Source organism: Biomphalaria glabrata, chromosome 14, assembly GCF_947242115.1.
Source record: "Biomphalaria glabrata chromosome 14, xgBioGlab47.1, whole genome shotgun sequence".
Lineage (NCBI taxonomy): Eukaryota > Metazoa > Mollusca > Gastropoda > Planorbidae > Biomphalaria > Biomphalaria glabrata.
The window spans coordinates 9,388,553-9,494,551 of record NC_074724.1 but is presented as its reverse complement, the minus strand read 5'-3'; the positions used below and the strand labels follow the sequence as shown (position 1 = coordinate 9,494,551).

At 35.7% G+C, this 105,999-nt stretch overlaps 4 protein-coding genes and 1 long non-coding RNA gene across 10 annotated transcripts; 3 read left to right on the top strand and 2 right to left on the bottom strand.

The window, feature by feature from the left end:
- Positions 1 to 7,698: 7,698 nt before the first annotated feature.
- LOC106055245 (uncharacterized) lies at positions 7,699 to 28,260 on the bottom strand. 2 transcript variants are annotated; one of them, XM_056010461.1, is made up of 4 exons: positions 28,129 to 28,260; positions 16,495 to 17,154; positions 13,890 to 13,976; positions 7,699 to 10,311 (listed from the first exon to the last, which is right to left on the bottom strand). In XM_056010461.1, the coding sequence occupies exons 2-4, from the start codon at positions 17,135 to 17,137 to the stop codon at positions 10,052 to 10,054; spliced, it is 990 nt and encodes a 329-aa protein (XP_055866436.1). In that variant the 5' UTR covers positions 17,138 to 17,154; positions 28,129 to 28,260; the 3' UTR covers positions 7,699 to 10,051. The 2 variants fall into 2 exon arrangements, with proteins under 2 accessions (XP_055866436.1, XP_013066887.2); XM_013211433.2 differs by lacking the exon at positions 28,129 to 28,260 and adding an exon at positions 22,044 to 22,240.
- A 76-nt stretch (positions 28,261 to 28,336) lies between these two features.
- LOC106080308 (uncharacterized) lies at positions 28,337 to 60,059 on the top strand. 4 transcript variants are annotated; one of them, XR_008774736.1, is made up of 11 exons: positions 30,749 to 30,881; positions 31,193 to 31,269; positions 32,226 to 32,384; positions 39,047 to 39,123; positions 46,413 to 46,536; positions 47,144 to 47,221; positions 52,751 to 52,861; positions 53,137 to 53,192; positions 54,174 to 54,353; positions 57,010 to 57,427; positions 58,012 to 58,148. XR_008774736.1 is itself a non-coding variant. In XM_056010460.1 (10 exons), the coding sequence occupies exons 2-10, from the start codon at positions 31,209 to 31,211 to the stop codon at positions 58,153 to 58,155; spliced, it is 990 nt and encodes a 329-aa protein (XP_055866435.1). In that variant the 5' UTR covers positions 28,337 to 28,465; positions 31,193 to 31,208; the 3' UTR covers positions 58,156 to 60,059. The 4 variants fall into 4 exon arrangements, 3 of the variants coding, with proteins under 3 accessions (XP_055866435.1, XP_055866433.1, XP_055866434.1); XM_056010460.1 differs by lacking the exons at positions 30,749 to 30,881; positions 57,010 to 57,427 and adding an exon at positions 28,337 to 28,465 and having other exon boundaries at positions 58,012 to 60,059; XM_056010458.1 differs by lacking the exon at positions 57,010 to 57,427 and having other exon boundaries at positions 58,012 to 60,059.
- Positions 54,350 to 65,588, bottom strand: LOC129922833 (uncharacterized). The gene is made up of 3 exons (XR_008774737.1): positions 65,511 to 65,588; positions 55,753 to 55,826; positions 54,350 to 54,536 (listed from the first exon to the last, which is right to left on the bottom strand). It is a non-coding gene; the product is annotated as an uncharacterized LOC129922833 (long non-coding RNA).
- A 787-nt stretch (positions 65,589 to 66,375) lies between these two features.
- Positions 66,376 to 76,176, top strand: LOC129922850 (uncharacterized). The gene is made up of 4 exons (XM_056010573.1): positions 66,376 to 66,488; positions 67,534 to 67,629; positions 68,860 to 68,946; positions 72,086 to 76,176. The coding sequence occupies exons 2-4, from the start codon at positions 67,575 to 67,577 to the stop codon at positions 72,982 to 72,984; spliced, it is 1,041 nt and encodes a 346-aa protein (XP_055866548.1). The 5' UTR covers positions 66,376 to 66,488; positions 67,534 to 67,574; the 3' UTR covers positions 72,985 to 76,176.
- A 7,716-nt stretch (positions 76,177 to 83,892) lies between these two features.
- On the top strand, positions 83,893 to 97,840 carry LOC106055247 (uncharacterized). Of its 2 annotated transcripts, none has more exons than XM_013211434.2 (3): positions 83,893 to 84,018; positions 88,707 to 88,786; positions 89,904 to 97,840. In XM_013211434.2, exon 3 carries the CDS (start codon positions 91,550 to 91,552, stop codon positions 92,621 to 92,623), a length of 1,074 nt encoding a protein of 357 aa, XP_013066888.2. In that variant the 5' UTR covers positions 83,893 to 84,018; positions 88,707 to 88,786; positions 89,904 to 91,549; the 3' UTR covers positions 92,624 to 97,840. The 2 variants fall into 2 exon arrangements, with proteins under 2 accessions (XP_013066888.2, XP_055866132.1); XM_056010157.1 differs by lacking the exon at positions 88,707 to 88,786 and adding an exon at positions 88,857 to 88,893 and having other exon boundaries at positions 83,900 to 84,018.
- Positions 97,841 to 105,999: the final 8,159 nt, after the last annotated feature.

Below are 105,999 nucleotides of genomic sequence, written 5' to 3'. Positions count from 1 at the left end.
TATGCGAACTCAACCATTGAGCCCCCGGATAAAAAATCAATCTCTATAGCAGCGTTTCTTTAACCCTGGGTTCCACCATCGTTACCGTCTGATAAAGTATTATGCTAATATATAATAATGTTTAACTGTAAAAGTATACCTCAAACATGTAAATAAAACAAATGTATGTATCAGATCTAAATATGCTAGGACAATCGTGTACAAATACTCCTTCTTCACTAGTGCTATTAGAGCACGGAATGGGTTGCCTGAGTCAGCCAGGAAAACCAGTGATTTGGAAGAATTTAATTCATTGATTAACATCCATGACTAGATAGATCTACGGGGTACGCGTTGGACGTAATAATTTGATTTTTTTTTAATTAACGTCTGTATTTTATAAGATAAGTTAAGATTCTCGTGTCTGTCAGTGTGTTTCTAAAAAAAAATTATTTTTGTTTCTCATTGCAGAAATTCAATCTACGTAACAGACAATGTGACTGGAATCATTTTTAAAAACAATCAACTCTACGATTGTTTTAAGAGAAAACGTTCCATTCCACTATTTTGGAAAGTCAAGGTGAAAATCGATCCCTTTTTCAGCGTGTCCTCCATGAACGAGCTGGCGGTGTCGATGGGAAGTGAAAATAAAATCTTTCTTCCCCCCGACGCCGAAACTCCTCGTGTGGCTTGCACCGGGGACAAAGTCAACAAAGATTTTAAATTCTCCATGATCGTCGACGTGCAGAAAGAGGATTCCGTTGAGTTGACCAGAAAGACATCTTTATCGAAAGAATGGACAAAAATAGAGTGTGATGAAGGTGGCAAGTGCAGGCAGGAGAAATGTCGTAATCACGTAGCTCTTCTGAACAATATCTGTATCTTTCAATTATTGTATCACATCTCTATCATACACCCACCAAAACGTCACTTTAACAACAATAGGATTGTGGATCTAGCCAGTGACCTCCTTGTGTGCGTATTCCTGCCAAGTTACTCCGTGCATTCAGCCAGCATTGCTAAGGTAACACCCTCCTATGTTGAAGCCCATGCCCTCTCCTATTACGGTGATGTTTTCAAAATAGAAATTAACGTCAACGGGACATTGGACCGAGACATAAGGAGAAAGATTAACCTCGGTTTATATCAATACTTTGAGGAGAACTATCTGTTTGCCCTGTACGCAGCCCGTGATGGGACTTTGAAGAATTCGTTACTAAACTACACACGAGGAAGCGTGTGGTTTTGCTACTCTGTTGGGTTCTATCTGAAAAATAAACCCTCTAACTGCTACACCAAACCCGAGACGGTCACAAAACCACCATCGAATTTTATCCGCTGTGGTTCTATGTCTTTGCTTTCTTCTACTTTCTGCTTGACAAGTTTTGCAGCATGTCTTCTTGTTTTAACTCTTTCTCTCCTAATTGACGATGCCAACGTTGATTAGAACCCATTAAACTAAATTTGTTTTTTGGAATTATAAACTTTAGTTTGTGCTATGTAACAGGAGCACGGATTCTCTTACATTTCGATACCAAATATTACATTTTCTGATATAAACAAAAACAAAAAATAAAAAATAAAAAAAAAAGCTATTGAAGTTTAATCCTAACAGGATAGTGAAATACCAATGAGCAAAGTGAATAACAAATCTATCGGAACGACGAAAATAATTACGGAGAGAAAGAGTTAAATGTTTTCATTACTGCTTCTTAGTCGCGTTTAATAATTGTTTAACTACAAATTATTCTTTACAACCGATTAAAGTTTTAGTTTTGCTGCAATATTCAGAAGGAAAATAATTTTGTTCCATCTTAATATTCAAATATTTTAAATTTGAATTCTGATTTTTTAATTCAATTTAAATTTGTATAATTATACAAAAGTACTATTTTGAAGATGCCAAATAAGTCATGTGACCTTGATCCCATTCCAACCTCCTTGCTCCTTGAATGTTTAGATGAGCTTGTACCTACAATTACCAACATTGTGAACTCTTCACTGACTTCAGGCATTGTACCACAGCAATTTAAGCATGCACTTGTCAGGCCCTTATTAAAGAAATCCAGTCTTGACCCGGAATGTCTAAAAAACTATCGCCCGGTTTCAAATCTTCCCTTCCTGTCAAAGCTTCTGGAGCGCATCGTGTTAGTGCAAATTCTTTCTCATCTTGAACAGTACTGTCTCTTGGAAGAATTTCAATCTGCATATAGGAAGTGCCGTAGCACAGAGACAGCAGTGGTCAGGGTACTAAACGACTTACTTCACAATTCCGACAAAGGCCACATATCAATTCTTTCTATGCTGGACTTGTCCGCAGCCTTTGATACGCTAGACCATGAAATTATGATGGCCAGATTCTCTGCAACTTTTGGTTTAGCAGGAGTCGTCCTAAAGTGGCTTGGATCCTACCTGACGGAACGCACCCAAAGTGTCGTTGTTAGCGGGACGGAATCAACAAGCTTACTTTTGAAGTACGGAGTACCCCAAGGATCAGTTCTAGGCCCAGTACTGTTCACTATGTACACATATCCACTCAGCGGTGTCATACGGCCAACCGGCATCTTATACCATTTTTTTGCCGATGACTCACAGTTATACGATTCATCAGTACCCTCAGAGGTGTCGCATCTGGCAGAGAAAATCAGTAGTACCGTTGCAAGGGTGAGCGATTGGATGGTTGAAAATAAACTCAAGATGAACGAAGACAAGACAGAAATAATTAAGATTGGCACTAGGAACAATGTCTCAAAAGTTGAAAGCACAGATTCTCTCTTTATCACGAACTGCCATGTTCCTTTTGTCCATGTAGTGCGGAATCTTGGAGTTTTCTTCGACTCAACACTATCTTTCGACCCACACATAAATCAGCTCTGCAAAGGTCTTTATCTGCAGCTGCGCAGATTAGGCCAGATCCGACCATATTTAACAACGGAGTCAACAAAAACGCTAGCTGTGGCATTCATACTCTCCCGCCTTGACTACTGCAACGCCGTGCTAGCAGGTATACCTGATGACAAAATAGCCAAGCTGCAACGTATACAGAACAACGCCGCTCGAATAGTCCTTAAAAAAACTAGACAAGATTCTGCTACTACGCTCTTGCGCACGCTCCATTGGCTTCCCGTGAAAGCGAGAATCGATTACAAGGTCGCCACACTTTGTCATCAGTGTATATATAACAATGAGATGCCCTTGTATCTTAGCGAACTGATTACTCCATATGTCCCCCAGAGAACCCTGCGCTCAATGGACTCAACGCTTTTAGTAGTGCCACGTTTCTCCCTCAAAAGCTACGGTCTGCGTGCTTTTTCAGTTCACGGACCAAAGGTTTGGAACTCACTCCCCATTGATCTCAGACAGACAACATGCTATACCACTTTTAAGAAGAACATTAAGACCTACTTGTTTAAAACTTTTTTAGATTAACTGTTATTCTAGCAGTTGTGTCTATGTTTGTAATGTTGTTACAGCGCCTTGAGCCTACATTGTGTTTGTTAACAGCGCTTTATAAATAAAATTATTATTATTATATATCATTTTTAATTTCTTGTAGGCATATAGGAAACGCAATACAATATATGACCCAAACTGTCATGTCTGTGAATGACATAGTCTGTAACAAGGGTGCATGAAAAACATGCACAGTGAAAGAAATCATTTAAACAGGTGACAAATTCATTTAATTTATAGCAACTTACTGCCGGTCCTTGAGCTGTAGCGGGCTATTGAGCTTCTGAAGTCTTTGAATTAATAATTCATCAGATATGATATATTTTGGATACTTAATATTTGAAATTTATGTTAAAAAGACAGTAAGGCTTTCAGTTGTATCAATACATTTTAGTGTTATTACGAGTTATTACTTCAGCCTTTTTTTTTGTTGAGTTTATGTATTTTAAGGTAATGCTGTATTAAGAATTATGGGAGTATGCAGTATCATCTTGTCGTTTTATATATCCGACCAGCGATTCCGTTTGTGGTTTGTGTCATTAAATATATATATAATATAAAGCACGCAATAAGGCGAATGTAGGTATGTGTGTATGTATGTTTGTATGTATGTATGTCCGGAATTACCCGAATAGAAATCTAAACAGTTAGACCAATCTTGATAAAACTTGGCATTTGACTGGAACATTAATTTATCTACAGTAGCCCTAAAACAAGCTTAAGACCCCCCCCCCCAAAAAAAAATAAAATGTTGCCCTACCGTATTAAAGTATTACTATTTCATGGATCTAGGTCATATAGCCATGTTTAGGCCTTCATGAGACAAGACTATTCTCGATCTAATTTATAGAAATACACTTTGCAAAGGTAGTTTTTTTTTTACTTTGACACATGAAAATACAAAAAAAATGTCATTCATTCAATTATTTAATAAAATTGACCTTCACATATGTTTCAAAAGCATTTTTACTTAAATTCGTTCCTTATATCTGCGAATATGGATGTTTAGACGTACATTATCTCCCATTCATCGCTCGCTTCTTTCATAAAACAAGACCAAAAGGTTTCGCATGTGCAGAACTTAAAATCTCTCGAAGCCAATATCTAGATATGATTTAAGTCAAAGCTGGTAGATCTACTCTTCTCATAGATAGTTTTATACTTTAACACATGAACATACTTAATATAGTCCATTCATTTATATATAATCTTCAGATTTGTTTTCTAAAGCATTTTTACATGCATTAATTCGCTATAGCTACGACGTAGCCCAATAGCTCGACATCACGCGCCTTCTTCAATAGACACTACCGAAAGGTATATAAAGGTCTGTGTTTGAACCATTATATTTTTACAAAAACAGTTTGTGAGGAAGCACAAACTCAAAATCGGCCTCCGAAGTGGCCCACACAGGCATGTAAAAAGGCAGGTTTCAATATTTTCAGAAAGAATATCAGAATAGAATTTTATTAAAGAAGGGAAGAATGGAGAAATAAGGTTGACAGATCTAGTGTGGTGCCCCAACGGTTCAGCAGACCAAAACATAGGTGAAAGTGAATGTGAAGTTAGATGTGAGCCTGGCCTAACTAGTTCCCCTTTCAGACCTTGTAGTCTATAGGGCAGATGATGTAAAGTTCATCTGTTTTTGTGGCCTACGGTTAACGAGGGTGTCATGTAGCCAGCACAACCCGGTTCGGAAGCCAAGCGCTTTACCGCTCAGCCACCGCGCCTCCCCTGGCCTAACTGATGTCTTATAAATGATCTAATTGTTTTGAAAAAGCTCAATCTCTTATTCGAATCCTCACGAAGAAAAATAAATTTCCGCAATAAAAAAAAGTTCAGAAAAATGAAGTTTACAAGATTACTATTCGTTTTAAATTAGGTCTAATTTATAATGCATACTAATTAGCTTTTTTTCTTAAAAAACTGCTTGCATAACTGATTTTAAAAAGGAGATTTTTCGCTTTCAGAAAAAAAAAAACTAGCCATTGCATCAGAACTTTGAATGGTCTAAAATATTGTAATGTCGGATTTTCAATATCTTTTCTAGTTTACGAGATCTAAACGGGACGGACGGACAGACGGACAGACCTCTCGCACAAAACTAATAGCGTCTTTTCCCCTTTCGGGGGCCGCTAATAAATCAGTGGAATTAGACATATTTTTAATAACTGTTTTTGTTTAGCTTAATTTCATGCTTTTAGCTTTCTCAATTCGCTTGATCATTTGTCTGGATCAGTTGGAAAAAGGGTGGAGAAAGAAGGGGTATCTGAGTGAATGTTGCCGTTTTCGCTTTTTAAATGCAAGGGCTCAAGCCTCCTGAATCTAATACACTAACCAGTCTGCCAGCGAATCGCCTATGAAAAAAAAATAGAATGTTAGCTTCAAATGACGGCTTATTTCTGTACACAAAGTATAAAGGGAACTAATTCAACTTAAACCACCAAATCTGTCAAGTTATTAAGTAATTTTTTTTCCATTGTTCGATACCAAAAAATTTTTTTTAATTCTTTTTTTTTTGTTAGGTACACGAAATAATTGAGCAAAATCTCAACTTGATCCGAGATTGAGTGTGTCATAAATAAAGTGCAAAAAATTGCTAAAGAGAGACAGACAGACAGATAGACAGAAAGAGTGATTCCATATAAGCCTTGTAACAAACTCAGACACATAATGTGTTCAATGTAGCTTTGTAGCCCAGCTGTTGGTGATAACAAGTGCTGGCTACTATTTTTCAATCATGTGATGCCAAAACCTGTTCAGCTAGAGGACTATGAACTTTTCCAAACCCTTATCGTGAACGGAACAGACAAATTGTTGAGTGTACTATAAGCCAAACCTTTGCGACCTCACTTTGTCAAACATTTCAAAGAGTCGAAAAGCACAGCGTATGTTTTCCATTACTGACACATTACTGACACATGTAATAGCCTACAATTTAACCCCATAATTAGACACTAGCAAGTACACTTGCATTACATAAATATCCATTGGAATGTACATTTTTCAATGCCCAAGTGGGCCCATGTTTGTGACTGCAGTTCTTTGGTATGTACGATTTTCAACGTCTTCGTTACGGCTGGAGAGAGTTGAATGCAGTCCCACCACTACGTTTGACATCATTTATTTTTAACACACTCGAATGAAGCGAAACGACTTTTTACGTAAAGTCATGGGTCACAGTACTTTGGAAGTATCATGCTCGACTCAAGATGTTTCTTTGTGTTAAAAGTTACATTAGTAAGAAGACGTATACCCAGTTTTTGGTTAACATTGGTTAGAATTAAATCTTTGAATAAATCATTTTAAATCTGCGTAAAATGTCTAAAAGACCGCTGGCATTATACGGTAATTACATATAAATAAGTTATACGGTGACTAAGAGGCCCCTGAACCGGAGGACCTGGGTTCGAATCCTGGTGAAGACTGGGATTTTTATGATCTAGAAGTATTTAGATTCCTCGCACTTTCTCAGTTCATATATTAAAAATAAATGAACATTGCTGCAGTTAGTGAAGTACGTTTGGCAGGTGAAAGATCACGGAAATAGACCGCCAGCGGACAACGGCTTTGTCTACATGAAATGCGTGAATATAAGCAGCTTGCAAGTGGGTTTGCGTAGTCGTGTGAAACACTGCACTCATCCTTAATCTTCGGAGTAGGAGACATTGTCATTTTAAAAAGCAATAATTTCCCGAGCAAATACACAAATAATAAATCATAATAATATTAATTAATTAATAATAATAATAATGATGAATTAGAATAAACAGACCCAAAGAAACGTAAACATGTGAAATACATTACTCATATTTTCTCATTACTTATATCCTCGCTTTAATACATAGTAATGTTCAAAAAATACAACTAGAAATTGTGACGGACGATTTTTTTTGTGGGTTGAAGTTTCGAGAGACTGAATGCAATACGTAATTGTTGGGTTAATCTAATGTGTTTTAGAGTAGGCCATTAAAGCTGAATAATTCAGCATCATCTGCTTCCTTGAAACCAAAGATGTTAGGATTACATCCCTTGTATAAAATATTCATTTCAATCAGTAGTCCACTAGCCTTCCGAACTCAATACAAAAGAGTGTTTTTAATAATATTTTTGTAAAGAATACACTAAATAGACTTACATTTCAAGACTTAACATATTGCTTTTTAGAGCGATGGCATCAATACCTTTTTTTCTTGGGATTTCCATTTCATTCAAAAGTAAACACAATAAATCAAACTACATTGATGCAAACTTTGACTAAGTGGGCTTGATATTAACAATTTTTATTGTAAGCATTTCATTTAATTTATAAAATAATAATTTAAATCAGTGGCATAGCTAGGGATTTGGGGGCCCCAGGGCTTGACCGCTTTAGGGGCCCCTGCATTTTGACATTCAAAATCATGACATGGGATAATGGCTTAATATTTAATGTAAAAACACATTTCAGAAAATCATTTGGAGGGCCCCCTCCAGTGGGGGCCCTACTGAACCTTAATTTTGGACAGCTACTTATCCCAACCCTAGCTACACCACTGATTTAAATGTACTGGCACTGAAAATAATAATTCAAAAGTTGAGCAAATATTTTAAATAATGGTATTGAACTTTTAGATGACAATATTATAGGACTTAAAATGGAAATGAGGTACAATTAGTCACATGTACAATATGATGTCATTAACTGTTTATTTCATTTATACTTTACAAGTAATATTTATTAATTGGCTTCTTGTATAAAGATATGGCTATGATGCCAAACATACATAATTTTGAAGGTTAACATTGGCCATATGGACATCTAATTATGAAACATTGTATATAATTTAAGATACAATAATAAATATATTTTGACATATAACTAGAGTATACATCTTTAAAAAACTGACACTAATCAGACATAATGCTATTTATATGTGGAAATAATGCTAACATACGTAAGTTAAAATCAACAAACAATATGCACATGTTGCCTATATGTAACATATGTTATATCTATATTATATATATTTATAGGCCTACTCAAATGGAGTTTAATGTTGATGATGGTGATGAGACATAGTGAGAGACTTTCCGAATAACAATATTTTGATAAATAAACAAAAAAGTATATGTGTATATTAAAATAAAACTGTATTTATTCAATAAATAAAACTAAACATACAAAAACTGATTGTACATGTAAGTCAAGAAAGCAATCATTGTATAGATGTTAATGTTATATGTTACATTCATAACATAATAAACCTGAACATATTTCCTAATACATTATAAATATGTTAATTTTGAACAAAACAATATAAAACAAGCCATCAATATAAAATTAAATTGGAAATACGCTTAACATCAATCACAAGTCAGAATTTTAAATGGTGACAGTGATCTTTTATATACACTTTCCACGTTTGAATAAGTATATTGTTAGAATTTAAAATACATAAAGATCGAAGGATATACATAGAAATTGTATTTTTAGGGGAAAGGGTTACAGTGAACGATGTTCTACGAGAACTATCATCAAAGGAGGCAAGTCTTATAAAAGCTACCATGTTGTTGTTATTGGTGTAAAAATATGGAAGTATTAATGAATTTAAACCAATTATTCCCTTTTGTACACTTTTTTATAATTTGTAAGTTGAAGTCTTTTTTTTGTTAAATATAAGAATAAAGATATCTTAGCCCAAACCTCATGCATGATAGCAGAGAATACTTGCAGAGAAGCTTTGAACTCTGGAAGCATTGTGACACTTGTCCAAAACTCATACCACATGACCAGATATCTATCTCTTGTATCTTTCTCTATTTTATTCTTTAAAGGCATTTTTTTTAAATATTAATATTTTTTTTTTTTAATATCTAAAGTAGAAACATTACTGCGATTAAACTAGTTATAGACATCCACTATAGCACACAAACAGATTAATTACCAATAAAGTTAAGGCTTTAAAAATGTTTTTAATGATCTCATAACTTCAACAGATAAGATTGTCATTGCCAAGTTCATGATGCTTGGAACTTTCAAGCTAGTGTAACTCTTCAATTTCTTCTGATTTTTTTTTCCAGTGTTTATTGGATGGTCTGGTACATGGATTGCTTTCCACAACAATGTCCTTAATTCATTAAAGCAGACTGAACTATGTAACTAAGTACCTGGTCCTAGAGTTCCTTGTTTGAACTCTACTCGCTATTAACCCTGAGTGTGGAATTTGGGCTAGTAACTAATAATCTTTATTTATAAAGGAAAGTTCTCTGGTGTATATGTGAAGTTAAATAACTAAAAATCATGAAATTTAACTCCAATGTATTTATTAGCTCAACATCTTAGCACAAACATTTCAAAGCGCCAATTAGTATTGGTCCAATAGACCTAACATGAAGTACATCCTAGACAATAAAAAGTTGTTTACCAATTGTAATATAACTTATCCTGACTAACATGCACACAATAAAAATAAGACCAAAAAAAAATGTAAGTGTAGAATTTTTGTGAAAAAAAAATTACTACCTTATTATTTGCTGATTTAAATGATACTTCTGTTTATTTTTTATTATTTTTTTAAAATATTAAATGTAAACTTTTCAATAAAACAAAAAAATAGGAAGAATATGGAAATTTAACTTATAATAGATTTAATACAACTAGAGGTACTATAAAGTTGAATAAAGAAAAAATAACTGTGCTAGAAGAGGAACCTCCATTGGTTCCTGACATTCTCTTGTACTCAATGATGTATTCTGGGTAGAATTGAGTTTCATTGTAGATGATGAACTCCCTGAACACTCCAAGAACGTCGTCTCTGAAGTCAGACATGACAGAGTTATAGTTAGCAGGCTGGCCGTTATTGTCCACATCTGGAGGCAGACTTGCATTACGAATAGCTGAAAAGTAAAAAGCATAAGATAATTTTAAATAATGTAATAAGATGAAAATATTTTTTTTTAAATGGGAGATCTATAAATGTATAGAATAGAAGTTTCACATTATGCTAATTACCATTGTGTGTTTTAAAGAACACCGCTTTGTGATTTCTTGTTTTTACTTTCACAAAATATCTTAGCACTAAGTTTAATTATTGCCAACAAAAAAAAAATAAGATAAGAAAATTTAAAATATAGAGAAAGAAAATAAACCACTAAGGGAATGTGTGGTCTCTGTGTTGTAAACAGTCTGTAAATTTTTATATATTATTATAATTTAAATTATTATTTTTAAACAGTTGTTCCTTCTATTATAATTATAGGGACTAACTTTATAAGGAATGTCTTCTAGTAAGAAAAATCATTGACGTAAATAAAAACAGGCAGCAGTAATAGAAATTGAATAAAATTCAGCTGAGCAATGACTTTTGCAAGATGTAATAAAAAATTGGGGGTGCCACCTTGGTTGTCCTGGTGATTTAGGGATCTTTGGGCGCCTCTAAGTCCATGCAGCTCTAATTTGTACCTGACATTTTTGGGGGAAAAGTAAAGCCGGTTGGTCATTGTGCTGGCCTCATGACACCCTCTTTAACCACAGGGGCATAGAAACAAATGACTTTTACATCACTCTGCCATATAGACTACGAGGTCTGAAAGGGGAACAATCTTGGTCATCATGTGAGATTCAAGAATAGTTTTAAAAGTTTTAATAAGGTGCTCTATTATTAGATAACAATGTGAAGGAGTGCAGAAAGTAATTAGCTGAAAAAAGTTGTAAGAATCATATGAGAATGATTTAGAATTCTGATAAAGTTTCATTCACACAGATTTTGCTAAAAACACAATAATAATAAAGACGAACTTTCCATATAATCTGCTTGTATTTGCTCTGGATAAGTTCCACCAATACACATTTGGTCGACATATAACCATTGAAGGAGAACACAAACCTCTTGAAGCAATAATGGCTAAACCTCTCTCAGCTGATCCTCGAAGATTGCAGGGAATGATGTTACAGGGAATGATGTTGCGCATACAAAACTATGACATAACTGTAATTTATAAAAAGGGAAAAGAAATGTATATGGCCGATGCACTTTCAAGAGCTCATATTAAGTCATCAGCAAATAGTCAAGGGGAGTTTGAGCTCATAAATATGGCCAGTTTCCTAGCAATTGGGGAAGAAAGACTACAGAGACTAAAAGAAGAACCCGAGAAAGATAGGACGCTTCAAAAACTTCTAATCACAATTAATCAAGGCTGGCCAGAAGGCAAGCATCTTCTACCATATCAGCTAACGCCTTATTATAATTTCAGAGACGAAATGTCAGTTCTAGAGGGGCTTATATTCAAAGGTGAAAGAGCAGTATTGCCGAAGTCACTACGATTAGAAATGAAAAGAGAAGTTCATTCTACACACGCAGGCATTGAAGGATATCTGAAAAGAGCTCGTGAGAGTTTATTCTGGCCAGAAATGACTGGTGACATAAAGCATTATATTTCAACTTGTGAAATATGTCAAACTTTTCAACCCAATCAACAGAAAGAGACTTGTTGAAAACTCAAGTTCTAGATCCTCAGAAACATAGAAAAGCGCTGAAAGAAAACCAGAGGAGATCAGAGATTTACTACAACTAAAGATTTACCTCCCCTTGCTAGGGTTGAAGAGGTGAGACTAAAGTCAAGGTTGCGTGGCCATGAGCGCTGGCAAAAGGGAGTTTTAACTCGTCAGTTACAACAACGGTCGTATGAAATTGAATCAGGCGGAGGAGTTTATTGCCGAAATAGACTTCACTTACGAAGAATCCCACTGACTGCTAAATGAATGCGCCTACACCAACAGGTACGACCGAGCCCGACAATCCCGCACCTGTGGATGCACCCAGCACAGATGAAAGTACTGCTCAGAGACCTGAGAGTCATATAGAAGACGTGTCTCAAAGGTCGACAACCTATACAACTAGGTCAGGCCGAGTGGTCAAATCCACAAGAACTAATGTGTATGACTAACCTCAAACACCGGAGGATGTTACATTTATGTGTATGTATGTTGTGTGTGTGTGTGTGTTTGTTTACTTGTTGTCTCACTTGTCCTACTGTTCAGTATGTTCACGTGCTTGCATGTTTATCTCAAGTATGTTATTAGTGTGTATTAAGTCTCATGTTAGTTTTTTCACTTTCTTGTCATGTCAATAAAAATGGAGTTGTAATTTAAACAGCAGTGTTGTTTTTACATCCTAATTGATAATATAAAATAGTCTAATCTCGACTAGATCTAGAAATAGAATGTAGATCTATTAGAGCTAGATTCTGCTAGATCTAGGTCAATATTAAGATCAGGATTAGGCCAACTACTGGGTTATAGTGTACTTGAAGTACTTGTAGGTCAACTGTTCACATCATATTCACTTCTTGATGTGATACTACTGCTTACACAATTAATAAATCTGCACCCCTAAGCTATTAGAAGATTAACTATTTCCTTAATGAATTATACATGTACATTTTGTTCAAATTGTGTACTACAATTAGATCTAAATCTAGATCTATGTCTGGCTTCTGTTTATTGTAATTTAGATTGTTATCAAGTGTAGGTCTATAGCCTAATGACGCTAAGTGAAAACTGTGCGGTATAAAAGTAGTTCGTTTTCTTTTGGGTTTTCTAGAGTTACAATTGAAATGAAGTTCGCATTACAATTCTTTTTAAAAACAATATTTGAATCAGTATTCTATTCCATGAGTTAGTTAATAAGTAGTAAATCAATTTTATAATGATCCATTGATACTTTTTCAATTGTGACCTTACATCCAAATTTTTTGGTACCAATGAGCGAATCTATGAATGAAGCTTGATTTATAAATGGAGGAGCCTGTGATCTTTTTAATAACACTTACTTCCCATGAATTTTTCATTGAAAAGTGGTGTAATTGTTCGAAAAATCTGCTTGCATATATGATTTTAAAAATCAGATGGTTCACTTTCAGAAAAGTACAAAAGAAGCCGTTGCATCAGAACTTTGAATTATCTAAAATATCATGATGTCCGATTTTCATTTTCTCTTCTAGTTTCTGAGATCTAAACGGGACGGATGGACGGACGGATGGACAGCCAAGCCACACAAAACTAATAGCGTCTTTTCCCCTTTCGGGGAAAAAATTAGTTAAAACAGAGTGATAATGACAATAAAATAGAAAAAAAGATTATATTGAAGAATGTAGGCTAGAAATATAAAAAAAATCAATAATAGGCAGACAAAGAAAAAAAAAACAGAGGGAGGGTGGAGATTGGTTTAAGTTAAAGAAAAAGAAAGAGAGAGAGAGAGAGAGAAGAGAGAGAGAAAGAGAGAGAGAGAGAGAGAGAGAGAGAGAGAGAGAGATAATGTAATAATGATAATGTTGTAATCAAAAGAAAAAGATCAAGAGAGAGAGGACTTGTGGTGTAAATGAAAGACAAGACACACTGAAAGAATGAGAGAAAGAAAGAGGGAGATATACTTAAAGATAAATTAATACAGTTTAAAAGTCTAAACTTGACCTACCTAGTCTTTTCTCTGTGTCGTTAACAAGATAGATATTACCCAATGTCATTCTGACCAGTAACATATTCTGAACATCGCCAGTAGCATCTGGACAACAAATCAGATTTGTATATACAGCCAATGCATGTAAATGTTAATACATTGTCTTAAACTATAAGTGGCTTATATCAAATGAAAAATAACAGAGATCTTGCATAAAACCAAACGCCTGAATCCGGTGTAAAGACAGTAAATACACCAGCATATTATTTCTTTAAGGTAGGCATAACTTAAGATAGCGCTAAAAAGTATGTGTCATGTTTTGAATTAAGTGAAATAAGATTTCTTGCTATTACAATTTACAACGTTCATTAACAGTGCTACTTCCTGTCTAATGGTGACACTTTTTATCAGTTCGCTTTAAAGGCTAAGCCTTGTATATTACGTACAACCAGGGCTGCAATCCAGAACTAATAATCACTTTAAAAGAAGAAATAAACAAGGACTCAGAAATAATGTGTGCCTGGTCGTATGGTAGGCCTATGCGCTTCCCAGTGTCATTACAATGGTTTCGAGTTAAAAACCTCCCGCTTCCAACACTTCCGGCCTAGCCGTCATGCATAAGAAGATTGCTATAACAACCAATTAATTATAGACCATAAGCTTATTTGGCTAAAATGTAGAAACACCCAATCTGTCTCGCAAAGTTATTTCTGTAATCATATATTTGAATAATGGAGTGATGACATTTGACGGATTCTCATACATTTACTGGTGACTCTGCCCCCAAAACCTTCCTATAGAAGAAAAACTATACGGAGAACTGCCTGATCTGAAAAACACTGCACATCTCAGATTTAGGGTTACTTATCTGAACCCTCCGACATGTAAAAGGAGAACAAAGAAGAAGAAGAAGAAAGAAGAAGAGGAAGCCGATTTCAAAACATTCACATTCGCCCTCCTCCCGATTTACAAAGCGGGGAGGAGGGGGGGGGGGGTTCTTTGGTGAGCGCTGTGTAGGAGATTTCTGCATTCTAGCGTCTATTTCTTCTAGCGAAAAGATGACTTGTCAAATAAAGATAAGATAATTTTTTTGACCAAAACAAATAGAACTTCAGTGTGACTATAATTGTCCATCTCCGCATTACGACTATAACAATAACCATATATATGTAAACACCAACAACATTACCGTACGTAACATACGGATATACATACACACACACGCACTCACACATGCACACACACACGACAAGCGCTTTGTGAATTAGCCAAAGCTAGCCTATAATGTAGCAGAAGAGTTTGTAGCTCTTATAACGAGACTTAACCTAGTACGATCGTTTTGTTCGGCAAGACGTCTTGTTGCGGGCCTTGTTTTGTTCAGCAAGACGTCTTGTTGCGGGCCTTGTTTTGTTCAGCAAGACGTCTTGTTGGGGGCCTTGTTTTGTTCAGCAAGAGGTCTTGTGGCGGGCATTGTTTTGTTCAGCAAGACGTCTTGTTGCGGCCTTTTTGTTCAGCAAGACGTCTTGTTGAGGGCTTTGTTTTGTTTAGAAAGACGTCTTGTAGCGGGCTTTGTTTTGTTTAGAAAGACGTCTTGTAGCGGGCCTTGTTTTGTTTAGATAGACGTCTTGTTGCGGCCTTTTTGTTCAGCAAGACGTCTTGTTGTGGGCGGTGTTTTAATCAGCGAGACGTCTTGTAGCGGGTTCATTTTGTTCAACAAAAGATGTCAACTAACGATGTAGTCTATTGACCGTTCTAACGTACAGGTAATACATGGCTTCTTTCTGGAAAGACAATGGGTGCGTCAAGTAAATCACTCTTTTAGTGTCAAGTGAATCACTTGTTTTAGTATCACGTTCATCTTGATTTGTACAGACTATATAAATTAAACTGTTGTCTAGGCCTATATGTCTATTATTTCTGTCTTATGGGACTCATACGAGATCGCCAAACTATTTTTTAAATAAAGCGTCAACTTGATTAAGGTATAATTATTTTAAATCTCAACCAACGAAATAACAATATAAATCCAGATGTTTAAATGAAATAATAAATGACTAAATTAATTAAAACAGGTAAACCCTGAATGAATACAGGTATTATTGCTGTACTAGAATAGAGCTAGACTGAGTAAAGAAAACTGGTTAAACTTAAACTGAGAAGATTGTTTATGGTCTTTTTTTTTCAAACTATTCTAAAAGACTTATGTTGAATCCTCATTGACGTTTGATGTATTCATAGAATGTTCTTTTAAGTCGGCTAGCCAAACATACTAAAATAATGAATGGTACACATTTTAACTAACAAATTTTATTGTAATCTAAAGCATTATCTTTACAAGCATATATCAATTCACTGTAAGTGGAAAATATAGTTATTTATTAATTTCTTCTGTCCTATTTTGTTAGATCCTGGCCTCTCGATAGAATGCGCAGTGAACGTCACATCACATATTGACATAAACTAATAGTTAGTATGACATGTATAGAAATTATCGATAATATATTTTTAAAAATACAATGTAAATATTATGTTACATACAGAGAAATGAAAGCATTGATTAATACATATTCAGTTAAAGTACAAAAAAAAAAAAGGCATACGCATTTATTAAATTTAAACTTACCTGTGTACTGGTCAGATTTTGTTGACCTCTCTGCTCCGTAAATTCCTCGGCCAAACTGCCCAAGACCTGCATAGCTCATGATGAACCCGCTCAGGGCCAGGCTGTTGACGTACTGGACCTTCGTCCCATGAAAGAAGTAATGCTCATTGACCTCGGCGTACACAGCGTCCTTCATTGCCTGGGAGAGAAGCTGGGTGGTAGAGATGCCGCCTCTGGACCCTGCCAGACTAGCCACGTCTGGGGCTACCCCGCTAAATCTGGATAACAGGATTTCTTTTCGCTTGGCGTTATACTTAGAGAAGAGAGAAGGGTTCTCAATTCGTTTCACGTTGAGTACAGTGATGGCCGTCTGGTTCAAATTACGTCCGTCGTCGCCCTTACCCACAAGGTCTTTGTCCCAAGTGCCGGACACTAAATTTCGAATAGCGTCTTCCGTTGCGTCATCCACATCGACTATTGTGAAGTTGACCAAGTCTTCAGGTGACGACCAGTAGGCGGGCTGAGAACTGTTTAGGTTGTAGGCGTACTTAATAAAGTCTACCGTTCCCCTAGCAGGAGGTGTCGTCGGGGCTGACTCTATGAACTTATTGTCAATAAATATTGTGATAGAAGAAATTATCAGAAATGTTTTCAAATGTTCCATTTTTTAAGTTCTGCTGTCTGGAAAAGAAGAAAAAATGTTTTGTAAGTTTTGGTTTAAAAATTAACTCGTCGTCAGCTGGGTGCGTTTGGCTGAGTGGTTAAGCGCAGTTTTGGGTTCGAATCTTGATGAAGATTGGGATTTTTAATTATGGGATTTTTAAGGTCGCCACTGAGTCTTCCCAACTCCAATGGGGACCTGATATTACTTGGGGAAAGTAAAGATGGTGTCGTTGTACTGGCAACATGAGAACCCCGTTAACAGACAGTATTAGAAGCAGATGAACTTAACATCATTCGCCCTATAGATCACAAGGACGTATGTCGGTACACACGTACATACACACTGCAAACGCCCACACACTTCACACACAATCACACGTTCATACGAGTAGACTCTGCATACACACACTACACACTCGTACACACACTGCAAACACACACATACAGACTTACATCAGCTTTTCTCAAACTGTTGTCAGCGTCTCCACACAGCCTATGATTTTCTATAAAGGGAGAGTAGCTCCCTGCCCAAACAAAGGGGGTGGAGGGGGGACGAAGACGGTCAAATACATTTCTGAAGTGATATCAAAAGTTGTATTTCCATTTTACTTTTCCATACGTGCTTTATTATAAGCCAAGCAAGATGCATTGTGCGGTGGCGTAGCTAGGTTGGAGGGAGGGAGAATTTGAGAATCCCCCCAGGACCCCGCTTGAGGGGGGCCCCCAAATGATTTTTTTACATTAAATATTAAATATAAAGCAAAATGCAGGGGCCCCCAAAGAGGTCAAGCCCCCGGATAGTTTAAAAAAAAGAAAGAAATGTCATCTTCTAATAATAACTTTTCAATGTTGTCGTTTATTAAGAAATGCCTAAACTAAACTATATTTTCCCCGTTAATCATTTTTTTTCATCATATTTATATTTCAATCTTTTTTTTTTATTTTGCTTTTTTTTTTTCTTTAAGTAAGAAAACGTTAAGACAAAATATTCATTTTCAAGATGGCAACAGGGAGATAAAAGCTATTATTATACTCCAATCAAAACTATTCTATCTCATGCGAGCTCAAACAGCTGCTCGGCTTTTCAAACGCTCTTCAAATAACTGAATAGCTCTTAACAAACATTTAAAGCGTTTATTTACAAGGGGAAAATGGTCGTCGAGTCTTCTCTCTAAGCGTTTCACTTGTTCTTCCTCCTAGCGTGTCTTTACATGTTATATTTCCTTATTCTATCTACTCTTTTGGTCTCGAGATTACTACTCAAATTACTATCAATATATATATTAACAGGAGCTGGACAACTCCAGACCTTCACGTGTGGCTCAGATAATGAGTCCGGCGGAACTGTATTCACTAACAGGAGAAATATCAGAGGCGAGTAACTGGAGCCTTAACCACTATGCTTCGTTCAGGAGGAGCTCATTAGCAATGGCTGGTTACCCACCTAGGAGAAGGAAAGCTCTGAGTTCAAACCTTTGTTGCCTTGCAGCTATACACAATCATGAATAAGACATGGGAAAGGCTTTGGGAGTCAACGCTGAGGAAAAATCAGGAGCTGGCGACCCTAAAGAAGTTTGCAGAACACAGTGCTACACCCTGGCAGAACCTGCGACGCCGCTGACCCAAAACCGTATTGGAACTGCCGTTCCTTTGAATACATCAGCTGCGTGGAGAGGGGGGAACTGATGTGTGGGCGACTACAGTTAATGCCCAGGGATTCATCTCTTGGCGACTGCAGGCGGCCATAGATATCATATCACTTAGAATAAAAGAATACACAGAAAATAGAATGTAATTAAAAATAGAGATACTGTGGAGAAAAAAAATAAGCAAAGCAGGGGACAAAATAATTAAATAAATAAAAGTCAATAAGCGAAATGAAATGTAAAAAAAAAATAATAATGAAAGAAATAAAGCTGGAAAGAAAAAGAAAGAAAAAAGGAAGACAGTTGAAAAGTAAGGCAAAAAAAATTGTTTAAATTTAAAAAGACAAAAGAAGAAAAAAAGTGTGAAATAATACTGACTCATTACAAAAATTAAATACTACTTAGCTGTCGCTATCATTAGAAAAAATCAAGGTTCCAATTACAAAGTCAAATTGCAAGTATAAATATATATATCTATATGGTCAAGTTAAGCGCGTCAAGTTTCTTTTTTTTTAAGTTTTATTAGCAGTGGATACTTATTATATACCTTTTTTTTTCCTAAATGATATGTATCTCAACCAATTCCAGTCGTAAATAAACAAAAAAGTATAGGTGTAAGTCAATCAATTACAAGCATTTCATACTGTGTCTGTCCTTGTTTATTTGTGAGTTATTTCTGTGCATTCAATAATGGTTCAAGAATCTGTTTAAGATCTAACTGTTTTACGCTACCATGGCACTAAAGGTTTTAATACACTTTTTGTTCAGTAGACGTTTGACAATGGCAATTAAATTCTAGCGTGGTCGAGAGGCTAAGTACGCTTGAACTTAGCTTGGCTACCTATGAAGGGGGCTCAAGGTTCGACACCCGACTCGGGCAGAGTTGTGTTTACTGAGCGCCTAAAGGCAGCACGGAAAAACCTTCTCCTAGATACCCCCTCCCACCCCACACCGGTTCACAAATGAGATTGGACCATATTTCTCTGAGCATGCTATAAGCATGAAAGTAGCGCTATATAAAAGCAAATGTAATGTCTCTTTAGTCTCTTCTAATGTTTAGCTTTTGTTCTAATCTGTGAAGACACCTATACCTCTTTAATTGAACAAGACATTTTTCACGTGTTGTTGTTTTTTAAATCCTTCTAATAATATATATATATATATTATCAAGACACTTATACTCCATGATTCATCAAGACACTTATAATCCATTACACTTATTATTCATTTAATTTATCTAGTCACGTATAATTCATCTAATTTATCAAGAGACTTATACTTCATTTAATTCACCAGGACACTTACAATTCATTCAATTAAGGACACTTCTACAGTACGATATCTAGTGGATTACACAAATACTGCATTCCTCATTAATCTTCGGACTTGCATCTTTGACAATGTTTTTGTAATAAATATATTTCCCTTTGTACGCAGTACCCGCTATATATTAAGATTAACTATAAGCATGACATTACCATGCACAGCAAAATATATGAATTAAAAAGAGGGTGTCTTAAAATTTGATACATTATAATTCCTTGGTAGGATTTTATTTTAATCTTCCTGTAAATGGCAAATATTGAACTAAAGTAATAAATAGTTTAAACGCATTAAAAAAAAAAGAAATAGAAGCATACAAAAAGATGAATAACTAGAAATGTAATGTATGTACTTGATAGAGTAATACAAGAGAGGTGTGCTTTCTATTTGTAAGTATGTCAAGTCTACAACAGTATTCGTAGTTATTGGTCCATGAACTATTTCTCCCCTGGCGTAGCGCGGAGTAGTATTAAAGTATGGGTGCAGAGTAAAAAGAAAGGGGGAGGGGAGGGGTAGAGAACGTGGGGCCTTGGGGAGTAGATGCCGGCTTGAAGAGAGCGGGAGTTGAAGGAGAGAGGGTGGATAAGGTGCGGGAGCTCGGAGAGGGAGGCTGGCTTTACCACTTTTAATGGAACTAACTTAACAGTTTTGAACGAATACCGCATACACGACGGTCTTAGCTACTCTTTTAGAGGTGCAAATATCTGTCCGTGGTCTGTACATGTGAGTGTGTCACTTGTGTGCTCGTGTTCTTTATATGTGTGTGTACGTGAAATGTATGTGCATATTCTTTATGTGTGTGATATTATGTGTGAGTGCGTGTACTATCTAAATGTTTGCATGTGAGATATACGTACGTGTATGTGTGTACGTATTTATGCGATGTGTGTGTGTGTTTTCTCTATTTGTCTGAGTATGTGAAATGTACTTTCCTGTTCTCTATGTGTGTGTATGTACGAGATTAGTGTGTGCGTGTTCTCTATAGATATGTGTGTGTGTGTTAGTAAGATGTGTGTGCGGGTTCTGTATAAGCGTATATGTGTAGTTCCTTTTTGCTATATGTATGTGCATTTTCCATGTGTGTGTGTGATTTTGTGTATGTGCTTGTTCTATCTAAATGTGTGCATGTGAGATGTACGAACGTGTATATGGGTATGTATTTATGTGATACGTTTGTGCGTTTTCTCTATATGTGTGAGTATGTGAAATGTACTTACCTTTCTGTATGTGTGGGTATGTACGTGATTTGTAGATGTATGTTCTCTTTATGTGTGTGTGTGTGTGTGTTTATGTGTGTGTGTGATGTTTGTGCGTTTTCTGTATATGTGTGTAGTTCTTATTGTGTAGATCTGCCTATATATAAAACGCACACTTGGATGTCGTCAATTAGACAAGATTTGTATATAAGCCCTACATTCTTAGAATACAACTTCAATAATGAATCATCTTTCCTTTTCTTAACATATTTTTTTTTCTGATAAACCTAGACAGTAATTTTTTAGTACCTTCTAATCTATTGCCATTGTTGACCTAGATACTACTAATATACTACTGTTAGTTCCTTCCAGTTTCCACTCTATAGTGAATGACTACTACAAGGGAAATTACCAATTAGTGAATAGGTCAGCTTTAAATAGTAGACGTCTTATCTGATACAAAAACTTTGTCTCTACTAGCTCTTGCATTTGTGTGAGTTTGGGGAGGGGGGGGGTCGATATTGATATGAGAAACAAGATAAGAGAACGAGGCTGTATAAATTTTAAAAAAATACAATAACAAGCTTCTTAAAGTACACAAAATCCTTTTACGTTGTTAAAGTGCAAACTGTATGAACTGTTTAACGGTCCTTGAAATCTTATTATGTAACAGCTAAATAATTTAATTAGGTGAAATAGCCTGGAATCTAAATATAGCAGACTGTAAATACAAACTACTTACGTATCTTCTATGTAATTTATCAACACGCTGTCGTGATAGTTCAGATCTAGTAGGTAGGGGAGAAAACGTCGAATCACTTTCACACCGGCAAGATTCCACTAATGCCAATCGCACAAGAAACGCGCCAGACAGAAGTAGCAGAAGTACACCGGGCGGACCGGATAAAAAGGGCAGGCTACTATGATGAGATAGTCCCGCGTTTTGGGATGCGGTGCTCAGCAGGGAAATACCTTAGGGAGGTCAAAGGTCAAAACAACAGGAGCCGTTGGGCGTTCACGGTGGGGTCAGTGGAGATAATTAAGTTGTTTTTATTTCTCTACACTTGTGTACGAGACTAGATTTTAGAACTCCCGGGGTCAAGGTGTTAATGTCTATTTCTTTTCTAAATCAAAATTTGAGATATTTATTAAGAGACAAGTTATAATATTAAGATCCTACTTTGAAGCTAAATAATACTAAATATATATATATATATATATATATATATATATATATATATATATATATATATATATATATATATATATATATATATATATATATATATATATATATATATAGGCCTATGATGTGACAATTGTTTTCAATGCTTAGTTTTATGTAGAGGCGTAGCGAGTAGGGGGCATTAGGGCACGATGCCCCGGGAGACACCGGGGGGGGGGCATGGCTTATGAGTTTCGGATATTTGAACTTTGGTGATATACGTTGAAAATAATACTTTTACGAATTAGACGCCAACCCCCCCCCCCCCCCCCCCGGGTTTAGTTTTGTAATGGCTCAGTCTTTACTAATTAAACAAAAAAGTATAGTTCCCCTTTCAGACCATGCGATCTATAGGGCAGATGATGTTAAAGTCATTTTGTTACATCTAGCCAACGGTTAACGAGCAGGGTCTCTTGTGGCCAGCACAACGATCAACCGCCTTTATTTGCCAACGAAAGTCAGGCACCTATTAGAGTTGGGTGAACACAGGGGCGCCCTAAAAATCTCGAAATTCAAAACCCCAGTATTCACCGAAATTCCAACCCAGGGTCTGAATGTTCTGAAGCCAAGCGCTTAACCATTCGTAGTATTATTTAAATATTTCTTGGTGTTTGCTGGCTGATATTTTAAAATTGTTGACAACTTTGAGGTAAAAAAAAAAAAAACTACAGCTCCCATTATAAGCTCACAGTCAAAACCAAAAATAAAACAAGTTTTAAAAAATATTCTTAAAAAAAAACTACATACTATTCAATAGGGTGCAATAAAAATGCAATATATTTTAAGCTAACAAAAATAAATGTGTACTATTGGAAATATTTTTTATTATTCTCTTATATTTAACGCAACTTTATTGCTTCTAGCAGGCTCAGTTCGATAAGTTTCGGTCTCCTTTATGGACCAGTGAGGTGGGATGGAAAACAGTGATCTTGGAGAAGACTTTCCGTGCTGCCTTGAGTCTAATCGAAGGCCGCTTTTGTTAGTTAAAAATTTTTAGAACGAGTTATTTTTCTAGACCAGTGTTTCCTTATGTTGTTCCTTAGCGGAACACTTCGCACATTTTGAGTATTTAGCGGAACAATTTGCTTCTTTTTTTTTTAGAGAGATTAATTCACGTGGTGGCCTACTATTTAATTATTCCAGTATTTTGAGGAACACATATTCAGGGCTCGCAGAACACTAGGGTTCTGTAATACAAAGTTAGGGAAACACTGCTCTGCACAATGTTTATCACTTCTTAGCTTAACTGATCCTTTTGTCTAAATAAAAAATACATTTAATTAATTACAACTAATTGATTATTTTTTTCGATTAATTTATGTGTTGTAATCGACAATGAAATTTGATATTTATATCTATATGTCTCCAACGGTTTTCTTTAAAATTTCAAGGTATATGTATATAAATGTGAAAAAAACATGTATTGGCCACATTGGTAAAAAACTCGAGGTCAACCGTTATATTGCTTTAAACATGTTTAGTTATCGTAAAAATATTTTTGTCACACATATATTATGAATGAAAGTGCTTCAAGCGACGTCAAAGGAAAAGGAAATTGACACCACCTACGTCACTAGATGACTGCAAGAAAGGGAAAAAAAATTGACACCACTTAAGTCACTGGCTTACGGCAGTAAAATAAAAGATTTCTTTGCAAACAAGAACAAGTTTTAATGAATCAATAGGTCTAATTAAGTAATTGACGCACCATCATATTGTAGGCTCTATTAGCCTTGTCTGTGGATCCCAGATAGCAGAATTCGTTTACGAATGACAGATGACCTGTCTCTAGAAGAGGAGATAAAAAAAACGCATAGGGAAGGCTGCCTCGACCTTCGCTAAACTCAGGCCAAGAGTTTGGTAAAACCATAAGCTAACTACGGTGACCAAAATGGAAGTCTACAAGGCATGCGTTATGAGTACACTGCTGTATGGCAGTGAATCATGGACCACCTACGCAAAGCAAGAGAGAAAACTGAACTCGTTCCATTTGAGATGTCTCCTTAGGATCTTGAAAGTCACATGACATCCTTTCGCGATCAGGTATTCTCAGCATCTTTATAGCCCTCGGACAACGCCCTTTGCGCTGGCTTGGACATGTTTGCCGGATGGAGGACAAGCGCATTCCGAACGTCATCCTCTATGGTCAACTCGCGACTGGCACAAGAAAAACTGGTCGCCCCCACCTCCATTACATAGATGTAATAAAACGTTACCTCAAATCAGTGAACATCAATACTGACAATTGGGAAGACATAGCTCTAGACCGCATTAGATGGAGAGAGACAGTGACCAAAAAAGCTATGGACAGTGAAAGTACATGGGTCTCAGCTTAGGAAGAAAAACATACAATCCGAAAAACGGCCAACTCCTCTATCACCCTAAGCAAAAGCCACCCTAACCTGCGCTATCTGTGGACGGGAGTGTATTCCAAAATAGGGCTCCACAGCCACATGAGGAAGTGTGCTCTGAGATGATCCATAGTCGTTCTACGACTGAAGGGGGCCAATGATTAGCCTTGTCTACAAAGTAAAAGCCACGGCTCTCCGCAATTAAAGTGCAAACAATTTATAAATCAGGCAAAACACAATAACCATAAAAAGACCTGGGAAAATTGTATTTAATAAATAAATCTACGTAAGTGTTTGTAAGAGTGGCACACCTTTAATAGAACCCAAAATAACAATGCTCGTATTTATTTCCAAGAGCGAAAATAAAATAAAAGGTGAGAGAACAAAGTGAGATTAGAGTTTGGAAGAGAATGTGAAATATTTTTTTTTCAGACATTGTGATAAGAAACACTTTTGAGACCAGCTTAGACGCAAATATTTCGATGTTTCGAAACGAAAATTAAAGGTTAATCAAATTTTCAATAGCTTTTAGTTGTTTTTTTTTTATATTAAGATAACGGACAGACAGACTGACAGAGAAAACACACAAAAATACGACTTTAATCCTCTTTAAATAAATTCTATTAGAACTCTTGTACCAGTGTCTATGAACCCCCGTTAAATATCTCGTGTATATAAAGACATTTTTTTTTGGTACTAGCCTATTGTGAAGTACTGGAATTTGTTTCCTTTTACGTCATATGAATGGATTCTTTAAATGAAATGCTAAAAAACTATGAACACTCGATAACTGGCTCGTATTGGTGAAGGCGTTTTTAGTCTAACTAGGTCTTGTGACGTAGTGTTTTTTTTTATCTTTGACGTCATATGGAATTATTTCTTTAAATGAAATGCTAAAAGAACTCTCGGTGCACCAATGTATATGAACACTCGATAACTGGCTCTGTGATTTTAGTCTAACTAGGCCTTGTGTCGTAGTGTTTTTTTTTCTTTGACGTTATATGGAATTAATTCTTTAAATGAAATGCTAAAAGAACTCTGGGTGCACCAATGACTATGAACACTCGATAAATGGCTCGTATTGATGAAGGTGTTTTTAGTCTAACTAGGCCGTGTGACGTAGCCGATTATTTTCCTTTGAAGTCATATGGAATAAATTCTTAAAATGAAATGCTAAAACAACTCTTTAACTTTTAAGGAACATCCAAAACATATGAAACATTTTACAGAAAAAAAAATTACAATGCCAAATGAATGAAAATTTTTATTTTTGACAATCAAAACGAAATCACATATTGACTATTCCTTGCGAATATGCGGATCCGAAGGGGATCCGACTCCGACGGGAATCGCCTGTGAGTTTGTGTAACAACACAAACTCTCTTTGTAATCTTGTTATTAATTAGTTAATTGGTATTGTTAATTAGCATATCATTTAAGCCACGTGCCATTAGTATAAGTGTCCTCAACATTTTGAAAACCAACTAGATTTAGATCTACTTCCTTGTTTGTATTTTATTTTTATTTTACTATTTAATAGCCTTCCTTGTCAATTATGTTATTAAAATGTATATAGGCAGCTGAAGACTACCTTTGTTGCCTAGTCATGTAAAGATATTGAAATATGATTAAATGTATCATTATTTTTTGTTGTTTACTTTAAATAAAAGTATTAGTATATATATATATATATATATATATATATATATATATATATATATATATATATATATATATATATAATATATATATATATATATATATATAATATATATATATATATATATATATATATATATATATATATATATATATATATATATATATTGTTTTAACTCTGCCATGTGCACCACAATCCAGGCTAGTGCAGAAAGAAGGTTCGCACTATTAGTGACAAGAGTAAGTCGGATGTTGACATTAGAAGAGATAGAACGATTTCCGCCCAAGTCTAGAGCTGATGTAAAGATGTTGTGCTCAAGACACGTTGTTCTACATGTATTTGTGATGTCCTGTAAATAAACATCTATGTCTTGTTGAGTTTGCCTCCCTTCAGTTATCACAATATATATATATATATATATATCAATATAATTATTACTGTAATTAAATTCCTGGTGATATATTGTTAATACTTTTACATCAATTTGTCAAAATTAGTCAAAGAAAGTCATTGTATTTTGGTCCTTTTTTTTTTTAGTTTTGTTTTTAGAGAACTTTGTAAAACTGCTGCTAGTTCTATAACAAAACGTAGGAAAGTTAATTATTTGCTTCGATACAATTAGATCTACTTTATAGGTGCGGTTTCTAATATTTGGTTGTTGTTTTTTTCTTCGTTTGGGGGAGGAGGGGAGAAAGTGGGGGGGAAGGTGGCAACCCCTTAAACTTCTCTTTCTGTATATCAAAGTTTGTTTACATTTGAAACTCTAAACGCTAACAAGAGGAGAACGAAGATAGTCCTTTTATTTCATGCAACAATACATACGTGTTGTTTTTAAGCTATACAAATAACATATACTCAAAACGTCTTGTACCAGGTTGACATAAAATGTTCTTTTGAAAAAGAAGTTTCAATATGCCAGCCAAGAGGCGATGCTACTCCATCTTTCTTACAGTGAGAAGGTACAATTTACATCGTGCGTCCACTAGCTCTCTTAGAACGTCTTCTTCTTGACTAAAACAGGCCAGCTACATGCTACCTTGCTTTAAACGAAAATGATTTTATGATGATGTTGGGAAATTATAAAGTACTTACTTATGCTACCTGTGCATTAAATGTTCATCCGTGCTCTTCCCCCTCCCCTCCCGGCTTCAATTAATTTAACCAATGCTTTTTTTTTTGTTCAGCTAGGATGAATGATAAGATTTAGAAGCCAGGAAGAATACATTTGAAAAGCTCAGAATGCAGGACTTGCCCCGAACCAAACTTAGGGGACTCGCATTTTAAACATTTACATAAAATAGAAAATGCAAAAAAAAATTACAATGGATTTCGTCAATATGAAATGGCCAACTTCAAAAAATGGACACATTCATCATGTAAACACATATAATTCAAGGCCTAGCGAGTATAACTGCGCCCAGTGCACGAAATGTTTGGCGACACTCTCCCCTTCCTCACTACGCATCTGCATAATATGTCTGTATTTTCAAAATAGATATATCAATTTGTTTTTAAAATAATTTGATAAATCATTTCTTTTCAAAATCTTTCCAACAAATCAGTTTATTTTTCTTCTAAAGTTTGAACTTACGTATTGCATATCATTTTGAAATTTCCTGTTCTTTTTATCCTAAGGAAGTGGTGACGCATTTATTTCCAAAAATTTTGCTAAAATCAAACGCTGTAACGCTATATTAACATAATATTCACTTCCTTGTTATGTTTTGGTTTTCTGCTCTAATTGCATCTTTAAAATAGACATGTTAAAAATGTATAACCTAATTGAAACTCTTAAAGCACTTTACGGTTCACATCTATCTTCCCTGTATATATTTATATATATATTTGAATTAATACTAAAACTATTCGTCTTTCAACTATGGTCATAGATCCTCATGAATTCTGGAGTTATAAATGAAACATTGAAGGTAAATGCCATATAATCTTGTAAATAGAAATATACACTGATTTAAATATGCTTATTCTATCTTTTTGATTAAACGTATTGTTAAAATTTTAATTATAGATACGCTGGGATAGTATGGTTAAGATTAGAGATGGTAATCTAACCCATACTTAACAATTCGGGTTCGGTTCCAATCGATTAGATTGAATTCAGTTCGATAACAAGAATGGGTATGGTTTGAGTTGGGTCGTCACAACTAAAATTAAAATTCTAGTTCAGATACATGTTGCCTAGGTAGGTAATAATAATAATAATTAGGTCACGTACCAACATTTTAGCGGCCCCCGAAAGGAGAAAAGACGCTATCAGTTTTGTGTGAAATGTCTGTCCGTTCCGTTTAGATATCGTAAACTAGAAAATATAGTGAAAATCCTAATTCATAATTTTTAATATTTTAGTCCATTCAAAGTTCTGATGCAACGGCTAATTTTTTTCTTTTCTAAAAGAGAAAAATTTAATTTTTTAAATCAATTATGCAATCATTTTTTTCATAAAAATACACCACTTTTACAACTATTTACTATTACCAGTAATAAACAATTGAGGCTCTTTATTAAGGGAGACTTATATTTACCATAATTATAACACATTTATGCAAACGGTTGTAGATTTTTTGTCAATTTTGTTTTGAATTGTCAAGTTATGTGAGTTCTGTTTAGCTTGATACTTTATTTACGCACACAAAAATGTTTATTAATTTTTAAAGAGAAAAAATCTATTTAGAATGTATATAAGTCAGACATAATTTAAAACAACAATTAATAAGTAGTTTTTCATATTATCGCATTAACTGTAGCTTGTGGCGCTAGCATGAAACACCTAACCAAAGAAAAAATAAATTTTGGGGGATTTTTTTTTTTTTTTTTTTTTACGGAAATTATTTATTTTTGAGGTATAAAGGATTGGCCCTTTACAAAACAATTAGATCAATTAGATATTCATTCTAAGATATTAGTAAGGCCAGGTTCACATCTAACTTCACATTCACTTTCATCTATCCTTTGGTCTGCTGGACCGCTGGGGCACCACACAAGATCTGTTAACCTTTTTTCTCCATTATTTTCTGTCATTTGTCTTTGATAGAATTTCATATATTGAAACCTGCCTTTTTACCTGCCTTGGTGGACCACTTTGGGGGCCGAGTTTGAGTTTGTTTCCTTACAAACTGTCTTCGTAACCTTGTTTTTTGTAGTACTTCTGTAATAGTGATACTACTTTTCTGTGAAAAGAAACTACTAAAGCTATAGACTTCAATTTTCAAATATTAAATGTTTTGGAACACAAGGCAAATTTTCAATGAGAAGAACTAACAAAACCTTTTCCTTATACACAACAGATGTACACAATGTACACGATAGGTCTGCTGTGAGATGTAATCGCTTTTCAACCATATTTTTCTAGGTTGGCAACGCCACTTTTGTTTTCCAAGTTACGGCCTTTTCTAAAAGAACGTAATACTTACACTTACTACCTGAAATATATTTCAAACTTAGGCTTATTTTAGACTTGATGAATCAATGGTTCGTTATTTCAGCTTTCAATAGTGCAAACAGTTTATTAAGTTAAGTCCATTAGTAATGGTGTCAAGGTTTTGCGGTGCCACTCGTTTGGGCTACATTTGCTGGTTTAAGCCATAGATAATAATTATGAGGAATACGGTGTCGTAGCACCTGCAGGTTAAGAATACACTTTTGCAGACATACTGTTGACAATAAGATTTTGTGTTTGATAACTTGAAAAATAGTTTGCATGTTTTCATTAGCTCAGTTGAACAAGTGTCGATACAGCGAGAAAAGATCTCATAGAAAAAAACGATTCTGGAATAATGTGTATTGCTCTAGAACAGGGGTGGGCAACATTTTTCTTTCGAGAATTTTTCTTTCGAGATCTGCATGAAAAAAAAAAAAAACTAAATAAAATTTAGAAGCTAAGTATAATGTCTTTTAATTCAAATTTATACCGTACAATGCATTTCCATTTCATTTTATTTTTACACTTCCAATTAGGAATTACAACAATTACAAGTTATCAAGTTCTAAACAATTTTTATTTTTTATTTTATAAGGATCTTTTACATTACATTGAATCACAAAAGTACAGATGTACTTAATATGAAGTATTTATATTCTTTTCTCTCGTGTATAATGTTATCCTCGTGACTGCTCTGCTTGCAGATTACAATCAGTCAGGATTGTTCCCTTCTTACACTGTTTTTTTTTCTAACAAATGAAATTCTTGTTTACAGATGTATATGGACCCAAATTTATGAAAGTTTAGCAGCAAAGTTTTTACGTATGGAAATGCTACTTTTTGCAAACTTAAAACTCCCGTGGAACAACTGACGTGAACTTTGCTTTCAGGTCATAATTTGCTTGAAGGTATGTCATCTAGAACTGAATAAGCCTCTGAACTAAATGGTGAACTGAGGATATTGAAAACTGGTTAGGTTAGTTTAAACGTAATAATGTGAAAAAAAATGCAGCACTATTTTACATCATTGTATCCTAGTATTTCGATTTATTTACACCTCTGAAACCGTTCATCTCGTTTCATTGTGGATGCAATACAAGATCACAACAATATCGTGACATTATCATAAATTTCATTCTTCTTTATGTTTTTTTTTTAAATTACTATTCTTATTATTGTTAATTACATTTTATTTTCTTTTTAATATTTATTTATTTAGAGCAAGCTATCAAGAAATGCTGCAGCGGTGTATCCTAATCGTCTTATTCATCACGAATCATCATGTGGGAACAGCAAGTAACGGACACAATTAATTTTTAATATTTTGTAACAGAAATATCAACTAGAGACCTAACCTTTTCTATATTTTAAGTGTTTAACAAAGGGAGGCGCGGTGCCTGAGCATTAAAGCGTTTGGCTTTCGTACCGGAGTCCAGGGTTCGAATCCTGGTGAAGGCTGGAATTTTTTATCTCGGGATCTTCTGAGTCCACCCAGCTCTAATGGGTACCTGACATTAGTTGGGGAAAGTAAATGCGGTTGGTCGTTGTGCTGGCCACTTGACACCCTCGTTAACCGTAAACCACAGAAATAGATTACCTTAAATCATTTGCTATGTGGACCACAAGGTCTGAAAAAGAAACTAAACTAAAACGTGTTTAATCAATCTCAAATTTAAGTTAAGCTGATAAACATTTTTTTTAGTTTAAATGAAAGATACTGGCTTACTAACCTTACGAAACACTACGAAAACATGTCTTTATCACAGGCTTTATTACACACAAATGGCAAAACATTTCACAATAGTACAGTACACACACACTGCTGCCTTGGACACCAAGCAAGTTTGACACACAAGTACAGATCAAGTTCACAACACACAAAAAGAAACAAAAACACACCATAACCTTACTTCAAAAAAAAAAGAAGATGATTACGTCCTACGCGTGTTCCTAGGTCAATCGAATCATGCATTGACTTAAATTCTGCATTTAATTAGTTTTCCTTGCTGACTCAGGCAACCCTTTCATGCTCAAATCGCAAAAGGGAAGAAGGAGCAAATATGGCATTTCGGTCAAAGTGTAATTTACCGGCGTGGCCAATTTGTAAAGATTTCTCTTCTCGTAAATGTAGAGACACCTTAAATAAAAATAAACACAAAGCAAATATAGACCAAAGCAATGGATTATGACCTACATTTTAAGGTATTTTTCATAATATACATTAATGATGTTTGCATACTTTATCACTCAAGAAAACATTTATGATACTTGGACGAAAATTGGAAGAATATACATCTATATTTCAAACAAAACGCCAGAACTCTTTGGGAAAGAAGCAGAGCAAGTGTGTTTACAAATGAATTCAACATTGCTTTTACCTAAAGATAATGAAACAATGTCCTATTTGTACGGTAAGTTATAAAAATATTTAACTTTTTTCTCTCCTTAATTATTTTCCTCATTCCGGTAGAATTATTCATTTTTCTCATTTGTATTTCAATATTCTGTTATGATTGGAGTTGGCATACAATATCGCATCGATGCAAGTTTATTCATTGCCTGCTCAGAGACTCAAGGCGATGACCAATTTAAACTACGACTGCATCAGAGACCTGCTATTTGCAGATGGCTGTGCCTTAAATACCGCAAACGAAGAAGACCTTCAAAAGAGCATGTCTCTCTTTGCTAATGCTTGCAAAAATTTTGGCCCCACCATTAATGGGAAAAAGACAGACGTGCTGCACCAACCTCCTCCAAATGAATCTGTCACAGAATCTGACATTCTTATAGATGGCCAGAAATTAGCTATCGTCAAAAAGTTTGTCTATCTGGAAAGCACCATATAAGCAAACGCCAACCTAGATGATGAGTATGAATCCCGTGTTGCCCGTGCCAGTGTTGCTTTTGGCAGACTTCAAGAACAAGTGTGGCAACGGAAAGACTCAGCTTATCCACAATACTGAAAGTCTACAGTGATGCAGTCCTGGACCTTATATTCCCACCACACCAAAAAGCTAAACTCCTTCCACCTACGCTGCCCAATGAGTATTCATAAGGTGCGTTGGTCCAATCATATACCAGACACCGAAATCTTAAAGCTGTCCAATATGTACAATATAAATGCGACAGTAAAATCGCTCCTAGGGAGGCCAATACAAGTGCTACAAACACAAGCTCTTTCAAGGAATGCGATATCGACATTCACGGCTAGAAGCACTAGCTCTCGATCGCTCTTCATTGAGTGAAGCTGTGAGTCTCGGAGTCTCAAGATTTGAAGCAAGATGAGTGGCCAGGGCGAAAGAGCGCCGAATTAACAAAAAGCTGAGAGAAGAAGCAAGCCTACCTGCAACTGATCTTACCCATCCATGCCACGTATGCGGCGGCTTTTTAAAGCGAGGATTGGACTTTACAGTCCTCTTCGAGTCCATAGGATATGAGAAATGTGCTCATCTTAGACAACGAAGAACTATATTTGATTAAACTTCAATAACTTTTTTTGTTTCTAGTAAAAAAAATGTTACATTTTGTATCGACTTATAAAGAAATGCATGCTTTTTTATACAACACAAATTAAAGTTTATAAATTAATAATCAATTTAGTTTAATGGGGCAAATCAACGTTGGCATCGTTAATTAGGAGAGAAAGAGTTACATTTAAATGTATTCAATAATAGTATCTTCTACTCTGTTTTTGCCGGATAGGTGTATAGTAAAATTATTTTAAGTAAAAAAATACATATTATAGTACAACTTTGTTATTACCCTACGTTCAAATTAAAACTAAATAAAAAGAAAATTAAAAGCTTCTATATTTTTGCATGTAATTGTGAAAATATAAAAAAAGAAAATATAAATTAAAAATATATTTGCTGAAAGAAATTATACCCCCCTAACTAAATTTTATAGAACAACTATTTCGCTCTTAATAACTAATTTAAAAAAAATACAATGCTTTTTACCTCGCCCCCCCCCCCCCCAAAAAAAAAAAAAAAACGAGAAAAAATCCTGAGTTAACAAATGTAGAAATCTAAAAGACTTTATAATATTTTAATGATTGCCCTGTAGATCTAGACTTTGAAGATGATGCCCTAAATAATAATAATAATAAATATTAATCTTTATTATACGTGACGCAATTTGTTTTACAATTCTGCATGACAAAACAGTACATGATTAGAGCAAATATGTGTACAATAGTACACAGGATATACGCTCATAACCCAGTTTCTCTTTAATATTACATACAAAATTTACAAAACTGTTACACATTGTTCAATTCTTTAATTTCCAAAAAGGAATAAAAGAGTTTTTGTGTCTATTGGTTTTTGTGATCCGTGTCTCATAACTTCTTAGTGATGGTAAAATGTTAAAATCTTGAAGAAGAGAGTAAATTTTAATGCTAAAGATCTTATAGCTTTCTTAGCAATTTTTTTCTCAAATATTTGTCTAAGTGCGGTTTGTCTGATGCCTGAGCATTAATTTATTAAACTAATTAAATCTAAATTTAAATTATATTAATTTCTAATAGCCTACTATAGTAATAGTAATAGAGATATAGTCTAAACTCTACGATACCAGCATGATAAGTAGAACAATTCTAGAGATGTGTAAAGTTACCTTAATAAAAAGCTTAATCTTAACTTAAATTATATAAACTAAATCTAGATCTCTAGTTGTTTTACTCTACTAACTCTAGATCTTCTAACAAGGTTGTCTAGATTTGGAAACTTTAGAATAGATTAGATGTCATGATTAGATCTAAATTTAGATCTGGACTAAAAAAAAATTGTTTCTACTGTTACCGATCCCGTAATTCCACTACAAACGTAGACCTACTCCAAACTTTCGTAGGCATTGCTTCAACCTTGATATAAGAATCTAGCTAAATCGAGCTAAATCATACTAAATTAAAATTAGACCTAAATCTAGAATGTAGAGAATCGTAACGTAATGTCTAGCTACACTCTATTATTTGTAGTCTAGGCTCTAGTGCAGTGGTCTTCAACCTATTTTGGCCCACCGCCCCCTTTTCGATTTTTTTCTTTAAAAAAATCCGCCAGCGCCCCCCTCTAAGAAAAACACTTATAAAGAAGCGTGAGAAGGCCAATTAGAACAAAATATCATCTGTTTATTAATTTTTATGCTGTCAATAACACTTATCCCGCTTGGGAGACGACCGCTTGCCAAAGGCGATTGTTGTGAACTCCTTGGCCTATGACTGACGAGCTTTAAGAAGAACTGAGTTACAGAGGTGCCCCCTCCCCTGTGAGCGCTATAAAGATTTATTCAGGCGCCATTTCGCTCTCACTGGCATAGAGAAAAGTACATGGCAGCATTCTCTGGCAGCAGATAGCCTCTTAGAGAAACAGTTCGAGAGCTCTTACAAAAATTGCGGGACAAACATTTAATAATCCAAGAAAAGCCATTATTGAAGACAGGCGCAAAAGACGGAAAGAAAACTTAAATAGAACACCAGCATACAACGGCTTTGTCTGCATAAAATTCGGGAAAATATGTAGGTCGCAGTTGGGTTTGCGTAGTTATGTGAAACACTGGACTCAGCCGTAATCTTCGGAATTAAAGGCAAAAACAGCCAATATTATCATTATACAAAAAATTATGTCAAATAATTTTCAGTGATTGCACACAAAAATTAATTGTAAAAACTTTCTTTCAAATCCTAAGAATAGTCTCCGTTTAAATTTTTGAATATTAGGGCCTACTGTTTTTTGGTTTAATTGTAAATTTAGTTTTATTTTTTAATATAAATATTATTATTGCTGAATTCACTACAAAAAGAAATTAAGCTAATGGGAACCTTGTGCCCCATGCAGTCTGACAATATTAGAAATTTCAAGCTTTAAATTAGCCAAAGCAAGGCGAAGGTCTCCTCTAGTGGCTACATCCAGTCTATTTCTTTGCTTATTCATTAGTTTGTTAAGCACTGAATCTATGTTAACAATGTATGTTTACTGAAAAGCTAAAACATAAGCCAATTTCGACCACAGTTTTGGAATTTTACTGAAACATTTAAATGCAGCCACATCTCTGTTGTGCCTTCAGGTGCGTAGCAAGGAATATCCATCGTTTGGGGGCCAGGGGACTTGACATCTTTGGGGGCCGCTGCATTTTGCTTAATATTTAATTAATTAATTAAAAAAGCACTAATTTCCCCCCCCCCCCTTTTGAATGGGGACCCGGGGGATTTTCAAATATGTAAAATTGAACGGGCATGTATCAGGCACGAGAGAACTCAGCACTGGAGCGCCGCAGGCAGGGCCGGTCTTAGGCCACTGCAACCTATGCGGCTGCAGTGGGCCCCGCACTTTCATAGGCCCCGCGCGATGCGAATTCTAGGTGTAAATTTTTAAATTAAAACATTAAACTTATTATTAAAGGGGTCCTGGAATTCTCCTGAAATTATAAAATATAAGAAAAAGTCATGAAAATGTCCTGAGATTATTAAAATCTTCTGAAAACTGATGCAAATCTTAAAACAGACAAAATTGTCAATTTCAATATATGGAAAACGCCAATCCTACTCGCGATTAAAAAAAAAAGGCATTGTCAGCTTTCAGTTAATAAAAATGTAATAATAAGCCGAATTTTAACCAAAACAAGAACTTAATTTACTTCAGTAGTCACTAGCATACAAATATTTATCTAAATCTAAAACAAAACCAAAAGCGATATATTTGCGAGTCGATAGTAAATCTAAAAGGCAGATCTGAATGTTTATCGGCTTTTTGTTGGAAAACTACTATTTACTGTAGATGTGTCGTAAAGTTAATTTGACAGTGATTTTATACTCACTAAAGTATGAATAAAATTCAAATACGATTTTTTAATACAAATCTTAATTTTCACTTATTATCCTTATCACGACTAAAATTAGGCCCCGCAACCTGTAGGACCGGCCCTGGTCGCAGGGGTGCGTCCTGTCACCAGTATTGTATACCATTTACACAAATGACATTCAGAGCTTATCAGCTTAAACTCCCATCATAAAATTTGCTGACGACACAGCAATCATTGGCCTTATTGCATGGACGAAAATATTCAACAATTAACACATTTTACCAATGGTGTTTCTAAATTTTAAATATTCAGAAAACTAAAGAAATGATTATTGGTTTTAGGAAAAACCAAGCCACATTGCATACATTCAGATAAACAACCAAACCATAGAACAAGACAAGAATATAACATATAACATAATACAGACACAACTATCAACAATAAAATGAAATAAGGTAAACACTGTAAAAATCTGTACACGAAAGTTCTCCAGCGACTCTTCTATCTCAGAAAGCTAAGAAAATTTAACATAAAAAAAACAATAATCAAACTTTTCTACACAGCAACCATTAATTTTGCCATCACCTGCTGGTATGGTAATACTTCACTTGCACAAAGACTTAGACTAAATAGACTAATTAAAAAAGCATCGTATAACACTCGAATACATCTACCATCTCTTGAAGAGCTTTCCAAGAAAAATGCCTTTCTAAAACCCTTTCCAAAACCCTCACCATTTTTCAAGACAACCTGCACCCATTAAACCACTGTTACATAAGATCTGAACGAATTGGTCGTCTCCTTTCAATTAGGACTAAAACAGAAAGATTTAAAAACTCCTTTATCCCACTTTTGGTCAAAGTGTGTTGCAAGATCAGCTGTCATCATCGAGAAGTACATAGAACTCAAATTCATAAATCGCTGGTTGTGAATGTGTATGTGTGTCGTGTGTGAATGTTGTTCGAATTTTTCATCTATCTTGTTTTTGTACAGTAGTTTCGATGAGGTTGTCAATAGTAGTCAAACTGAATTTCCATTTGATTGGATCAATAAAAATTATCTTATCTTATCAAGAATGAAGAGAGTAGAAACAGGATTAATACAACAAATGAGCCCCACGATCATGCCACGATGACATGCTAAACACTGTCAAAAAAAGTAAACTCATACTCTATGGCCACATCACAAGGACCTCAGGGTTTGCAAAGATCTTCTTTCGGAAAACAGTACAAGAATATGAAGAGGAAGACAGAGAAAACGATGCGAAGGCATCAAAGAATGGTCAGGCTTAACAGTGAATAAAAATGAATGAAAATAGACAGATCTTGTGTGGTGTCCCAACGGTCAACAGACAAAGGGATAGGTAAAGGAGAATTTAAATGTGAAATTGACCTAACTGATGTTATTGAATGATTATCTAATTGATCTAATAGTTTTGTAAAGGGCCAATCTCTAATTTAAAGCTCAAGAAATATAACTTTTCCCATCAGTGTATGGTATATGCCTAGATTCTACAGTTCATTTGTATGATATGAACTATTACTGATTAATTGTTGTTGTAAATTATATTATATATATATACATTTTAAATAGATTTTTTCACTTTAAAAAAAAGTAAAACATTTTTTTTGTAAATGTATGTAATTAGTATGACAGTAATTACTTAATTAAGCAATACAATTAAAAAAGAAAATAAAACTTTTGCATAAATGCGTTGAAAATATGTTAGATAGTAACAAACTCTATCTGTAACTGATGACATTTTTTTTTTACAATTAATAGTGAATAGCTGTAAAAATGGTTTTATAAGAAAAAAAATCTGCTTACATAGTTGCTTTTAAAAATTTAATTTTTCGCTTTCAGAAAAGAAAAAAAAATTGCCGTTGCTTCAGAACTTTGAAAGGTCTAAAATATCATGATGTCGTATTTTCAATATATTTTCTAGTTTTCGAGATCTAAACGGGGCGGACGGACGAACAGACCACACAAAACTAATAGAGGCTATATCCCTTTTGATTGCCGCTTAAATGAAATAATTCAAAACATTTGTGTTGAGATAGGTATCTATATTTAAAAAAAAATATCATTCAGTATTGTATTGTACGTGTTTTGAAGCATCCTTTTTTAATCACACTACTTATTGTTCGTCCATAGTGGTTCGATGACGACCTATAAGATTTGAAAAAAAAATGAAATTGTATTTTTATTAAAGTCTTATTTATTCTTTCTTTTTTATTCAAGCATTGTATGATGTTATTATATTTTCTTTTTACAGAGGCTTTGCCCTATGGAAAATACTTTTTAACAGGCTTTGTAAGAAAAAGAACCCAGGATTGCGATAATCTGGAAAAGGTTTAAATTTATATATGTTTTTAAAATATGATTCATACAACATGACTGACATTATATTATTGTAGGATAAGATATATCATACATAAAGAGCTAATTGTTCTAATACTTGAGTAATGTAAAAGGTTAAATGGTGTAATGTTGAAGAATGCGAATGTCGTGGAATGCTGGGTTCTTGCTTCCTGGAGTACTCTTGACACGTGACAAACACACATACTACAAACTGACTTAAGTCCGTTTCAGCAGACAAATATAAAGTTTATTTTACAACATAATAATACTGCACTCCTTGTTAGTTCTACACGTCAAGAAATAATAAACAATCCTATCCGCATAACAGAGGTATCAAATGTATCCAATACGTTAAACTCTCCCGAGTATAATACAAATCACGTCCGCATCTCAGCGGGTAACACTGTACAGAATAATCCAGAATAATACTAGGATACAATTACATGTCTCAAAACACCACTGGCAACAACTGCCTGAAAGTTCAATGTAACTGAAATTACTACTCGACTTTTCTAAGTCGCAACTGTCCTTCCCGGACCAAAATATACTAGACTGCCTCGTACAGAGGATAGACTTGACTGTGACAAGTAATTAGACTTGACTGTGACAAGTAATTAGACTTGACTGTGACAAGTAATTAGACTTGACTGACAAGTAATTAGACTTGACTCTGACAAGTAATTCATTCTAAAAATGTATAACTTAAACATAACGCAACATAACGTTAACTATTTATTTATTTATCTAAAAAAAAAATCTAAATGACTCTGATTAAGTTGCTCTGTTTTTTTAGCGACCCCTAGAGGGAAATAAGACTAAGACTAAGAATGCTTTATTGATCCTTACGGAAATTTGTTGTGATTACAAGGACTCTTTTCTCATATAAAGACAACACAACAGAAAAAAATACACATAAATACAACAAACAACATAAAGAGTTCATTCAGCGACTACACACAGGTATCTTGGTGCATTTCATGTTCCCTGATCAATGAGTGGCGGTGATAGAGTCTGACCGAGTGAGGTACGAACGAGTTTTTGTACCGCTCCATTCTTGTTTTGATTGACAGCAGTCGCCCACTTCGCGACTACCTGGCGTAGTTCTGATGGAACGGGTGGCCATTGTCTTCCAAGATTTTTTCGATATTTCTTAGGCACGTTTGTTCAAAAAGTTCCTTTAAATGTGGTAATGTTGTGAGTCTAATTTTTTATGCTTTTTTAATGATGTTTTCTAGACGTCGCAACAGTTTAGATGAGGCGTTGCCTTGCCAACAAGTTATTCCATATGTTAGCAGATTTCGTATAGTCGCGCCGTAAAAAGTCTCAAGGATCTTCTTGTTTAATTTAAAACTGTTGAGTTTGTATAGAAAAAAGAGTCGCTGGGCTGTTTTCTTTGTCAGAGTTCCAAGGTGGTCTTCCCATGAAAGCTTGTTGTTGATGATAACGCCTAGATATTTATATGCCTTTACTTGTTCTATAGATGTAGTGTTTATTTTCAGTTCATGTATAGTTTGTTTTTTCTTTCCAAAATCTATTAGAAGTTCTTTAGTTTTTGTTACATTCAGTTCTAGAAAGTTGTCGGTGCACCAGTTTGTAAGCTTCGATACTGAGTTTCGTCTCCTGAAATAAGACCGACTATGGCAGTATCATCAGCGAATTTAAAGAGTTTAACTGAGTCATAGATGCTTCTTATGTTATTTTTGTAAAGAGTGTACAGTACAGGAGAAAGTACACAACCTTGTGGAGCACCCGTTCTTAGTACTCGAGTTGACGATTTGGTGTTGTTGACTTTAACATACTGGGGCCGTTGGGTTAAAAAGTTTAGAACCCATGCTTGTAAGTAAGGGCTTACATTTAAGTTACTCAGTTTGTTTATCATTAGACGTGGCTCTATGGTATTGAAAGCAGAGGAGAAATCTACGAAGAGGACTCGTGCATATGTTTTGGTATATCGAGATGCTTATAAAACTGGTCCAAAAGCAATAGAATGGCATCCTCAGTTCCTCTAGCTGCTTTGTATGCAAATTGGTGAGGGTATAGGCTGTTATTGACTTTTGCTACAAGTTGTTTAAGCATATATTTTTCAAAACATTTCATAACAATAGGTGTTAGTGCTACTGGGCGGAAATCATTTAAGCAATCTATTTTTGGTTTCTTAGGCACTAGTATGATCTCTGAAGATTTCCAGATGTGTGGTATTACGCACGTTTGCAATGAGAGGTTAAAGATGTGACAGAAGATAGAAGAGATTTGCTCCGCACATAGCTTGATCAGCTTGCCACTAATTTTGTCTTGTACAGAAGCTTTTGTTACGTCTACTCTTTTAAATAACAATGTCACTTCATCCTCAGATTCTCCAAGTGGGAACAAACTTTTACATTTGTAAGCCTGCTCAATGTTTACGTAGGATTTGTCGAGCATTCAAGTAGTAAGGCCTAAGTGTGACACACATAAGTTCTATGTTAGGGTCACAAATTTTATTCCTGATGTTCACATTATTGGCGTGAAATAGCTGTTGTAAGTTAAGTGTCGTCTGTCTGTCCGTTCGTCCTTCCGTTCAGTTTAGTTCACAAACATTAGAATAAGTATTAAAACTCAATCTTCATATTTTAGCTATTTCAAAATTTTTTTCTGAAAGCGCAACATTTAATTTTTCAATTTAATATGCATTAGTACAGTTATTCTTTATTAATAGTAAAAAAGGGAGACTATATTAATAAGGGAGGCGATTTTTCTGCATATTCTAAAAATATATATTTATGCATACATTTTCTTTTATTTTCTCAAAATGTTTTTAAAAATATTATAATTACTAAATTTAATGTTTTCTGTTATACAGGCTACTAAAGTGTTTTTTTTTTTAATTTCAAAAGAGAAATTTGAAGCATCATTCAATAAACAGTGTGTTTATATATTTTACACGTGGAGTGCAATATACCACACATGGGCGTTCATATCAGTCGACCTGACAATACAATAATATCGGCAACACCTTCCATACATACAAGCAGTGGCGTCACTAGGGTGGGTGTCACCCGGTGGGGTAAGAGAAAACCGAGAAAAATGTATGTTAGAAGCATGTTCTGATTAAGAATATTGACCAAAAAGCTAAATTAAATGGTGTACACATTCATTCAAGTTTCTTTTTTTCATTAAAACTGCCTGCACTCCTTCATGAGTTTTTGACATTGTAGCTGCATTACCATGTCCTTGAGCTCATCCTTCCAATCTCTTTCCACGCTTTTTTAATTATCAGAACTGCCACCATCAGCTTTTGGTCCACTTTAAGAAGAATATGCCACAATATTTCAGTCATTTCAACATTATCATTGCTAATGTTAATATATCTTACAGCTTTAGGGATCTATGTTAGGTGTGCTGTAATACAACATAACAGAGTACCTTGCAGCATTTATGTCTCTAATAAGTATATCTCTTAAGTGGTTTGCTAAAACATTTATAACCTCTCTGAGTTTTGGTACAAGCTTGGAAAGTACATTTTTCTTTTGCTTCACTCCCTTGCAATCTTATAAGTTATTATTTCAGCACTGGGTCATATTCGGAAAACATTTCCATAATCCCAAGAAAAAAATTCCATTATTTATGAAAAGTCTTCTTCACTTCGCCACGATATACCAACTTTTGCTTTGCTAGAAACAATGCGATATCAAACAATCTATAAGTGCAAGATGTTCCTCTGTTTTCTCATCTATACGTCAATCATAGCAATGACTTCCTTGTCCATTTTTTGTATCCTAAATCCGGTTGCCTAATTGTTCCAAATTTAAAAACCTGATAAATATTCTTCAGTCTTCTCGCCAGTTTCTTATTGTGGACATGTCCACTATTTATCAAACAAGAAAATCTTGCTAATGATTTTTTCCCAATTAAGAAAAAGTTTTATTCAACCATTCTTATGCTTTATGATATTGATTCTGTTACATTTTAAGTTGGTATTTGTTTTTTGGAAATCCGTATTTGATTCCACTCGGGTGTCACCTCCTAACGGGTGTCACCCGGTGCGTACCGCACCCCCTAGTGACGCCACTGCATACAAGTCTCTTCTTTTTTTGTATTGATGGAAATAGTATTGTGCTAGTTGATAGTAATTTATAGCTTCTCATATTCTTTCTGAAAACTTTGAATCTACCTTTCACCCACCTCAAAGGAGCACTTCTGAATTTATGTCTCCACACGAACTATTTTTTGTTATGTTTTTTTTTTTTTGGTTCTATTTTTAAAAAAAACTGTTTATTATTTAATAAAAAACTTTCTTTCCCAGTTATTAAAAATAATAATTGATAAAAAACTTTAGAATTTAGAACATAAATAGTTGCTACTTATTTTAATTATGTCAAAAAGGATACAACATTGACATTATTTATATATTCCTTTTTAGTAGTGTATTATGTAATAGCCTACAATTAAATATTTCCATTACGTTAACAAACGTATTGGTCTTGGTTATTTTAAAGTTGTCATGGCTATGCAGTAATATACCTTTGAACATATGTATATTGTTTATTCGTTGATGTGGTTAGTTGATCAATATTATAGTTGAATGTAATGTTATACGCGAGTTCTTTTAAAACGACATCCAACAGAACAAAGTAAAATATATATTGAATAACTTGAACAACAGTTTACTAGAAAATAAGGGCACAGTCTACGTCGTCTCTTTACTACAAGCCGGTCTCTTTCGTCGTTGTTCGTCCGTTTATATTCAACCCCAAATTCTACGCGACTTTATATTGTGTCATTAGAATATCTTTATTAATGTTTATGCTTATAGATGTTTTTGGCTTTTATTTTGGTCCGAAGATTAAAGAGAGGTGCAGCATTTTTCGTGACAACGCAATCCTCAGATGTGTATTTTATTTTGTCCCACCTAGCAGAGCCATAGCCGCTTTCTGCTGGTTGTTAATCCTTTTGTCCCATTTTGGTGTAAATGTTTATCTCGAAGCCTTGTAAGAGGTCTCCAGTTGTCTTTGTTCAGGTGATATCTGCTGTCAATAGGCCTCTTCATGTCATGTATAACCAGCAGGTGCCTGAGCTGATCTAACGAGCTACTTCCGAACCGGCAGGGAAGATGGAGCAGGAAGAAGGCACATCTCCATCATTATTCTTATGTCATATTTTAAGCTCAACTAAATATTCCACAAAAAAAAACAAAAACACATAAGTTTTGTGAAGCAAAGTTCAATTTTCCTAGCTGCCCGTTAAAAGGAATAACCGCTATTAGTTCTGTGTGGTCTGTCTGTCCGTCCATCCATCCGTCCGTCTGTCCCATTTAGATCTCAGAAACTAAAAAAGAAATTGAAAATCGGAGATCATGATATTTTATATCTTTCAAAGTTCTGATGCAACGGCTCCTTTTTTTTTTTTTGTCGAACGTGAACCATTTAATTATTAAAATTATCTATGCAAGAAGATTATCATAAAAAACAGGTGTTGTTTTTTTCTCTGACATTTTATGTCTTGAGAGATTTTAACCAGCCTTTGCAACTTGTTGTGTGACTTAAGAGACCAATCCTTGATATACAGCTGCGGTCACAGGTTGAGCATATCTAATCACCAGGCGCCGTTGCATTTTCACCATTCTTTCTATTGCTGTTAATGGAATCTACAAACCGTGACCCTTCCTTTAGGCTCTCTCTCCCTGTGAATCTTTCCAGTGCCACTTTTTTTCCAGCTGCTGGTGTCGATTTGCATACGTCTGTATACCGTAAAAGTGGATTCCATCGGCTCTTCTTTTAGATCACCATAGAGGATGTCTTGTAGAAGTCGACAATCTGGCATTCTATGAACGGGACCAAGCCAGCCAAGGCGTCACATCGGATGTGGCAGAGAGAGAGAAAGAGAGAGAGAGAGAGAGAAAGTCACACCCTAAATATACATGCAAGAATATTTCCAATAAGCACTCAAGCAAGTAATTTTAATGATATAGGAACCTCATCATGAAGGGTATTTATGTTCACATAAATATAGGCCCACCAGTTTCGATATCTGAAATGATTTTCAATAAACAAAATACATACTTACATATACATGTAGAAATGAAATATCGATAGAAATGCAAACTGAAAGAGGAAACACTATAAACGCTTTAGTAACAAGTCATAAAATGTCAAAAAGAAAACATTGTACATAATCATATTTATATATAAAATATTTCATTGGGGATGAAATGAACGGGGATGAAGTGACCAAGGATGAGGTGACCGGGGGATGAAGTGACCGGGGGATGAAGTGACCGGGGGATGAAATGACCGGGGATGAAATGACCGGGGATGAAATGACCGGTGACGAAGTGACTGGGGATGAAGTGACTGGGGATGAAGTGACCGGGGATGAAATGACCGGGGATGAAATGACCGGGGATGAAATGACCGGGGATGAAGTGACCGGGGATGAAGTGACCGGGGATGAAGTGACCGGGAACCGTTAATTGAAGTCTTTCCAGGGGATCTTGTATGGAGAAATACACCTTCGTTGATGTCGTTTTAAGCATAGCGCAGTAAAAGGGAGAAAAATATGACTGAATAGGTTTGGGTACACATCCCTGCTTAACAAAACTGCTAACCTCAAAAGGTGCAGATTGGGGACCATTGAAACTCACTGTACAGTTTATTTTCTTGAAAGAATTTCAATAGTTTGGGAAGACAACCTATTTTCCTTAGGAGTTTAAAAAGGCCACTTCTGCTGACCATGGTGGTCACTCTACCACTCTTTAATCCACATTGAGACACTGGGTAGACGCTACAATCTATTAGCCTTTAAAGTGCCACTCTAGCAAAGATTTTGCCAACAATCATGAAGAGAGAGATATCCCAATAATTGTTGCAGTCACTCCGATCTCCCTTGTTCTTTTATAGTTTGACTATATATGCGTCTCACATGACCTGTGGGACATGACCTGCTTCCCTCCAGCGGCAATAGAGATTAGAGAGTTCAGGGAGCAGGAGTGTTTGATTGACCTTAACCATCAATGCTTGGAGATTTTCTATGGTGCTTTATGGGAGGAGCCATCCGTGTAAACTCTGATCCACTGATTGCTAGGATAATTGGTTTGTAGAAAACAGTTCACTATTTCCTTGAGCTCTGTTGGTCTGTAGTCAGATTTTCTTTTTATGTTTTCAATATGGTCCCTTATAGTAGGAAGAGGGCTTTCGTCCCGGGGTGGAGATTCATTATAGTGTATCGAGGATTCCAGAGTAATTTTTTCAATTTGGTGTTTCTTTTTTTATGTTCATTAAATCATAGGTATATTATTTCTATAGATTCTCACGACTAACGAGCAAGTTAACGATGGTTACTACTGTATGTTTACAAAGCAAAATGCAAATCAATCTTTTCGGTGGTCTTATGAACACACAGTTAGGAGACCTTATATTTGTCAAAAAGGTAAATATTATTTTGCTAATATTTACTATTTATTTATTATTTATTTTACACCATTACCTCATCATATAAATTATTTAAATGCTTTTTTTTTGTTGTTGTTCAGACTTCCATCCCCCTTAAAAATAAATGTCTAAAAAAAGTAATTGAGATAATGATTATTTTGATTTTGAACGAGCCTCGAAAAACTAATGACTTAGCAAGGTTCAAGTCTCTAAGAGCCACATTTAAATTGATAAGTGGATAAGCGTCCTTTGAAGGAGCGCATATAATGTATATGATAACACAAATTAGTTATTTTGTTTGCAACAGTAATAACTTACAAAGTTTAATGTGCCTAAAAAAATCGAGCTTATATGCTTCTCTCCCCCCCCCCTTTTTTCCTATTTCCAAAGAAAATATTTGTGATAAGTAGATTAATATTTTAAATGCTTGAAGTTATTTTGCTTTTTTTTTTTCATTAAAGAATAATAGTATAAAAAAAACTATTAAAAAAACAAGAATTTCATATCAAGAATGTATGCTAACATTGTTATTAGTTTTATACTTAAATTAAAAGTATACTAAATATAGATCCATTTTAAATAATATATATATATGCATATATCAGAAGAAGGGCCCAATGATGTAACTGTAACAACTTTCTCAACGTCTACTAGTCTGGAGTTAACCTCTGAGATACTTACAGGTAATTTTTATAAAGTATTTTTTCCCAAGAAAAAAATCAAATTCTTGGCTAATAACCATTAATTAATATTAACCATTAGCCAAAATCATTATTTGGTAGTGCTGGGTTTACCTACATGCAAAATAAGCTAATGCATAGGGCCACACTTTGTTTGGGTGCTCTCCCCCAACATAGTTGGATACTTGGATTCATCAATCATTTTGAAAAAAAGAACAAAGTAAAATTAACCCTGTGTTGATTACAAGGGGTCTTATCTCTCGAAAAGCTTAGGACCTTATCAAGTCTTAATCCGCTCCATTTATTTGGCAATATCTAATACTTTAACAGGAAGATCATTTCCTTGCTGTGTTATGAGCTCTTGTGATGTGGTGTTTATGCCCCCCGACTGACTAAAATGAATATCCTTTAAGGTGACAGGTCATTTCATCCCTGGTCACTTCATCCACCGTCACTTCCAAAAAAATCCCCCCCCCCCACGGTTTGTGGAATTTTATTACTGATTTTTTGCTTAATTGTTTTTAGGTTAGATTTAAATATTAAACCTTCACCTGCCCTAACACAACTTGGGGTGGGGGGTGGGGGGTGAGTAAAATCCTCCCCCAGGAGGTTGAGAGGTTAAACACCACTCTTCTGTAAGCAAATAAAATAATGTAAACAACAGTCACCAAATTCCATGATCGTAGCCAAGAAATATTATAAGCTAATAACCCTCTCCAAAATTGTTTTTTCACGATAAAACCCATCTTCAATTTAAAACTAAAGCATACAACAGTCACCAGATTCTATGAACGTAGCCAAGAAGGGTTTTTAATTCCCCTCCCCCCCCCCCCATCTCCAGAGACTTTAAGTTAAAACGCCCTTTAGAGGGTTTTGAGTTTAAAGCCGCCTCCAGCGGTGTTTGACGCTAAAACCACCTGTTCAATATAAAATTATAGCAACCTACAGTCACAAAATTCTATGAGCGTAGCCAAGGGGGTGGTGAGATTATCCCCCTCACATTGAGAGTTTTGAGGTTAAAAATCCCCTCTTCAATATCATTCTTAAGCAAACAACGTCATAAGATTAATTACGCACACACACACACACACATACACATTCATACATATACACATACACATACATACATACTGTTACGTGCGCATCTTAGTGTGAATGTGGAATGGTGCGAATGCGTGTTGAAAGGGAGAGAAGATGTAATCCGAAAATAGAGGAATGTAATCAAAGTTATTGTTGACACATTATTAATTGTAACTCAAGATTAAAGTCATCATAATCTACCATATATGAGTCTATTATTGTATCATTAAATGTCTTATCTGTAAGTAACACATACAAACATTCATGCAAACATACAAACTTACACACATACATACATACATACATACATACGTACAAAGGTACATACACACATACATACATACATACATACATACATACATATATACATACATACATACATACATACATACATACATACATACTTACGTGTTGTGGGGTGGGAAAAAAAGATCATCCACCACCCCCACCCCCAGCTTAAAAAAAATTCCTTGATGTGCCAATGAGATACAGAGATAAAAAAAGAACGATTAGAATAATTATGATCGTGCCTGTGATAACTTATCACCAAAGGAGATGACGGGGAGGAAATGACCGGGACATGACTGGACAGGAAATGGCCGTGAGATGACTGGAGAGGAAATGGCCGGGAGATGACTGAAGTTGAAATGGCCGGGAGATGACTGGGGAGGAAATGACCGGGAGAGAACTGGAGAGGAAATGGCCGGGAGATGACTGGAGAGGAAATGGATGGGAGATGACTGGGGAGGAAATGACCGGGAGATGACTGGGGAGGAAATGACCGGGAGATGACTGGGGAGGAAATGACCGGGAGATGACTGAAGAGGAAATGGCCGGGAGATGACTGAAGAGGAAATGGCCGGGAGATGACTGGGGAGGAAATGGCCGGGAGATGACTGGGGAGGAAACGACCGGGAGATGACTGGGGAGGAAATGACCGGGAGATGACTGAAAAGGAAATGGCAGGGAGATGACTGGGGAGGAAATGACCGGGAGATGACTAGGGAGGAAATGGTCGGGAGATGACTGGGGAGGAAATGACCGGGAGATGACTGTGGAGGAAATGACCGGGAGATGACTGAAGAGGAAATGGCCGGGAGATGACTGGGGAGGAAATGACCGGGTGATGACTGGGGAAGAAATGACCGGGTGATGACTGGGGAGGAAATGGCCGGGAGATGACTGAAGAGGAAATGGCCGGGAGATGACTGGGGAGGAAATGGCCGGGAGATGACTGGGGAGGAAACGACCGGGAGATGACTGGTGAGGAAATGACCGGGAGATGACTGAAGAGGAAATGGCAGGGAGATGACTGGGGAGGAAATGACCGGGAGATGACTGTGGAGGAAATGACCGGGAGATGACTGAAGAGGAAATTGCCGGGAGATGACTGGGGAGGAAATGACCGGGTGATGACTGGGGAAGAAATGACCGGGTGATGACTGGGGAGGATATAACCGGGACATGACTGGGAAGGAACTGACCGGTACATGACTGTGTGACAAGTCGGATTAAAGTATTGGCCGTTTTGGGTGTCTAGGGGATTTTTAAGGTTTGAGAATCCACACTTGCACATATAGTCTTTAAGCACAGCGTTATAATGCAGGCAACAAATGCTATATTTAGATCTAAAATATGTACAGTTTATTATACTATTACAAATGAACAGTGACAAGTAGAGGTCAACGTGTGACTTCAGCGAGTTGACACAGCAGCCAGTGTTCTCTGGAATCTACGCGTATAAACAAAGACAGGATATGACGTGTCCTCACGTGTTGTTCCAGAGGACGAACTGATCTACGAAGGGGGCAGTGTTACAAATGAACAGTGACAGTTAGAGGTCACTACGTGTGACCTCGGCGAGATGACACTGCAGGTGTTCTCTGGAATCGACATGTATAAACAACGACAGGATGTGATGTTTCCTCATTTGTTGTTCCAGGTGATACTAGCAGTAATTGTGCAACTTTGAAGGAGCGATTAGGGACTCTATATAAGCCAGAGAGTTAATATGAAATTCAGTCGTGAGTGAGTCGTCGGTACTGTTGTCTACTGTGCGAGACAGTAGAAGAGAAATGTGTACGACTCGATGCAAGTTAACTAGGGTAGAGTTAACTGGAGTGGACTACTGTCGTTAAAGTCTATACAGCGAACTACATTGGACTTGAGCCGTTACAGTCGATACAGTCGATGTAAGACGTGTGCGGCTCTGATTCGGTAGACTTGAGTACGACTTGGTTCAGCTTTGGGAGACCTGGAGCGACACTGGGAAGTGTGTCGTTGGTCTGTTCTGTGGAATACGGCTCGATGCAAGTTGAGAAGAGATTAATTGCAACGAAGTATAGCTAACTGTAAACTGACAGATATTGTACAGTCTTCTACGCTACATGTTACAGCAACAAGTTGTTAGAGTTAATAGTCAATAAAGTTATATGAAGCTGAAAGTTAAGTCGTCAAGTTCTTTGCTGTGTTTTTATTTGTGTGCCTACTAATACATTTAGCCAGAAGATTCAGAAATACGTAACAATACAAAGGATAATTAAAAGGTAGAATGCTGTACAGTTGCTAGGATGGGATCTAGCGTATAGGTCTATCATCACTAAATTTGAGAACCAAGTGGTCTGAGTGTCATTAGGCTGCTTGCTTAGCTTTAGGTCCGGTGCTGCAGTGATGAGACGGGTGTGGCTAGTACTGATGCTGTCTGCTGGTGGGCTGGTGTAGTGGATCCAGGCTCCGGTTTTCAGTCCAACTTGTATGGTTGCAGAGCTAAGCTGCGTCTACCAATCAGTCAAGCCAGTGACGAGTCTGTGGCTAGCGTTGTTACTTGGACTCTTGAAGGATGAGTAGGACTGATGTCTACATATCTGGTGCCAGCAAATCTGTTATTAGCTTTAGGTTGCTAAAATTTCAGGCGTATGTAACCTATAGATAAAAGCACCAATCCAAAGTGAAATAATGGAATGAAAATAGTCCAGAGCTCAAGCAAGAGATAGATGTGCTCCCTGTGGGCTCTCCAGCGTGAGTGAGATTGGACGATGAAGTTTGTCCATATACACGTGGATAGAAAAGGGGGGGGGGGTGAGTGGCGGGAGATAAGTGCAAAGGTGGTCTAGACTATCTGGCGTCTTTGACAAAGAGATCCTCGCTTGACCGTGACGGCGTTTCCGGGAGATAGACATTGCGCGAAGGCGCGAGTTGAAAGTCCAGGAAATCAGCCCAGGTGGTCAGAGAACAAAGAGAGGGGGGTGATCGGAGGTGCCAAGGTCAAGTTAGATTACACCTTGATATTGGCTTTGCGCTAGACGATCGGGGAGACCGCCGCCCGAGCTGTCGAGTTGAATGGGCCCTTTGAAGTGACCAGCCGCTCACCACCAAGGGATAGGAAAAGGGGAGCATACTCTTGTCAAGAGTCTAGTGTGGCACGCGCCAAGGTGGGGATAGTAAAATGTGACATCGATGCCAAAGGGGGTGGGGTTGGATTGGAGGGGTGGTGGCTGTGTTTTTAGCTCTTGATCGCTAAATTAGTAAAATCGATGATTACTAAGGTGCAAATAAATTAATTAAATGCTTAGACCCGAGTGATACCTTGAGTGAGCTAAAACGGATCGTCACAGACTGGAGAGGAAATGACCGGTAGATGAGTAGGGAGGAAATGACCGGTAGATGACTAGGGAGGAAATGACCGGGACATGACTGGGGAGGAAATGGCCGGTAGATGACTAGGGAGGAAATGACCGGGACATGACTGGGGAGGAAATGACCGGTAGATGACTAGGGAGGAAATGACCGGGAGATGACTGGGGAGGAAATGACCGGTAGATGACTAGGGAGGAAATGACCGGGAGATGACTGGGGAGGAAATGACCGGGACATGACTGGGGAGGAAATGACCGGGAGATGACTGGGGAGGAAATGACCGCGGATGAGGTGAACGGGAATGAAATGACATGGAACATTATTTAATGCCTTTCATGAAAGGGGTCGTAGATGTTTGTGAGGTTTATTTTTAGTCCTAAGACTGAAATTGCATTGTCTAATATATTTTTGAATATTAGTTGTTACATAGTGTTGCAAAACAGTTACTATGTGTGGTCAACTGTGAGACACGGTCAAGTGTTGGGTACCTGCGAGTTAAGGGACTTGCGGCAAGTCACGAGTGTAGCCTAAACAAGAAGAAGGAAGTCATCTGGTGGAGTTGTGCTGTATATAATGTTAGCCTTGTATATATGTTACGTTGAAATACTTCACAATTAAAAGGCATTTTAAACTTAAAGGAACTTGTTTCTTCACACTTAGTCTTATTTTAAAATTGTGTTTCGTAGCAGCGGAAATTATTGTAATTTTACATTTATTTTGTCATGGAATTCGGACTATAATATAGCTAGTTATCGTTGTTAGTGGGTATCAAAATAGAAAACAAATCTATAAGGGAAAAAAATATTTTTTTTTCAGGATCGCATGTCCCAGAGAAAGTTGACTTGTTCATAATTGCCATATCGATAAGTTTAGCCATTCTAATTATATTAGTCTTCATTGCTTTGATCTTTGTTTTGAAAATCAAAGGTAAACCATTAAAATATTCTTTTTTTTTTATTCCTAATCTTTACATTACATTAAAAAAAAAAAAAAAACATGTTTACATTTTTTTTAATCAATGAAAATATTGTTATTAAAAGTTTATTTTTTAAAATTAATTAATTAAAAAGTATAAAATTACAAATAGAATCAAAAATAGAAAGTACAAACAAGATATGCTTTAATTTTTAGAAAGACAAACAAATATAGATCTATTAAAATATTGATTTAAATATCATGCTATGGCTCTTTTTTTTCCTAAGCTAATCAGAAAAAACGTAAAAAGGAATCAAGATTTACAATGCATGTTACAGAGATGGTAAGAAATGAATATATATATATATATATATATATATATATATATATATATATATATATATATATATATATATATATATATATATATATATATATATATAACACTGTTTAGATCATGTACATCAACATATCTCGTAAAGTAAATCTAAATTTTTTTAAAAATAATTTTAATTTACTTTATTTCAATTTTATCTTTTATTATTTCTCCTTTAAACTAGAAATTTGACACTGGACGGGTACTCTGAAAACGGATGAAACGATTTTATAAAAAATATAACAGTTTATGTTTATCTTTGGGGAAAAAATAATTTGCCAGACAATGATAACTCTCATTTTATCGTAATAACTTTGTAAAATATCATCATCTAAAAATTGAATTTGGCTTTTGTAATTTTATTAATTTTTTTTTTTTTTTTTTTTTAATTTTAGCAGGAAATCCCTAACTTCACTCAAATATTTCTTGGTATTCAATAAGGATTTGAATTAATAGTAAAAATAAAAAGAATGTAACGTTATCCTTTGAAGTTACGTCTTTGAATTAATACATATACGTAAATGAACATTTTGTACACCGTCTTATGTAGAAATTATAACCTAGACTGTCTATAGAAGAGCTTGATTTTGGTAAACTCACTAAAAGAAATAAATGGATTTAGCTTCCGAACCTGGGGTCAGGGTTCGAATCTCGGTGAATACTTTGATTTTTAATTTTATCCAAATCCACCCAACCCTAATGGACACCTGATTTAAGTTAGAGAAAAGTAAAAATGGTTAGTCGTTGTTCTGGCCATATGACACCCTGCTAGTAAAATGTTGGTCAAAGAAACAGATGACCCTAACATTATCTACCCTATAAATCGCAATGTATAGAAAAGGACTTTACTTTACAAGATTTAAAAAGAATTAGAAATTATAGACCACCAACAGCTTCAGAAATGAGAAATTGGTTTCTTTAATTATTTTTATTCATTACTTGTTTCAGTCTAATGAGGATGAAGTTGGTACCGGTACCTACGACAGCATAAAAAATCATCTAAGTACCATTGAAATAAAACAAAAGGACACATCAACCACGGAACTGGTTACAAATCTTATTCTTCCAGAAATACCCCACAACACTAACGTTAAACGCGTTCCTTCCAGTCAGGAGACCAACAAGATAGTAAGTGAAAAGAAAGATTTTTAAAAAATACAATACTTCTAAAATAATAATCCTATGTTATAGTATTTCCGTATAACATTTTAACTAGCTGGTCTTATATCCGTTTCCGGCTGTAGTCATGGTTATTCCGAGTTCGAAGCCCTCCATGACCGGTTAAGATCTTCTGCAGCAGAATCTTCATTTCTAAAGGAAGATCCAAAACATTTTTTTCACAAGAAAAATATATAAATTCTTTTAAAAAATATATATAAGAAGGAACAATACACAGTGACTAAGTTTACTCGTGGTGAAGTAGAATAAAGAACTTTAATACAGAATGGGACACAGTCTAGTCAGTCACTAAATATGATGTTATCCCTTCAACAGCCTAGCGGTAACTGTCTTAAAATTCTACGTCAATAATCTCTAACCCATTACCTATGTCGTCACTAAAATGCTGCGTTCGAAGTAGGTCGACTACAGTGCGTCTCTAACTAAACTAAGTGTCTAGCACTTATCTTATAAAATACAGACGTTACTTCAAAAAAGAAGACGATTACGTCCTACGCGTGTTCTTAGGTCAATCTAATCATGCATGTTAATCAATGACGTATATTCTTCCATACCATTGTTTTTTCTGGCAGGCTAATGCAACCAATTCCATACTCTGATAGCACTAGGGAAGAAGAAGCCTTTGTATAAAATGTGTCATAGCATATAGAACAAGGAATGTTAACTCTAAATTTAGTGATTTTACTAAAGTTGTTACTCTAGCCAAATGTAATTATTCGTTTGTTATGAATCTCACTGCTTTATTTTTTGTCTGTTCCAGTTTCTTAATGTTTTTTTGAGTTCAGGGGTCCAAAACTAAGAAAGCATTTTCTATTATTGGCCTAACCAAGGTTAATGAGCATTTTAATGTTATGTTCTTATTTGATTTGTAGATCTTGTTTTGTTTGTAAAATGTTTACATGTTTCGGATGTTCCTTTAGAGTTGGACGACGGGGGATGGGAGCGAGCAGGGTTTGAACCCGAGACCATCGATAAATCCGAACGACAGTCCAGCTCGCAAACCGCACGATCAGGCAGCCATACATGATTCTATGACAGTTTTTCTTTATACATCATAACACCAGTGGCGTAGCAAGGTAGCCGCGGGCCCGGGTTCAATAATATTTAGGTCGACCCCCCCCTCCCTCAATAAGACTAATTTAGTGTGTGATAAAAAAAAATCGAGTAATCTGTATTTAGAAAACGACATTCCAGTGCAAGTATTGTACCTTTTTATAAGTAATAATGTCCTTAAGTTTATTCAGTTAGGATTCAAAAATGGTGTCTTTGATTGCAATGTTTTTACAACTTCTGAACAGAATTAAAAACACGACAGTTTTTCGATTAAAGAAAAAAAAATAACACTCACACAAAGTGAGTCCAACATGCTATGTGTCGTAGAAATTCTTCAATCATTTTTTATTAGTCGCTCAGCTGAGCAATCTGTGAAAAAGTAAGAAATAGCATGTATGCTTTGACAATAGAAAACTTTACGATAAAATGTAGGCTAGTTTATGAAATATCTAGTACTGAACACAAACACAGACGTTATGTGTTTATAGAAGGCTTCTTTCAAGGATTACATCTCAAAATAATATTCTATGTCAATTTCATTTGGGTCAGATAAGACAAGACGCATGAAGGCATCATCGTTTGCAATTAAAAGGAAATGACTTAAAGGAACGTCTTAAAAATATTGACAATATCAAGTAATTGAGAATCAATGGCATCGATAGTTCGGTAAAATACATTGATTTTTGAAAGTCTTCTCTGCATCTTTAAATTTTCTCTTTACAAGTTTACAGTAGTCGGTTGTAGTCTCATCAAATTGGATTTAAACTTTCCTCAATCATATGAAACAAAAAAAAAAGGATCAACACCCCAAGATCTACTACAGGCTGCATCATGTTCACACTCTCAAAGTCATTTCTCAAATATTGTACTTTACTTCAGTCTACATCTTCTCCAGTTGATTCACAGTTTTGTGTTGATCTTGATGCTTACGTTGCAACAATTTTGGAAACAACGTTGATGGCGCTCAAAACTTTTACAGAACAACAGTATCGAAAGTTTCTAATTTTTCCCTAATTGCCGCAGCTTCCATTGCGTTCTTGTTCCTTAGATGAACAGAAAGTATTTTGTGTAATCATCTTTGGTACATTAAAATATCAGTATCGCATTGCAATTAGAGCATCATTCCATTCTCAGTGACTATATCGACAGTGATACACAAATAAAGACCCGAGGGCCGCGCGTAATTTATGTCTATATATATATATAGGAAGCGCTTGGCTTCTGAACCGGGGGTTCAGGGTTCGAATCCTGATGAATCCTGATAAAGACAGGGATATTTAAATTCGGGATCTTTGAGTCTACCCAGCTCTAAATGGGTACTTGACATTAGTTAGGGAAAAGTAAAGGCTGTTGGTCGTTGTGCTGGCCACATGATACCATCTTTAACCGTAGGTCAAAGAAACAGATGACCTTTACATCTTCTGCTCTAAAGACCACAAGTTCTGAAAGGAAAACTTTACTTTTTTTTTATATTTATAAATAGATGTATAGATATCTTTGAAAAAATAAAAGATAAATAAATGTATATATATACATATCCCTGCGGTTTCAGAACGAGACCAGACTGATGAACTTCACTTACATAGCCCACAGGATACACATTTGAGACCAAAAGAAAATCCTTTCCGAGAGCACACGTTGACGGCGAATAGAAAATCTAAATCGACCACCGGCGGACAATCGTTATGCCTGGTCTATGTGTGGCAAAATATTTAGGTCACAGCTGGGGCTTCTTATCCACGGGAAATATTGCATTCCTCATTAATCTTCAGACTCGAAGAAAAAGCTCTATTATATATTTTTAGAATGCTTATAACAACTCACTCTTTTTGTCTATCTGTCTTTCTGCATGTTTTTTTCTTCCAAACCAATTCTTGGGTCAAGTTGAAACTTCGCACAATTATATTCACTGACATAGACAAGACATGAATTATAGAAAAACAAGGAAGCAATTAGTCAATCAATTACTGGTAATTAATTATTTTGTTTGAATTTAAAAAGAAATAGTAACCTTCGGTATAATATGACAATGCTGAATTTGTAAGGGTTAGTCCCCTATAAATAATTGTTACCACTGTTTCTCCCTCACGCTTTCTCCGATCAACTAGATACTTTAAAAATATATGTATATAAGTAAATATTTATATAAAAAAATAACAAATTAGTCAATTATTTATTAATAATTAACTATTTTGTTTAATATCGAATAAGAAAATAACTTGTACAATACAGGTAGATATAGTTTTAAGGTCTGAGTTCTTCTCCTTTAGATAAGCTTTGTTTTTCAAAATAATGATTTTTTTAATATTTTGCTTGTATTTGCTTATTTCATTTATGTTATCTGAAAGTTTTTAAGACGGTTTGCTAAGCCCATCTGCCTTTTGCGCATCTTCATATCTTTTTAGAGTTCGAGCCTCGCTTATTCTAAGAAATACTTTACGGGTTGAGCCTGAGACTTCTGGAACATCTGATAACAAGCCTATTGATTTATTATATTAAAACGTAACAGGTATAAATCGGTGTAAATAATTTACAGGTATTAAAACATTTTCAGGATGAAGGCAGATATCTCAATGATGAAGGTCTGGTGTATGTCACAGTAAATCATGCACAACAATCTGTCAATCTGACTATAGTGAATAAACCTGACACCGAAGAAAACGAAGTTGTGTATGCAACGGTACATAAACCTAAATAACGGAACTTACAATAGTGAACATTATATAATTCTACTATTTCTAGTCTTTGTAACTTTTAAATATATAATTATGGCGAAAATTGTAAATATTGTTTACAGTTTGTTTTCTTCTTAATATTAACCAAGCGAACAAATACAATGCCTTTTAATGTATATATAATGTGAAATTATAATGTATCTATCTTGTTTATATTTGTATATTTGTTATAAATAATATAAGATAAGAGATAAGATAAGATAATTTTTATTGATCCAATAAAATGGAAATTCAGTTTGACTACAATTGACAACCTCAGCGTAGCTACTGTACAAAAACAAGATAGATGAAAAATTCGAACGACATTCACACACGAAACACATTCACAACCAGCGCTAGGCCCTATATGACTTTGACTTCTATGAACTTCTCGATGACGACATCTGATCTTGTAACACTCTGAACGATAGTGGGATAAAGGAGTTTTTAATTCTGTCGGTTTCAGTCCTAATGGAAAGGAGACGACCACTTCTTTCAGATTTTATGTAACTGGTTTAATGGGTGCAGGTTGTCCTAAAGAATCGTGAGTGTTTTGGAAATGCATCTTTCTTGAAAAAGCTCTTCAAGAAATGGTAGCTGTATTTGAGTGCTGTAAGATCCTTTTTTAATTAGTCTATTTAGCCTATGTCTTGTGCCAGTGAAGTATTACCATACCAGCAGGGAATGGCAAAGTTGATTGATTAAACTGCTGATATTTGCTATATATATATATTGTATTTTTCTTTTAATGATTTCCATGAGATAAAAAGTTTGCTAATTTAATACACAAAAGTATCTTTCTCACGCTCATTTTGGTTCTGTTTACTAAGCTTTCCCTCAGATTTTTCTTTTTTTGTATCTCTTCTTTCTCTCTATCTGTCTTTCTTTCTCTTCATCTCTTTTTCCCTCTTCTCCTCACATACACACGCACTTTATTATATATCTCCATTTAGTCATTTTCTCTTTCTCAGTCCCACATTTTTTTATCTCCTTTTTTCTTCTTCACTCCCTTGTCATTTATTTCTGTCTCACTCCTTTATTTTTCTGTTTCTTTATTTGATTCTCTGTGAAATACTCTTTGTTGCACACTTTTTCTTCCAGAAAACCTCTGCATTTGTGCTTTTCACTAAGCTTTTTCATTATGGGTTCCTTGGGCTCAAGGCCTCTTATCATTGCCTCTTTTTGGGGCTTTCCTTCTTTACCTCTTTTTCGGCCTTTCTGCCTTTTTTGTGGAGCTTTTTTATTGCATTTTTTAAACATTTTATATACATGTGAAGTGTGAAAGGAATTAAACAACAGTATAAAATATGATTAAGTTATACATAAATAGTATATATTTTGTTAAAATTTATTTCACTTCTCTTAATGTCTCTATATTACACATCACTCATTAATTTATCTAGACTGAACGTTATAACGTATATCAATGTTTTATATATTGGTCTATCAAACTAGATATAATGAGAACTATTTGAGTCGTCTTTGAAATGGTCCATAGAGACACATTGTGTTGTCTGGCTTTGACATTATCGAAATGATATGTTGCCTTCTGTTGGTGAAATATTAAAGAGATTGTAAAGATCACATACAGGGATAAAGTGTTCGGTGGTTATGTCATAGCTATCTACGTATGAGGTCACGCTTATATAAATCGCGAGCAGGGAGATAATGTTTTACATCTTTATTTTATCGACTGAATCAAGCAACCAAAACATACGTTGCCTTTTTAATATCGGAAATTAGCTTATTTCTACATTGTAATTTCAAATAAAAGCTGATGTGGTTACAGATTAATTTGTTAATGAATTAGCTATTTATGGTTAATACAGATGATTTATATTATTGATTATGTAGAAAGTGAACCATTTAATTGATTTTGGCACTTTTAGTTGTTGTTTTTTTTTTTTTGGAGTGATTCGGCAACTACTATAACACCTACAGAAATAGTAGAAACAAGGAAAAAATGCATATATATATATACACACACATTTAATTAATATAGCGAAATAATTTGCACTAGCACTTGGAAAGCCCTCGGGTTCTGAAGAACTCGCAGTCCTTAGCTTTAGTTTCTCTAAATATCAGGAGGAACATTCGAGGACTTGATAATGATATGACAGTGTTGTCTCTTTTCCTCAACCCTACTGGTGGTTTGACACATGATGAATTGACAACAAAGTGTAGGCTGATTATTAATTCACATTATTGTAGACTAAAGACCTGCGCTCATACATCAAAACACAAAAATAGGATTCATCGAGGATTGTTAACAATTACTTAGTGAACAGGTAACAGAAGTCAGGTGCAGAAAAGACGCCAGATTGTTTACTACATAGGGACATGGGGAGGGGGGTGGGAATCAGTTCTTTTCTTCAATATTCTCTGTAACAAGAAAGAAATTAAAAAGTTGAAGCTACGACTATGATTCAAATGTTAAAATATGCTCACCATTTGCAAAAAATCCTGCAACAATTTTATGTAGTGACGTGAAGTAGCAAGTGATACTAAAAAGGAGTCATATTCAAGCTTTGTCTGCCATTGTATATGCTGACCTCCGTCAGCCGATCCAGGGAAATGTCACGTAACGATCTGCAGGCCTCACTACGCAAATCTTAATATATTTAATAATCATTTTATATTTTTAATTATTTACTATCGAACACCGGCGGACAATGATTATTCCTGCGGTATCTGTGGTAAAATATGTAGGTCACAGCTGGGGCTACGTAGCCACGGAAATACTGCATTTCTTCGGACTCGAAGACAAGCCTTATTATACATTTTTTTTACAATGCTTATATTAACTCTTTCTGTCTGTCCGCCATCACTGAGGTATTCTACTGCCTCATCTCAATAACAAAATAATGGCTTACAAAATTTAGTAGGAAAGATACAGGTCATAACAATCAAATGACAGTCATCCCTGAGACACACTCATTGGCGCCCGCAGGGGTGCACTTGCACGCCCCTGGATTCTGATTAGCCAAATTCTAGCCATTTATTCGTACCATCAAATCAATTAACTTCTAAGTAGCAACTGAACAAGTCGTGCTTCCACTGGCTAATGTAGTAGTAGAAATAAGTAGATTAACTTAGGCGTATGAATTGGATGGCCAACCATGTACGTACATGTACGCCTCCTAATTCTGAGTGACCACATTTTAGCCATTTTGTTTATATTTTATAAATCTTTTTTTTTTTTATTACGTAGATGTAGATTTAGTCAAAATCCAGGGGGGGGGGTGCAAACGCACCACCATGTACCCCCCCTCCTGCAGATGCCCATGCATTATTGATTCAAGAGTTTAATAAATTAATGTTCAGGAAAATTGTGTACATCGTCTTCTAAATCTAGATCTAAAGACATATCATTGGAATATTTAAAAGTATAGTAACTTAACAAGTAGTGCTTCCATTGAAGTACAGTTGTAAAGATATGTTATCATCGTAACTAGAAAAGGGAAATCTGTAGTTCATGTCCGACCGTGTACGATTTATTCTAGGCTTGCATTATGTTCCTTACTCTATAAAGGGTGTTACATATTCTATAGCAAGTTAGTCGAGACGATTTGTTTTCCTTTGCATATAGATTTACTTATTAACAGAAGGCAGGAGATCCGCTGGTCGCCCACTGCTAAGGTATACTGATGTATGCTAAAGCGACCTAAACCTCATCAAAATCGACACTAACAGTTGGGAAAAAGTGGCACTGGATACATCCATATGAAGAGCGAGCATTAAAGGAAAGGTCCTGGATCTCAGATGCCATGCACAATAATAGTAGAAAGAAGGTTGAAAGAAGTTGCAGAGGGAAAAATCGTCTCGAGACGTAAAATGCCACAATTACTTTTTTAAAAATAAAATTTAGTTAAGGTCTAGAAAATTTTGTTTTTCCAATTATCTTTCGATGTGATAAATGTTATATTTTCTTTGAAGAAAAGAACAGAGTCTTTCGGAGTTGCGGTCGGTGTCAGCGTTCGATAAAACGGCACTTTAAACACGTCCACCAGTTTACAATAGAAGAGATACAAGAAAGTTCTTCACATGCCCACCACATGCCCATCGTTCGAGTCAAAACGTTGACTTGGATCAACAGAGCACTGGCAGCAGCAAGAGCCAAAAAAAAAAAAAAACGAGCTGCAGCATCATGAATTAACTACATTTGCTGAGTATTTTAGGGATGAAACTGCAGATAACCCAGGCACTGAGCAGATACCTTTGGGTGTTCGATTTGTTGATTGCGATTGTATTCGACTTCATTGGTTTAGTTCCTTGTGGTTCAGAGAGACACGCTTCATGTTTCTAACGTCATTGTAAAGTCTGAACATGGGCAAACTACTCGACCAAGGCTGCCCCGTGATGGCTAGCCTTCTTTTTTTCATTAACTGTCCCTAGCGATGGCGTTGGTGCTAAATATTTACCTCTTTTTTGTGAGAAACAATGAGCTGAAAAATACAAATCCAGTCGAGCTTTAAGTCTCAACTTAGATATCTTTGACTGTTTGGCGGATCTTAATATAACGGCTGCAAGTGAAACCAGATAAACTGGACATGTGTAGTAAATGTCTCCTCCACTTGTGTTTATGATTTGTCTTTTCATTGTCGTCAAGTATTTAACTGATCTTGAACCAGTTTCCCTGATGTTACAGTCTTTCCAACTTAACATAGTGGCCGCTCAAATGCACATCAAAAGTCACATTAATGGCATAATCCAAAACCAACTTGACCATCATAAGGAACACTTCAGAGCACTGGCGGATCCAGGGGGGGGGGGGAGGCGGTAGGGGCGATCGCCCCCTCCCCCCACTCGGCCGAACCCCCCCCCCCCCCAAAGGTATAGTATGGAATTCACACAATTTGTATACGAATTTATTACTTATGTTAATAATATATACTAATTATTTATATTTCAATCTATTTTTAGATTATTTCGCCCCCCCCCACTTCTAGTATTTTGGCCGATTTGGTAGGGACGGGAGTGGGCGATGGCATCAATCCGCCCCCCCTCCCCACCATAAGCTTTCGAGTGGGGGGGGGCGGTCCTATTTATTTGTAGAAATCACAGCTTGCTAACAGAATCAATTACATATCTATATCATTAAAACTTGTTATTGGTATTTTAACCGGTCTTTATATTATGTCGTTCACCTGTTGGCCGGTTGGAAGGGGAGGAGCGAATACCTCTACTGCCCTTCCCATCTAAACCCTTTGTGTGGAGAAATCATAGTATGTGAACAAAATTTGTCGTATATCTATATAATATAAACAGGTGGAAGTGCAATACATGCAACCACAATGCCCCCATCGGACAAACCAATACTTGTTCTTTTTGTATTATAGTAAGAAATTACAAAATTAAAAAAAATCTGTCACTAATATAATTTATATATGCTATAAAGTAAATTCTTATATCGAGTCGCCCAACCCATATTCTATAATGCAAAATGCATTCATTAGCAGAAATTATAAAAAGGAGCGAGGATTAATTGTTTTTATTTTACCGCCCTTCCCCTTTCCAGACAGATTTTGTGTAATTTCACATGAATTTATCATAACTATTTTAAGAAAGACTTTGCTTTGGAAAAGTTATAATTCACGGTTGAGATGAGTTCAAAAGCCAGATAATCTTTTCCTAGTCGATTTTTTCCAACCTTACTCTATCTCATATTTTTCTAGTTAAATAAATTTAGGACTATAACTCACAATTTATGCTTGAATTTTATTGAATATTATCATATAGTCTATGAATATTATTAATCGAATATTTTTTTTTCGGCGGCGATCCTCAAAGCCTTAATCTAAATAAGTGGGGTATCATATCTTTTCAAAGAACAAATCGGTTTTATTTGCAATGCATTAAGGGACTAAAATTCATATTAGAATATTTTTCCACATTTTTCAAAAGGTCCTTAATAATAGAATGAATAATGAGCTGTAGGTCAAGAGAATGCCAAAAAACGCTTTTAGCGTCGAGGCTTCGCCCAGAACCCCACTAATAAATAATGAGCTGTAGATGTCAGGAGAATGCGTTTCAGCCGTGAAAAATGCAAGAAAACGCGTTTGGCGTCGGGGCTTCGCCCCGTACCCCACTGATAAATAATGAGCTGTAGATGTCAGGAGAATGCGTTTCTGCAGTGAAAAATGCAAGAAAACGCTTTTGGCGTCGGGGCGAAGCCCCGAACCCCACTGATAAATAATGAGCTGTAGAAGTCAGGAGAATGTGTTTCTGCAGTGAAAAATGCAAGAAAACGCATTTGTATGTCGGGGCTTCCCCCGAACCCCACCGAGAAAGCTTACAGCGCTCTCCCAAACCCCCAAGCTTGCAAGAGAAAGGCCTCAACTGTTTTTTTTTTTTGTTTTTTTTTCGCCGAAGATTGAGAAACAGTCTTATTTTATTCTCATATATCGAATGTATATATACAGTTCTTGAAACACGTCGCGCACGTTGTCCAGTTGTAAATCATTTCACGGCTTATATGTGGTCATTGTCAATTTTATGTTGTTTTTTTTTTAATTCGCGGACATGGCCGCGGGCCGCACAAAATATTTTCGCTGGCCACATGCGGCACGCCGGCCGCGTGTTTTAGAACCCTGATCTAAAATAATATAAGCTAAGTTAACATTGTTCTTCTTTTTCTTCTTCTTCTTAAACTGTCAGATAGAGTTGAGCTTTCGGCTCTTGGAACTCTAGGTCAGCAAAAGTGAACAAGAGCTCCCTCTCACCGGCCTGAATGAGAACACTGTTCTGTCTGACGGGTTCCTTTTCTATACCAGGATAACTGTGCATTGTAAAAGAATGCGCCCAAATCATTGCATCATATTATATAAAATCGATACCTAGCCGAAGACACACATTGGGTAACAGTTGTAATTTCATACTTTACAAGTGCACAGTGTGAGCACAACCTGCAGAACGCGCCTCAGGATGACCCCGTCCACTGCTTATTTGGTTGCAGCAGTTATTCGATGTTAAATGTCTTCTCCGTTACTATTTACGTGTATGAGAAATTGTGGAACAAAAACTGTGCCCTTATCGTAGTACCCTGCAGGAACAAGTCGGATGCTTTTACGGTGGGATGGATCAATAACAGGTTCTGCTGAGGAGTCGCCATTTTGAGGGCAAATAAGTTGAAATGTACACAGAACTAAACAAGGATAACTCCTGCAATGTATCGATTGACAACTAGTCTAATTCAGTCCATTATAATGCTTTAGAAAAAAAACAACGTAATGATGCCTAACTATGCAAAGTAAGTCTACGAAGGAAATAGTAAAGCTCTTTCCTACTTTGCCATAAAACGCCTTGCAGTATCTATTAGATTTTTGCAATCAAATCTTACCGTTAACATTTATTTTACATTCCATAGCATGGCGTATACGCCATTTTTATTTTTAAGTTTCCTCCCTTTTATGACATTGTCTATTTTTAGCCTTGGTTTTTCCATGGGAAATTTTGTAAATCTTGTTTCCTAGTAATCCTTCAGTGTTTTGGAAACTAGTGAATATTACTCAGATTTGTGTTGATTTGTGTTACTGCTTATAGAAAGTACATACACATACAGTAGCTCTAAATTAAAATATAAGCAGGACGGATTTAGGGAGGGCAAGTGGATCTTCTACCTGCATGGCAACTCCACAATTGAGAGATAGTTCACGTTTACTCCACAAGACCACAACAAAGATTTTTAAAATATCCTAATTGGACGGCTTGGCAGCTTTTAAGCTATTTTTGTTTTGTTTTATATTACTGTTGGCAACACTGTTATGTCTAACAGATTAATTTTTTTTTTAAATTTCCTAACCAAGGCCGGATTAACGACAATTCAGACACCCATTGCCAATTCTCGTCTCAAAGGGAGACCGCAAAAAAAACAACAAACAAACAAAAGACTAATAAATATATTATGTAGGCCTACAAAGAATGAAAAATGATACTAAATATATGCTATAAATGATATTGCGTGGCATTTTTCAAGATAATTGTCATCAAAACCTTCAAAAGAGGGTAACTATAACTATAATAAATAATTATAATTTAAACTAGATCTAAATTATTTCTAAATAGATCTATATTAGAATATTAGGATTGAGTTCTATTGATTTAAATTTAGGTCCGCTCGACACGATCTTGATACTATTTTTAGGTTTTAATTAACTAACTTCTGTGTTTTTTATAAAATGTAAACATAATCATTGACTCCTTTACTTTGAATACAGTGTCGGACATTTTAATTTTAATTACTTTTTGAATCTTGACAGAAATATAGAGTCTAGAATAGTCTAGATTTATCTTAGATTATTCGTGGTTTTATCTCAAAGTAGGCATTATGAATATAGTCTAGATCTAGTCAAATCTAGTCAAATTTCTTTTGAAGCAGCGCGTCTATAAATTTATAAGAATCACTAGATTCTAGATCTAAATTAAAATACGGATCATACCTCCTATGAACTCCTATGGCGATATTAGTATATACTATTATATAGATCTAGTAGCCTATAGACTAATAGAGTCCTAGATATAAGTCTAGATCTAACTTAGATTCTAAGTATTCTAAGTAATATTTTTTATTTAATATAACTTTCTAGACTAATCTAAATATGACTATGTTACACTATATTGACTAGTCTATATACTAATAGAGTAGAGCTTGCTGTAGTGCCTAGCTGTAGCCTGTACACTCACTACACTCAGCCTGTTACTTACTATACAAGAGCTTTCATTATAATAATATAGATCTAGTTTCATGCTGAAAACTAAGCCTTGACTAAGGTTATTTACTAGATCTAGGATATCAATTTTATGTTTCGTTCCTAGATCTAGTCTAGATCTATATGAAGTATATGTTATGTAGATCTAGAATCTAGGACTAGTCTAATAGGAGCAATTAAAGTTATTTATAGGCTATTATAGCGTTTTATATGTAAATAGACTAGAGAAATGTCAGAAGAACTGTGATCGAAAATATTAATTTTGTCTTTAACTCATCATAGCTTTATAACCACGATAAATCATTAAATGGAAGCTCAAAATTTTGAAAAGAAAGTACTATAATATATTATAAATCTAGCACTACCTAATATGCTTTTTTATTTTATTGCTTTATCTCGCATGCAGCTATAATATTTCATTCATTCTCAGCAAATCCAATCGTTTGTACATTAACTTAACTTCAATCTTTTTTCTAGAAAGCTGTTTAGTTGATATATAGTTTAGTCCTCAGATTTATAATATATATCAGTAAAACAATACCTTGATAGCATTTTCTCCACTAGATAAATATTAAGCATTTTGATAGTTTGTGAATATATTATTATTATTATTATAATTATTATTATTTTAAAATTTCTATTTTTGCCTTTTAGTCAAGTGAGCAGTTGCTACTTTTCAAACTGCAACACATAGAATGGACATGCCAAAGAAAGGTGAAAAGAAATCTTATGAAAATGTTGAAGGGCAAGGTAAATAAAATATAACTTTCCCTTTGATACATATTTCTAAAACGGTAATTTAAAAGGGCACTTTTTATTTCATGCTTTTTTTCTCTTAGAATAGTTATGGTAATATGATAATTTAATATTTTCTTGATTAGAGTTCACTGTATATATTATGAATGCTTGGTTCAAAGATTGACATGCCTGGTCATGCGGTTTGCGCACTGGACTGTCATTCAGATTTATTGATGGTCCACATTTTACTGAAATTGGTTAGATGACTGACTTGACTTAATACTGTGTACTCCCACACCTCTCCACCGAACTCGGTTCTGAGCAGCTTTCTTCATTTGCTCCCATGTCATTCCAGTGCCCTCAGCTTCACTGATGACTGACCTCTTCCAGGTTTGCTTAGGTCTGCCCAATTTCCTCTTTCCTTGTGGGTTCCAGTCAAGTGCCTGCCTTGCAACATTGGTATCTGGTTTTCGCAGGGTGTGTTCTATAATATCCAGCTCCATTTTCGTTTTGTGATGTCTTGGGCTATGGGCTTTTGTCTAGTTCTCTCCCACAAATCGATAGTAGTTATCTTTTCTGGCCTCCTAATTCCTAATATCCGGCGTAGGTATCTGTTAACAAAGGTCTGGAGCTTTTCCATATTTGTTTTAGTGACTCGATTACTAGATGATCTTTATTTTGAACAGACTACGTCTTCAGATATTTTGCATAAAAGTTTAACAAATGAATAGGAGTTTGGGAACATTTTGCTCAGTCTTTTGTAAGTCTTCTATAGACCTATCATTGGAATTTTTTAAGCCATACAAGATTTATACATTTGCTTAACCAGGATTAAAATGTTTCTCTGGTTGGTGAGGAAAGGCAACTATGTCGTTGTTGGGCTTTTATTCATTCATCACTGGTCGCCATCTTGGGCAGAAACTACGTATGTTCACAACAAAAGATGCATAACTCACAATGACTAAGGGCTATAACTTACATATATCAAGTATTAACAAGCATCATGTTATTTAGCAAAGAAAAGAACAACAAACTAACATTCATTAGTTATTAAGACTAGATTAAAATAATCCTCTATGTGGTGTATAAAGGAGGAATAGTCTTTATTTTTAATGATTTTTATATATATATATATACTTCTTAATAGTACCGGTACATATTGTAAAATATAATATAATGGAAAACACAAATTAAACATGTCTAGTATTGTGAACTAAATTGTTACCTTTTTTTTTTCTTTAGAAAAGGCTGCTGGAATAGTTTGTAATATCAATGAAATGACCCCAGAAGAAAGAAGACAATTGGCTTATAAGCTCATGGAGAAACAAGGTTTGTAAAAAAAATATATTTTATTCTCATAAACAATTTTACCCATCCTAGCAACAAAGATATGTAAGTAGGTTTCAAGGATTGTTTGATAAAAAATTATTTTTTTTTTGGACCCTGGACTTTTAACTGTGGAATTCAAATTTCTTGGGCCTATTTAATAACAAGTTTACAAACATATTTTTTTTTTTTTTTTCTACTTATCGGTCCTCGAAAGGTAAATAGACACTATTAGTTTTGTGTGGTCTATCTGTATGTCCATACTGTTTAGATCTTCTACACTAGAGAATATATTGAAAATCCGACATCATGATATTTTAGACCATCTTAAGTTCTTATGCAACTGCTACTTTTATTTTCTAAAAAGTGAAAATTTGATTTTTAAAATCAACTCTGCAAGCAGTTTTTTCATAAATTTACACCATTTTTACAACTATTCACTATTAATAGTAGCAAGTACAGGAGGCTATTTACTCAGGGAGATGACTATTTACCATATTTTTAACACATTTATGCAAACGGTTTTGATTTTTTGTCTAAAAGAAATTCTTTTTTTTTTTTTTACAATTGTATTGCTAAGTTCTGTCATACTTATTTCTACATTTACAAAAAAATTGTTTACTTTTTTTTTAAGAGGAAAAAATCTATTTAGTATGCATTTTAGTGGAACATAATGTAAGAAAACAATTAATTATTAGTTTTTATATTATATTATTAATTAATAACTAGTAATAATAATAATAATAATAATTTTATTTATAAAGCACTGTTAACAAACAAAATGTAGGCTCAAGGTCTTGTAATAACATTACAAACACATACACGACAGCAACATTCATATTACCTCGTGAACTGAAGGAAAGGAATTTTATTTTACAGAATTTTTTTTCTTGAGGCTTTAAATAAGAGATTGACCCTTTACAGAACAGTTAGATCAATTAGATAATCTTAATATGACATAAGTTAGGGAAAGTTCACATCAAACTTCTCCTTCACTTTCACCTATCCATTGGTCTGCTGGACCATTGGGACACCACACAAGATCTGTCAACCTTCTTTCTCCATTCTTCTCTGTCATTTGCCTTTGATAGAATTTCATTCTAAAACTATCTGAACAATTTGAAACCTGCCCTTTTACCTGCATGGGTGGACCACTTCGTGGGGCCGATTTTGAGTTTGTGTTTCCACACAAACTGTCTTTTTAATCTTTTTTTTTTTTTAATTTGGTTTGAAAATTTAGTTAAATACCATATTAGTCTTGTTTATATATATATATATTTCCTTCAGAAATAAATATTAGTATACTCTAGTCAAAGCTTCTGCAGAGCAGCAGTGGAAAGAAGTGGGCAGGTTTTGAACCCACTGACATTGTGATGACAGTCCAAAGTGCAAACCACATATCAAGGCAGCTATAATTTTTATGGTACATTTTTATAAGAAATCTGAAATTTTATTTACCCCCTTGAGCAATGAAATGCATTCTAAGCCCAGGTGGTAATTAAGAGAAGAGAAAGAAAATCATTTTTTTCTTCTGGATCCTAAGATTTTTCTTTTTTCTTGCTAAAACCTTAAAATCTACACTAATAAGAACTAAATAAGTAACAGATGTCTAAAGCTAAAATCAAGACGTTTCAACATTTATTATTGTATGACAGGTTGCCTTAAACAAGCTGTTGTGTTGCTCACAAGGCAGCCTTAATAATCAGTGATCGCAAAGTAGACATTATGCACCCTTGAGATCTTGAGATTCTAGTTCTCAATTTCTCTACGTTCATGATGTAGGCTTTGAACATTTAAAAAAAAAAATATGATAGAGCCAAACTCAACATTATTGGTAAGGGTATTACAAAAGCGACAAGTTCGAATCACAACAGAACCAATCCTAAACCTCAGAATACTCTGTGAAAAATACCTCCAACACCAAGAGAATCTTTTCTGTCTCTTAATTGATTTCAAGAAAGCTTTCAATCAAGTATGGCACGGGGCACTCTGGGCGACAATGGAAAAGTACAACATAAATAAAAACATAATTAATGTTATCCAGAACCTCTACAAGGAGGCCACCAGTGCGGTGTACTTCAACAATAATATTGGGGACTGGTTTAAAACCACAGTTGAAGTAAGACAAGGCTGCCTACTTTCACCAACACTTTTCAATATCATCCTTAAAATGGATAATGGAAGATGCTCTCGAGGGCTATGAAGGTACTGTTAGCAGTTAGCATTGAAGAAAGAAGAATTACTAACTTGCGCTTCGCAGATGACATTGATGGCCTAACAGGGACAGAAGAAGAACTAGCTGACTTGGCTTGGTGATGCGCATAGACACGACTTCCACAGCATATGGTATACAAATAAATGCTGAAAACAAAAATTATGACCAGTACCCAACAGGGCTTTAAAAGGGTCATCAGTATTGGAGGTAAAAAGCTGACTATTGACAGTAGTTTCAAATACCCTTGAGCTATTGTCTCAGATGAACTGAACTACGGGCCTGAATAGCACAGTCTACTGCAGGCCTTTCAAAATTTAGAATAATATGGAAAGACAAAGGTCTATCTCTCAGCACCAAAATCAGACTGATGCGCTCCCTGGTCATGGCCACACTTTTATATGCTTGTGAGTCTTGGACGCTGACTGCAGAGCTAGAGAGGAGGATCCTAGCAATGGAATTGAGATGCTACAGAAGGATCCTAGGTATCACATTCAAAGACCGCATTACAAACTAAAAGATTTGAGTCAGGGTTACTGCAGCGATTGAACCCCTGATGACCTGATGAGTCCAATGAGCTCTAATGGCTACCTGACATTAGTTAGGGAAAAGTAAAGGCGGTTGGTCATTGTGCTGGCCACATGACACCCTTGTTAACCGTAGGTCACAGAAACAGATGACCTTTACATCATCTGCCCTATAGACCACAAGGTCTGAAAGGGGAACTTTACTTTTTTTTTAATCCCTGGGTCATGACTATCAATTAGATCGATAGCTTTATTCTTCTTAAGTTTTGGGGTTGAGAGCAGGTATAATGTAGTAAAAAATGTTTTTGATATTGAAAAAGTTTTTTAGGGATATTGATATTTTGCGATATATTTTTTTTTCTAAAAGATTTATTAAAAATTATAATTTGTATTTATTTTGCAGGAGACAAAGAATTTCTAATTAGCTTCTGTGAATCCGATCTGCACAACTTCTATGAGGATTGTGAAAAAAATCCTCGACATGAGAAATTTTATCCCGTTGATCAGTTTTCAATCACTTTACTGCCAAGGAAATATCAAACTATGGAGCTGTACCATGTGATAAAGTCCCTCGGCTTCTTAACTGTAAGAGTGGAAGTACGCAGTGCAACTCCAAAGGACTGCGAGTCTTCTTTGAACAAACCTATAACATATGGTACTGGTAGAATATATGATGTTAAGAAGTATGTTGGAGATGATAAAGTGTGTCCTTGTGCTGATTGTAAGGCTGGTACACCAGTATCCGAATGGTTGAATATCAAGGCTATGACAGCTAAACATATTGTGCCTGATAATATTGATGCTTCACACACTTTTTTAAAACTAGTGAATGGCAGTCATAAAAGTGAAAATTATATTCTAGATGGTATAAGTGCCCAAGTATCTTCATGTCATGATTGGTGTAGGCTAACGTGCATAACGCACGATACAAGTTTATTTAATAAGGTAGACGAAGAGCTGAAGGCTTATAACATGTATGCTCGTAGACTTTACGAGTTCTACAGACACTCGAGGGGTAAAGAAAAGTTTGTAGTAATAATATCCTGTCCTCATGGTTGCTCAAAGCAAATCTCTTTTGGGTATTGGTGTCAGAGAGAACAAACTGGTGGGATAGATACAGCATACACTTACACTGCCCCAACTTGCGTTGGGAGTAGTGGGGCCTCTGTTTTTATATTGGGCAGAGACGGAAGACAAGGGCTATTTAATCAGATACACTCTGGGTGCAGGTCAAGGAAAGACAAGAAGAATAATTTTATAGATGGTGAAAAAGTTAATTTTAGCACTTGTGTACCTGAGTAAAGAACATTGATTCTAATGTTAAAAATTGATGTAAATAATGGTAGAGTAAGCTACGTAGTGAAATTATGAGAGAGATGTTAGAGGAAACATTAGGGCCATGTTTCCTCCTTTCAATTACATTTTCTCATACAGGCCCTTAGGGAGTTGCTATTATTGTATAAATGTGGTTACTTGTTATAATTGTGTTTTCGTCACAAACATTTAATTGTGTAGATGTTTTGACAGGGTATAAAATTATAAATTCTGTTCTATAATTTTTAGTTTAGAATTTTTTTTTTTGAGTGCTGCTCTTTCTAGTTAGATCTCCTCTACAAGTTTAGTCCACTTCTTAAAGTTAGCAGTAAATCACTTCAGGCATTGTATTTTTTTGTTTATTTTTTTGTAAGGCGTTTCATTCCCTAAGTTTGTAACCAGTCTTGTTTGTAAGCTTCTATTGAATTGATATTTTTAGTTCACTTGTTTATTTTCAATTGTATATTAAAATGTCATATTTATGCAGGGCCGGCCTTAGGCCACTGCAACCTATGCGACCGCAGTAGGCCTAACGCCTATTCTAGGTGTAAATTATTAAATTTAACCATTATAACTTATATATAATAACAGGGTTTCCGTGGCCTTCTGATTTTTCAGGGCCTGCTAAAAAATCTCCATACATTGTAAAATAGATGAAAAGTCCTTGAAATCTCCTGAAAACTCATAAAAATCTTCTTAAAAAAAATAGAAAAATTGTCATTTTGGTCTGCAATCCTATACGCAATAAAAAAAAAAACAGCATTGTCAGCTTTCATTTAATAAAAATTTATTTCAAAGACAAATGTATTTTCTAATACAAAGTCTTAATTTTGACATTATGCTTATCCCTACCCAGACTGGGCCTGCATAATCTATTTCGCATAGGAGTCTGCAATGGTTAGGGCCAGCCCTGTATTAATGACTCCTATATTTAATGTATTTAATGTTACAAGGTAAAATTCATAGTTTTGCTTTTGTTCATGATTTCTTTTTTTTTTTATGTGCATCTTATTTTAGTGAAATAGGAATATATTGTAGATTCAAATATCAGCAGGGCTCTATATCCAGGCTTTCAGTGCTGCTTTGTGTTACTTATCTTAAACTTCTCCATTTTAATTTAGTGCACCTGTTTTCCTTGCCTTCATTTTCATCTATCATCATCATCTTCTGTCCCTTGACTTGCGTCCTAGGGGTGCTTTGTCGGATTACAAAACCAGATACCTCCACTCTTCCATGCCAGCAACCTTAGCAAAATATCAAGTAAGGTCAGTCCATTCTGACAGTGAGTCATGTCTTAGAATATGACAGAACCAGCTCAGCTTTTTATCATTTCACAGTACTGGTATTGATGAGTTCTTCCCTTTTGCTCTTATTATAAATGTCAAAAAAAAAAAAGAGAAAAAAATTCTGAATAATATCCTGATCTAAAAACTAAAGACAGCTTTCTTATTCTGTTGAAGTGGGCTCTAGGGACAGAACATTTCTGGAAGCCTTAATAGTCCTAATATTTATGCAGTAAATTATCAACACTTTGTACTTAAAAGAAATAAAAAAAAATAATTTTTTTTTAAAGTCTTAAACTGAAGAGGACTCTGGGGAAAGTGCACTCAACATGACTTCATAACAAGAAAAGAGAGAAGTTTACAAACAATTTACATACACCACTTCTGGCAATGACAACCTTGAAGACTAATCTCACTAACAGGAGAAGGGACAAAGGCGATGAGTAACTGGCGCCTTAACCAGGAAGCTTCGGGCAGGAGGGGCTCGTTAGCAATGGCTGACTACCCACCTAGGACAAGGAAAACTATGAATTAAACCTCTGTTGACTTGCAGCTATACCCAATCATGGAAAAGGCTTCGGGAGTCAACCCTGAGAAAAAATCAGAAGCTGGCGACCCTAAGGCAATTTGCAGCACCCACTACACCCTGGCAGAACCTTCGACGCCGCTGACCCCAAAACTGTATTTGCAGTACCGTTCCAGCTGCATGGAGAGAAGGGAACTGATGTGTTCCGATCACAGCTAATGCCCAGGCATTTATCTCATTTCCATGAGATGATCCATAGTCGCTTTGCTGTGTGTGTGTATATATTCATTGGCCTCTTACATTCATATGAAGGACTTTGGCTCATCTTGAACACTTTTTCATGTGGCTTTGGAGCCCTATTTTGGAGAGACACTCCTGTCCACATATATCACAGATCAAGGTGGCCTTCCCTTTGATGGCAGAGGAGCTGGCCATTTTTCGTATGGCACACTTTTCTTCAAGAGCTGAGGCCCTTGTTTTCTCACTGTCCATAGCTTTCTTGGTCACCATTTCTCTCCATCTAGTGCGGTCTAGGGCTATGTCTTCCCAATGGTCAGTATCAATGTTTACTGTTTTTAAATCCTGTTTTATTACATCCACGTAACGGAGGTGGGGCGACCAGTTTTTCTTGAGTCAGACGAGTAGAAAATTATTTAAAGAATGTGATTATCCTCCATACTGCAAACATGTCCAAGCCACCACAGGTGGCGTTATCTGAGGACTGTAAAGATGCTGGGAATGCTTGTTCACACAAGGATCTCAGTATTGCACAGTCTCTTTTGCCATGTTATTTTCAAGATTTTTCAGAGGCAGTGCAAGTAGAACTTGTTTTGTAAGATTTGTTATAAAAGATGTAATCTGCTCTAGTTGCCAGACCTTCCTATAGTAGTGTTGACATTATTCTATCAATGCACACTATGTGCTATAGTTGACTGCTGACTCATTAAAACATTTTCCAACATAATGCTGATTTTGGTTGCATAAATAACACATGAATTGGACTAGATGCCTAGAAAAAAAAATTAAAAAGCTACTGTTAAGTCATAGTTAAGGCTGCCTGGTCATGATGACAGACATCTTGGTGGTCCTGGTTTTGAACCTTCTTTTTGCCATCCCCTCTCAGCCTGTGGGAGGTTTGGGCTAGGATGTAATAATCTTTTGAATCTGTAGGAACATTGAAACTAAAACAAAAATAACATTTATGTCAATTAAAAAAGATCCCAATAATGTTTTCACAATATGATTATATGTGTACCTTATATATTATTGTACTAATATGTTACATATATATGCTTTTGTTGTTACTCAAGAATTTACAAAGCCATGCTTATTTTAATAACCATGAAGTCTTTTCTTTTTCTTTTTCTTAAATTGTCCAAATAAACATTTAAACTTATTCATGAATTTTTTATTTTTTTTTCCTTATTACATTTAATAATAATTTACTAATTTTGTGTATTGAAAAAAAAAAATTTTTTGTAGAGAATCCATTTTGACTAATGTGAATTGAATAAGTATAACTTAACATCTGGGGGAAAAAATGTATTTCAAATGTTTACACCATAAATGAGATGAAATGCTTTAGAAGATTGTAAATTATCTAATTTTTGTATTTTATTTTGCAAGTGCTATATTGCCAATGTCTGTCAATAATTTTTTTTTAATAGAAAACTACTATTGCTTTTTTCTTTGTTCAGATTTTATTTTCTAGGTCAAAGTATTTTATCCAATAAAGATTTTTTTCTACTTAAATTGTGCCATGTGGACATAAAGATTAATAGTAAAAGTCTTTTAATGCTAATGCTTATAGAAATATTTTCTTAACATCATGAAATTTTTATTTAGTAGGGTGATTTAAAGTATTGAACTTCACACACAAGTTTATAGGAATTAATTTGTATTTTGGTGGATGTGTGGCGGCATTGTGGATGAGTTGGTAAAACGTTCGATCTCTGAACTGAGAGGCCTGGGATTTGAATCCCAATGTAGACTGAGATTTTTAATTTCTGGATTTTAGGAAACCCTGAGTTTACCCAACTCAAATTGTTATCTGACATTGTCAGGAAAATGTAAAGACGGTTGGTCGTTCTGATGGCAACATGACACCCTTGCTATCTGTCGGAAAAGAGACAGATGAACTTTTCATCATCTACCATATAGGTTGCAAGATCTGATCAGTACTTTTTAACTGTTTTTTTTAACTCTCCGTAATTATTTTCCTCGTTCCGATAGAATTATTTATTTTCCTTATTTGTATTTCACTATCCTGTTAATATCTTTTTTTTTTATCAATAACTTTTTTTTATTTGATATCAGAAAATGTTATATTTAATATAGAATTATAGGGAAATGCATGCTCTTTTCACATAACTAATTTAAGTTTATAAATCGAAAAAATCAATTTAATTTAATAGGGTCAAATCAAAGTTGGCATCATCAGTTAGGAGAGAAAGAGTTAAATGGTTGTGTGGCAATAAATGAGTGTCTACCTAATTGATACAGACTTTTGTTCGAATTGAAATGGAGACGTTTGTATTTAACATGGAGCTAAGTTCACATGCTATAGGTGGCATAGAATTTTTTATCCAAATACCCCCTTCCCCTATATGTAAACTTGAGAGATTAAACCATTTCATAATATATATATATATATATATATGGTAAATAAAGATGCTTTAAAAAAAAATAGACTCAATTATACTAGTTTTTTTGTTTTTTTTTAATTTGAACACAGATATTTTAGAATCAATAAATAACTTATTTATTTTTGTGTGTGTCTTATTTTTACATTTCTTCTTATTTAGAAATAAAATACATAAAAATACAAATAGCTTGAATTCTTTCGTTCTTTCTATTTTTTTTATATATATAAACATATAAATTATAACATAGTGTAAACAACATTAAAGATTTCTCACATTGAATGTGAATTGTGAATGAAAAACAACAAATATTGATACAAGCCATTAATACATTTATGTGAATCTAAATCAGGCATTAATAGCCACTTTAGCTCAAAGAAATTTTTTTTTTATATGGCATCATAATATATGGCTGATTACAAAGCATTTTAGGTGGTTATTTTTTTTTTAATTAAAAAAAAGTCTCTATTTTTCCTTCTCCCCAACACACATAGATCTTAGATCTTAATCTGATTGCTCGTTTTATAGAATTTTAAGTCACAGCCGTAGCAGCTACTTAATAGTGTGATGTGATATTTTATTTTCAGGATGTATCTTTTTTTCTCTTTGGTTGCCTTAACAGGGCTGAGCCTAGCCATAAGCAAACAAGGCAGCTGCTTTAGGGTCTCCAATTAGTGGGGCATCGCACACGACTCAAATTTTTTTTTTTAGAGAAGCAATATCGAAACTTGTCCCCAATGTTATTGTTGGAGTAGACCTACACTAGGTTTTAAAAAATTATGTTAATTTTATTTTTGCGCTGTTTATTTTTATATATTTATTTGGAACCACCAAATTCACTTCAACTAGTGCATTTAATTATCTAAGACCGACCCTGGAAATAACACAAATTAACAGTTATATTTAAAAAACTGACAGCAATGTTTAGTGGAATTCTTAACCTTTTTTATCACGAAGTGCTGAACCATAAAGGCGACAGTCTAGCGCGCATACTGCGACATTACGCAGGTGTAACCAAGCTCTCAATGGTGATCACATAAATTTAAGGCCTATGAATTATTGAACCAAGTCCATTGAGCTTATGAATGAAACCACAGAAAGACTTTTATACTGTTTATAGGTTTACATCTTGCCATTTACATTAATCACTGCATGTTGGATGTCTAAACATATTTTGTTAATTTATAAGCTAGTTACGATTTTAGTACTGTAGATAAAAAAAAATTCCAGATGATCTTGAACTTTAATGATCCTTTCAATGATTCTTTCCCTTTATTTTTTGCGTTGGGTGGGAAAGTTAAAAGGTTTAGGATCAATCGTGATACAAGATTTTTTGTTAAGAGAGAGAACTGTAAATAAGTAACTTAATGGTTACCGTGGGAAGCGTGGCTAAGTGTGCTTTAACTTGGCTTGGCTTGGCTACATATGAAAGGGGGCTCGAGGTTCGACACCCGACTCGGGCAGAGTTTACTGAACGCCCAACTCCTAGATACCCCCTCCCCCCCACTGGTCCACAAATGAGATTGGACCAAAGCGCTCTGAGCATGCTATAAGCATGAAAGTAGCGCTATATATATATATATATATATATATATATATATATATATATATATATATATATATATATATATATATTATACCGTTCCTTTTGACGCCCGTACTTCTAAATAAAAAAAATATAAGAAATTATGACTACTCGTTAAGTTGCATAGTTAAGTTGCATAGGTGAGTAGCCATTCCCGCTGTCAATCCTTGAAGTAGGTGTGGACACGGACTCCAGAGCTGGATTGGACTATAGACAGCATGAGCTTAGCTTAGGATTGCTAATGGCTTAGGGGCTACTCCAAAAATGGTTCAAGTGATATTTTATACCTATATTTGATACCTAATAGTGGCGTAGTTAGGATTTAGCTATCATCTGAGGGCCCGGAGGGCTTGACCTCTTTGGGGTCCACTTCATTTTGCATAATATTTAAAATTTATAATAAAAAAAAACTCATTTGGGGGCCCATCAAATGAGCCCGTGGGATTTTCAAAGTTACCCCCTCCTTCCACCATAACTACGACTCAGATACCTAATATTGATTACAAGGGGCCCCATATCTCAAATAGCTTATAGGGCCTTATCAAGTCTGCCTCCGGTCCTGGTTAGGGTGAAAAAAGATTTATCTTCATGTCTAGAGGCACGTCCGAAATGTATAAATACACACTTGCACATAAGAATTGTTATATTATATGAGCCGACCCGCGGCGTAGAATACGTCCACTTTTTTTTTCTCAGCTTCGCTCTCTGTCAGCGCTAAGTTACGTGGGGTTTCTCTAGTCTGACTTGCAGTTATCTTTCCATGACTTTTCATCGTGGTGTCCCGCATGTTTGGGCCACAAAGAGAATTATATATTTATAATATATATATATATTTTTATGGCCTCCATCAGTCGCGAAGCGACTATGGATCGTCAAATGTTCATTAGCTGTGGTCGGAACGATGTCGCCCACACATCAGTTCCTCCCTTTCCACGCTGTTAATGCGTTAGGGTCGCCAGCTCCTGATTTTTCTTTAGCGTTGACTCCCGAAGCCTTTCCCATAAATGGGTATAGCTGCAAGGCTACATAGATTTCAATTCACAGTTTTCCTTCTCTTAGGTGAGTAGCCAGCCATGGCTAACGAGCCCCTCCTGCCCGAAGCTTACTGGTTAAGGCGCCAGTTACTCGCCTTCGCCCCTTCTTCTGTTAGTGAGAACAGTTCGGCCGGACTCAATATCTGAGCCACACGTGAAGGCCAGAAGTTAGACTGGTTGTCAGATGCTATATGAGAGGCATGCTTCTCATCCATCACTGATCCATCAATAACAACTATGCGAAACCAATATAAATACAACACGGGTACGTAACCTATTGAGTGTCGAGCTAGGCTATCAATGTGTAATCAAATCACGTGACATGTATTCATACATAACAGTCTACACAGTGATTCCCAAACTTTTTTTTTCTCGTAGCCATATTTTAAAAAATATATTTGGCTTTGATGATAACACTTTTATTATTGGCCTTAAATTTAATTATATAATAGATTGAAAACTTTTCAATGAGATCATATTTCATTAGTCTACTTTAAATTTGGAAATAGGGAAAATGTGTAGCCCGATGTCCGACGTTTTACACCATTAATTTGATTTTGACCAAAAACAAAAAAACAAAAAACAAAAAAACGCTGAGGTTATGTACTTTTTTTCGTCAATTTTAAGAAATACACAGTAGCTCCAAGTTAATGTAGTAATTAGTTTTATAAAACACGTCTGTTATATTGACAGTGTACAATTTTTTCGCTTAATTATTTTTTTTATTTGAATCATTATTTAATAAGGACTCAAAATAATGTTTTTAGAAAGACACAACATACTGTTATCGTTCTTCAGTGTAAAAGAGCAATTGATAAAAGATCTCGGCAAAGAGCAGCTCTTTGTGGATTTTTCATTCATTATAAAACAAATATATACCAATAATAATGGATAATTAACAGGCAAGGTTACTTCGTCAGACTGTCTTGAGAAACATGTAATTTTAAAATAATTAAACTACATAAGAAGCTCTTAATGTCATGACTCATTTCACCAATATTACTTTGAACTTTTGAACTGTAGGCCTATTATTGCTTACAGGATTTCTCTTTTAATTACACATATAGTACTGTCGTGTAAAACAGTTTTTAAACTTCTTTATCATAGGGCTGTTTTGACGAGATATTTAAATAGTTATTTTTGGCTCGTTTATTAAAGTCTAGGGGAAACATTTATTAATTTATCCCGCTCACATATACAAGATTTGGAACAGACACACCGCAACTAACAGTAAGAACAGATTAGTATATTAAGTTTATAAATTAAATTGATTTAATGACTAAAAGTTTACAATAGATAATTTGAAATAATATTTTAAAAATATAATTGAGAAGTGAAATGGGTGTATTAATGTATAAAAAAATTGCTCATCATGGATTGCTGATTGGTGAGTTATTGGAAGAGTTTTCCTATGTCTGACTGCTTATATTCTTAGCTGCTAGCCCGTGGGTCGTCTTCTGACGGTTGTAGAACTGGCACTCAGAAGGATGAATCATCCGGCTCTGTCTTGGGATGTCGGCTCGGGATTTCTGCTGTGCTAAAGGCAAGCTGGCGAGGGTTAGGCCGTTGCCTGTTTAGCAGTTGAGAGGGTTGGTGCTGCAGGCTAAGTTCGTAGTAGTAGTAGATCTCTCAGCTGTGGTCTCTAGCTTGTAGATGGCCGTGCTGACTCACACCAGTTTATTTGGGCCGGGTACTGGGCAATTGATACTGGGCAGTAGGCACTGTGGACACTGGGTAATAATCTATGGCCAGTAGGCAATGCCTTTTGCTGACAGGTATGTAATGGGGGGTATCTGGTGTTGTCGGCTTTGGTTACAGCTTTAAGTGGAGATCTGGTAGTTATAGCAACAGCAAGCAGTTACAGCAAGCAGTTACAGATACAGCAACCAGGTACAGCAATCAGGCTGGGGATAAGACAGACAATTAGGAACCTCCTAAAGGCATTGATTAGGATTCTCATATGCCTTGCAATCAATCAGATGCAAGCATTGGTATCAATCCCAATAAAGCATTTAAGACAATTAAGTATAAAATCTTAAAGCATGCATATAACTCAATAACAAACAAGATACAAGTAAGATAAGCACAATAAATATGTTATCATACAACGTATGATGATACTAGTCAAGATTCATCCATTGACTGTGATTATGTCGATAAGTGATCAGTTACAGTAAAATGGGGAATGAGCATAGTATATACAAAAATCGTCACAGCTGTACATTTTTTGGTTCGCCTTGTGCGCATTTTCCCAGATTTAAATTTTAAAAAGGAATAGTATAAGTTATTATTCTCTAAGTAATCTGAAGCAAAATGTTTGTCCACTGTGTGCCACTTATAAATTTTATCTTTAAATGATTCAAATCTTGATATAGCGTAGCCTTTTTTTTTTCATGGCGTCATTGTCTCAAATGATGCGCCAGTTTAGATGGTTTTATAGCGTCATTATATAAAACTTTGTTTTCATAAAATGCAAATGGGCGGATTGTTTTTTTTTTGACAAGGAAGGAATGAGGCCGAATTTTTTTTCAGAAAAAAAAAAAAAAAAAAGCTCTGTAATGTCTACATGTCTTTTTATACTCGTTCATGTTCAATAATATTTTCCACAGTAAGGATATTTAAATAGGATGTTTAAAAATACTACATTTTTCATTCAAATAGCAAGGTTAGACCTTAATGGATTAACTAATATGTCTAAGATACAAATCACATCTATGCAGAGATAATTTTATTAATTATTGTCGACCGGCGGCGTAGCATGCGCCGCTATTTTGCAGGGCCAGCCTTAGGCCACTGCAACCTATGCGACCCCAGTGGGCCCCGCACTTTCATAGGATCCGCTATAATTCAAGGTGTATAAATTAATAAATTAAACCATTTTCTAATTTAAATTAGATTTCCTGCGCCCTCCTGTCGATTTACCAGGGGCTCCTGGAAATCTCCCGAAATCGCAAAATATACCAAAAAAGTCCTTAAAATATACGGAAATATATAGACACGAAAATTGTCATTTTGGGTGTCATTCAATATGGAAAACGCCAATCTTACGCACGGCATTATGCATCAGTGGTAATTGTGTAATCGGGTGAAAGAAGCTTCTAGCGCGTCAAACTAATGAAGAATTACTTGAGGCCAACAATTCTCAAAAATAGATTGAAACATTTGGTAATTCTTGTTATTGAGCGTGATCTATGTAGGAAACAGAATTATTATGGTATAGTGTATGACTTTGCAAGGCTCGTAAAGTAATTCTGTACGTAGTAAAAAATGAATAAAATGCATAGACGAATTTATTTTCTAGTACAAACTATTAAATTTCACTTATTATCCACTTCCCTACCCTAACTTGGACCTGCAAAATCCGTTTCAAATAGGGCCCCACAATGGTTAAGTCCGGCACTACTATTTATATATATATATATACATAGTAGATTAGCCTACTTAGATTAGTTCCTAGTCCAAACCTCCCGCTGGACAAAGGGGGATGGGAGCGGGCAGGGTTTGATAAATTTAAACGACAGTCAAGCATCCGTAGTGTGAATACTACTCTTGTTTTCTCGTAGACTATCCGCAGAAATAAGAGAGTGATCTTTCCTCTACTTCGTCTTCTTCTCGCTTAAACTGTTGCGGGAAAAAGAGAATTATATATATGGATAATAATGGAAAATAAAATTTAAAGTATGGACCTGTTTAGAGGAGATCCACTATCGAAGACCCCATTGTCATTTCATTGACCCTCAATTGATATCCTACACTCTCGAAGACCCATTGAATGTCTTCATAGACCCCTGGGGTCTATATAAACCACTTTGAGAATCACTGGTACACAGTTTCGCTGTCTGTACTACTTGGTTTTATCAAAACTTGAGCTAAATCGTATGCTGAGCTTTACATAGTTCTATGATTAGGCCTATATAATCACATACGTTCAGATAGTCTGTGCATCGAACAAGTAAGAATAGTTATATAAGTAAAATAATTATTCACATAAATAAGTGCTTTTGTCATTTTATTTCAATTGTTAATATCGCCAAAGTAAATAAATAAAAATGTCTTCTTTTTGCTTTGTAAAAATCGGATTTTTTAAGTTTAGGTGTTACTAGATTGTGACTAGATTCTAGATCTCTAGAGTAGATCTAGAATCTAGATCTACCTAAAATCAAGTCGAAATGTAATGAACAAAGGCCTATCTATATTTTATAAATGTTGTCATATGGATTTTAATCTAGATCTATATGTAGATCTATTTTTTGTTGATTGAGTTTTTTTTTATTTGTATTTATAATAATTTCTAGACTACTTCACTATATGTTATATCTAAATCTAAATATAGACACCTAAGCACTTTATGTCTCAGGGAATTCCCTTTGAACATGTCCAATGTTACATTGGCTAAAATAATAAAATATATGAATCAATGTAACAAGTATTGATATTTTGATTTTGAAAATAGTTAATGCATTGTTGAACTGTTTATTGTTCTGTTATTTGAAACAAGTAACATATGCTTGGACAAATTTGTACAAAAGCTCCTTCTTCCCTACCGCTATTAGAGTATGGAATGAGTTGCCTTAAGTTAACTAGTCAGGAATACCAGAGAGTTTTGGCAGAGTCTAGGTCATTGGTTAATATCACCATTTGCATGACTAATTGCATGACGCGTAGGACGTAATCAACTTTTTTTTTTTTTTGAAGTAACGTCTGTAACATATAAAATAAGAAGAAGACATGCAGTATAATAGACCTCACAAGTTCTGTCTTAGAATTAGAACAAATAATTTAAGAAAAAAATAAATAAAAGATATAAATAGAAACGGGAATTTTAAAAATGTTCCTTGGTTTTAGCTTAAGAGTAAGACTGGGACCGTAGTTGACTTGATAGTAAATATTTGTGTCAGGAAGCGATCATGTTAAGTTCACATAAAGTATTGAAGCCATAGACTAAAAACAAATATACTAAAACTGGGGAATCGTAGAAGGATTTCTAAAATAGCATTTCTACTCTTAGTCCTTGTGTGTGGTATTAAGGCAATTTAGTCTTAAAATCCAAATGAAAGCCTAATTGACACATACAAATTGTACTACATTATAAGTTGAACAGCAATGGTTTATGACATGTTGAGTTTAAATGTTCAACAATTTTGTTAGATATGTTTTTGATAAAACTCAAAAGCATCTTCAAATTCGCAATTACTAGTTAACACTGTTACATATTTCTGAATCTTCTGGCTAAATGTACTAGTAGGCACACAAATAAAAACACTGCAAAGAACTTGACAACTCAACTTTCAGCTTTATATAACTTTATTGACTATTAACTCAAGCAATTCGTCACTGTAACATGTAGCGTAGAAGACTGTACATTATCTGTCAGTTTACAGTTAGCTATACTTCGTTGCAATTCATCTCTTCTCAACTTGCATAGAGCCGTATTCCGCTCTACTCAGCTGTTCCGAGTCGTATTCAACTCTACCAAATCAGAGCCGGGCACGTCTTACATCGACTGTAACGGCTCAAGTCCACTGTAGTTCGCTGTATTGCCTTAAACGACTGTAGTACACGCCAGTTAACTCTACCCTAGTTAACTTGAATAGAGTCGAATACATCTCTCTTCTACTGTCTCACACATAAGACAACCGTAATGACGACTGTACCGACGACTGCCTTTTCACATTACCTCTCAGGTTCACATAGAGTCCCTAAGCGCTCCTCCAAAGTTGCACAAACACTGCTAGCAACTTCTGGAACATCACGTGAGGACACGTCACATCCTGTCTTTGTTTATACATGTAGATTCCAGACAGCGCCGGTCCTAGCAATGGCGGGGCCCAATGCGAAACGGATTGCGCGGGGCCCAGTCTAGGTAGGGATAAGCATAGGGTCAAAATTAAGATTTTGTAATAGAAAATACTTTCGTTTTTAAAATGCCGTTTTTATCGCGCGTAAAATTGGCACCCAAAAATGAAGCTTTTGTTTATTTTTCAGGAGATTTCCATGACTTTTTGGTATATTTTGCAATTACAGGAGATTTCTGGAAAATCGGGAAGCCGCGGAAAACCTGCCATTTAATATAAGATTTAAGATAAGTTACAGCGCGGGGCCTATGAAAGTGCGGGGCCCGCTGCGATCGCATAGGTTGCAGAGGCCTAAGTCCTGCCCTGATTCCAGAGCACACCCGCTGCTGTATCATCTCGCCGGGGTCACACGTAGTGACCTCTACCTGTCACTGTTCATTCGCAACAATACTTACTAATCACGTAGTAACAAGGGTACCATCGCCTTCTTCTTGAATTCCCTTCGCTTTTTTAGCCTCGCTTTCAAAAAGAGAAGAAGAAAGTATAAAGATTTGTCTTGTTGGCCGCTTTTAGGCGTAGACTGACTATAGTTTATCTCATAGAGCACTTCATCTGGTGACACCAGTTGGTTTTATTAGATTGACACACTAAAATAAAACAACATTCCGACAAGAGGAAACCAAAAATTGTACAACAAAGAAAAATATTAAACTTTGAACCAAAAAAAAATTAAAAAAGGCCACGAGGGACAGATCGTATGGAAACACAAACTCAAAATCGGCCCCCGAAAAGGTCCATCCAGGCAGGCTTCAATATTTTCAGAAAGAACATGCAAATGAAATTATATCAAAGACAAATGAGAGATAAGAATGAAGAAAGAAGGTTAACAGATCTTGTGTAGTGCCCCAACGGTCCCGCAGATCAAAGGATAGGTGAAAGTGAATGTAAAGTTATATGTGAACCTGGCCTAACTAGTTCCCCTTTTAGACCTTGTGGTCTATAGGACAGATGATTTAAAGTTCATCTGTTTTTGTGGCCTACGATTAGCGAGGGTGTCAGCACAGCGACCAACCGCCTATACTTTTCTTCAACTAATGTCAGGTACCCATTAGAGCTGAGTGGACTCAGAGGCGCCCAAAGATTCCAAAGTTGAAAATCCCAGTTTTCACCAGGATTTGAACCCGGACCCCCAGTTCGGAAGCCAAGCGCTTTACCGCTCAGCCACCGCGTCTCCCTTGGCCTAACTGATGTCTTATAATTGATCCAATTGTTTTGAAAAGGCTCAATCTCTTATTCGAATCCTCAAAAAAAAAAAAAAAAAATTTCCGCAATAAAAAAAATGTTCATAAAAATGAAGTTTATAAAATTACTATTTATTTTAAATTAGGTCTAACTTATAATGCATACTAATTAGCTTTTTCTCTTTAAAAAACTGCTTGCATAACTGATTTTAAAAATTAGATTTTTCGCTTTCAGAAAAAAAAAGTAGCCGTTGCATCAGAACTTTGAATGGTCTAAAATATTGTGATGTCGGATTTTCAATATCTTTTCTAGTTTACGAGATCTAAACGGGACGGACGGACAGACGGTCAAACGGACAGGTGGACAGACGGACAGACATTTCGCACAAAACTAATAGCGTTTTTTCCCCTTTCGGGGGCTGCTAAAAAGTAATACAGAAATATGAAACCAGAGACTTATGAAGGCGCATCAATTGTCAGCCACAAATATGGATCCTTCTGTCTCAGAAGACAATGGATGCGCCCTGATGAGTCACTGGTTTCTTTTGTTCTCGGCAAGGTTCGTACGCTCAGTCTGTTTCCATGCTGTCAATTCTAGTGCTATTGCCTTCCACATACTTTCATTGATGCCAGTGCTTCTCATGTCTCGCTTGAATATATCTCTGTAGGTTAGTCTTGGGTGGCCCTGGGGTCTGACTCCCTGCTTAAGCTCAGCATTCTTCCATCTAACATGAGACTGACATGTCCTCGCCAATAACATAGATACTGTGAAAGCAAAGTTCCCCATTCAGACCTAGAGGTCTATAGGGCAGATGACATGAAGAGAACTACGGTCATCTGTTTCTGTGGCCATGCCATTCTCATTCATCGTGGGCCACAGAAACAGATGACCTTTACATCATCTGCCTTATAGATCATAAGATCTAAAAAAGGAACTTTAACTACAACTTTAGAGATCTGTTTTCATCGCATTTTTGCAGCGTACGACCCACTGATGATTATGTCATCTTATGACTTGAGCGGGATGCACTTGCTGGTGTGGGGGTCAGAAGGTTTTTTTTCATGCCCTCGTATGATGCCACCACAGACCGCACAAGATTGGATATTTTGACACACTGTCTCATTAATATTTGAGCATTATTCCGTATTGATCTAAGCGCTTGTAGATTGCTTTGGGGTGTGCTCCCTCTTGTAGTTCAGCATGGCTACTCTCTTATACAGGGTAGACGCGGTGGCTAAGTGGTTAAGAGCTCGGTTTCCAAACATGGAATCCTGCGTTTTAATCTAGGTTAATGGGATTTTTTTTGGGTGCCCCAGAGTCAACCCAATTCTAATGGGTTACCTGACTTTAGCTAGGGAAAGTAAAGGTGGCTGGTCGTTGTGCTGGCCACATGACTCCCTGCTCGTTAACCGATCGCTACAGAAACAGATGACTTTAACATAATCTGTCCCATAGATCGCAAGGTCTGATAGGGAAACTTTACTCTCTTGTAATGTAATATTAATACATGTATATTTTTTTCTTCTTGTTGTTTAGAAGAAAAAAATAATATTTTTCTTTGATTGTCTTAAATGCAAATTTTAATCAAAAAGTATTCTTATAGATAAATGAAATTTGCTTTGCTGAAAATGAATAAAGGAAATGAGAAGAGATTTCAGTCCTTGATTGAGAATTACAGATCCAGTAAGTAAAAAAAAATACCTTGGACTATAAATCTGTTTGTGATCGTTATTATTACAATTCCTCTTTTCAGCTTGCAAAATCATCGTCTATTCCTGGAACCTGGAAAGGTATGTCGAAGACGGCTCAACTAATTGCTTAGCAATAAGGAAAACAAATTACTAGCTAAATGGTCACTGTGAAAACTCCTGATTTGACTGGATTGTTTTAAAAATAATTAAATTACTTCTGGAGTTCTAGACATTCTAGATCTTTATCTTGGGCAAGTGGTACCCCCCCCCCCCCTCAAAAAAAAAAAGAAAATCCATCGTTGAAGAAAGGCACAGAAGACGAAAAGATATCTTAAATAGATCCTCAGCTGACAAAGACTTTGTCTGCATCATTTGTAGAGAAATATGGGTTGCTTAGTCGTGTGAAACACTGCAGTCAACCTTAATGTTCGTATTCGAAGACACTACCGTTATCTTGAACAGGTACTTCATCAGTTTTTTCCCACGTATATACTATTGCATTCATGATTTTAAAGAATTCAATAAATAAATAAAGGTTTATTTTGTGCAGGTCTATAAGCCTATGATTAGAGATGTATATTCTTTGAGTAAAGAATCAATATTATTGTTAGATAGAGATAAAACTTTCTTAGCATGGTACATAGTTTTAAACGTGTACATTAAAAAAAGCTTCTAGACAATGATAACTCACTGCTGAATAACAAAATATGGAATAATAAAACTTCTACTCAAATCTACTCCAAATAGGCTGGCAAGCCACATTATAGCTCCTCCTTCTTTGTCGAAGATGAGCCCATTTCTCATTTCCTATGCACTCGAAGATGACTGTAAAGTCCAATCCTTGCTTTAAAAAACCGGCCGCAAAGGTGGCATGGGTGGCTTGTGTCCGTGGCAGATAGGCCTACTTCTTCTCTTAGCTTTTTGTTGGTTCGGCGTTCTTCGGTTAGGGTTAGAATTTTTTTTTTAAGATATAGAATTAGTAATTGACTATAGAGCACCCAAATTTACAATCATTTTTCAATACTCTATCTCAATAACTATTATATTAATTAGTTCCTGAAAAATAATATTTATAATAAATATTGTAATTGTCAAATATATTTTTGCAGGTCGTTTTGAAGACGAGATTTGTCTTAATCCACTAACTGATCTTCAGAAGTACTACGATGATTGTGAAAAGGATCCAGGACACAGAAGCTTCAAGTCATGTGAAGATTTTCGTCTAAATGATATCCCTGTGAAGTACCGATCTGTGGAGTTGTTAAACTTGATAAGAACTCTGTTTATTCTAACAGTAAAGGTCATGGTAACGAGTATAAGTCCTGACAGACCAAGGGAACAAAGCTTGCATGAAATATATGAAGCTTCATGTGGCGTACCTCCGGTAAGATTCGGAAGTGGAAAAATTAGTAAAATAAAAGAGATAATAGGGCGAGGCAAAAACACTTGCCCTTGTAAAGAATGCTTGAAATCAGTTTCACCAAAGAAGAAATGGTACCACATTGAAGTCATTACTGCCAAACACGTTGTCAACGACGCTTTGGAAGCTATGAACACCACTTGTACTTTCGGATACATCAGCTATGCCTGTAAAGGCCAAAGCTTTTCATGTGTCGGAGCAAGAGTGTCCCCGAACTCAGACTGGTGCAAATTGACTTGTGTTACCCACGATGAAGAACTAGCAGCGAAAATTAAAGACAAGATCTGTTTGTACGACGAAATGTCTGAGAACTTGTATGTCTCTTACAGAACATCTAAAAAGAATCCCAAACTAGCGATCATTATCTCCCATCCCCATGGGTGCTACAAGCAGATATCTATCGGGTACTGGCGCAAGCGTGCTCAGGCTGGAGGTCTTGATACTAAATATACGTACACTACGTCAACCTGCAACGGAAGCAGTGGCGCCCCCGTTTATATATTAGGGAGGGACGGGCGGCTAGGTTTATGTACGCATATACATTCAGGTTGGGATCCAGAGAGTCCTTTAAAAGATAATTTTAGCTGCTGCGTATTTGACTCTATCCAGTAGTTTGAAATAAGTAAATACGCCTGACGCAAGGATGCAGCACCACAAAAGAAATATTTTACACATTTCATTTTGTAAAAGTACTTTGTTTTTTTTAAGCAATTTATTTTTGTTTAAACCTCACTGAAAAACTTAAGATGACGTCTAATTTTATGTTTTTTTTTTAAATTGGATTAATAATAAATCTTTTTTATTTTTTTTAAATAATTTAAACATTAAAAAAATAAAACACATTAAAACAGACCTTTTGTGGTGCTGCATCCAAAAAAAAAACAACAACTCCCTCAAATAATCTGATGTGAAGATTACACAGTATCTAGCTAGATAATTGCGTTTAGCAACAAACGCTTTGCTGTTTTTGTTTATTTTTCTTAGCGATGCGTTGATACATTGTTTTTTTCTTTTTTTTTTTCTTTTTTTTTCAATGTTTTCAGTTTTTACACACCCCGGTCTACATCAACGGGCATCGTAATAGAGCCGGAACCGAGCAAAATATGTCCGATTCCCACTGAGCTTTGGTTCTTTGGTCTGACCTTTGGTCGTTTAGGTCAGGGGCGGCGCATCTGCTACTAGACTCCTCTGGCTTTATCTGATTCGACCGAGGATTTCAACCACTTGTCATAAACCCACTCTCGTATGGCAGTCGTAGCCCGTTGAAACGTACTTGTGGACACGAATGCGATCACAACCAGAGCTCCTTCTTATGCAAGAGCAGAGCTCCTTCTTATGCTAGAGCAGAGCTCCTTATGCAAGAGCAGAGCTTTATCTTATGCAAGAGCAGAGCTTTATCTTATTCAAGAGCAGAGCTCCTTCTTAAGCAAGAGCAGAGCTCATTCCTGTGCAAGAGCAGAGCTTTTTCTTATGCAAGAGCAGAGCTCCTTCTTATGCAAGAGCAGAGCTTTTTCTTATGCAAGAGCAGAGCTCCTTCTTAAGCAAGAGCAGAGCTCCTTCTTATGCAAGAGCAGAGCTCCTTCTTATGCAAGAGCAGAGCTTTATCTTATGCAAGAGCAGAGCCTTCTTATGCAAGAGCAGAGCTCCTTCTTAAGCAAGAGCAGAGCTTTATCTTATGCAAGAGCAGAGCCTTCTTACGCAAGAGCAGAGCCTTCTTATGCAAGAGCAGAGCTCCTTCTTAAGCAAGAGCAGTGCTCCTTCTTAAGCAAGAGCAGAGCTTTATCTTATGCAAGAGCAGAGCCTTCTTATGCAAGAGCAGAGCTCCTTCTTATGCAAGAGCAGAGCTCCTTATGCAAGAGCAGAGCTTTATCTTATGCAAGAGCAGAGCTTTATCTTATTCAAGAGCAGAGCTCCTTCTTAAGCAAGAGCAGAGCTCATTCCTGTGCAAGAGCAGAGCTTTTTCTTATGCAAGAGCAGAGCTCCTTCTTATGCAAGAGCAGAGCTTTTTCTTATGCAAGAGCAGAGCTCCTTCTTAAGCAAGAGCAGAGCTCCTTCTTATGCAAGAGCAGAGCTCCTTCTTATGCAAGAGCAGAGCTTTATCTTATGCAAGAGCAGAGCCTTCTTATGCAAGAGCAGAGCTCCTTCTTAAGCAAGAGCAGAGCTTTATCTTATGCAAGAGCAGAGCCTTCTTACGCAAGAGCAGAGCCTTCTTATGCAAGAGCAGAGCTCCTTCTTAAGCAAGAGCAGTGCTCCTTCTTAAGCAAGAGCAGAGCTTTATCTTATGCAAGAGCAGAGCCTTCTTATGCAAGAGCAGTGCTCCTTCTTAAGCAAGAGCAGAGCTTTATCTTATGCAAGAGCAGAGCCTTCTTATGCAAGACCATCAAAGGCATCATTGCCATGACGCTGTAGAGCAAGTGGGTGCACTGCATGTACCTCGTAAATTGGCGGATGTTAGTTGCAGCGCCGAGATCATCTTCAACCAAAGAGACTTTTCTCTAAAACGACTCTTAGCTTGTAGGCAGAACTGGGAATCGCTAACTATTACAACAGATGTTGCAATGGTGCATAGTTTTTCGGATTTTCCCCGTAACTTGTTCTAGTGTTTCCAGTATCGCGTTTAGCTGCATGCAGGGATGCCGCATATGTCCGATAACCGATCGGAACCAAGATCTGGGTAGCTGATGTAGGCCCCATACCCAGCTCTCATTGGGGGTTCTTCAGAACTGACCCGTCCTTGTAAAGGTAATTGACATCCGGTGGGTGGGCGTACAACGATACATCTTGGGATGGGGGTGTAACTTAGTGACCTTAAACTAGATGCCCCTTCCAACATATGTCCGCAAAAGAGATTGGACTATAGAGCACTGAGTATTCTATAAAAGACGCGCCGTACTAAAGGCAAATCCTCATTATGTTAGAGCAACTTCAGATAGAATAAAGAAATATATTTTAGGACTTTAATTTTATTTACCCACTATTTTTATTAAAAAAAACAACCAAAAAAAAATTCATTCTTAAAACTCTTCTCTTCTATTACGGTTGAACTCAACTTCTGATATTTATTTTTCTATTACCATCGCTCGATTAAGCCGTACAAAAATAAAAGCAACATCAAGATATTAGAAACATTTGTTAGACAGAATGTACACATGCTACATTTGAAGATTTATTCTCCATTTATTGTTCTTCTTCCTCGTTCTCATGTTTATGTTGGAGCGTACAGTTGACAAGACCATCACATGACATGCACTGGCAGTGGTTTCCAAATCAGGGAGCTCTCCATCTAGTTTTCTTTCTATTGGGGTGTTTTGGGGCCAGTATCTTATTCGGGCCTCTTGGTAAAGAATGCAGTTTTGAAGGATATGGTCGGCATTCTCCGGTGACACTCCACATGGGCAGATTTCACTGGTTCCAATTTTGAGCTTCCTGTTTATCCTCCTTTGAATTATCTTAAGTTTCATATACTTTAATTAGTTGTTACAAATAGTTTTTCTACATAGGTGGGGCCCAAATAAAGCTTAAACTTGCGTGTCCGCATATCGTAGGGCTGGACATCATTGTTCTAATGTATTAATCCTGTAATGCTGAAATCGTGCCGCTATTAGCCTTGATATAGAGTGGGAGTTTTTCTTTTTTTTTTCATGTGTTTTGATTACTTAACAAGAGGGCTTGAGTTCAAAGTCCATGGAGATCAGGAATTTTTAATTTGAGATTTGACTCCAGCTTTGCTTGCTTAGCGGCTAAAGGTAGCACTTGTAACTCTATAACTCTCTTTTAATACTCAGTCGTTGGTTTTTAGCTCCAAACAGTTAATACAATTAAAACAATGTATACAACTTCCTAATTCAAAAATGTCTGGCCGGCCTTAGGCATAGGCAAACTAGGCACCTGCCTAGGGCCTTCTATTGGTGGACTCAAAGGAATTTTGTTTTTTCAAAGAATTGTGAAAGATGAATCAAATTTCAAACATAGAAGAACTCTATGACTACTAGCATAGCTCTAAGTCTCAATGTCTACTAGTATAGCTCTAAGTCTCAATGTCTACTAGCATAGCTCTAAGTCTCTGTGTCTACTAACATAGCTCTAAGTCTCTGTGTCTACTAGTATAGCTCTAAGTCTCAATGTCTACTAGCATAGCTCTAAGTCTCTGTGTCTACTAACATAGCTCTAAGTCTCTGTGTCTACTAGCATAGCTCAAAGTCTCTGTGTCTACTAGCATAGCTCAAAGTCTCTGTGTCTACTAGCATAGCTCTAAGTCTCAATGTCTACTAGCATAGCTCAAAGTCTCTGTTTCTACTAGCATAGCTCTAAGTCTCTGTGTCTACTAGCATAGCTCTAAGTCTCTGTTTCTACTAGCTAGGGCTGGTCCTACAGGTTGCGGGGCCCTATGCGAAACGGATTGCGCGGGGCCTAATTTGCGTTGTAATAAGGCTAATAAGTGAAAATTAAGATTTTGTATTAGAAAATAAATTCGTCTTTGCATTTTATTTATAGTTTCCTAAGTACAAAATCACTGTCAAATTAACTTTACAGTAGATAGTAGTTTTCCAACAAAACGCCGATAAACATTCAGATCTGCCTTTAAGATTTATATACTATCGACTAACAAAGTATCGTGTTTTTTTTTTGAAGAGGTCGAGATAGATTTAGATCTATATTTGTATGTCAGTGACTATTAAAGTTAAATAAGAATTTGAACTTCTTGTTTTGGTTAAAATTCGGCTTATTATTACATTTGTATTATATGAAAGCTGACAAAGCTGTTTCGTTTTTTTTTTTGGCGTTTTCCATATTGAATGACACCCCGAAATGACAATTTTGTCTGTTTTAAGGAGATTTTCATCAGTTTTCAGAAGATTTTATTTATTTCAGGAGATTTTCATGACTTTTTCTTATATTTTATAATTTCAGAAGAATTCCAGGAACACTTTAATAAGTTAAAATAGTTTAATTTAATAATTTACACCTAGAATTCGCATCGCGCGGGGCCTATGAAAAAGCGGGGCCCACTGCGACCGCATAGGCTGCAGTGGCCTAAGACCGGCCCTGCTACTAGCATAGCTCTAAGTCTCTATGTCTACTAACATAGCTCTAAGTCTGTGTCTTCTAGCATAACTCTAAGTCTCTGTGTCTACTAGCATAGCCCTAGGTCTTTACAATGGTTTGAGGTTTATTTGTGAATGTTTAGATCTACTTGTTAGACTACATATGTTAGAAGACCATTGTTTCTTCATTGTGCTGAATTGTCCAAACATTATTTGTCTGGCGAGCATGAATCGTCAATAAAGCACATTCGAGCTATCGACTCTACATAAATTTAACTTATTTATTGATTTAGATATAGCTTTAGGAAGGTTTTTAATTCACAGCGTATTTTTCGGTCTTAATCTTTTGTGTTTGTATTTCATTTGGAGCCACTCTATTCATTTTGTCTAGGTCTCAAATTACATAACGTAGGCCCAGAATATGTCGTGCACTCTATATATTGTGTACGAAGGTTGTACACTTTGTGTGGTTAAACTTAAGTTAACTAAATAAACACCTAGATATGATTGCACACTTGACACAGGTTTTGAAAACTATATTTTACGTAAACGAATAAACATTTCTATAACAACACTGAATGCACTATTCTGAAATTTAAAATTGTGTTTTAAGTCTAATGCAAAGTCTTTTCTACCACAATTCCTGTTGAATCGTTCTATTAACGAAAAATTATATATTTTTTAATAAACACCAACATTATAAGCTAAGATTATGACAATAGAACTCTCTCCCCCCCCTCCCCTCCCCCCCCCCCCCCCGGCTTTTCACTTAGCTGTTTAAACAATCGCTTTATCTAAGTGGGATCCAAACAAATACCAACCTGTTACACCTCTGTTTCCGCGGGTTCATATCCCAATCCAGTCGGACCATAGGCAAGAGCCAAGGCCGAGCACTGCAAGGAAATGACTTATTTTATTTCTCTGAAGCATATCAGCAGTGCGGATGTTCATTATACAACGGCCCGTTAAGAATTGTTGTTTAGATTGTGGTTGGGTTCAAAGTTTGTTGTGGGTCTGTCTTTCATCCATGTCAATTATCTTGGTTCTTTGGCACCAAACGGGGATTCTGTTTTGCTTTTCAATGGTCCCATTTGTCTCCATTAATGAACGCTTCCACCGGGCGCCATGTTGAAGCTTGTTTAAGTTCATTAGATGTTTCGGATGTTCCTTCAAGGTTAAAGATAGTCTACATCCTGCAGGACGACGGGGCATGGCAGCGTGCAGGGTCTGAACCCGGGACCACCGAGACGACCGAACGACGGTCCTGCGCGCTTAACTTAGATTAGACCTTTCGTTATTAAAGGCCTCCACACTGACCTGCCACGTAGTACAGACTTGTGGCGTGGCAAAGAGCTATTGGTCTTCACTGCCCAGAGGTTGTGACGTTACAGGCTAGTGTTCAGGCCTTCTATTCCGATTGGTCAAGGCATAACGCACGTCCAGGCAGCGTCATGTGGCTAATAAGCGTAGCCCGAGAGAAAGTCTATCAGAAGACAATGTAATCTTCTTTTGTCGCTATTATGCTTTACAATATATTTTTTCATTATTACCCATAACTACATATTGATTTATTAATAATTCACATATTAGCCATACTGGACTTTTAGTATATTTAATGAATATATCTAATCTAGTTTTTTTTTCTATATTTATTTAATCAAATTATTTTGTTTAATGTCCATTCTAATGGTAGCTTATTTGCAGGACCTATACTATTGAAAACAAAATCATTTCTGGACTAGAAATGTATAGTAAGCTTGTTGTCTAACTAAAAGTCTGTTTAATCTAGAACGATCCCTTTACTTTAAGATACAAGAATTGTGTTTCGAATTCCAACAATGGAAGTGTCAATGTTTACAATATTTTTTTTTATTTTTTTCTTTAATGTATCCCTTGTTAGCTAGAGAAAGTAAAGGTGAATAGCCGATAGGTTTCGTTAATCGTTGTAATTTACTTTATTAGCCTAGCACCCAGAAAAATCAATTATCATGTATCTTAAGACTGCTGAGGTTTCTAATTAGCAACTGTTGTTAGAATAATATAGCTGTAGCTATAGCTTTTATAGCTGTAACAAATTATACCAAAAATACTTCAGTGTTATGATGCGCTTTCAATTTTGTGTTAGCTACAAATACTAGATATTTTTTTATTAACACTACGTAATAATGTTTCGTGTAATTATATTACCATCGACTTTTGTATTTTCTGATTGGTGTCTTTTATCTCTTAGTATTATAATACATTTTCTTGTCAGCTTTTAAAGTTGTTAAATTTTACTCAATTTAGCAAGAATAAAAATAAATTTAAAACATTACACACAAAGGTTTAAACTACTATTTAGATATATGTTCATCAGAAGATGTATCTCAAGCCACATATAGATATATACAGAGAGGGAGAGAGAGAGAGAGAGAGAGAGAAAGAGAGAGAGAGGATCTTTTTTTGAATTTATAAATAGAATTTGTTAAAATGTAGTCTTATATGTATATTTGCATGACGTTACTAGTATTGTACCAAAAGCTTTTTAATGTTGTTTTTTCTAACTGTCTAATTAGAGAAAATAAACTTTCAGAAAATATAATCCTTCTAGTGTTATTTGTGTTTAAAATATATATTTTGTTTGCATAACGAAGGCTGATGCCTTGCTGAAGACGTTCACATCATTTGATTTCACGACGCCGATGTTGACAACTGCTCTGTTTAGGGCACCCAGCCCATTTTCGAGTTTTCATTATTCCAAAGACAATTTATTTGCTGAGCTTAAAGGAAGAATATTTTTATTTTAATATTAATGTTTACAACCCCTTTTTAGATGATTAGATGAAACATCAATTGAAAGTACAGAGCAGTCTGTTTTATATCTAAAAATACCACATTCTTAAATTCATGAGCGGGAACTTTACAACATTTACATACTACAAGTAGCTTCGAGAAATAATCGTACGCTGTTAATCTCTTGCATCGGGTTTTTATTGTCTAAAATCTAGCAATCTTCATTTCTAAAGAAATATCAAAAACATCTAAAATAAGAACAAACAACTTTGAAATAAATCACAATTGACAGCGAATCTTTATTGATGCATTTTTCTTCACTTTGTCATGTACTGACATTGTGACATCCGTAAAACAGATTGCTCTTTTTTTTTTTTTAGATATGTCCTTGATCTGTTAGTATTAATCTAGTATTTTATTTCTATTAAAAACTACTTTCTTGTGAATTGTATTTCTTCAGACATTAACAAAAGGTTTCGGATGTAAAAAAAACAAAAAAGAAGCACATCCATGTTTTCTACTACATTTTGTCGGCTCGTGTTATTTCCTCTCGTAGATTTCGTCGTCAATATATGCGCCGTCGCCACTTGCGTAGTTGTCTTCCCCGTACTGGTCAACGTAGACTTGGTTATCTCTCTTATCTAGCACTCTTTCATCTGCTTTGGAATCTGTAAAAACAATAAAAAGCTAATTAATTTCTTTCTTTTATTGTTGATACACGCAAGGTGTACATGAGACGTCTCTTATTGTTGATACATACACGCAAGGTGTCTATGAGACGTCTCTTGAGTCTCTTCTTAAAACATGTTTTGGGTTTTGCTTGGCCAGCACTTATTTTAGCCATAATTTTCTCATTATTAGCTTACGGCTGATTTGATGACATTTTCATCACGGAAACCTCTCCCGCAGTGACCCCTTAGTGTCTCGAAGAAGGTAGAGTCTAAGAAATCTTTACCGTCATTATCATCCAACTCCTGTTTCGGTGTAGGCCCCGTAGGCTTAAAACCTCTCTTGATAAAGCCCTTGACAAATACGCTGCTGTTGTTCGTAATGTAGGTATGTCAACCTACAAGTCAAGAACCTGTGACTTTCAGAACTGTTGAGAAGGAGGTCGGCAAGTCTGGTGCAGTCGAACTGCCTGATCTTCTGAGAGTAAGAGAAAATTTTAGAAGTCGTTTCTTACCACGTTCTTAACCAATGCCGGCGTCTTTGTGCAGTGCCGGTGTTTCCGGAAACAGCAGCTACAAGACTTCTCAACGTTTATGACACGCTGTTTACCTCTAGCGCGTCAATCTCCAGGCTTTTCACCTCCATACCTAACCTTGTGAGTCAGGTTCAGTGGCTACTAGGCTCGCCATGCTCCCCCACACGCTGGGCTATTTTTACATTGGTCACTAGGCCTTTTAAAACCGTAACCTCCCGAGGGGGTTGTTCACTTGACAATCACGATGAGGTAGGAGCTGAGGCGACCTTACAACTCACTGCCCGCTTCCTCTTCCGTGCTCTAAGGGAGTAATTCTCAGCATGGTTTGTTACTAGTGGGGTTTCTGATTCGGTCCAGTCGAACGGAGGATTCCAGCTACCCGTCGCCTCATCTTGGCACCTCCGTGAAAACGTCTAGATGTGGAACTAGATAAGCTAAGAACGAGTAGCGAACCAGGCCATTGCGTGATTCCCTGGGTGAGCCTTTTTTTTTTCTCACTCGGGGTAGGGGTGGAACTAATAGCCAGCACACCAGTCCAACAAGTCCGCCACAGCGTTCCACATAGGAGGCCGCCATCAGTTAGCCGTTAAGCTGGAGGGGCGGTCCATACACGGAACAGTGGCGGTTACATTATAGGATTATGAGGTAATCTCCTCATTGTCAGCTCTGTTCTCGGCGACTTATAGCGAGTGGAGTCCAGGAACGGGGACGGTGCGCTGTCTACGCGGTACAGCCCTCTGCCCAGTCATTATGGCCATTACCGCTGGGAGCCCTCAGACAGGACAGGGGTGAAGAGCCCTATATCCAGGCCTGGTTGATGGATAAAGGCCTTTGTAATGGCCTTTGGCGCCAATTCCCTACTGGACTTCATTGAAGGTGCAGTCGAAAGGAAATGAGAGAGAAATAACGGGTCCATGTGCGGCATTGGGGCTGTCATTGTACGGGGACAAGGTGACCTTAAAACTCACTGCCCTCTTCATCTTCCGTGCTCTAAGGCAGTAGTTCTCAGAAGAAAAAAAAGAGGAAAGTTTCCCTTTTAGGGAATAATAATTATTATTACCGGTATTTTAAAAATTGCAGATTTGTTTTCGTAAGACTCTCTAAAGCCCTTGGTTTATAGACGATACGCGAGAAAGGAAGAAAATGAATGTGCGTATTGATTATATCATATTTATTATACATGTTCTTTTTACATTATTGTTAGTTAAAAAAAAATTAGTAAAGTGGCTGCCGAAAGTCATTATGGGATTCGTGGGGAATACCCTAAGATAGGAAGAACGTTTTAACTTGATCCAAGAATGGGAAGTGGGAGAAATATCTTGTAAAATAATCCTCCCTGACAGACAGACAGGATTAGTTAATATAAAAGATTTGTAAAAATAATCAAGAAAATGTGAAAGGAAACACATACCATACTCGTAGTTTGTGGAATTCTCTGTTGGTAAGCCGTCAACCTTTTAAAATATAGGTATAAATTATTAGTAAAGTTGAACAATGTTACCCACGAACCTTATATTACCTTATAAAATAGAGTCGTTAATTCAAAAAAAAAATTGTGCCAAGTCACTGGTTTTCTTGGCTGATTCAGGCTACCCATTCCATGCTCTAATAGCACTAGGTAAAAAGGAGCATTTAAAATGATATTACGAGTGCATTTTACAGTTCATATATGTATATGATATGTGTTATATTTGTCTTTATATGACTATTTAACACACATTTTTTTTTTTAAGATATAAATTGATTGTTATTTTCGCTTACAAATTGGAGAAGATTGCAAATTAAGCTTGTGTATATTTATGCTTTGGAATTGGAATAGTGATAAACAGTGATATTAAATATAACAGGCCCTGATATAACAAATGTTTACTGTTTTCTATTAAAAACCATTCTTATACGTAGCTTACCGATTTGAACGTTGGTATTAAAGCCAAGAGAAAGCTTAGTAACATTAGCCGAGGTAACATCATGGTATGATCTATCTACATATAGGCTGGTGAAGAAAATTTGACACTATCGAAAGTCCATAAAATCAATGACATATAATATTATTTTTAAATATGTCTTAGTGTATTCCTTGTTAATAAAGTTTATTTACATCATATTTCGTTTTACATATTTTCCAGGTATATTTTAAACGTAATAGCACTGATACTGTATGATGTCTATGTAATCCTAGTAAAAGAAGGCTACACAGTTCACAAATTTTAACCCAACATCATAAGTACGCATCACATTGGCTTGGCTTGGCTACTTATGGTGAAATTCCGAGGTTCGACACCCGACTCGATCAGAGTTGTGTTTACTGAGCGCCTAAAGGCAGCACGGAAAACCTTCTCCCAGATACCCCCACCCCTTTCCAGTGGTCCAAAGATGAGGAATAGATGAGAAGATATTATCAGAATGTATTGACATTTAGTAACTTTAAAAAAAATGGATTTGCGTTTACATGAATCACACCACCGTCCCGTGTTTCTAATCAAGCCTATCGTAGAATGTAAAATTTAAACGTTTAATACGAAATGAAATAATCGACATACATTTGTTGTGCGTAAGTTGCTTGAATATATGACAGTAGGTGACAGTGACCCTGTATGAATGACACTTATAAAGGTAAGATATGAATGGTACTTAATAATGTCATTGTATTAACGTCATGCATGACATATTTATATAAATGATATTTATGAATCTGTGATTAGCTAGGTGTGTCAACCAAATCATCAACTGCCAATTTTTTTATTTTTCCAATAAAGGCGATACTTTTTTTTTTTACAAGCACGGAAACTAGTTAGGGGCGTGGTGGCTGAGTGATTAAGAGCTTGGATTCTGAACATGGGATTCTAGGTTCAACTGTCGGTGAAAACTTGGATTTTGAATGTCGGGATTTCTAGGGCGCCGCTGAGTCCACCCAACTCTAATGGGTACCTGAGTTTAGTTAAGGGAAAGTAAAGGGGGTTGGACGTTGTGCTGGCCACATGACACCCTGATAACCTTAACATCATCAGCCCTATACCTCGCTCCATAGATCGCAAGGTCTGAAAGGAGAACTTTCTTTTACCTTTACAGAAGCTAATTGGGATATCTAGCTAATAATGTGATGACTTCAATTCTAAACAATTACACAATCATTAATTTTATTAAGATTAATAGTAAACTTATTAATGAATGATAATGCAATTTATAAACGCACCAAATTAGCTAATATGCAATTTAAAAAAAAATGACTATATAAAAAAAAGTAATTATTACCTTCACACAATCCCAGCTACATGCAACTATGCTACAGATGTAATTACGCCTACAGTTACTCCTGGTCGTTGTCTTATGATGAGCACACAGATAAGAAGCTACCTGCTAGTTATGAAAACGTAATGAAGATTTATGGCGGTAGCGCTGACTCTGGCCATTAACGCAATAAGCTTTGATTTTCTTAACTGTTAAATCCCATGGGGGGAGATTGATGGGCCAAATAATTAGTCGTAGTGTCAGAAATCAATATATATCTACAGTTCTCTCAATGCCTCCAAAGGTCATAAATGTAAACAAAATGTAGAGGTCCCATTCATCTCAGCTCCATCTTATTGATTCAAATTGCACATTGGGTTTCATGCGTGTTTCGTAAAACGCTTTTTCAAATGCGACACATTGCGAACAACATTAATAATTATTTCATCATTTGACCCTAATCTCTCTCTCCCTCTCCATACATAAATATATAGATAAATTGATAAATTGATAAATAGATAGACAGACAGACAGACAGACAGACAAACAGACAGACAGACATATATATATATATATATATATATATAGATGATAGATAGATAGATAGATAGATAGATAGATAGATAGATAGATAGATAGATAGAGGGATTAAGATGACCAGCACACAATTTTATAAATAAAATATTTACATATTTATATGTAACTATTAAGACTGACCAGAAAGGCATTAAATAATTATGTATAAACTCTCTCTATTATCTTTTTTTTAATAATTTGCCTTATTTATTAATACTTAAAAATTTGGTACCATTAGAAAACCATATTATTTTTCAAAATCGAGACCAATTGTCATAGTAGGCCTGAACACTGACCTGCAACCTCGCAACCTGTGGGCACCTTAAACCAATAGCTTTTTGCCACGTCACAGGTCTGTATTACGTGGCAACGAGCCATTGGTCTCCACTGCCCACATGTTAGTGTTAAGGTCTTCTATAACGAAAGGTCTAGGTTTAATACGTGAAATGTAATTTCTCAAAGAGCTGCTCATGTTAGAGTCGTCTGCTGGACTTATACTTTCAGCCGGAGAAGAGTTTCTCCCAGTAGTCATGAATTCATTGACAGGAAGGATTAGGATTTCATGGATGAAAAAACGACATCAAACTCAGATGAAATTAAATAGCTTGCATTAGAAGTGTGGAAAACTAATTTTAAAAATCAATAAAATAAAAACCGAGGTGATGTGAATAATTAACATCAAGAAACACCAATTCAGCTCCAAGAAGGAAATCTTGTAAAAACCCACCAATTTGTCTATCTTGGAAGCATTGTAAACAAAGATGGCAGTGGAGTCACTATGTGTGTGCTGGTATGCGGTCCTCACCAGGTAGTGACATCCAGGTTTCTGTGTGTTTTTTTTTAATGCACTTTGGCAAAAGCAGATAACAAAAAAGATACCTAAACATGAGTAGGCACATAAAATAAATTGATCTAAATCTATATATTCTCCTGCATTGGTACAAATGTTCAAATAGTTATGGTTGATATGGACAAATTATCGTTTGTATTTATATTTAAGCACTGCCGGTGCCCACTGTCACTCGGTAAAATGTAAAACCGTTTTCGTAAAGTCTAAAAATTAAACAATGAAAGCATGTCAACGAGATTTCAAGTCGGTTTCTAATATGAATAAAACTCACATTGAATATATGTAATATATTGGTAACACTAATATATTGGTAATCAGCTCAATGACTTTCGGTTAAATAAAAAGAAATACAGATAGTTTGTATTTTGTTTTTGAGGAGGGAGTTGATGGTGGAGGGGATGGCCTCCTAAGCTAACCGCACCAGGTGAAACCGACACTAGTGACGCCACTGCTTTTAATACTCTACGGCCGATCTGGCGATCAATAGAGACAAGTTTCATGCATTAACCAACAAACTTTCGTCATATAGATGTAATAGGCGGAACAAAATCTCTTAAACTATAGTCTACTGAAAGTCCAGCAAAGACCAGAAGGGAAAAAAATGCAAATGGGGCTGGGTTGAACACAATGTGAAGAACAACCAAACATTTTGCCAAAGAGGCTCTGGACTAGAACCCAATGGGGAAGAGAAAGGCTGGCATACCAAAAGCAAGCATAGAGACAATCAGTAGGACAAGAAGAAAAATAAACTGCCAAATGGCGAATCAATGACGACAAAGCTTAAGTCCATTCAAGTTTATGAGAGAACAAAATATTCACCTTAACCTTTGTCTGAAGGCTCCAGGGGCAACACGTCTTCCTTGCTCACTTTCACCCCTCGGTCTATAGTGGGCGTTAGAAAGATAATAAGTAATTCCCTTCGTATCTCTTTTTTGTTACAATCTGACATTCCGTAGTTCTGTTATCTTCAAAGTGATCAACTTTTTACGACAATAACCCATCATTTGTAACACATTGTGATTTTTTTTTTTTTTTTTTGGACAGCGCTAGTGTAAAATCCTCACCCAAAAGACAGTAATGAATTCTAGAAAAAATGAGAAAATCTATAGACTTCATCCACCAAAATGAACGGTCACGTGACAATATTGATAAAACAACAGGAAAAAAACGGTCACGTGATAACCATTGTGTATTTAAATTAGATCGTAATTTGTATAGAAGAGATAGAGACGCACGTGGCTCAATGTTGTTTATTTACGATTGGTGAATGAGGTCCATTGACGGGACTGGTGACGTACACGTTATTTATAAATCCAACTTCAATGACGGATATTTTCACGTGTGAGCCATGAAAAGGTTAAGAGAGAGATAGACTCCCCTGGTCACAATCAACACTCTCTCGTCTGCTACTTATCTTCTAAGACATTTAAAACAAGTACTGTTGTTGTTTTTGTCTGACTGTACCATTTTATGTGTGTGTGTGTGTAAGGTTTATAAATTAATCTAATTATCTGTACTTGCGTTCTAACCATTTTACAGAATCTATGTATTTCTATTACTCATTTTCTAATCTTGATACATTTTTAGAAACATTTTGTTGTAACTTTCAATGCGTTCAATGCTAAAACGGCAAATCAATGAACGTAGGAAATAAATTATAGGAAGGAGTCAAACTAGTTAATCGATTAGGCTTACTGATGCTGTGATATATGTTTTGGTTGGTAGGCTTACGTCAGCACTACTAGTCACATGACCATGGTCACGTGAAATCGAGAGATGACTAAATACGCTTTCTCCTCTTTCCGACCTTTCGTTCCATGAGGAAGTTGATATAATTTAGACAAGACTTTCACGTCGCCAACAAAACTACCTTTTTAGGTTTTCTTTTATATGTTGGTTCGACATCTTTAAGTTCTAAATTCCCAGTTTTTAGCTGGATTCAAACTGGTGATCCTCTGACTGTTCGGTATAAAAAGATGCTTTACCTCAATACCATCTGCCTCTAAAAAACATAATAAACATTTTTTGAAGCTACTTTGTGTGTGACTTATTTATAAATATTTACACCTCGTGTTCAAAAAGAGTACAAATGGCAGCATCACTATTATTG

Coding starts and splice junctions, on each gene's coding strand:
- LOC106055245 (XM_056010461.1), bottom strand. CDS start 17,137: ATGGAACATTTGAAAACATTTCTGATAATTTCTTCTATCACAATATTT. Junction 13,977..16,494: donor AAAATCTGACCAGTACACAG/GTAAGTTTAAAT, acceptor TTTGTTGTCCAG/ATGCTACTGGCGATGTTCAG. Junction 10,312..13,889: donor CGACACAGAGAAAAGACTAG/GTAGGTCAAGTT, acceptor TTTACTTTTCAG/CTATTCGTAATGCAAGTCTG.
- LOC106080308 (XM_056010460.1), top strand. CDS start 31,209: ATGCTGCAGCGGTGTATCCTAATCGTCTTATTCATCACGAATCATCAT. Junction 32,385..39,046: donor AACAATGTCCTATTTGTACG/GTAAGTTATAAA, acceptor TTCTTTTTACAG/AGGCTTTGCCCTATGGAAAA. Junction 39,124..46,412: donor ATTGCGATAATCTGGAAAAG/GTTTAAATTTAT, acceptor TTATTTCTATAG/ATTCTCACGACTAACGAGCA.
- LOC129922850 (XM_056010573.1), top strand. CDS start 67,575: ATGGACATGCCAAAGAAAGGTGAAAAGAAATCTTATGAAAATGTTGAA. Junction 67,630..68,859: donor TGAAAATGTTGAAGGGCAAG/GTAAATAAAATA, acceptor TTTTTTCTTTAG/AAAAGGCTGCTGGAATAGTT. Junction 68,947..72,085: donor TAAGCTCATGGAGAAACAAG/GTTTGTAAAAAA, acceptor TTTATTTTGCAG/GAGACAAAGAATTTCTAATT.
- LOC106055247 (XM_013211434.2), top strand. CDS start 91,550: ATGCTAGAGCAGAGCTCCTTATGCAAGAGCAGAGCTTTATCTTATGCA.